Source organism: Mytilus edulis, chromosome 6 (genome assembly GCF_963676685.1).
Source record: "Mytilus edulis chromosome 6, xbMytEdul2.2, whole genome shotgun sequence".
Lineage (NCBI taxonomy): Eukaryota > Metazoa > Mollusca > Bivalvia > Mytilida > Mytilidae > Mytilus > Mytilus edulis.
In genome coordinates, this window is record NC_092349.1 from 13,256,877 (window position 1) to 13,401,055 (window position 144,179).

The following is a 144,179-nucleotide window of genomic DNA, read 5'->3' on the forward strand; positions in this document are numbered from 1 at the left end:
ACTACAGCAACAAAGGACCGATCTAATAAAGGCAACAGTAGTATACCGCTGTTCAAACTCATAAATCTATGGACAAAAAACAAAATCGGGGTAACAAACTAAAACTGAGGGAAACGCATAAATATAAGAGGAGAACAACGACACAACACTACAATGTAACTAACACACACAGAAACAGACCAAGCATCAGACAAAATCCCACGAGAATAACAAATATAACATCAAAACCAAATACATGAATTTGGGATAGACAAGCACCGTGACACGTCTTATCGCAATGTCAATTTACACTCAAATATAAGAGAAAACAAACGACGCAACGTTAAATTGTAACACAAACTGGTGGGTTGAACCTGGTTTTGTGGCATGCCAAACCTCGCACTTTAATGGAAATGTTAAATATAACATAGAAATGACAACATAATATTACAGGACTACAATACAATAAATAGGAAAACGTATTAGACAAAGAAACACATGATTAATGAATAACAAAAAGCATCAGGTTTAAAATTTAATACGCCAAAAACGCGCCATTCCACACAAGACTCACCCATGACGCCCAGATATAAAAGATCGAAAGCGAAAGAGTTTAACAGATTGTCATACATTTATGAAAAAAGAGAAAATTGATTAAAATTAGTTGCCAATACCTTCAAGAGTATTCAATTAGATTATGTCCCAATCAACATTCCAAGATATTTACAAATAAGAGTCGATAACAGCACGAAACAGTCATGGGTTTTTCTTATTGAAATTAAACATTGTGTATTACAAATTTATTGTACATTTTTCCTCCATATTTGGTTAACACCGTTAAATAAAGAGGTACACATATGATTTCTTATTTGGTACAATAGAACCTATGTAGAGTTACTGCGGTTTTTTTTGTTTGTTTTTTATTTGCCATAGAAATTCAGACAATGGTACAAGAAAATGATAACCTTAAACATCATTTTTATAAAGTTTGAAAACGTTTCTCTGTAATTTTCAGTAGAAAGGACATTTTATCAATTACCAACATACTGGCCAAATTGTTTGAAGTGTGCATATGAAGGCAAACTAATTCAGAACCTCCTCAAAGACATAAACAAAAACATCTTATCATGGTAATAAATTTCACTTTCAGATACGTGGATGACATGTCACTCCATATTCCACATATCAGTTAGTGTACATATTATATATACCAGTTAACGTGAGATTAAGGATACTACTGTAACTAAAAGAGAGCCGTGGTGTAGTGGTTAGTGCATCGATCTACTAACACGAAGGTTCCTGGTTCGATTCCCGTCTGGGATGAAAATTTCAGGAACTGAATTTTCGGCTCTCCCTTGACACCATTTACGAGTATGGTCTCGAGGAAACGATGATAGTCCGTCGGAAGGGGACGATAAATGGCTGACCCGTGTTAAGAGAGAGCCATATCTCTTGCACGTTAAAGACACCCTTGTAGATTTCGAAAAAGAGCAGGCTAATGCCGCTACAAGGCAGCACTCGCACCCGCAAAGTGGAAAGGAATTAATATAAGTTGCAAAACTTGTTTCCCAATCCACTATAATTAAATATGTTTAAACTAAAAGGTCTGCTTCATATGTCCCTCTTGCCCTCGATATTGACAAATATAACTGACTTTAATACATATCTGTATTTACACGTGACGCTCTTTAAAGTCCACACTGTATGGAACAGAACGACTTAAATCGAAACAACATAAGTTTTACGGTCACCACTACAAACTGGTTGACCAATACGATATGCATGTTTCTTAACGCAAAAGCGTCATGTTTCTGCTGTCTTAAAGCTAAAGATACAAAAAAGTAGTTTCATCTGTAATGTAAATGATTGTTTCCATAAAGCGCGGAGGTTTAGCTAGCCACACAACCAGGTTCAACCCACCATTTTTTCTTAAAATGTCCTGTACCAAGTCAGGAATATGGCAGTTGTTATCTAATAGTTCGTTTCTATGAATGTTGCTTTGTTGTTTGTTTTTTGTTGCACTTGTGTGTTCTATTATTTCGTTGTTTTCCTCTTATAGTAGATGTGTCTCCCTAGTTTTTAGCTTGTAACCCGTATTTGTTTTCTCTCAATCGATTTATGACTTTTGAACAGCGGTATACTACTGTTGTCTTTCTTAATCTATTCCCGATTGTTGAATATTGACTAAATGTGGATTCGCATTGCAGGTGATGCATGCAAAGCAGGAGACGAATATTGGATTGATTCACGTCGTCTTGCGCTTTATGGAATACGGTTTTTTGTGTTTTTTACCGTGATCAATTTATGAGATTATAATATCGGTAAACTGCCATTGTCTGAATAAAAACATTGTCTATATTAAACACACATGTTATTACGGTTTCTTTTCGACTTTATGATAACAAGTTGAAAAGCGATTGTAATAGGGTTTAAGGGTAATCCAGGTAACATCGTTTTCCCAATATAAATCATCCGACAACGGTAGAAAACGTTTACATATAGAGAGGCAGCATGACGTTCGGTGGACTCTAAAATTATGGCAACGGGTAACAATGTATATCTATGCCTTAGTAAGGAAAACTCTAGAAGTGTTTTAAATGTAACTTGTATGAATATTTAATTTTAGACAGTATCCGTGTCCGACTATGAAAACATATCAAAAGTTTGCATAACAATTAAAAAGAAATTAGTATCCGTTGGATATTTTTATTTTAAAATGTATGTATTGCGTTTTTTAATTTTAAGAACAATGTAACATGCTGATTTCTAATGAAAAATATTTTCAACTATACATGGCTTGATCCATTAACTGTAACATATACAAACATTAAGACGTTGATTTATAAATACATCGCAAACAGAGTAGGTGAATTCATATATTATTATTTCGAATAGAAATACCAATAAGACATCCATACAAAAATATAGATAAGTTAGAATAGTTAAATCCAAAGACCATCATGTTATGCCCACACTAGCATGTATCTATATCATACTTTGTGGCCAATGTTGATCTTTCACCTATTGTCCTGTCCTGCAAGCACATTTCGACACTGCTTTCAAAGCAATTCGCCACTTTTCATTTTTGTAAACATTAGTGGTCACCTTGTTTTTGGAGTTTTGCGCCAATTATTTGGTTTAAACCCGCCATATACTGTGCTGAAAAGTGTATGACGTTTGGTTATTTGGATCAAATAGTGTCCTTTGTTGTTTGTATTTTGTCTCTACTGACAACGGTTCTTTTAGGAATAGGTTAAAACTAATTATATGACCAGGAAATATTGTAACTTGTAAAAGTATTTCTCCTGTGATAATGATGGGTATGCTAACATTTTTTTACCAATATAGTAACATAGTGCTATCATATCAACGAAACTACTGTAAGACAGCTTCAAAGATATTTTTCACATTTTTTGCTGTTTTATACCATAATTTTGATATGACAATGCATTATCGTATACATGTATGTTGCGTTGGACTTTTACTTTGACTATCGTTGTCTACCAATTCCAGAATACAAAATTCTTGTAACCGTATTCCACTGTTACATTTGTTCACTAAAATCAATACTTTTTTGTATTTAAAACAATTGTTATAAGTTTGCAATACAATGTATTTTGAAGTTTATGTCGTAGTTCATGTAGATAAACTGTATACTGCAATATTGTAAAATAGCAGTATACAATCTGCAGATTTTAAGTCTAGTTCTTATCTTAAAATCTGCAAATCTTTATTCAAATACACAGTCTTACACAATTATAGCCAATTCGGCTATTAATGTGTAAGACTGTGTATTTGAATAAAGAATAATAAGTGATTTATTGAATTACAAAGATCGTTTTAACACATATCAATCATTTGTTTTTGTTTGAACCAATTTTTAAATTACTCATTTAAGGGGAGCTTACTAAAATAGGAAAAATTATATTAAGGAATGTTAAAGAAATTTAGATTGTGTACTTATAGCGAAAAACACAATTTCGGTGACACCCTTTTTTCATCATATTTTCTTGAAGCATAGTATAAAACCTATCTTTTGCTATTTTATTTCAAAAGTCTATCTCATAAATTTCTTTTAATCACAAAGAAGTGTTTTTTCATGAATTATCTATACAAATTTGTGTAAACTTAAACGACTTGTAGCTTGAAAAATGGCATTCTGACCCAAAGTTTTTCAAATTATTTTTGTAAAAAGCATGGTGAAATCTAAATGTTGGCAAAGTATAATAATAAGTAATTAAATCTGAGGAAGTATATACCGATGATTTACCTTAACCGATATAAGGATGTGGACAAATTCGGAGCGCTAATTTTTTAATCCAAACTGGCTTCAAACTTGTTACTTTTTACTACTGGAATAACACGTTAATGTAAAATCACAAATTGAACGCTCTGAAATAGTAACTTTAATCAATATAAAGATGCAAAATGAACGCTTCTACACGTTATAGTTGTATAGATTAGTTGAGAAGTCAATAACAAAGTGTGTTATCTTTTGAATAGACCGAAAACGAAGATCAAGAAGGAACTATAAAATTTGCACCACAAATTCTGGTAGAAAAAATTCTTTCAACTTTGACATCTGAGATCATCGAAAAACTAATAAATTCAACTGTTATACTTGCAGAAACTTGATTTTATTATCTGCGTTGTCAGTTTTTCATCGACCTGTGAGTTGGTTTGCTTCGCCTATGTTTTTATATTATTGAATATCCCTACAATAGTTCAACATTTGTATTAAATGTACGCAAAATCTACCTAAAACTTTTCAAAATTACCTGTTCCCTATGCCCAGTTCATAGATTTTCCTTACAGGTCGATATTTCGTTGCGTTGTACAGCCACAAAACAATACCAACACGATAACACATTGGTCAATACATTAAGAACTCACTCAACAGTTTTGAAAGAAAAAAGAAATTAAAGTGAAAAATACATTATCTTTTCTATTTTTAGTTCATAAGTTACTTTAAGCGGTTGTATTCATAATCTGACTTGACCCATTCAAGTATGTATCTTGACCGTAATGAATTATATGTTTGTGCTTGACAACATATTCAATTTTCATTGTGTCCTGTATCTTCCTCGTCGTCTTCAACGTCCTCAATTTCAACAATGCCAAGACATTCTCCAAACCATCTAGCAAAGGTTATCACCTGTTCTTGCAAAAGATCAAAACACATAGCTAAGAGTGTTAGTCCAAATAGTAGATAAATTGCACAGATAAACTGTTTTGGTTGACTTTGCCACGAGTCTAAACTATGTCCTGGTACAACATCACCGAATCCTATCGTTGACAAGGTGATGAAACAAAAGTAAGCAGACGTTAGTATGTCCCAACTGGTTTCCCATAAATGAAAAAGCAATGTGCCAATCAGTGTATACGTTATAACAAGTAAACTGCAAACGATTATGGGCACGTGCTGTGGAGGCGGCAGAGTACGAGACGGTATATAAACTATTAAATTCTTTTCTTCGGATATAGTTCCGTTTTCACCTTTGACCTTTTTATGCTGGATAGTTGTGTGGGGAAGTGGTAAAGCATTCCCAATACCAAAATCTCGTTTATTTCTAACAACTGGTATTCTATTATAGAAGATCTGAAATCCTTTCCCAAGAAGGGATCCAATATTTGCAAGACACAACAATGTAAGTGGTATTCCAAAGAATGCATATATCATTGTGACAATTCGTCCCCATGCAGTTTTAGGTGTAATGTGTCCATAACCTTCAACAGAATAAATTGATGATTACTGTTTGCTTTACACAGGAGAAATGAATACAAGACAAATCGGAAAAAGTTTGCCTTAACTTGGGTAAAAAAAGATTGCGTCCGTCCATCTTGGCTTGCACAATCACAGTACAAAATTGGTCTAGTTATTTGCCCAAATCTGCAAATTTGGAGACAAATTTGTAAATAAATACTTTGACTGTTAATTTATATAAAAAAACTTGGTGGTTTATTGTATTATTCAAAATATTTAAACAAATATTATTCATTTTTTCAAATGAGTCAGTCAAGGGGAGATAACTTTTTTAGTAAAATATTTATACTGAACTAATATGGATTTTTTTATTTTTTACTTGTTGTATGAAAACAACTTCGGTGACAACATTTTTTATTTTTATTTTCTTAAAACATAATACCTATCTTCTCACAATTTATTTCAAAATTCTCTCATAGATTTTTTTTATCTATTGTTATTTCATGAACAATCTAACCAAATTAATGCAATTTCCAACGACTCATAGCATGAAAAATAACACGGTGACCCATACTTTTTATTATATTTTTGAAAAAAACATAGTAAAATCTTCAGTTTTGGCAACAAATGAGAAAATTCTGTCTAAAAAAAATCTATACTTTTGATCTACCTTAAGTCGAATATGTCATGGAGTAAAACAAATATACATTACTATTCTTTTTTGAGAATATGTTGCTTCATCACAGTAAGACTGTGCAATAATCTTTAAACCCGATTGATCTCTAGTCGAATTGCTGCGACTCATTCAAAACAAAACACACCGATATTGGTACATATGAACATACATAGATATATAGTTTATGTCAATAAGACCACCACCTACCAGCATACGAAAGTCAGGGAGATCATTCGACAGCATTGAACAATAAACAAATTTTCATCAATATGTCAATTAGTTATAAAGTATTGGAAAAAAAAATAACATAAACAATCAAAAGTAAACAATAGTTCCAAGACCTCTACTCATATCAATTATGGCACATTCATATTTAAATATAAGTCCCATAAAAATATTGTATTATCTTTTTTATAAATTCTCATCTCGCTTGGCGACTTCCCGTACATTTCCGCACATTGATAGAAATTCATTATAACAACTCAACTGAAATATGCATAACGTTTGGCGTGTGAATTAATTGATCACAACGCATGAAAAGCCTCCAAAGTATTCGTTTTTTTGCAAAATAAGGCAATTTCCTTGATTGAAAAATATAATTTACATATACAATACATAGTATGAAATCATCACACCATGATAAGTCAGAACATTTGACATTTCACGTATGAGTAATACCATTCAAACTAGTTAAGATCAAATCCAAATAAATTTATCTATTTCAATCATTATGACATGATCTACCTTAGTCGAGAAGATATAAATATGAAGAGGTGTCAACATAAACTTGTATACTGTGCATTCATTTATTTTCGTAGGTACCAATTTTCGTGGTTTGAGAAAAATATTTGCATATTCGTGGATATTTGATTTCGTGGATTTGGCAAATTCTGCAGGCATTCCTTAAGAAAATTGGTAATTTGTTGATCATTTGGATTCTTGGTTCCCATGTAACCACGAAATCCACGAAAATTAGTAGCTAACGAACATTAATGAACTCACAGTAGTTGTAGTAAATATATAAAAAGACACACTTGCGAGGATTTGAGAGGTTGACAAAGCAGATTGTTAAACCATCAGATGTAAGAATAATGTTTCGAAGTTTGAATTTGTTAACTGAATTTTGTTTATAATTTACCTATTGTTGTAATAACAGTGACTGAATATAACAAGGAACCAGTAAAGGACCAGTGCAGCTCACCCACGGCCTCGTCTGAAATGCCATCCCATCCTAGTTGCGTTGTAGCTATGTAGATTTGCTTTTCAAAAATGCGTAAAGTATTTTCCACCCTTCCCGTCCAATTTGGCTTCTCGAAAATATCAAGAAGATAAGTCGTATTCCAAAGATCATTTAATGTCTCCTTTCTGAGGTTTGTAGTAATAATTCTACTTTGCTTTTCATTTCCTTGCTCCAAGCTTTGAAAAATAATGGCACCAAACATTGAATATCCTATAACCAGGCATGTCAAACCTACGTGAGAAAAAAGGAATATCAGAAATTTCTTCAAGAGTACTTTCCCCTTTCTTTTGATTTGTTCTGACTTTGGAATGTCTTTTTTGTCCTTTTCTTTCTCTGTCACTGGGTTTGTGACATCATTGGTGTCGTCACCTGCACATAAGCTGTTGTATGATGCCGAATGTATTTTATTTATATCATGAGCTGAGATATCACTGATGATACATGTTTCACTGGATTCTGCAATTGACATCCCAAGCTTTTCTGAATCCTTCAGGTCTTGTATCGACACATCTGTGGTAACATATGGGTCGTTTGAAATATCAGTAGAATAATCTGTCGACATTTTGTCTAAGAAGACCTGCAACAAATATAAAAATCTGGTATAACATGTATAAGACAAGCTGGTCTGTAAGATAAGGAATCAAATTAAGAAATAGTTCATTCATGTCATGTTCTATGCTCATTTTAAAATGGGTAGGCCTACACTTTCGATATATAATTTATCGATATTTATACTGAACGTAGCTTTTGAACAGCAATTTACTACTGTTGCCTTTATTAGATGTAGGCAGTTAGGATATACATGATAGATATAATTTCCTAGAAAAATAATGAATATGAAACAGAAAATTTGTGCTCAAGTTTCAAGTATATGTTGTGCTAATAAGAACACGGCTTTGTTTACAAAGCGAAAGAAGGACGTCATATTAGAAAAAAAATTATAAACTGACCAAGCGATATCCAAACACGTTGAAAGATATACAAAAAAGAAATAATTCAAGATCAACTTGTCCAAATTTTTTATGCGTTTGATTATGGAGTAAAAAAACTTCTTATTGCCTCGAATCTTACATTTCAAACAACACATCCGTAATATTCCATAGTCCCCACGAAAAATAATGTCGTATCGTGATCGTTAATACAAACATCTATGTATTTTTTTAATCACTGATGAGTTGAGAATTGTTTTCATGTACATGATCCCCCTAGCTTTTGTGACGTTCCCTTTGCTATTTTTGTTTTGTTTTCTATGATGTTCCTGTTGCTAATTTTGTTTGTTTTATGTGATGTATTTATATACCATGTATACTGTTGTTTGTCTTTTGGCCTTTTTTCGTTTTTGCGATTGCATAGTAAATTTGGTTTTTACTTACGAGTTTATATATTTTTTCGGTTTTTTTTACTGTCTTTTTTTTTATTTTACTACATGCAACGAAAATGAAAAAGATAACAGATATGAGAACACAATCAAATATGTTCCTCACCATTTTCATTCTCCTATCTGAAGTGTGATTAAGTGCGAACGCCTTAGAATCGGGAATTAGACGGAACTATTAAATCAGACGCATACATCAAACTATCTTAGACACCAGCTATTTCTTGGCTAGGGATAAAACTTTATTTGTTGTTTCACTTAATAGACTGCTGCATTTCTACATGAATCATGAACACATTTTTCCCCATGAAAATTGGAACCTAAAAATCATTTAAAAAAATAACCTCCACATCCGAAATCCCCTTTTGCCACATATACACACAATTGTGAAGGTATTGTGCCATACAATGTTTTCAAAGTAATTGAATAGTTATATTGCCGTTCATGCATATCAAATGTTTATTTCGCACGTCTGTTATATTATGTAATTACTTGTCTACGTTTTTCTTTGTTAACAGTAGATTAAGTAATTAATTTACGGATATAAGTTTTCATCGGAAAATAATTACTATTGATCAGCTGAATCAACTGTACGCAGTGTTTCATTGAAACGATCAATACTAAAAGGATTGTAATAGAATACTCTCCTGACACCATCGTAAAATATACATTTGAATAGTGAAATAAAACATGTCCATGAAAAAAAGCATCTCTTCGTTGTAAAAGTTTGAGTTGAAATTAAAAAACAATAGTCAAGATATCCAAATATATGTTTACAAAGTCAGATATATCACATTTTTTGTTTTTGTATGTATTTTTTTATTGCGACAAACTTAGCAGTCGTAATAAATATATATACATCTTATCGTCCTATACAAAGAATTATAATCCTGGTACCTTTGATTACTATTGAGATTGAATCTTTAATATAGTATTACAAAACTACCGAATTCCACATTAACTCCAAGGAAAATTCAAAAGATAATGCTGGTCAGCGATAATAATTCTTGATCGAGTTTTGAGATCAAAACTTACATACATCGTTTTGATGACATCAATATATGGAGATTAAAGGTGGAATATCAAACGCAACTAGATGACAACTGTCACTTTAGAATAGTTTTCCGAGTATTCATTAGTATACATGTATAAGTACTTTTCCGGTATAAACAAGTGTCAACATCTAAATGTACCTCATCGTTTAGTTCTGAGATCCCGTGTCCTATTGCCTTTTAAACACATAAGTCACATGCGTCCGTTAGAAAGGTAAATATTTAGGGTTGGAATCAATACATGCAACGTCATCAGTAGCAGATCCATGATTTTGAACAAAGGGGCTCACTAAGGCAACGTTTAGAAATAAAAATCAATGCTTTAACCATATGTTTTTTTTTTATTTAACCATATGCCGCTTAATAAGGTAGCGTCCGTTCCTACTTCAATCGGCTTTTGTAAAAAAAAACATCATCTAATGGAAGAAGACACCTTCAGATGTTTGTTTATTCATAATCATGCAAGTGTCTCTTCATAACATACAACAAGTGCTAACCTTGAACTGATACCCGCTGAGCCATCATCAATTACAGTTCATGCCTATTCCTTCTATGGCAATTGTCCCAACACAGGATATCGTATTATTTCATTCATAATCAGACATTAAATGTTTTTATTGATCAGATTTCCGTGTTGCCATTCTCCGGCAGTTGTCTAGTGCAAACCATAATCTGTCAATATTGATCAGACAAGCATTTATCCATGATCCAGTTGGTGTTACTTACATACCATTAAACAAAGTTTATTTTGATGAGATTTCCGCTTAGTAGTTTCCATTCTCCGACATGTTTCTATAAAATACTGTCTACTGTCAAAATTGATCAGATATAATAAGAATACTTATCCAATATACATCAGTTATCTTTCTCATGTCGCTTACAGTATTCCGCTTATATTTTTATCGTCGTGTACCTCTAAAAAAATCATGCCGTCAAGTGTCAATCTTGATCAGACGTCCACTTATCTATCTTCCAGCAGGTTTCTTTTCCATACCGTTAGCCGTTCTCTTGATCAGACCACCAATCGTCCATTTTCAAACAACTACCCCTAACAAACTGTCTAAATATCTTTTTCGACACACAATGGTTTTAGGATACTTAATACTAGTTTTGTCACGAAGCATATCTTTATTTTTGGCAGAAATGAGTCGCCCTATTTAATAATTTTCATTACAGAAAAAATATACAAAACTGATCACCAATATGACATGTAATATTATATTTTGGCGGAATTACGTGTACCGTCAATTTTATGGTCGGAGTAATAGGCCAATATTTTGCGCAGTCGATGTCAACACACCTTAAAATTCGGATGAATTATTGCACCCTCAATGGAGTTGGGGTGACATATTGTTATTCTTCAACACATATTGTCCACGCTATTTCTTGGAATTGAATGGACCAATTTTGATGGAATTATACCATCATGGGGAGTAATGAAGTTGTGCACCTGACTTTTGAATGTGCAAGATGTTCGTCGGTTTCATTGAAACAGAACAAATGAAATCATTTTTATTTTTGGTTTTTGATAAATTATTTGATTATGCATGAACTGAAAATCATTAATTGTAATTGTTGGTGTCCACTAAATACAGGTTTTAGATAATTTTGAGAATCCTTTGAACTACTAAAATTTATAAATTGCCTTGGAAACTAAATACGTTTAGCATTAAAACCTATATGAATTTTTAAAGTAGCATTTACATGCATACTAGGCAAGTCAAATTCAGTGGTTCTTTCAGGATAATGTCCCTGTCATGTGCCAATGTTGCAAGCGTTTTGGGAATTTTGAAAAAATGGTCACCATTACATGTACCACGGAAACCGAAGAAATGTTCAAAAATTTTAAAATGCTCCAAACTTAAAGAAACTTGGTGTCAATGTTGCCCAATTAGTAAAGATAAGACTGTTGACTTTGGAATTTCAAAAATGGCCACCGTTGTTATGGAGACGGCAAAATTGTAAAAAATTTTGAAAATGCTCTAATCTTACTGAAACTTACAAAAATGTTAATTGACATGTGTAGATATGCTCTTTGATCTTATGATTTCGAAAAGGCTGCCGTTACCCTTGCAATGGGGAAACGAGGTGCTATCCTTTATTGCTAACAATTAAAAATCTAGTTATTTTTCCTTTTGAACGAATTGTTTAATTCAGGTCTTGGTGGAGATTACATAAAAGAGAATAAAGGAACAAATCTTCTGACAAATGAATATAAACTAATTTTTAACGGAGAAAAAGAGAGCAAAAAAAAAAAGAATAGTGAGAAATGAAGTGCTTATATATATTGAATAGAAATTTAAAGTCAAAAATATAACGAAAGTACCTACAATATTTAAGAACACAAAGATGAAGGAAGCCCCCCAAAAAATAAGCAAAATACCTTCTTACTGGAATTAGAATACCACGACAGTATTTAAAAAGATGATAACTTAAAAAGACGGTATACAAATTTTCCAATGAAATGTTAATTCTTAACATTTGTAGATGACTATTTTCGTATGAGCAATTACACGTCTCAGTGTAGTCTCGTTACATTTAAAGGTTGTAATAAACGCTAAAATTCATGTAGGTTTTAACCAAAAAAGTATTTAAAAAAAATAAAAAAAATTCTACAAATATATCAATAAAATATCAATAAAATATCGCCATGCCTACCTGACTTGCAATTCGTAGTCATTTTTAACCTTCCATTAGTTCCGGCAATTGTGTCTCATGTTGCAGAGTCAACCGATTTATGAATAGATATATATTTGTTTTTAATTATCATTTTCGAACATTATGCAGTTGTAATCATAGTGTCATAAATATTTTATAACCTTAGTGCAGTTCCAATACCTCAGAGAAATCAATGTTCTAAGTTTCAGTATCGAGTTTTCAAATCCTTTGGGGTTTAACATTATTTGTTATCTAATGGTGTTCAATTATTTTGCTGATAATTTCTCAGATTAAATGGTACCATACACCTTGATAAAATTTATTAAGCTCGTTTTATTTTCATAACATTTTGACAAAATCTTTATTCAACACTTTGAAATAAACTTTAAAAATCAAAACTTGAACAACATACTTTATCGGAAAAATTTCACTAGATATTTAGCAGTTCGACAAAAATGAATTTTATCATTAAGAAATTAAAATAGATAGTGATCAAAATGTTCAGTTGATTTTTACAGAGTTATCTCCTTGCAGTGCTGTGTAATCCTTTAACAATATGGTCAGTTGAGTAAAAACAAATTTCATAATAATTTGTTAAAAATGTTGTATTGTCACAACACTAGGGAACGGTCGATGCCTGCAAACATGTTTAACCACACCAATTTTTACCAGTCCCAAGTTAGGTAAGGAGCTATTAAGATGTTAGAAAATTGATCCTTTACATCCACCCATGTACACAATTACTACAACGATGGAATATAGATACAAATATATGTGTCGTGAGAATTTTGACTGAGGACTTTACTCACAACTTTTTTTCCATCACATGACAGCTCCATCAGAATGTTGAAACAAGAAATATAAGCAAAATACCTTCTTACTGGAATTAGAATACCGCGACAGTATTTAAAAAAGAGGATAATTTAAAAAGACGGTATACAAATTTTCCAAAGAAATGTTAATTCTTAACATTTGTAGATGACTATTTTTGTATGAGCAATTACACGTCTCAGTGTAGTCTCGTTACATTTAAATGTTGTAATACACGCTAAAATTCATGTAGGTTTTAACCAAAAAAGTATTTAAAAAAAATAAAAAAATTCTACAAATAGATCAATAAAATATCAATAAAATATCAATAAAATCTCGCCATGCCTACCTGACTTGCAATTCGTGGTCAATTTTAACATTCCATTAGTGCCGACAATTGTGTCTATGTTACAGAGTCAACCGATTTATGAATAGACTTGTTTTTAATCCTCATTTTCGAACATTATGCGGTTGTAATCAAAGTGTCATGAATATTTTATAACCTTAGTGCAGTTCTAATACTTCAGAAAAATGTACTAAGTTTCAGTATCGTATTTTCAAATCCTTTGGGTTTTAACATTATTTGTTATCCAATGGTGTTCAATTATTTTGCTGATAATTTCTCAGATTAAAATGGTACTATACACCTTGATGAAAAAAATTAAGCTCGTTTTATTTTCAAAACATTTTGACAAAATATGTATTTAACCCTTTGACATAAACTTTAAAAATCAAAACTTGAACCACATACTTTATCGGAAAAATTTCAATAGATATTTAGCAGTTCGACAAAAATGAATGTTATCATTAAGAAATTTAAATAGATAGTGATTAAAACGTTCAGCTGATTTTTACAGAGTTATCTCCTTGCAGTGCTGTGTAATCTTTGAACAATGTGATCAGTTGAGTAAAAACAAATTTCATAGTAATTTGTTAAAAATGTTGTAATCTCACCACACTAGGGAACGGTCGACGCCTGCAAACATGTTTAACCACACCAAATTTTGCCAGTCCCAAGTTAAGTAAGGAGCTAGTAAAATGTCAGCAAATTGATCCTTCAAATCCACCCATCTACACAATTACTACAACGATGGAATATAGATACAAGTATATGTGTCGTGAGAAATTTGACTGAGGACTTTACTCACAACCTTTTTTCCATCACATGATAGCTCCATCAAAATGTTGAAACCAGCTCACGACTCAAAGACAACCTATAATATGTAATTAATGTTTCAGATTCGTGCGAGAATCATGTAGTGTAAACATATTTTATTAATTATATTCAGGTACATACATAGGCATTTACATAATAATACAAGTGAAATAATTATTAGGATCCAGAAACAAGCTCTTAGCTTATATTAATCCGTTTCCGAATAAGAACATTTCATATTTTAATACTCAAAGGGTTAAATGTTATAAAAAATAACAATGTTACACTAGATGGAAAGAAGAAAAAAACATATAATAAGGTTTGTGACACACAAGAAAGAAGAAAAAAATATATACATCGGAATAATAAAGTGTATGTTTCTGAACGGACACAATTATAGATATAAGTATTACTTGTTGAACAAGATGTGTGCTATCATACGACAAATCTTTTACTACTGAGTATAAATGTTTGAACTGCCAAAAATATTTCAATGTTTTGTTCGTAGCTGAAGTCCATTGAACCGTGTAGCAAGATTTCTTCCGACAAAAAATGTATTATATTGATATTATAAAAATGCTGTTCACGCATAATGTGAAAACGGGGGCAGTGCAACAAGTAGTGCTCTTATATCCACTATATTTTTAACAAAAAGATGATGATTTAGAGAACTGCATTGCATACGAAGTCTTGAGTGATAAATTTGACCTAATCGCTTACCAATGTAATAATAATTTGGAGGTTTAATCGCCCGAGACACAATTCCTGAATGCCCCCACCGAAGTACTGGTCTTAGAATTCTCAGGGAGGAGATTCCATGAACGTACAGTTGCCGGTAAAAAATAATTTGAATACAGGGCTGTTCTTGTTCGAACAGGGGGGATTAGGGACGAGTTTCTCGTATTATGATAATGTATGGCTGCATGGGACTTTGGAACTAAGGTTGATAAATATTCCGGAGTAATATTATTTTTCATCTTGTAAAAATAAATTAACCTGTGGGCCTCCCTTCGATCTTTAAGCTTTTCCCAACCCGTTTCGAGATATAATCTCTCTAGGGACACCAACCTAGTACCCCCAGTTACGATCCTGGCAGCCTCTGTTTGCACTTTTTCAATCTTATCAATCAAAAGATGTGTGTTGTTGTCCCAGATGACATCAGCATATTCTAATAATGGTCTTATATATGTTAGGTATATTGTCTCGAGTGTCCGTCTGTCAAGGATAAATTTAAATTTTCGAAGAACATTCAGTCGTTTGTATGCCTTTTCGGTTATTACATCAATATGTTTGTGCCAAGTGCCATCGTTTGAAATATGTAATCCAAGGTGTTTATGGGTTTTATGGGTTGATATCTCAGCTACAGTTACGTTGTCCATGTTAAGTTTTGGATGATCAGGTTTGTTAAGTTTCCGTGAAATTGTCATGGTCTCGGTTTTCTGAGGGTTAAAGGTCACTAGCCAATCTGATCCATCTATGGATTTTTTCGAGATCACTATTCAAGTTGTTTGCTGATTCTTGGGGGTCATCTACTATCAAATATAAACTTGTATCATCAGCAAACAACTTAATAGAAGACTGTATATCAGATATGATATCGTTAATAAATATCAAAAATAAAAGAGGACCCAGGATCGACCCATGGGGTACCCCAGCCATTATATTACCCCACTCGGATGATACACTATTAATTACAACCCTTTGCTTTCTATCAGATAGATAATTTTTTACCAATGCCAAAACCGAACCTTTAATGCCAATAGCTTCTAATTTCCGTAACAACCCCTTATGCCAAACTCTGTCAAATGCCTTACTTATATCACAAAAAAATACTCTAATTTCTTTCCCGTCATCTAATGCCTTCCCAAACTCATTTGTAATATTCAGCAATTGATTAATGGCTGAGTCCCCTTGGGTGAATCCTGATTGGTTGGGTGTGATTATCTGGTTAGCTATTAGATAGTTTTGAATATGCTTAAAAACACATCTTTCCATGACTTTTCCGATAACGCTTATCAATGATATCGGTCTATAGTTTCTATAGTCACTTGGGGGGTCCTTCTTAAATACAGGGGTAACATTTGCACATTTCCAGTCGGAAGGAAATTTGCCAACTGATAAAGATAGGTTAAATAACCTGCACAAAGGATATTTCATAATTCCATATGCTTCTTTTAGAAGTCCTGGGCTTATACGATCTGTTCCCGATGCCTTTGATACATCCAAAATCTTCAAGATGTCTACTACCTCGTTCTCAGATATTATCATATCACCGAGTCCGTCTGTTCGTGTGTCAGGTATGTCTGGAAGGTGTGTATTAGAGTCATCAAGATTTGATTGACCACAAAAATAATCATTAAATATTTTTGCCTTTTTTGTATCTTCACAGATCAGATCATCATTTATCTGTAAAGGGGGAATGTTGCGACTGTCGCTGGAGTCACATTTCATCAAAGATTTAATAAGACTCCAATATTGTTTGCCACCATGAGATTCAGATATAATTTTGGTTGACAATTTTGAAAAATAATCAGTTTTAGAGTTCAAATAAAGGCAACAGTAGTATACCGCTGTTCAAAACTCATAAATCCATGGACAAAAAACAAAATCGGGATAACAAACTAAAACCGAGGGAAACGCATTAAATATAAGAGGAGAACAACGACATAACACTAAAATGTAACACATATAGACAAAATCCCACGAGAATAACAAATATAACATATATATATAACATCAAAACCAAATACATGAATTTGGGATAGGCAAGTACCGTGACACGTCTTATTGAAAAATAATCAGTTTTAGAGTTTAAAACTAGTTTAGTACAATTATTCCTAACTAATCGAAATTTTGTCCAGTCCGGAGCAGAATTTGTTTTTTTTTGGCTCTTTTATGGATACGATTTTTTTTACGAATCATCCTTTTGATATCAGCGGTAAGCCATGGTGGTTTATCTTTTCTGACTGTAATAATTCGGTTAGGAATGTTTTTATCTGCCTTGTCAATAAGTTCGTCCGTTATGGCATGTGCTATGACATCAACGTCATTGGAAAAAAATAAAGCATCCCAATCAACAAGTGATAGCTGGTGTCTATATGAGTCATAATCACCTCTATCATACATATATACTTTACGCTTAAAAACTTGATGTAACTTGCATGGCTGGGTAAGGATACCTATTACAGGTAAATGATATCGTATTTGATCAAGTAACGGGGCCCCAACATCAGAAAATAGGAGGTTAACAGGGTCATTTACTAAAATAAGGTCTAGAAGTGATGAACTGTGTTCTGTAATATAAGTTGGATCGGAGATAACTTGATGTAGACTGAATTGTGACTTAATCATGCTAATTCTATCATTAGTGGTGTTCCTTAACTGGTTGGTGTTAAAATCACCTGTAACTATGATATCTAAATTGCATGATAAGGCAAGGTCGATAGACTGTTCTATGTTGTCCCATACCTGTGGGCTACTGTTAGGGGGGACGTAAAAGGTCCCATAAAGATATTTTTTGGTCTTGAATCTTACTTCGAGCCATATACACTCAGTACCACAGACCACTAAGTCTCGCCTTTCAGAGCAATTCAAGTTATCTTTAACATATACTATAACACCTCCCCCTGCCTTCCCCACCCGATCTCTTCGGAATGGTGTTTTATAACCCGGTAATAAAATGGATTCATTGCTAACTTGCGATGAAAGCCAACTTTCGGTAAACGAGAGTAATTCCTGGCAAGAATATTCAGCGGCAATCAACTCAAGCTTCGGAACAATACTCTGAATATTAAGATGCATAAATGAAACAGCATTTTTAAAAACATCATCTTGGCTACTATTACTACTAAAGCTTGACTCTGTAGTCAACGGACCTGGATTTGGCTCAATGCCCGATATCAATAACAAGATACAAACTATACTGAACGAGCAAGCTATGATAAGATCACAATGATCATGTAAACGGTCGTGTGAACACTTGGAAATCCTAGCGTCACATTTATCAACTTGCTGTGAAATAATGCTACGTGTATCGATTTGGTGAAATACAAAATGTAACAGTATAGTAACTGGTAACATACGGATACCGTACTTTGCGAAAAGTGAAATGCAGATTATGTCAAGAAACGATAATCTCTTTCCCTTCTTGACAGTATGCGCAGCACATAAAAACTGGCCAATACTCTATCGATAGCATGATACGTCAACCCCCATTAGGTGACTCCCGAGGTATGCACATAATTGGCGCGAGAGAGCATGACCTGTGCATATGAGCGGATCATCCTGTTCGTCAGGAGAAATTTTTCAGTAGCGCGTGGTCCGATTCGAAGTGTGTCACAAAATTTAAGAAAGAATGTAAAAAAAATAAGAAAAATCAAGGAACAAAAAATATAGGTGAACATAACAAGAACAATATATTTTTGAGAAATTGTTCGAGGGTTCTGAATACAAAATAATGTAGTTAGTATAATCTTGCATGAAAAAAATATAATATACGTGAATATGTACTAAAATTTTTATCAGGTGACTTGTCATTTCGGTGTCTTTTATAACTGACTTTGCATTTTGTTGAAGGCCGTAATGTGACCTATAGTTGTAACTTACTGTGTCATTTTGGTCTCTTGTAGAGAGTTGTCTCATTGGCAATCATACCACATCTACTTTTTAATATTGGCTTCATATTTTCAAAAAGTGTTGGTATAAACTATAAACAAGAAAACTAGCCGACGATTTATAAATATTCAAAGGGTAATTTCCCTAGTTATTCAGTGACTAAATCACAGAGAAACTCGAATTATATAGGCCGAGAAATTTGTCATTACAGCAAAGAAAAGTGCAATACAGACATTTGTTTTATGTAAAAGGATAAATCATGTAAAATCCTTAAGCAAAAAGCACTTGAATTAAAAATAAATGTACCAAAAAGCTGTAAACATTTAAAATACAATACACCAACATATATATTTACAACTTTATATATATGTTTTTTATACATTAAAAATGAACAACTACATAGGTTTACTCACTCTAATTGGTACCTATTTTGTCACACCGGGGCTCTGTATAAATTACTCCAACCACACGTTTTGAATTAATAAACTGTATGGTGACTCGGAGTTGAATATGTCCACATACTTTTTTCTCAAGTGGATATAATAGTTGTTTCAATGGCAATCGTACTACATTTGTGTCTTTTTATAACAATTAATAAAATACAAAAAGTCAACTTTATAAAATAATTTCCTTTTGTAAACACATTTCCTAACGATATAGAAAAGGAAGACATTCACACTCTCAGGTCGAAAACAAACTACCTATGTTATGGCAAAAACGACAAACGACCAAAAGATAGACAACGGTCTACAAACAAATAACATATTAAACTAAAGATTAAGTAGCACGAATCCCTCCAAAAACGGGAAATGATGCATTTGCCCTGGACGGATAAACAGATAATGTTTCATATGTGGCTTCCATCATATCGCTGTATAAGTTTAAGCCTGATGATAACTCTAATTTGGTAGGTCACAATCAAGAAAGAGAGGAACGTGTTATGGCTACGACAATTGGTACATGTCCGTCGATATTCAATAACTAAAGTCTCTCAAGAGTTAGTGTTTATCGCCCGTATCTACTGTGTTTTTTTAGAATTCATGTGAAATAAGGTTAAAATCAAGAGAAACAGTATAAGATACCCTAAATATAATTGAGGCCAAGTTTTGTTAAATTTGGCCTAATAGTTAGATTAAAAACAGGTCATCCCATTGTAGCCGTCCGGAGCACCTGATATCACCCCTAGTTTTTTGGTGGGGTTCGTGTTGTTTATTCTTTAGTTTTCTATGTTGTGTCATGTGTGCTGTTGTTTGTTTGTCTTTTCCTTTTTATCCATGTCGTTGTCAGTTAGTTTTAGATTTATGAGTTTGACTGTCCCTTTTGTATCTTTCGTCCCTCTTTTACAATATTTACTCAAGACCCCTTATCATTATTTAAATGACAGGATCATCAGATTCGTTTGTCAATCGAGATACACTAGTGAAAATTGTTTTTAAATCTATTTGGTCCATAAGATTAGTTGGAGAAGATATTTTTAAAAGATTACCCAAATTTAGGAAACATTAACTATAAAAGGCAAAAGTTCTTAAGGGGTCAATTGACAATTTTGGTACTCTGGATTATTTGTAGAACTTACTTTGCTTAACATTAATGCTGGTATTAGTGTATCTCTATCTTTGGTAATGTTTCAGATAATAACCAACAACTGCAAAATTTACCTCAATATTAGTTAAGGACAGAAGCAGAACAACGGGTTTAATTTAAGGGCACTGATCTTAACCAGATGAACATTTCAAACTATGTCAGATTTGCTCTAAACACTTAAGTCTCAGATATGAGCCAAAACTGCATTTTACCCCTATGTTCTATTCGTAGTCAGGTCGGCCATGTTGGTTAAAAGTGGGACATCAAGACACTATGTTTTACTCTAGATACCCTAAAAATGAGTAATGGCCAAGTTTGGTTTAATTTGTTTAAGTTGTTTCATAGGAGAAGATTTTTGTAAAAGATTACAAAATTTTACGAAACATTGAATTTAAAAGACAAAAACTCCTTAAGAGGTCAATTGACAATTTGGTCAAATTAACTTATTAGAAGATAGTTCGTTGTTGGACATTATTGATGTTTACAGTTTATCTCTATCTATAATAATATTCAAGATGATAAACACAAACTGCAAAATTTCTTTAAAATAACAAATCCATGGGCAGCAGCTAACGAGTTGTCTGATTTGTCTGAAAATTTCAAGGTTGATAAATCTAACACTAATTAACCCAGTCAGATTTACTCTTTATGATTAAGCTTCAGAGATATAAACAGAAAATACTACATTTTACCCCTATTTTCTATTTTAACCATGTCGGCATAATTGGTTAGCAGGTTGGGTTATCGGACACTAGTTTTCTTTCTTCAACTAAATACCCTTATGATTATTACGGCCAAAAGTGCATCAATTTGTCTCAGTATTTTCAGAGGAAAAATTTACGAAAAATTGTTATAAATTGACTTAAACGGACAATAATTCCTACTGGGGTTACTTGACAATTTTGGTCAGATTGACTTATTTGAAAATCATTCTTTGCTAAACATAATCAAGCTGATTACAGTTTATTTCTATCCTTTAATAAAAAAAAAAAAAATAACAAATTCAGGAGCAGCAACCCAACAACAAATTTCAGAGTGGACTGATCTTAATCTGATTAACATTTTTATTGAATTTTAGATTTGCTTTAAATGCTACAGTTTCAGAGATATAAACCAAACACTGAAATTTACACCTATGTTTTGTTGTCAGCCATGTCGGCTTTATTGCTTGTCAGGTGGGGTCATCGGCTCAATTTTTCAAACAAGATGCCCTATAATAATGTTTGTGATGCAGTTTGGATGAATTTTACCCAGTATTGTTAAAGGAGAATATTTTTTTTAACGTTAACAGAGGACCGACGATGACCACGACGAAGGACAACGGACCCCAACTGACGAGAAAAGATCACTTGGCACAATGTACTAGGTGAGCTAAAAATATAAATGTATATGAATCTTAAATTAAACAGTTTTTAATCTTCATTGTTCAACTAGTTCTTTAAACTAGACCATTCGTCTTCTTTATTCTGTGATATTTATAGAAATAATACAGCCTGAAAACATAAAACAAAAATACTTATTGTTTTGCCAATAAATATACATTATCAATTGGGTATGTGTTATATAAGTACGAGATAAATTTGGAGATATAGTTAAAAGTTAAGATACCAAACTTTCCGAACTCCGGGAAAGTCCGTAATCAAATGGCAAAATCAAAAGCTCAAACACTTTAAACAAATGGATAACAAATGGTATATTCCTAACTTGATAATGCATTGACTGTCCCTTTTGGTATCTTTCGCTCTTCCTTTCTCTTTTCATAAATGCAAATAACAATATTATGATAGGTGCCATTTGTAGAGCAGGGTCTCGTTACCCTTCCGAGGTACTTGAGAACACACCCAGTTTGGAATTGTCTATGTTGTTTATTGTAGGCTGTTGTATGTCTTTTCGTCCTTGTTTTTCATTCATTTGTCCTTGGCTTTGTAATTTTGTCAGCCACTTTGTTTGAATATCATTACGTAGATTAAGCCTCTTTTTTAATTTCTCTTTCCAAAACTATAATATGTATGTAAGACTCTAATCGACGTCCGCTCCTCAAATCGACGTTCAAATCTGATATCACAATATATGCTTCCAAATCGACGGCCAATGTGATGCCTATCTAAACATATTACATATCATATCATTTTTTTATTTTAGAGATTACATCAAAATTAGGAGATGTGGAATGACATGAATAATGTAAACAATTCAAATTGGAAAATTAACTATCTTATTTATAAAAAAAAAATAATCCGAAAAACAATTATGACATACATAAACCATCGTAAACCACTGCACTACAGGCCCATAAAGAATATGTGGAGGTTAAACTTGTGTGTTAGCACTTAACCTAGAACAAATTTAAAGATGTAACAGCATAACATAAAACCGTTATGCCAATTTCTTGCGTACATGTTTCACTGTAAAACTAAAATAATTGTTGAAATATATCTTACAGAGTCCGTATTATAAAACAAACAAAAAACCAAATGACTGTACCTCTTTTTTTTCTATCGGACGTGGTTTTGGCAGTACATGACGTCACATTTGACGTCGATTATAGTATCAAAATATTGGACGTTGATTTGAGAAAAGGCCGTCGATTTGGGGAACGGACGTCGATAAGAGGCCGGACGTCGATCTGAGTCTAATATGTATATATTCCTCGTATACTTGTAACACTCTTAAACCACTACTTATGCTTGTAACATTATAAATCCATATACTCTTTATACATATATATGCCGTGTACATGTTATCATTTTGTAAAGGTTATTACTTGTACAAACATTGTATACAAGTAATTAGATGAGTTGGTTTAGGTCACAAATATTTTTAGCTCCGCCATATTTTTTATGTCCCTGTCCGAAGTCAAAAACCTGCAGTTCAGTGGTTGTCATTGGTTCATGTCTGTCATTAAATTTGTATTCCATAGATTGTTTTGTTATTAATTAGGTAAATAGTTTTCTAAATTAAACTGTTTTGTGTTTTTTCATATAGGGGCCTTAAATAGCTGACTACACGGAATAGGTTTTTCTCGCTGTTGGAGGCGATTGTCCATAATTGGTTTCATCCACTTTATGATCTGGAAGGGTGAAGAATCTCACATTTATGTCTCGTTAACACGTTACTGACATGTAAATTTGTGATCAGTTAAAATATAAGTGCGCCAATACACAGTAATCGGTGATTTCATAATTGAGAAAAATGAGAAATGTTTGTCGATACTACAACACTGTAGAACATATAAGTAAACAGTAAACAACGTAATTAATACAGACTTTTTCCGACTAGCTATATATTGTTTTAATGAATTACTTTTTTAATAATGCATTAATAAATAACACATAATGAGATTATACTGATTAATCAATTAACGAAAACAAAATGACTTTTTAAGTTTCATCAGTTTGATGTATCTATAAACGCTTCGTCAGTTTTCATTATAACCCATTTGGAAGAAGTAAGACGAAAGTTTTGAGGTGAAGTGAAGTCTTTCATATTGAATCTCATGAAAAAATTATTAATGTTGTAGAGTTTTTTTTCCCCAAATTCATAAAATTGAGAATGGAAATGGAGAATATGTCAATGAGACAACAACCCTATCTAAGAGCAGATAACTGCTGAAGTTAGTTTGTTAAGTATCTTATTCGTCGTTTAAACAGACAAAAGAAACATCATCAAACACCAACAATAAATGAATAAAATACGAAAATAGTATGAAATGAAAAATACTTGATAAATAATTTTATGAAAATCATTAGTCTTTGAAACACAGTGCTGTTCATAACTGTTCTAGAGAATTTTCAGGATCTGTTAAAAGATAGAACAAGAGCTATAACTTTCAATGACTATTCAAGGTTAGAACTGATTCCAACAGAATTTGCTTTAATAAAAGAGACACAGTAGAACTGTCTAATTTGCAGTACATTACATGTTAGCGCTGACACTGCATCCCAATTCTGACATTTTTACCTCTTATGCTTATTTGTTTTACTCAAACATTGTTGTCAATTTAATGGCTTTGTATGTGACCGTCATACAAGTAAGAGATATACGTAGCTAGAGAACGAGGTTTGATCCACAATTTCTACATAAGAAAACGCCTGTATCAAGTCAGGAATATGGCAATTGTCTTGAGGTTTCGATTTTCGCATTCCGTTTTGAATTTTTCTTGTAGTTAGGTATTTTCGTTATAATATTGTACTTTTTATTAAGATAAAAGAACTTAGCCCTACTGTTTCTGATACCGGTATTATTACACGGGATATTAAAAAAAATCAATAAAATTGAAAACAATAATTCATATAAGGAGAAAATGTAAACACTTGTGTTAGTACAATTATCAGGTTTCCTTTACAAATGCAATTGTGGCAGTAAAGATGACAGTATTTATCATGAAGGAGATTAACAGTATATAATGATTTACGAGCACCAAGTGGTGATTCCACAAAACTTCAAACCAACACTGTTGTCTTAATTATAGAATAACTTAAATGTATCATAAAAATCAAACATACTTTAATCACTTTCATGACTTTTGTGGGTTCGCGAACAATTTCAAACATTCATTTGTGGAATTGATTCCCTGAAGGTTTTTGGGTTATATCTAATTGAATTGAAATATCAAATATTGCTTAATATCAATTTAAAATTATTGATTCTCAAGTGAGAATTAGTTCAAATTCCTTTGCAAAATGTGTTTTTCAAATGCTTAAAGAATTTTTTCCTGTTCTTTTAAATAGTTGTGTAGTAAAGCAAGTTGTCATTGACAAATAATAAGAAGGTTTAGGTGTAAATAAAAGGACACTTATAAGTCAGCTATCTGATTCTTATTCAGAATACAGAATAACATGTGCAAACATCAAATTAACAGTTTGTTCTGTTCGTTGTTCTTCAAGAATTACAAATTGTATAGTTCAAATATAAATTCGCTTACTTTTTCACAGAGGAAATTTAATAGCTCGTGACATGAAAAATCATCAAGTTTTTTCCCTTTCCATATTTGAACGCATTCTGACTCATGGGTTTGCGGCTCAACAGGGGTCCAAAGTGTATCATTCAGCAGCAACTCTCTTCCAGAGGTTATCCATTGCCAATTCCCATTGTTAAGTCTACATCCAATGAACACGTCTCCTATTGTGATAAATCTTTGAGTTATTGATAATGGAGAAAATGTGGAATACAGAATATTTTTATTTTTTTAATTATTATTATTTATTCATTTATTTATCAATTTAATATTGGTTAATTTTTGTTTTGTCCATTCTTAAAAAAATTCGTTTTTACTTATAAATAAATGCACCTACATTTCTGAATATTGCCACTACTGATCTTTTGTTACCTTGAAGATTAAACCATTATATTTCAAAGCTTAGACTGTATAAATAATTGCATAAAAGGGTTTAAAAATGTTGAGCTAAATCTATCAAAGGTGATTTTTGTGAAGTTAAAACCTTAGTCTGTTTTAAAATAAGTCGTCCAGTCAAAATTTTCAGTGCGATAAGGTAAGAATTGTCACAACACTTAGTCTCATGGTATTTAAGCCGTGTTAAGAAAATTGTCTGAATATGAAGAGACTGGTATTTACTTATGTATAAAATAAATATTGAAATGTTTATAATTGACAGAACATCGGATTGCATGCAAACGAAACCGTACTAGATTTACCCGTTAGAAATAAAATATTTAATACATATATATCATGCCTACGGGCACAGTCACTGACCGTATTTCGCGTTATGTCTGCCATTGACAATGCGTTACGGTCAAGTTTTATTCATGACGTCATTAAAAAAACAGGTTCGCGAAATTTTACGTCATTTACTCCAAGTTAAAAAGATTGTTTGTATCTTATCCTAAATATTTCATTCCGAATCATTGTGTAAAAGTTGAAGTATATAAAGAATAGCCATAAATTTTTCCTATCAGAATATAAATAATTCATGTGGTTATTTTTAGACATGGTATTTCCCATCTGCTATGATATTTGTTAACAAATACACCGGCACATGTAATTCCCTAACAAAAACAACGGCAGAGAAAAAAATCTAAATTCAAGTACATAGAAAATTGGTAAAAAAATCATTTCTCTCATCAAATCAAAATACAGCATTTTTAACAAAGATGGAATAAGTATTTTAACTCACCTCTGAACCAGATTTTATTAATGGTCAGATATCTAAAAGATGTATAATATTCTAGTGCACTGGCTTAATCGTTTTGAAGTAAATATACTAGTGGTTTGAATAAAAGCATACCTGTTATTAGTGAATCAATCAGCTGAAATTCTGCTTCATCTGTTATTTCCCCCAGATACCCTCCTTGAGAAGTACAGTACTCCTATAATGTATTTATATGTTTACTGTAACTTCAAAATTATTGCGATAATTCATATATGATCATACAATAATGAGACTTGATTAAAAGTAAAATAACAAAAATACTGAACTCCGAGGAAATTCAAATCGGATAGTCCCTAATCAAATTGCAAATACTGAAAATCTTGATTGACTGGGCACTTAAATGTTCCCACAAATATTTACCTTACTTACCATTGCATCATCCCAATCTAATTTCCTGGTGTTTTCATAAAAATAGCAACTATTTCCTAGCATTATCCATCCAGAGAGGCAATATACAAAACCTATAAGAAAATAAATTCGAAACATTAGATATAATTTAATTTTGGATATAACGCGTCTTCTAATCTGCTGACGTCGTTTTGTTTATCAGCCTACCTATTTAGAATTAAATTATAAGAAATAACTGTAATATTTTTTCTGTCTATTCAAAATAACATAAAAAATGTGATGCACACTTTAAAATAACCCGCTACGTGCTTTTTACAGTGTGCACCACATTTTTGATGTTATTTCTTCATAGACAGAAAAAAATATTACAGTCATTCCTTAAATACTTGTTGAAAATGTCTACCTTATAACCTGCCCAGTTTAAACGTGTGTTGTACTATTTTTACCAGTTTGCTTTGTGATATTCATATAAGAGTTTGCAATTATTTATTTTTTATTTATTTTATTGTTGTTGCTAAAATGGAAAATTATTGCTGTTATATGCTGTTATCAATAAACATAATATGCGGCAATTGTTTGATAGACAACCAATGAACATGTAAAGAAATATGGATTCCTACACTGCAACAAGTGTATTACGATATTTCTCCACTCGAGACAGTTACATTTTATTATTTAAAGCGTGAGGCTTGCCGAGCTCTTTAAATAACTAAAATTAACTGTCGAGAATGGAGAAATATCGTAATACAGGAGTTATAGTGTCGGAATCTGTTTCTCTAATTATTTTTATCCTTCTTTTTCAAAGATTTTCAGAAACTTGTGTTCTTTATATGCGACGTCATCAGGCATGGTCTCCTTTTTTCATGACGTCACAATAGGAAAAATAAGAAGAAAACAAAACATTTAGACGTCATAATCAAATTTCGACTAATCATTTGCCGAGAACACATTTTTCACTTGTGAGGAGAAATATGTTTCTCACACCGGTCAGGAAATGTGAAAATAGCACAAAAATTAGAGAACATTTCTTTTTCTTCATTTCTAGATACCGATACATGGTCTTCAATGTGGATGCATAACTCAAACAAGTATTACCACAATTAACAAACTTTCAATGCATGTAATAGTATTTCTTTTTTATCTGCAAACGTAGTACATGTATTAAAAATGTTTAAAGGTTGAAGTCATTTTGGGATAACTGTGGTTAAATATCTTGAACAAACGGTACATTCAACAAGTATATAAACATGGTAGAACAGATTCAAATACAAAAATTGGATTTCTCATATGTGTTCATCTTTAAACGCGTTACTGTGTAGTTGAAATGCAAATTACACGAATAGCAATCCCCGTAAACGTCATATGTATGTTGAAAAAGAGATTTTTCTTCAATAATGGACAATTCCTAATTTTAGAATCTTAGTTGAATTTGTCAGTAAAACAAAAAAATGGAACTTCATTTTCCTTTTTGGCAAGTGACACTGAAACTGCCCATATTGACTGTACTATAGAATATTAAAAAGCAAACAGGTACATTCCAAACTTCTAGTCCACTAGGATTAAAAATTGTAAATAAATCATTGATAGGAAAAATCCATAACATTCTGGAACAGATAACCTACAGTAAGAACTAAGGCACTTGCGAAGTTCCTTACCCTACACAGGCACATTATCAAGACAAATTGTGTAAATTGTTAATTTCATTTTATTCTTCAGAAAATTGACTTGTCATTGTTATTTAAACTTTTTGAAACCCATTAAGTGATAAAAACTAACACCATAGAGATGTGTATACAGATGATTTCCAGGGTGGATATTACTTTATCTTACCTCCTATACATTTCTACGAATATGATTGGTTAAAAGCGTTCAAGTGCAAACCGTGTATATATGATATTAGGTTAGTAGGGAGGCGGGGCTTATTGCATACACGGTTAGTAGAGGAGTTACGTCCCTTTATATTCCATAAAAGGTTAAAAGGGAGGCGGGGCTTAGTTCATACACGGTTAGTAATGGTGTTACGTCCCTTTATAAAATCAAAACGGTATTGAGAAAAATCTTAAAGGTTTCAACAAACGAAGAAATTGATGATTACGATGGAAATAAATTCATAAAATACATTTGAACCTAACAAGTGTTTTTTGTAGGATCAATGGAAGTAGTTTCTTAATGCAAAGTATCGAAGACTTGCTTATTTTGATAGGTCACTAGTCTAAGATAGTCGGTAAGATAAATTCGTTACATAGTGTGCTAGTGACGTAATACGGTATATATGGGGTCAGTTAATTCCATATGGGAATTCGAGCTTCGCTCTCACCGCATATGGAATTTACTGACCCCATATATACCGTATTAGGTCACTAGCACACTATGTAACTAATAATGACATGTTCTAGGAAGTTACCAATATTCTTTTTTAGACAACAGAGAAAAATTATAAAAGAACAAGACTGCTTAGATGCAACAAAATATCATCCCGATCTATGTAATTCTGGTATTAAATGTTATGTAAAAATGTGTTATCAAAGTATGATAGTCACAATATGGTAACATTCCCAGCAATCACATAACAAATTGTCAAATACAAACAAAGGTCAAGCATAAGGGAAAATATTCAATGTTCAATATGAATTCAAAGTTCACAAATATGAGACGGGGACATAAAGAGGGAATGCTACAATGATGATAGTGTGCATAGTTTTTTTCAGCCGTTAGAATCAGACCTATCTTATTTCTTCAAAAATTTTAAATCAGAATATTTCATCTCAATCGTTATAAAGAGTTACTAAGTCGTTTAAATGAATAGGCTAAGTCATTTTAACGTGTAAACTAAGTCATTATAATGATCCGGAAATAAAACTACAGCCTGACACTAAATGGCTTCCGTAATTATTTTACCAGAATATTGCAATATTAATCGATTTGAATTTATATTTTTAAGTACAAACATTCATTATTAAAATCCCTTGGAAATACTGACGTTGAATTGTACAAAGTAGAACTGTTGTGGTAGAAATTCCCATTTGTAACTTGGCTTGCTAACTTAACTTCAGTTGAATATAGATAAAAGACAAAATTAGCATGCTGTCATTAGCACACAACGCTAGTGAATTTTTCTAGAAATAAATGTTACCTCTGGGTTTACTGTACTTTTAAATATACATATTATTAATAATAAATGTGAATTAAAAGCTGCTATACAAAATATCTATAATTTATTTTGTTTCTCGTGTTAAATTGTATGCACAAATGAATAAGTACCGTTAACATATAGAATCAAATACTAGAAACAAAGTTGCTCTCAATTATTAATGAAGTAAAACATGTTATATATTTCGTGTATGTTGTACACTTGGATTAAGCAATGTCATATAATCATATAAGCTTTATCCAACAAAATATTGAAAATTGTATATAAATATATAGTTACATATAATAGAATGAAGTCTGGGTATCGTCCAGAATCGATGAATAGTATAGAAAAGTAAAAAAAAACCGCACAAAACTCATTTTTAATAGTTTTATAAAACTATCACAAGTGCCAACTTTTCTAATAAAAATAAACGCAAACAATAAACACTGTAAAATATACACGTTCTGTAGTTGAACTCTTTAAGCAAGGTCACTCGGATATTGACCTAAATTAATTTGAGAATGCAGATCAGTTGCTGTTATTAGTCGCCAATAAATTGTCAAGTGGGGTGCATTGATATGATACATTAGAATGGAATGAATGAATACTTTTTTTGCAAGAAGCATATACATGCTATGGCAAACGAAAATATATGCGATATATGACAAACAAAAGACAGCAGGGAAAAGTAGTATACCGACAATATATGTGATCTAATATTCCAAGCTGCATTGAAATAATTGCATAGTTTTACTATCAGAGATTTACAATGAGCTTGTAATAAACTATCTAATTAACACCGATTTGGCCAAGAATAGTAAAACATAGGTAAAAATGCTCTTCACACAGATCTATACGCTGGACATGAAACAAAAAAAAATATGCTCATCCTCTTTAACATTCATATTGCGACATATACACATTCTATTTTCTCTTTGAGTATTTAGATTTCAATACCAAACACTCGTTTATATCCTTTATAAATGCAAAGTTTGTTAAATTCTTCTAAAACTGTATTCCAGCTTTGTAAAAATTGATCTTTAATACGTGTTTTACAGAATCAAATGATAATTCATTAGAATCTTGTGAAATCCATACATCATTAAATCCCAGGTTGCATAACAAATGTTTAACACTAGACGCCCAATTAATTTTCAATTATTTGCACAAAAGTTTAGAAACTTCATATACAAATGATGTTTATTAGTTAATATATGAATCCAATATATGGATCGTTTTCAAAAAATGTCGAATTTTCAGTACACCCATGCTTAAAGTTTTATTTCTAATGGAAATTTCAGTTGTAACGGTTCAAATGAAAGCTTGTCGGATTTATGATTCAGAACATTGATAATAAACACGATTTACATCTATTTTGATAAGATTAAAATGTATTTAAGTCCGATTTTGGGGTATTTTTGTGTGTACAGTGTCAGAAAAATACATTTCAAATGATTTTTTTCCGATTTTCTGATCGCCTTGATATCTGCAAAAGGGACTTTTTAAGAACGTTAATAATTACTCTAACGAAACATCGTAGCTTCTTATTCAATATATGTAACATATAATCTACAAACTAAATTCAATCAGCGTACAAGAGGTTCATGTCCATCCTGTTACCGCTACTTAAATCAGCCGTGATATTGTTCTCCCTATGGATATCGAATCAGTTAATGTTGATTTCAAAAGTGCAAAGTTACCTTTACATTTAAAACACCACGTTTCTTGTACGACAGTGTAGAGAAAAGACATTTTAAGACATTTATTGAAAATAAATAGAGGGTACTTTTTTTCATGTCTATGCTGTTATCAACAATTTTGATTAATTACACCAAGAGTTAACTTTACTTGTAAAAAGTGCAATAATGTTGGAAAACAGAAAACCCTAATCACTTCACCAAAGGGACTAGTTATTTCACAACAGCATTCAAAAATGAAGAAATTTGTCTATCCTGTTACTATGGTTGCTATTGTTACAATAACAGGATAGACGATTGTAGACAGAAACGTCGTTAAATTTTTAATCTTAACATATTGTTGCAAAACGAATAAAATATTTCGTTGTTTGAACTCATCTTAAAGTTATAACGTCTTATCACATATTTGTTACGAATACGTCGGGTTTTGCATATGTAATAACCTCAAAATTGCCCGGGACAAAAATCAGGTTATTATACAATTATGGCCCGTTGAAGAGGTGAATATCCAAAATTGTCAACACGAGAAGGTTATTTCATTGAGGGCGCAGCCCGAAGTGAAATAACTTTTAAGGGTTGACAATTTTGGATATTCATCGACTCTAAGGGGCCACAATTGCTTTATTATACCGAACTAACATTGGAAAGGCCTTTCGAACACTTCTTTAGACTTTACACAACAGTCAACACAAACACACAAGCTGAAAATACCTTTACGGCTTTGTGTTCTAGAATTTCTCGAATGTACAACAAAGGTAGAATCTTTTTGTAAAATATTGATGGCCCTGAAAAGGACCGTTTATAAGAGACACGGCTGCTGGCACTCTTTTCATGACCACTGCCTTATTTCCATTTCTCTCGGTGGGCTTCCAGTGTAACGTGCACGCTGCCATTTTGTTTATTTACGTCTGTGACGTCATTTTCATGGGAGGTAACTCAAGTACAAATCAACAAACTGAAAAGGTTATTCACCGGTGAATAATAGGGTTATTCACCGCTGGTGCAAATTTTTAGGGTTATTCGTCCTTCCTTGCAATTGAATGAAAAACAACTGAATTATTCCATGTCACGTGATAACGTTTCACCCAATAGAATTATTTAAAATATATGTAAGGTATAATAATGGTTATTGTGCCCTGGTTCCAAATGACGCCACGTCATTGAATCCTTAATGACACTTTTGTGATAAAATGTTTAAGATTTTATCTGTTATGTTCCATTCAATTGTTATAATGAAATTTCTTTTCTCTTTTCTGCAGAATTTTAATATGTGATAAACAGATTATAACATATTTTTTTTTCATATTAGCCTTGCTCTCATCCCTCGACCCATATCGGCCCTCGGTGACGTCATTTTCATGGGAGGTAACTCAAGTACAAATCAACAAACTGAAAAGGTTATTCACCGGTGAATAATAGGGTTATTCACCGCTGGTGCAAATTTTTAGGGTTATTCGTCCTTCCTTGCAATTGAATGAAAAACAACTGAATTATTCCATGTCACGTGATAACGTTTCACCCAATAGAATTATTTAAAATATATGTAAGGTATAATAATGGTTATTGTGCCCTGGTTCCAAATGACGCCACGTCATTGAATCCTTAATGACACTTTTGTGATAAAATGTTTAAGATTTTATCTGTTATGTTCCATTCAATTGTTATAATGAAATTTCTTTTCTCTTTTCTGCAGAATTTTAATATGTGATAAACAGATTATAACATATTTTTTTTTCATATTAGCCTTGCTCTCATCCCTCGACCCATATCGGCCCTCGGTTTAAGCCTCGAGGCCGAAATTGGAGTCTCGGGATGATACCAGGGCCAATATGAAAAAGGGCATGTTATAATCTATACTTATTCTTCCCAATTAAACATTCGCAGGTGCATTACTGATATCGGTAACAGGATAGACAAAAAGGTAACAGGATAGACTTTTACATAGTGATATATCATAAACGTACGTTCCTGTTACCAATGAAATAAAGAAAAAAGTAAACTAACTTATGAGGGATTTACTTGATGTTGGGTTTATATGAAAGAGAGACACATGCCGAACAATGTAAATTGCTATCTTAGACTTGCATTACTGGTGGCAATTTTTACAACCTTTGAAAACCAATTTTTAGAGGCATTTTTCAGTACAACCTGGAAAATTGGCAATTAATCTATTATGTTACAGAATGAGTATATATATAATTTTATTCTCTTGAAAACCATCTAATTGGCTACGTAAAAACAAGCTTAAAATTTTATCTTAACCTTTTCTTAATAACCATAAAATTTTTTGGAAAATGGTAACAGGAGAGACAAAATATTGTACCACGTACCACACAATGTTTCAAGATATTCTTGTATGACATTATTAAGATTGCATCTTTTAATATGTTGTTCTTTAAGTACTGGTTGTTTGAATAAGTAACTTTTAAAATAAAATTCAATTTTAAAATTCAACATTTTTTGAAAATGACCCTTATCAGAATTTCTCTTTTTTCAAAATATGCAATGGCAAGAGTCCAAGAGCCCAAGTTTACCATATAAAATATTTGTAGGGACTTTCTTGCCAAGTTTCAAAACAAATCCACAAAATCTATTATATATAAGCTATATATCTCCAGCACGACGAAAACCCCATATTTCAAACCCATTCCTTAAAAACGGATCCAACCATACTATCGAATATGTTATCCTAAATGTATGATATATGAGGGAAAAAAAGCTAAAACAAAACAGTGATAATAGATTGTAATAAAGTTTGTATTACTCCTTCTGGACACTTGCCTCCACAAATACTTTAGGGGCCAAGAAACGGGTAACCACACAATTAATTTAAAAATAAACATGAATACACCTACATGTATACTACAATAACCTAGAACGTTTCAAAATACTTGATTGTGTATTTCATTTACAATACTTTACAATATAAAGATAATGTTGAACACGGGAAAGCTAAAAATCGTTCTCTCGGTCACCCAGACTACCGCAACCATTACCGATGAAGCAACTCTTATCGATAACATGTTAAAGGTGAATGATGTGTCAGCTGTTTCACGCATAAAGCAAGCGCTGTTAAATGAAAACTTTGTCACATGTTTTCAAAACAGCTTCTTATATAGTAGTCAATTATGTATTTTAGAATGTTTGTAATGAAACAATAAAGTTTTGAAATTGTAAAAAATAATTACATATTAAGACCTTGTAATTCCCTTCTTTAATGTGCTTTCTCATTATTTCATAATTCTACAAGATCTCCAATCACAGGCGTGTAAAGGACCAAGAATAGGGCCCTTATTTTAAATGTCATTTTTGGAATTTATTTAAAGTTGGAATCAAGGGGCATTGGTTATACATAACTCTTATAATAAGTCAAACGATGATTTAAAATAACTTTGAAAGTGGGAAAATAAATAAAAATAATGAAGTAATTAAAAAAAATTATTAAATTTAATTTAAAATAATATGGGACATTCCCCAAGCGTATGTGACTCTAATATGAACCGCTTGGTTGGCATCACTATCACTGTTCTCGAGTAATGCCGCTTTATAAATGGAAAATTTGCTAAAATTGTCGTTTTCGCACCCTCACCTTATTTGCCTCAATCACATGTTATGTAACTTACATGCAGACCATGTCACCACTTCAACAATGGGCAAACCCAATACCGCATAGCAAGGCATAACAATCCCCGATGTATATACTAGTATATAAAAAAGAGGACTGCTTCAAATCAGTACCACTGAACCAAATACTACACAAGATACATTTGCGGCTAATTGATATTTTCCAGATGAGTGTACAGTTTATAGAATCATAAATTGAAGCTCAGGTACTCCAGGAATATTTTTGCATAGGAGTATTTTAACCTTATTTTACACCATGCTTTATTTGTCTGTTGTATTCGTCGTTTGCAATTTCAGCAATACAATGATACCTTTATTTGGAAATTTTTATTTCAAATCTTTTTTATTGGTACTATCAGAACGTTTTCTTGTGTATTTATACACATAGTGTCCTTGCTATAAAACAGAACCAACATTAAAAGATCAAATGTTCAGTGTTACCAGGGGAGGTCATATTTTGACACTATATTTACCACTGACAGTGTTATGATGCAATGAGAAATCTGAACGCCCGGGTGAAACTGATATGTAGGAACATTGCAAAACCTGTTCGCCTTTACAAATGCGAATTCAGGTTAATGAAGTTACAGAAATAAAACTAATAAATATTATCCCTTTTCTGAAGTATTAGTGATAACAATATTTTTTCACTTGTTTGGCATAATGTCGGCACATATCCTTTAAACAGTTTTACTGTTTGTCTGTTTATACTTATAATATTAATCTACGGAATATATAAGATAAAGTGATAAGATTAAATATATTTGTTAAGAGGGAACGGAAAAGATGGGAAAAAAACATTGTTTTAAATACAGTTTATTTGCGTTTCAACTGTAATCATACAGGATTATCTTTCTTGATTTGCAAGTTTTAAATTTAGAATTTTGAATTTAGAATTTAGAATTTAGAATTTAGAATTTAGAATTTAGAATTTAGAATTTAGAATTTTTAATTATTAATAATCCTTCTCGTTTTCGTACAATAGACATAATAGACATTTTTCAAATTATCGACTTTTCGAACATGAACTGCTTTTTCACTACGACAAAATTACGGGCAAACAGTTATTGTTTACCGAAATCACACCGATTGCAAGCATTTTTTTCTTTTGTCAGTTGCTCTTGATGACCCGATTAGTAGAATAGGGGGACCAAATACTAGAATGTCTCACCATAGAATAGGTGGACCAAATACTAGAATGTCTCACCATAGAGTAGGAGGACCAAATACTAGAATGTCTCACCATAAAATTAGAGGACCAAATAATAGAATGTCTCACCATAAAATTGGTGGACCAAATACTAGAATGTCTCACCATCAAATTAGAGGAACAAATAATAGAATAAAATAGGTGGACCAAATACTAGAATGTCTCACCATATAATAGGTGGACCAAATACTAGAATGTCTCACCATATAATAGGTGGACCAAATACTAGAATGTCTCACCATATAATAGGAGGACCAAATACTAGAATGTCACACCATAGAATAGGAGGTCCAAATACTAGAATGTCTCACCATAGAATAGGAGGACCAAATACTAGTATGTCTCACCATAGAATAGGTGGACCAAATACTAGAATGTTTCACCATAAAATAGGTGGAACAAATACTAAAATATCTCACCATAGAATAGGAGGACCAAATACTAGAATGTCTCACCATAGAATAGGAGGACCAAATACTAGCATGTCTCACCATAGAATAGGTGGACCAAATACTATAATGTCTCACCATAGAATAGGAGGACCAAATACTAGAATGTCTCACCATAGAATAGGAGGACCAAATACTAGAATGTCTCACCATAGAATAGGAGGACCAAATACTATAATGTCTCACCATAGAATAGGTGAACCAAATACTAGAATGTCTCACCATAGAATAGGTGGACCAAATACTAGAATGTCTCACCATAGAATAGGAGGACGAAATACTATAATGTTTCACCATAAAATAGGTGGAACAAATACTAAAATATCTCACCATAGAATAGGTGGACCAAATAATAGAATGTCACACCATAGAATAGGAGGACCAAATACTAGAATGTCTCACCATAGAATAGGTGGACCAAATACTAGAATGTCTCACCATAGAATAGGTGGACCAAATTCTAGAATGTCTCACCATAGAGTAGGTGGACCAAATACTAGAATGTCTCACCATAGAATAGGAGGACCAAATACTAGAATGTCTCACCATAGAATAGGAGGTCCAAATACTAGAATGTCACACCATAGAATAGGTGGACCAAATACTAGAATGTCTAACCATAGAATAGGAGGACCAAATACTAAAATGTCTCACCATAGAATAGGTGGACCAAATACTAGAATGTCTCACCATAAAATAGGTGGACCAAATACTAGAATGTCTCACCATAGAATAGGTGGACCAAATACTATAATGTCTCACCATAGAATAGGTGGACCAAATACTAGAATGTCTCACCATAGAATAGGAGGTCTAAATACTAGAATGTCTCACCATAGAATAGGAGGACCAAATACTAGAATGTCACACCATAGAGTAGGAGGACCAAATACTAGAATGTCTCACCATAGAATAGGTGGACCAAATACTATAATGTCTCACCATAGAAGAGGTGGACCAAATACTAGAATGTCACACCATAGAATAGGAGGACCAAATACTAGAATGTCTCACCATAGAATAGGTGGACCAAATACTAGAATGTCACACCATAGAATAGGTGGACCAAATACTATAATGTCTCACCATAGAATAGGAGGACCAAATACTAGAATGTCACACCATAGAATAGGTGGACCAAATACTAGAATGTCTCACCATAGATTAGGAGGACCAAATACTAGAATGTCTCACCATAGAATAGGAGGACCAAATACTAGAATGTCTCACCATAGAGTAGGAGGACCAAATACTAGAATGTCTCACCATAGAATAGGAGGACCAAATACTAGTATGTCTCACCATAGAATAGGAGGACCAAATACTAGTATGTCTCACCATAGAATAGGAGGACCAAATACTAGAATGTCTCACCATAGAATAGGAGGTCTAAATACTAGAATGTCTTCCCATAGAATAGGAGGACCAAATACTAGTATGTCTCACCATAGAATAGGAGGACCAAATACTAGAATGTCTCACCATATAATAGGTGGACCAAATACTAGAATGTCTCACCATAGAATAGGAGGACCAAATACTATAATGTCTCACTATAGAGTAGGAGGACCAAATACTATAATGTCTCACCATAGAATAGGTGGACCAAATACTAGAATCTCTCACCATAGAATAGGAGGACCAAATACTAGAATGTCTCACCATAGAATAGGTGGACCAAATACTAGAATGTCTCACCATAGAATAGGTGGACCAATTACTAGAATGTCTCACCATAGAATAGGAGGACCAAATACTAGAATGTCTCACTATAGAATAGGTGGACCAAATACTAGAATGTCTCACCATAAAATAGGTGGACCAAATACTAGACTGCCTCACCATATAATAGGTGGACCAAATACTAGAATGTCTCACCATAGAATAGGAGGACCAAATACTAGAATGTCACACCATAGAATAGGTGGACCAAATACTAGAATGTCTCACCATAAAATAGGTGGACCAAATACTAGACTGCCTCACCATATAATAGGTGGACCAAATACTAGAATGTCTCACCATAGAATAGGAGGACCAAATACTAGAATGTCACACCATAGAATAGGTGGACCAAATACTATAATGTCTCACCATAGAATAGGAGGACCAAATACTAGAATGTCACACCATAGAATAGGTGGACCAAATACTAGAATGTCTCACCATAAAATAGGTGGACCAAATACTAGACTGCCTCACCATATAATAGGTGGACCAAATACTAGACTGCCTCACCATATAATAGGTGGACCAAATACTAGAATGTCTCACCATAGAATAGGAGGACCAAATACTAGAATGTCTCACCATAGAATAGGTTGACCAAATACTAGACTGCCTCACCATATAATATGTGGACCAAATACTAGAATGTCTCACCATAGAATAGGAGGACCAAATACTAGAATGTCACACCATAGAATAGGTGGACCAAATACTAGAATGTCTCACCATAAAATAGGTGGACCAAATACTAGACTGCCTCACCATATAATAGGTGGACCAAATACTAGACTGCCTCACCATATAATAGGTGGACCAAATACTAGACTGCCTCACCATATAATAGGTGGACCAAATACTATTATGTCTCACCATAGAATAGGTGGACCAAATACTAGAATGTCTCACCATAGAATAGGAGGACCAAATACTAAAATGTCTCACCATAGAATAGGAGGACCAAATAATAGAATAAAATAGGAGGACCAAATACTATAATGTCTCACCATAGAATAGGAGGACCAAATACTAGAATGTCTCACCATAGAATAGGAGGTCCAAATACTATAATGTCACACCATAGAGTAGGAGGACCAAATACTATAATGTCTCACCATAGAATAGGTGGACCAAATACTAGAATGTCTCACCATAGAATAGGAGGACCAAATGCTATAATGTCACACCATAGAATAGGTGGACCAAATACTAGAATGTCTCACCATAGAGTTGGAGGATCAAATACTATAATGTCTCACCATAGAATAGGTGGACCAAATACTAGAATGTCTCACCATAGAATAGGAGGACCAAATACTATAATGTCACACCATAGAATAGGAGGACCAAATACTAGAATGTCTCACTATCGAGTAGGAGGACCAAATAATAGAATGTCTCACCATAGAATAGGAGGACCAAATACTAGAATGTCACACCATAGAATAGGAGGACCAAATACTAGAATGTCTCACCATAGAATAGGAGGACCAAATACTAGAATGTCTCACCATAGAATAGATGGACCAAATACTAGAATGTCTCCCTATATAATAGGTGAACCAAATACTAGAATGTCTCACCATAGAATAGGAGGACCAAATACTATAATGTCTCACCATAGAATAGGTGGACCAAATACTAGAATGTCTCACCATAGAATAGGAGGACCAAATACTAGAATGTCTCACCATAGAATAGGAGGACCAAATACTAGAATGTCTCACCATCGAGTAGGAGGACCAAATACTAGAATGTCTCACCATAGAATAGGAGGACCAAATACTATAATGTCTCACCATAGAGTAGGAGGACCAAATACTATAATGTCTCACCATAGAATAGGTGGACCAAATACTAGAATGTCTCACCATAGAATAGGAGGACCAAATACTAGAATGTCTCACCATAGAATAGGTGGACCAAATACTAGAATGTCTCACCATAGAATAGGTGGACCAAATACTAGAATGTCTCACCATAGAATAGGAGGACCAAATACTAAAATGTCTCACCATAGAATAGGTGGACCAAATACTAGAATGTCTCACCATAAAATAGGTGGACCAAATACTAGACTGCCTCACCATATAATAGGTGGACCAAATACTAGAATGTCTCACCATAGAATAGGAGGACCAAATACTAGAATGTCACACCATAGAATAGGTGGACCAAATACTAGAATGTCTCACCATAAAATAGGTGGACCAAATACTTGACTGCCTCACCAGATAATAGGTGGACCAAATACTAGAATGTCTCACCATAGAATAGGAGGACCAAATACTATAATGTCACACCATAGAATAGGTGGACCAAATACTAGAATGTCTCCCCATAGAGTAGGAGGACCAAATACTATAATGTCTCACCATAGAATAGGTGGACCAAATACTAGAATGTCTCACCATAGAATAGGAGGACGAAATACTATAATGTCACACCATAGAATAGGAGGACTAAATACTAGAATGTCTCACCATCGAGTAGGAGGACCAAATAATAGAATGTCTCACCATAGAATAGGAGAACCAAATACTAGAATGTCACACCATAGAATAGGTGGACCAAATACTATAATGTTTCACCATAGAATAGGAGGACCAAATACTAGAATGTCACACCATAGAATATGTGGACCAAATACTGGAATGTCTCACCATAAAATAGGTGGACCAAATACTAGACTGCCTCACCATATAATAGGTGGACCAAATATTAGACTGCCTCACCATATAATAAGTGGACCAAATACTAGAATGTCTCACCATAGAATAGGAGGACCAAATACTAGAATGTCTCACCATAGAATAGGAGGACCAAATAATAGAATAAAATAGGTGGACCAAATACTAGAATGTCTCACTATAGAATAGGTGGACCAAATACTATAATGTCTCACCATAGAATAGGAGGACCAAATACTAGAATGTCTCACCATAGAATAGGAGGTCCAAATACTACAATGTCTCACCATAGAGTAGGAGGACCAAATATTATAAAGTCTCACCATAGAATAGGTGGACCAAATACTAGAATGTCTCACCATAGAATAGGAGGACCAAATACTATAATGTCATACCTTAGAATAGGTGGACCAAATACTAGAATGTCTCACCATAGAGTAGGAGGACCAAATACTATAATGTCTCACCATAGAATAGGTGGACCAAATACTAGAATGTCTCACCATAGAATAGGAGGACGAAATACTATAATGTCACACCATAGAATAGGAGGACCAAATACTAGAATGTCTCACCATCGAGTAGGAGGACCAAATAATAGAATGTCTCAAAATATAATAGGAGAACCAAATACTAGAATGTCACACCATAGAATAGGAGGACCAAATACTAGAATGTCTCACCATAGAATAGGAGGACCAAATACTAGAATGTCTCACCATAGAATAATTGGACCAAATACTAGAATGTCTCCCCATATAATAGGTGGACCAAATACTAGAATGTCTCACCATAGAGTAGGAGGACCAAATACTAGAAAGTCACACCATAGAATAGGTGGACCAAATACTAGAATGTCTCACTATAGAGTAGGAGGACCAAATACTATAATGTCTCACCATAGAATAGGTGGACCAAATACTACAATGTCTCACCATAGAATAGGAGGACCAAATACTATAATGTCACACCATAGACTAGGAGGACCAAATACTAGAATGTCTCACCATCGAGTAGGAGGACCAAATAATAGAATGTCCCACCATAGAATAGGAGGACCAAATACTAGAATGTCACACCATAGAATAGGAGGACCAAATACTAGAATGTCACACCATAGAATAGGTGGACCAAATACTATAATGTCTCATCATAGAATAGGAGGACCAAATACTAGAATGTCACACCATAGAATAGGTGGACCAAATACTAGAATGTCTCACCATAAAATAGGTGGACCAAATACTAGACTGCCTAACCATATAATAGGTGGACCAAATACTAGACTGCCTCACCATATAATAGGTGGACCAAATACTAGAATGTCTCACCATAGAATAGGAGGACCAAATACTAGAATGTCTCACCATAAAATAGGAGGACCAAATAATAGAATAAAATAGGTGGACCAAATACTAGAATGTCTCACCATAGAATAGGTGGACCAAATACTATAATGTCTCACCATAGAATAGGAGGACCAAATACTAGAATGTCTCACCATAGAATAGGAGGTCCAAATACTAGAATGTCACACCATAGAGTAGGAGGACCAAATACTATAATGTCTCACCATAGAATAGGTGGACCAAATACTAGAATGTCTCACCATATAATAGGTGGACCAAATACTAGAATGTCTCACCATAGAGTAGGAGGACCAAATACTAGAATGTCACACAATAGAATAGGTGGACCAAATACTAGAATGTCGCACCATAGAGTAGGAGGACCAAATACTACAATGTCTCACCATAGAATAGGTGGACCAAATACTAGAATGTCTCACCATAGACTAGGAGGAACAAATACTATAATGTCACACCATAGAATAGGAGGACCAAATACTAGAATGTCTCAGGACCAAATAATAGGATGTCTCACCATAGAATAGGAGGACCAAATACTATAATGTCACACCATAGAATAGGAGGACCAAATACTAGAATGTCTCAGGACCAAATAATAGGATGTCTCACCATCGAGTAGGAGAACCAAATAATAGAATGTCTCACCATAGAATAGGAGGACCAAATACTAGAATGTCTCACCATAGAATAGGTGGACCAAATACTAGAATGTCTCACCATAGAATAGGAGGACCAAATACTAGAATGTCTCACCATAGAATAGGTGGACCAAATACTAGAATGTCTCACCATAAAATAGGTGGACCAAATACTAGACTGCCTCACCATATAATAGGTGGACCAAATACTAGAATGTCTCACCATAGAATAGGAGGACCAAATACTAGAATGTCACACCATAGAATAGGTGGACCAAATACTAGAATGTCTCACCATAAAATAGGTGGACCAAATACTAGACTGCCTCACCATATCATAGGTGGACCAAATACTAGAATGTCTCACATAGAATAGGAGGACCAAATACTAGAATGTCACACCATAGAATAGGTGGACTAAATATTATATTGTCTCACCATAGAATAGGAGGACCAAATACTAGAATGTCACACCATAGAATAGGTGGACCAAATACTAGAATGTCTCACCATAAAATAGGTGGACCAAATACTAGACTGCCTCACCATATAATAGGTGGACCAAATACTAGACTGCCTCACCATATAATAGGTGGACCAAATACTAGAATGTCTCACCATAGAATAGGAGGACCAAATACTAGAATGTCTCACCATAGAACAGGAGGACCAAATAATAGAATAAAATAGGTGGACCAAATACTAGAATGTCTCACCATAGAATAGGTGGACCAAATACTATAATGTCTCACCATAGAATAGGAGGACCAAATACTAGAATGTCTCACCATAGAATAGGAGGTCCAAATACTAAAATTTCACACCATAGAGTAGGAGGACCAAATACTATAATGTCTCACCATAGAATAGGTGGACCAAATACTAGAATGTCTCACCATAGAATAGGAGGACCAAATACTATAATGTCACACCATAGAATATGTGGACCAAATACTAGAATGTCTCACCATAGAATAGGAGGACCAAATACTAGAATGTCTCACCATAGAGTAGGTGGACCAAATACTATAATGTCTCACCATAGAATAGGTGGACCAAATACTATAATGTCTCACCATAGAATAGGTGGACCAAATACTAGAATGTCTCACCATAGAATAGGAGGAGGAAATACTATAATGTCACACCATAGAATAGGAGGACCAAATACTAGAATGTCTCACCATAGAATAGGTGGACCAAATACTAGAATGTCTTACCATAGAATAGGAGGACCACATACTATAATGTCTCACCATAGAATAGGTGGACCAAATACTAGAATGTCACACCATAGAGTAGGAGGACCAAATACTATAATGTCTCACCATAGAATAGGTGGACCAAATACTAGAATGTCTCACCATAGAATAGGAGGACGAAATACTATAATGTCACACCATAGAATAGGAGGACCAAATACTAGAATGTCTCACCATCGAGTAGGAGGACCAAATAATAGAATGTCTCACCATAGAATAGGAGGACCAAATACTAGAATGTCTCACCGTAGAATAGATGGACCAAATACTAGAATGTCTCACCATATAATAGGTGGACCAAATACTAGAATGTCTCACCATAGAGTAGGAGGACCAAATACTAGAATGTCACACCATAGAATAGGTGGACCAAATACTAGAATGTCTCACCATAGAGTAGGAGGACCAAATACTAGAATGTCACACCATAGAATAGGAGGACCAAATACTAGAATGTCTCACCATAGAGTAGGAGGACCAAATACTATAATGTCTCACCATAGAATAGGTGGACCAAATACTAGAATGTCTCACCATAGAATAGGAGGACCAAATACTATAATGTCACACCATAGAATAGGTGGACCAAATACTAGAATGTCACACCATAGAATAGGTGGACCAAATACTAGAATGTCTCACCATAGAATAGGTGGACCAAATACTAGAATGTCTTACCATAGAGTATGTGGACCAAATACTAGAATGTCTCACCATAGAGTAGGTGGACCAAATACTAGAATGTCTCACCATAGAATAGGTGGACCAAATACTAGAATGTCTCACCATAGAATAGGTGGACCAAATACTAGAATGTCTCACCATAGAGTAGGTGGACCAAATACTAGAATGTCTCACCATAAAGTAGGAGGACCAAATACTAGAATGTAACACCATAGAATAGGTGGACCAAATACTATAATGTCTCACCATAGAATAGGAGGACCAAATACTAGAATGTCTCACCATAGAATAGGTGGACCAAATACTAGAATGTCTCACCATAGAGTAGGTGGACCAAATACTAGAATGTCTCACCATAGAGTAGGTGGACCAAATACTAGAATGTCTCACCATAGAATAGGTGGACCAAATACTAGAATGTCTCACCATAGAATAGGAGGACCAAATACTAGAATGTCTCACCATAGAATAGGAGGACCAAATACTAGAATGTCACACCATAGAATAGGTGGACCAAATACTAGAATGTCTCACCATAAAATAGGTGGACCAAATACTAGACTGCCTCACCATATAATAGGTGGACCAAATACTAGACTGCCTCACCATATAATAGGTGGACCAAATACTAGAATGTCTCACCATAGAATAGGAGGACCAAATACTAGAATGTCTCACCATAGAATAGGAGGACCAAATAATAGAATAAAATAGGTGGACCAAATACTAGAATGTCTCACCATAGAATAGGTGGACCAAATACTATAATGTCTCACCATAGAATAGGAGATCCAAATACTAGAATGTCTCACCATAGAATAGGAGGTCCAAATACTAAAATGTCACACCATAGAGTAGGAGGACCAAATACTATAATGTCTCACCATAGAATAGGTGGACCAAATACTAGAATGTCTCACCATAGAATAGGAGGACCAAATACTAGAATGTCTCACCATAGAATAGGTGGACCAAATACTAGAATGTCTCACCATATAATAGGTGGACCAAATACTAGAATGTCTCACCATAGAGTAGGAGGACCAAATACTAGAATGTCACACAATAGAATAGGTGGACCAAATACTAGAATGTCGCACCATAGAGTAGGAGGACCAAATACTATAATGTCTCACCATAGAATAGGTGGACCAAATACTAGAATGTCTCACCATAGAATAGGAGGAACAAATACTATAATGTCACACCATAGAATAGGAGGACCAAATACTAGAATGTTTCAGGACCAAATAATAGGATGTCTCACCATAGAATAGGAGGACCAAATACTATAATGTCACACCATAGAATAGGAGGACCAAGTACTAGAATGTCTCAGGACCAAATAATAGGATGTCTCACCATCGAGTAGGAGGACCAAATAATAGAATGTCTCACCATAGTATAGGAGGACCAAATACTAGAATGTCTCACCATAGAATAGGTGGACCAAATACTAGAATGTCTCACCATAGAATAGGAGGACCAAATACTAGAATGTCTCACCATAGAATAGGTGGACCAAATACTAGAATGTCTCACCATAAAATAGGTGGACCAAATACTAGACTGCCTCACCATATAATAGGTGGACCAAATACTAGAATGTCTCACCATAGAATAGGAGGACCAAATACTAGAATGTCACACCATAGAATAGGTGGACCAAATACTAGAATGTCTCACCACAAAATAGGTGGACCAAATACTAGACTGCCTCATCATATCATAGGTGGACCAAATACTAGAATGTGTCACATAGAATAGGAGGACCAAATACTAGAATGTCACACCATAGAATAGGTGGACTAAATACTACAATGTCTCACCATAGAATAGGAGGACCAAATACTAGAATGTCACACCATAGAATAGGTGGACCAAATACTAGAATGTCTCACCATAAAATAGGTGGACCAAATACTAGACTGCCTCACCATATAATAGGTGGACCAAATACTAGACTGCCTCATCATATAATAGGTGGACCAAATACTAGAATATCTCACCATAGAATAGGAGGACCAAATACTAGAATGTCTCACCATAGAATAGGAGGACCAAATAATAGAATAAAATAGGTGGACCAAATACTAGAATGTCTCACCATAGAATAGGTGGACCAAATACTATAATGTCTCACCATAGAATAGGAGACCCAAATACTAGAATGTCTCACCATAGAATAAGAGGTCCAAATACTAAAATGTCACACCATAGAGTAGGAGGACCAAATACTATAATGTCTCACCATAGAATAGGTGGACCAAATACTAGAATGTCTCACCATAGAATAGGAGGACCAAATACTATAATGTCACACCATAGAATATGTGGACCAAATACTAGAATGTCTCACCATAGAATAGGAGGACCAAATACTAGAATGTCTCACCATAGAGTAGGTGGACCAAATACTATAATGTCTCACCATAGAATAGGTGGACCAAATACTATAATGTCTCACCATAGAATAGGTGGACCAAATACTAGAATGTCTCACCATAGAATAGGAGGACCAAATACTATAATGTCACACCATAGAATAGGAGGACCAAATACTAGAATGTCTCACCATAGAATAGGAGGACCAAATACTAGAATGTCTCACCATAGAATAGGAGGACCACATACTATAATGTCTCACCATAGAATAGGTGGACCAAATACTAGAATGTCACACCATAGAGTAGGAGGACCAAATACTATAATGTCTCACCATAGAATAGGTGGACCAAATACTAGAATGTCTCACCATAGAATAGGAGGACGAAATGCTATAATGTCACACCATAGAATAGGAGGACCAAATACTACAATGTCTCACCATCGAGTAGGAGGACCAAATAATAGAATGTCTCACCATAGAATAGGAGGACCAAATACTAGAATGTCTTACCGTAGAATAGATGGACCAAATACTAGAATGTCTCACCATATAATAGGTGGACCAAATACTAGAATGTCTCACCATAGAGTAGGAGGACCAAATACTAGAATGTCACACCATAGAATAGGTGGACCAAATACTAGAATGTCTCACCATAGAGTAGGAGGACCAAATACTAGAATGTCACACCATAGAATAGGTGGACCAAATACTAGAATGTCTCACCATAGAGTAGGAGGACCAAATACTAGAATGTCTCACCATAGAATAATTGGACCAAATACTAGAATGTCTCACCATAGAGTAGGAGGACCAAATACTATAATGTCTCACCATAGAATAATTGGACCAAATACTAGAATGTCTCACCATAGAATAGGAGGACCAAATACTATAATGTCACACCATAGAATAGGTTGACCAAATACTAGAATGTCACACCATAGAATAGGTGGACCAAATACTAGAATGTCTCACCATAGAATAGGTGGACCAAATACTAGAATGTCTTACCATAGAGTATGTGGACTAAATACTAGAATGTCTCACCATAGAGTAGGTGGACCAAATACTAGAATGTCTCACCATAGAGTAGGTGGACCAAATACTAGAATGTCTCACCATAGAATAGGTGGACCAAATACTAGAATGTCTCACCATAGAATAGGAGGACCAAATACTAGAATGTCTCACCATCGAGTAGGAGGACCAAATACTATAATGTCTCACCATAGAAGAGGAGGACCAAATACTAGAATGTCACACCATAGAATAGGTGGACCAAATACTAGAATGTATCACCATAAAATAGGTGGACCAAATACTAGACTGCCTCACCATATAATAGGTGGACCAAATACTAGACTGCCTCACCATATAATAGGTGGACCAAATACTAGAATGTCTCACCATAGAATAGGAGGACCAAATACTAGAATGTCTCACCATAGAATAGGAGGACCAAATAATAGAATAAAATAGGTGGACCAAATACTAGAATGTCTCACCATAGAATAGGTGGACCAAATACTATAATGTCTCACCATAGAATAGGAGATCCAAATACTAGAATGTCTCACCATAGAATAGGAGGTCCAAATACTAAAATGTCACACCATAGAGTAGGAGGACCAAATACTATAATGTCTCACCATAGAATAGGTGGACCAAATACTAGAATGTCTCACCATAGAATAGGAGGACCAAATACTAGAATGTCTCACCATAGAATAGGTGGACCAAATACTAGAATGTCTCACCATATAATAGGTGGACCAAATACTAGAATGTCTCACCATAGAGTAGGAGGACCAAATACTAGAATGTCACACAATAGAATAGGTGGACCAAATACAAGAATGTCGCACCATAGAGTAGGAGGACCAAATACTATAATGTCTCACCATAGAATAGGTGGACCAAATACTAGAATGTCTCACCATAGAATAGGAGGAACAAATACTATAATGTCACACCATAGAATAGGAGGACCAAATACTAGAATGTCTCAGGACCAAATAATAGGATGTCTCAACATAGAATAGGAGGACCAAATACTATAATGCCACACCATAGAATAGGAGGACCAAGTACTAGAATGTCTCAGGACCAAATAATAGGATGTCTCACCATCGAGTAGGAGGAACAAATAATAGAATGTCTCACCATAGTATAGGAGGACCAAATACTAGAATGTCTCACCATAGAATAGGTGGACCAAATACTAGAATGTCTCACCATAGAATAGGAGGACCAAATACTAGAATGTCTCACCATAGAATAGGTGGACCAAATACTAGAATGTCTCACCATAAAATAGGTGGACCAAATACTAGACTGCCTCACCATATAATAGGTGGACCAAATACTAGAATGTCTCACCATAAAATAGGAGGACCAAATACTAGAATGTCACACCATAGAATAGGTGGACCAAATACTAGAATGTCTCACCATAAAATTGGTGGACCAAATACTAGACTGCCTCACCATATCATAGGTGGACCAAATACTAGAATGTGTCACATAGAATAGGAGGAACAAATACTAGAATGTCACACCATAGAATAGGTGGACTAAATACTATAATGTCTCACCATAGAATAGGAGGACCAAATACTAGAATGTCACACCATAGAATAGGTGGACCAAATACTAGAATGTCTCACCATAAAATAGGTGGACCAAATACTAGACTGCCTCACCATATAATAGGTGGACCAAATACTAGACTGCCTCACCATATAATAGGTGGACCAAATACTAGAATATCTCACCATAGAATAGGAGGACCAAATACTAGAATGTCTCAACATAGAATAGGAGGACCAAATAATAGAATAAAATAGGTGGACCAAATACTAGAATGTCTCACCATAGAATAGGTGGACCAAATACTATAATGTCTCACCATAGAATAGGAGAACCAAATACTAGAATGTCTCACCATAGAATAGGAGGTCCAAATACTAAAATGTCACACCATAGAGTAGGAGGACCAAATACTATAATGTCTCACCATAGAATAGGTGGACCAAATACTAGAATGTCTCACCATAGAATAGGAGGACCAAATACTATAATGTCACACCATAGAATATGTGGACCAAATACTAGAATGTCTCACCATAGAATAGGAGGACCAAATACTAGAATGTCTCACCATAGAGTAGCTGGACCAAATACTATAATGTCTCACCATAGAATAGGTGGACCAAATACTATAATGTCTCACCATAGAATAGGTGGACCAAATACTAGAATGTCTCACCATAGAATAGGAGGACCAAATACTATAATGTCACACCATAGAATAGGAGGACCAAATGCTAGAATGTCTCACCATAGAATAGGAGGACCAAATACTAGAATGTCTCACCATAGAATAGGAGGACCACATACTATAATGTCTCACCATAGAATAGGTGGACCAAATACTAGAATGTCACACCATAGAGTAGGAGGACCAAATACTATAATGTCTCACCATAGAATAGGTGGACCAAATACTAGAATGTCTCACCATAGTATAGGAGGACGAAATGCTATAATGTCACACCATAGAATAGGAGGACCAAATACTACAATGTCTCACCATCGAGTAGGAGGACCAAATAATAGAATGTCTCACCATAGAATAGGAGGACCAAATACTAGAATGTCTCACCGTAGAATAGATGGACCAAATACTAGAATGTCTCACCATATAATAGGTGGACCAAATACTAGAATGTCTCACCATAGAGTAGGAGGACCAAATACTAGAATGTCACACCATAGAATAGGTGGACCAAATACTAGAATGTCTCACAATAGAGTAGGAGGACCAAATACTAGAATGTCACACCATAGAATAGGTGGACCAAATACTAGAATGTCTCACCATAGAGTAGGAGGACCAAATACTATAATGTCTCACCATAGAATAGGTGGACCAAATACTAGAATGTCTCACCATAGAATAGGAGGACCAAATACTATAATGTCACACCATAGAATAGGTGGACCAAATACTAGAATGTCACACCATAGAATAGGTGGACCAAATACTAGAATGTCTCACCATAGAATAGGTGGACCAAATACTAGAATGTCTTACCATAGAGTATGTGGACCAAATACTAGAATGTCTCACCATATAATAGGAGGACCAAATACTATAATGTCTCACCATAGAGTAGGTGGACCAAATACTAGAATGTCTTACCATAGAGTATGTGGACCAAATATTAAAATATCACACCATAGAGTAGGTGGACCAAATACTAGAATGTCTCACCATAGAGTAGGTGGACCAAATACTAGAATGTCTCACCATAGAATAGGTGGACCAAATACTAGAATGTCTCACCATAGAATAGGTGGACCAAATACTAGAATGTCTCACCATAGAGTAGGTGGACCACATACTAGAATGTCTCACCATAAAGTAGGAGGACCAAATACTAGAATGTAACACCATAGAATAGGTGGACCAAATACTATAATGTCTCACCATAGAATAGGAGGACCAAATACTAGAATGTCTCACCATAGAATAGGTGGACCAAATACTAGAAAGTCTCACCATAGAGTAGGTGGACCAAATACTAGAATGTCTCACCATAGAGTAGGTGGACCAAATACTAGAATGTCTCACCATAGAATAGGTGGACCAAATACTAGAATGTCTCACCATAGAATAGGAGGACCAAATACTAGAATGTCTCACCATCGAGTAGGAGGACCAAATACTATAATGTCTCACCATAGAATAGGAGGACCAAATACTAGAATGTCACACCATAGAATAGGTGGACCAAATACTAGAATGTCTCACCATAAAATAGGTGGACCAAATACTAGACTGCCTCACCATATAATAGGTGGTCCAAATACTAGACTGCCTCACCATATAATAGGTGGACCAAATACTAGAATGTCTCACCATAGAATAGGAGGACCAAATAATAGAATAAAATAGGTGGACCAAATACTAGAATGTCTCACCATAGAATAGGTGGACCAAATACTATAATGTCTCACCATAGAATAGGTGGACCAAATACTAGAATGTCTCACCATAGAATAGGAGGTCCAAATACTAAAATGTCACACCATAGAGTAGGAGGACCAAATACTATAATGTCTCACCATAGAATAGGAGGTCCAAATACTAAAATATCTCACCATAGAATAGGAGGACCAAATACTAGAATGTCTCACCATAGAGTAGGTGGACCAAATACTATAATGTCTCACCATAGAATAGGTAGACCAAATACTATAATGTCTCACCATAGAATAGGTGGACCAAATACTAGAATGTTTCACCATAGAATAGGAGGACGAAATACTATAATGTCACACCATAGAATAGGAGGACCAAATACTAGAATGTCTCACCATAGAATAGGTGGACCAAATACTAGAATGTCTCACCATAGAATAGGAGGACCAAATACTATAATGTCTCACCATAGAATAGGTGGACCAAATACTAGAATGTCACACCATAGAGTAGGAGGACCAAATACTATAATGTCTCACCATAGAATAGGTGGACCAAATACTGGAATGTCTCACCATAGAATAGGAGGACGAAATACTATAATGTCACACCATAGAATAGGAGGACCAAATACTAGAATGTCTCACCATCGAGTAGGAGGACCAAATAATAGAATGTCTCACCATATAATAGGAGGACCAAATACTAGAATGTCTCACCGTAGAATAGATGGACCAAATACTAGAATGTCTAACCATATAATAGGTGGACCAAATACTAGAATGTCTCACCATAGAGTAGGAGGACCAAATACTAGAATGTCACACCATAGAATAGGTGGACCAAATACTAGAATGTCTCACCATAGAGTAGGAGGACCAAATACTAGAATGTCACACCATAGAATAGGTGGACCAAATACTAGAATGTCTCACCATAGAGTAGGAGGACCAAATACTATAATGTCTCACCATAGAATAGGTGGACCAAATACTAGAATGTCTCACCATAGAATAGGAGGACCAAATACTATAATGTCACACCATAGAATAGGTGGACAAAATACTAAAATGTCACACCATAGAATAGGTGGACCAAATACTAGAATGTCTCACCATAGAATAGGTGGACCAAATACTAGAATGTCTCACCATAGAGTAGGTGGACCAAATACTAGAATGTCTCACCATAGAGTAGGTGGACCCAATACTAGAATGTCTCACCATAGAATAGGTGGACCAAATACTAGAATGTCTCACCATAGAATAGGTGGACCAAACACACGAATGTCTCACCATATAATAGGTGGACCAAATACTAGAATGTCTCACCATAGAATAGGAGGTCCAAATACTAAAATGTCACACCATAGAGTAGGAGGACCAAATACTATAATTTCTCACCATAGAATAGGAGGTCCAAATACTAAAATATCTCACCATAGAATAGGAGGACCAAATACTAGAATGTCTCACCATAGAGTAGGTGGACCAAATACTATAATGTCTCACCATAGAATAGGTAGACCAAATACTATAATGTCTCACCATAGAATAGGTGGACCAAATACTAGAATGTTTCACCATAGAATAGGAGGACGAAATACTATAATGTCACACCATAGAATAGGAGGACCAAATACTAGAATGTCTCACCATAGAATAGGTGGACCAAATACTAGAATGTCTCACCATAGAATAGGAGGACCAAATACTATAATGTCTCACCATAGAATAGGTGGACCAAATACTAGAATGTCACACCATAGAGTAGGAGGACCAAATACTATAATGTCTCACCATAGAATAGGTGGACCAAATACTGGAATGTCTCACCATAGAATAGGAGGACGAAATACTATAATGTCACACCATAGAATAGGAGGACCAAATACTAGAATGTCTCACCATCGAGTAGGAGGACCAAATAATAGAATGTCTCACCATATAAAAGGAGGACCAAATACTAGAATGTCTCACCGTAGAATAGATGGACCAAATACTAGAATGTCTCACCATATAATAGGTGGACCAAATACTAGAATGTCTCACCATAGAGTAGGAGGACCAAATACTAGAATGTCACACCATAGAATAGGTGGACCAAATACTAGAATGTCTCACCATAGAGTAGGAGGACCAAATACTAGAATGTCACACCATAGAATAGGTGGACCAAATACTAGAATGTCTCACCATAGAGTAGGAGGACCAAATACTATAATGTCTCACCATAGAATAGGTGGACCAAATACTAGAATGTCTCACCATAGAATAGGAGGACCAAATACTATAATGTCACACCATAGAATAGGTGGACAAAATACTAAAATGTCACACCATAGAATAGGTGGACCAAATACTAGAATGTCTCACCATAGAATAGGTGGACCAAATACTAGAATGTCTCACCATAGAGTAGGTGGACCAAATACTAGAATGTCTCACCATAGAGTAGGTGGACCCAATACTAGAATGTCTCACCATAGAATAGGTGGACCAAATACTAGAATGTCTCACCATAGAATAGGTGGACCAAACACACGAATGTCTCACCATAGAGTAGGTGGACCAAATACTAGAATGTCTCACCATAGAGTAGGAGGACCAAATACTAGAATGTCACACCATAGAATAGGTGGACCAAATACTATAATGTCTCACCATAGAGTAGGTGGACCAAATACTAGAATGTCTCACCATAGAGTAGGTGGACCAAATACTAGAATGTCTCACCATAGAATAGGTGGACCAAATACTAGAATGTCTCACCATAGAATAGGAGGACCAAATACTATAATGTCTCACCATAGAATAGGTGGACCAAATACTGGAATGTCTCACCATAGAATAGGTGGACCAAATATTATAATGTCTCACCATAAAATAGGAGGACCAAATACTAGAATGTCTCACCATAGAGTAGGAGGACCAAATACTAGAATGTCACACCATAGAATAGGTGGACCAAATACTATAATGTCTCACCATAGAATAGGAGGACCAAATACTAGAATGTCTCACCATAGAGTAGGAGTACCAAATACTAGAATGTCTCACCATAGAATAGGTGGACCAAATACTAGAATGTCTCACCATCGAGTAGGAGGACTAAATAATAGAATGTCTCACCACAGAATAGGAGGACCAAATACTAGAATGTCACACCATAGAATAGGAGGACCAAATACTAGAATGTCTCACCATAGAATAGGAGGACCAAATACTAGAATGTCACACCATAGAATAGGTGGACCAAATACTAGAATGTCTCACCATAGAATAGGTGGAACAAATACTAGAATGTCTCACCATAGAATAGGAGGTCCAAATACTAGAATGTCTCACCATAGAATAGGAGGACCAAATACTAGAATGTCTCACCATAGAGTAGGAGGACCAAATACTAGAATGTCTCACCATAGAGTAGGAGGACCAAATGCTAGAATGTCTCACCATAGAATAGGTGGACCAAATACTAGAATGTCTCACCATAGAATAGGAGGACCAAATACTATAATGTCACACCATAGAATAGGTGGACCAAATACTAGAATGTCTCACCATAGAATAGGAGGACCAAATACTATAATTTCTCACCATAGAATAAGAGGACCAAATACTATAATGTCTCACCATAGAATAGGAGGTCCAAATACTAAAATATCTCACCATAGAATAGGAGGACCAAATACTAGAATGTCTCACCATAGAGTAGGTGGACCAAATACTATAATGTCTCACCATAGAATAGGTAGACCAAATACTATAATGTCTCACCATAGAATAGGTGGACCAAATACTAGAATGTCTCACCATAGAATAGGAGGACGAAATACTATAATGTCACACCATAGAATAGGAGGACCAAATACTAGAATGTCTCACCATAGAATAGGTGGACCAAATACTAGAATGTCTCACCATAGAATAGGAGGACCAAATACTATAATGTCTCACCAAAGAATAGGTGGACCAAATACTAGAATGTCACACCATAGAGTAGGAGGACCAAATACTATAATGTCTCACCATAGAATAGGTGGACCAAATACTAGAATGTCTCACCATAGAATAGGAGGACGAAATACTATAATGTCACACCATAGAATAGGAGGACCAAATACTAGAATGTCTCACCATCGAGTAGGAGGACCAAATAATAGAATGTCTCACCATATAATAGGAGGACCAAATACTAGAATGTCTCACCGTAGAATAGGTGGACCAAATACTAGAATGTCTCACCATATAATAGGTGGACCAAATACTAGAATGTCTCACCATAGAGTAGGAGGACCAAATACTAGAATGTCACACCATAGAATAGGTGGACCAAATACTAGAATGTCTCAACATAGAGTAGGAGGACCAAATACTAGAATGTCACACCATAGAATAGGTGGACCAAATACTAGCATGTCTCACCATAGAGTAGGAGGACCAAATACTATAATGTCTCACCATAGAATAGGTGGACCAAATACTAGAATGTCTCACCATAGAATAGGAGGACCAAATACTATAATGTCACACCATAGAGTAGGTGGACCCAATACTAGAATGTCTCACCATAGAATAGGTGGACCAAATACTAGAATGTCTCACCATAGAATAGGTGGACCAAACACACGAATGTCTCACCAAAGAGTAGGTGGACCAAATACTAGAATGTCTCACCATAGAGTAGGAGGACCAAATACTAGAATGTCACACCATAGAATAGGTGGACCAAATAATATAATGTCTCACCATAGAATAGGAGGACCAAATACTAGAATGTCTCACCATAGAATAGGTGGACCAAATACTAGAATGTCTCACCATAGAGTAGGTGGACCAAATACTAGAATGTCTCACCATAGAGTAGGTGGACCCAATACTAGAATGTCTCACCATAGAATAGGTGGACCAAATACTAGAATGTCTCACCATAGAGTAGGTGGACCAAATACTAGAATGTCTCACCATAGAGTAGGTGGACCAAATACTAGAATGTCTCACCATAGAATAGGTGGACCAAATACTAGAATGTCTCACCATAGAATAGGAGGACCAAATACTATAATGTCTCACCATAGAATAGGTGGACCAAATACTGGAATGTCTCACCATAGAATAGGTGGACCAAATATTATAATGTCTCACCATAGAATAGGAGGACCAAATACTAGAATTTCTCACCATAGAGTAGGAGGACCAAATACTAGAATGTCACACCATAGAATAGGTGGACCAAATACTAGAATGTCACACCATAGAATAGGAGGACCAAATACTAGAATGTCTCACCATAGAGTAGGAGTACCAAATACTAGAATGTCTCACCATAGAATAAGTGGACCAAATACTAGAATGTCTCACCATCGAGTAGGAGGACTAAATAATAGAATGTCTCACCATAGAATAGGAGGACCAAATACTAGAATGTCACACCATAGAATAGGAGGACCAAATACTAGAATGTCTCACCATAGAATAGGAGGACCAAATACTAGAATGTCACACCATAGAATAGGTGGACCAAATACTAGAATGTCTCACCATAGAATAGGTGGAACAAATACTAGAATGTCTCACCATAGAATAGGAGGTCCAAATACTAGAATGTCTCACCATAGAATAGGAGGACCAAATACTAGAATGTCTCACCATAGAGTAGGAGGACCAAATACTAGAATGTCTCACCATAGAGTAGGAGGACCAAATACTAGAATGTCTCACCATAGAATAGGAGGACCAAATACTAGAATTTCTCACCAGAGAATAGGAGGACCAAATACTAGAATGTCACACCATAGAATAGGTGGACCAAATACTAGAATGTCTCACCATAGAGTAGGAGGACCAAATACTATAATGTCTCACCATAGAATAGGAGGACCAAATACTATAATGTCACACCATAGAATAGGAGGACCAAATACTAGAATGTCACACCATAGAATAGGAGGACCAAATACTAGAATGTCTCACCATAGAGTAGGAGGACCAAATACTAGAATGTCTCACCATAGAGTAGGAGGACCAAATACTAGAATGTCTCACCATAGAATAGGAGGACCAAATACTATAATGTCACACCATAGAATAGGTGGACCAAATACTACAATGTCACACCATAGAATAGGTGGACCAAATACTAGGATGTCTCACCATAGAATAGGTGGACCAAATACTAGAATGTCTCACCATAGAGTATGTGGACCAAATACTAGAATGTCTCACCATAGAGTAGGTGGACCAAATACTAGAATGTCTCACCATAGAATAGGTGGACCAAATACTAGAATGTCTCACCATAGAGTAGGTGGACCAAATACTAGAATGTCTCACCATAGAGTAGGTGGACCAAATACTAGAATGTCTCACCATAGAATAGGAGGACCAAATACTAGAATGTCTCACCATAGAATAGGAGGACCAAATACTATAATGTCTCACCATAGAATAGGTGGACCAAATACTAGAGTGTCTCACCATAGAATAGGTGGACCAAATACTATAATGTCTCACCATAGAATAGGAGGACAAAATACTAGAATGTCTCACCATAGAGTACGAGGACCAAATACTAGAATGTCATACCATAGAATAGGTGGACCAAATACTATAATGTCTCACCATAGAATAGGAGGACCAAATACTAGAATGTCTCACCATAGAGTAGGAGGACCAAATACTAGAATGTCTCACCATAGAATAGGTGGACCAAATACTAGAATGTCTCACCATCGAGTAGGAGGACCAAATAATAGAATGTCTCACCATAGAATAGGAGGACCAAATACTAGAATGTCACACCATAGAATAGGAGGACCAAATACTAGAATGTCTCACCATAGAATAGGAGGACCAAATACTAGAATGTCACACCATAGAATAGGTGGACCAAATACTAGAATGTCTCACCATAGAATAGGTGGAACAAATACTAGAAGGTCTCACCATAGAATAGGAGGTCCAAATACTAGAATGTCTCACCAAAGAATAGGAGGACCAAATACTAGAATGTCTCACCATAGAATAGGAGGACCAAATGCTAGAATGTCTCACCATAGAATAGGTGGACCAAATACTATAATGTCTCACCATAGAATAGGAGGACCAAATACTAGAATGTCTCACCATAGAATAGGAGGACCAAATATTTGAATGTCTCACCATAGAATAGGTGGACCAAATACTAGAATGTCACACCATAGAATAGGAGGACCAAATACTAGAATGTCTCACCATAGAATAGGAGGACCAAATACTAGAATGTCACACCATAGAATAGGAGGACCAAATACTAGAATGTCTCACCATAGAATAGGAGGACCAACTACTAGAATGTCTCACCATATAATAGGTGGACCAAATACTAGAATGTCTCACCATGAAATAGGTGGACCAAATACTAGAATGTCTCACCATGAAATAGGTGGACCAAAAACTAGAATGTCTCACCATATAATAGGTGGACCAAATACTAGAATGTCTCACCATATAATAGGTGGACCAAATACTAGAATGTCTCACCATATAATAGGTGGACCAAATACTAGAATGCCTAACCATAGAATAGGAGGAACAAATACTGGAATGTCTCACCATAGAATAGGTGGACCAAATACTAGAATGTCTCACTGAAAGTTATTGTTTCTTGTTAATTTGTTAAAAAAGATATGATGCAAAACATAAGAAATACGTACTATAAAGTAAAATAACAAAAATACTGAACTCAGGGAAAATGTAATCGGAGAGACCATAATCGAATTGCAAAATATAATGACAGAACACACCAAAAACGAATGAACAAGAACTGTCATATTCCTGACTTGGTACAGTACAGGCATTTTCAAATGTAGAAAATGGTGGATTAAATGAGTTTATTCATGAGAACCTTTTTTCATGATTATCAGTTCGAAAATATTTGTTAGTGGATTCCTCTGGAATTTTTTTCATTATCTTCAAAGGAACATTTTATGGGTATTTTAATTTAATGAGAATTAATTTTGTATGAAATATTTTTTTTTGTATAAGGTTAATTTTGTTCATGTAATCCTCTGAAGTTCAACTTTTAAAGATAAAATGATTTTAACAAGTAATATTGATTCATGTTCTGAAATGTACGAATGTTTTTCCTACATTGTACATGTATATACAATGTTTAGGAAAGTTAGATTTCTATTTTTTTCTCAAAAGCTAGATATCTTTTGAAATCATACATTTTCTCTAAAACAGAGATGTAGATTATTTGTCTGTATCTTCAAAAAGTGTGAACTATTTATTTCAAGTTAATATAATATTCATCGTTTTTGTATCTGAAATGATGAATTAATACACTTGTAAGCAAAATGTCAGTAGCCGTGTATAAACTGGATTTGAACTCATTGTAGTATTTATAAAATTGAGAACAGAATCAATGTTCAAATGAGATGACAATCTGTACCGTGATTTTCCGATAAACCGTCTTTGAAGGCTATATTAATAGATTTTTTTCTATGCGCACAAATGTGTCTTTTAATGAAGAATTTAATCAAATTTTGGCAATGTGCCACGGGCCAAGGCATCACAAATAGCACGGTGACGCATGATTTTAATTAATTTTTGAAAAAGCATAGTAAAATCTTCTTTTTGGCTAATTATAAGAAAATGCTGTCTCAAAGAGTCTATACTTATGACACATGATCTTCATTGATGCGAGCGTGGACGTGAACGTGAACGTTCTTATACAGTTTAGTGAGGTTAACTACGGTTGTTTGATCAATTTTTGTGCATGATGGAAGAGTTATCAAGGATATACAAGTACCTCTAAAAGAGGGGAAATATACCAGAGGAACAGTCAGACAAACAAAATAAACTGACAACGTCATGGCTTATTTCTGAGAACTACGAACAAGTATGGTTACACAAAGTATTTGTCAAGGATACCATACGATTTGTCACGGAACGGCACGATTTCATTAAATTGCAGTACGGATTACTAAGGATCAGCCAGGGTTAAGAAGTCTGTTTAAATGTGCTACAACTGTTTAGAACGGCTACAATACGGAAATCTACGGACTAATACAGATTGTAACGAATAACGACGGATCATATTCATAACAAATTTGGTGTCAAATCCGCGAATGTGTTATCTTACCTTTAATAGATCATTTGAAAAAATGATTCAAAATTTTAAAAAATCTGATATTTGTTTAAATATTTTTGAATCATATAATAAATCACAAAGTTTTCTTTATATAATTAAACAGTTTAACCATTGAATTGTAAATCTGTCTTCAAATTTGCAGATTTGGGCTTATAACTTTATCTATTTTGTACTGTGATTGTGCAATCCAAGATTATGGTTTACCATTAAACCATACTTATTCGTAGGTCCTCAGTATTTTTACGGTTCGTTCCTGACAACTACGTACAAGTATGGTTACACAAAGTATTTGTTAAGTATACCATACGGGTTTTTACGAATTTGTCACGGAAACGGCACGATTTCATTAAATTGCAATATGGAAAGCTAAGGATCAGCGAGGGTTTAGAAGTCTGTGTAAATATGCTAGAACTGTTTGGAACATTTATCATCAACAATCAAACTAATGAAGCATTGTCTATTATATTTTAAGAGTGTTAAACACTTGAATTTTAGCAAACTATAACAAAAGATAAAGCATTGTTTCCCTACCTGTAACATTTGTGAAAGTAGTCTTTCCATTTTCTCCATTCAACTGACAGTTAATACTCCGATAGAAAACACATACTTCAGACAAATAATTGTAAGAAAAAGCATTGCAATCAGCAATTTCAGCGCAACATATTGCACCCTGCGTAGCTGATAGACATCTTCTGTGTAAAAGGGGAGTTTTGTGAACTGCTATTGTTCCTCCATGAACACAGTTAGTATACTTTTTTGCGTGTTCTGCCAAAACAAGAGAGACAAAGTGTATAATTGCGATACAATATACGATATACAACATTTTAGTCTTAGGTCTAGGTGCATTTGAATTAAAAATCGTTATCAGGAAAATGCTGCAATACCAATTTTAAATAATGGAATTCAATATTTAAACAACAAACACCATTGGTTAGTTTCCTTTAAATCTGTTTTAATATGCATATTACATATTTATGAGACGTAATCAATATTCGTACCTAATGATTTCATTCTTCAACGCCATTAATATGTAACCACTATTTTCCAATTGGACACTTTTTAAAATTATAAGTAGAACAGCGTTTCAACGAAAATAAAACCAGACAGAACATTTTAATAGGTAAACCAAACGCTATGAATTTGACTCTTCTTCTGGTACCGTTCTCCCTTTTTTAAAAGAAAAAAGACAATTACCTTTGCGATTTGTTTAGTTTTTATACAGATTGTCATGGCAAAGGTACACATTACACAATTTCAAGAGGTGCAACTACTTTCAGACACTGCTCTCTTATCCTGCAAGAATACTGCAAAGATGGTGAAAAATATGTATTCATTTGAGAAATAAAACTTTACCGGACAATAGAAGTTTCCAGATTTGCTATCATAACAACCCTAGTACAAATTGAGAGTCGTCTTTGAACTTTTATTAATAATTTATATTTGTCCTTAATGTCAATGTAAGTTTTATGAATCATTGTCAACAATATTTAAAGGATTTTTAACGCCAATTTGGTATTATTTCATCTGGATATGTTTTCCATTTACAGCAAACAATTGCAAGTAAAATGTAGAACGGAGGGTTTATAGTTTTAACACTTATATTATATGAAATTATTAAGAAGCTTTCCATAAATGAAATTCGTATTTTATTTAATATTTCTCTGTTATATTAATATATAACAGCATATGATTATTAGGTTGGCATTTTTGGGATAGTCTTACAAAAAACATAACAGAGTTATCTTAACTTACAAAATTGACATCATAAAAATTTATTAATAATGAACATCAATATGATTTTACACAGGTGATTGCACAGTGTTGTCTCTTCAATATAAACAAAAATACTTATGCATGTCAATATAATCATGTTACAAATATAAAACCGGTCAGTTAAAAAGGAAAATAACAAAAACAACGAATCTATGGAAATTTCCAAAACGGAAAGGTCGAAATCAATGACAACACCTAAAGCTCAAACACATAAAACGTATTGATGGCGACTTTCATATTCCTGTACAGGTATTTCGTATGTAGAAAAGGGTGGAATAAAACCTGATTTTATAGCTAGCTAAACTTCTTACTTTTATGACAGTTGCCTTTAACTTCATTATATTGAAAACTATGTATGAACAAAATAAACAGACATAATAGGTAAACAATGTCAATAGAAAATAAACAGCAGTCAATATTGTGTCACAATCCTTATTACTATACAAACAACAAATGTGAAACACAGAAGAACAGAACTGCATTTAGTCAAAGCACATTAGCGAAAATGGAAGGCAAGAAGGTAAAAATTTACCAGATGACAATAACACAACGACGGGATGTATAAGTAAAAAAGTAAAATCACAAAAATACCAAAGGTAGAGGAATCTTCCAAGTCCTTAAAGTCATAAGAAACCTCAAATTAAAAAAAAATATGCATATGTTTTTTATAACTAAATGGATAGTTGTCATTATACAACTTATATACATATATTTTTTTTCTGAGGAAAATTCTTAAATTTTTTCACATTTAGAAGAAGTTTACTTATTTGTAATTGCTTGCTTTCAGGAAGCAATTCGCCGACATATTTTCCGTATGCATAGTGACCGGAGCGTAACCCTCCTCGTTAAACTCCGGTGACCACAATACGCATGGATCTGTCATTGAAATAAACAAATATCTGATTATACATGGTAAACACGTGCTTAATAACAATGCTTTTTGTGATTTGTTTACTATGAGGTGACAATCGGTAAAACTCGGCTTCCAAACACGGCATTTAAGGAGTAGCAGAGAGAGAAAAATTTGACGATTATATGATATATTTGCGAAAATAATGATAAACTCGTGCACAGAGGACTACGTTTATGATGTATACATGCATTGGTTCAAGAATTGGACAACCATTATTTTTCACCACTCACTCGTTTCATATGACTATACTCAAAATCTCAAACACACCAAACGAATGGATAACAACTGCCACGTTCCTGACTTGGTACTTTATTCCTGACTTGTTACAGGAATTGCATCATGTAGAAAGTGGTAAATAAAAGTTGGTTTTATAAAAAAAAGCTACGGTAGCTCGCCAAAGTCAGGTGTGTAGTCACGCATTTTCTCCTCTGTGGATTTTTCCAATATGTTAGCTACTGTGCAATAACATTTATTTTGTATGATAGCTGAAGATTAAAATAGCCTCCAAAGAGGGTTTATAGGAAGATTAAGATTATGAAAAGTATAAAACGTGGGCTACTTTCTGTATGACAGTCTGTTTTTTCATATCATTACAATACATTGGTCCGGCAATTATTGTTATGTTTTTCCCTACTTTTTTTTCGAACGAATTTTTTTATTTAATTTTACGAACCTTTTTTTAGGGGCAGTCGTAACATTTCTATATCCCCTTTTTTGCAATCTTTTATGGTAATTAAATGCACAGTGTTGCTATTAAGGATGTTCGCTACTCTGTTAAAAAATAAAAAGTTTTTTAAAAGACTATTCTAAATTGATAGTATATATTAAATAAAGTAACTAAATAAGTAGGAAGAAATGAAGGGTCTGTTTGCTCGTTTTCCAGATATAAGCCATTGAAAATTTGGCGTGAAATAATTCTCTCTAGATTTTTCATATATTTAACATTAATATTGGCACCTTATCCATTTCAAACACAATGAAAAAATAACAAGAATTTTATAAAATTTTGAAATATGGCCTTTGAAACTTTATGTTATAAAATTATAAAGAGAAAAGTAGGGGTCAGTTGGCAAAATTTGTTATGGTACTTCTTGGATAAAACCATTGGATTCCGAAAATCTGGCATAAAATCAAAAAATAATTACTTAAAAAATATTTATAAATATCTTGTAATTCCATTCTTTAACGTGCTTTCTCATTATTTCATAATTTTGTCAATCATAGGCGTGTAAAGGACGAAGAATGGAGCCCTAAGTAGTAGTTAGTGGGCAAATTGTTTTAATGACAATACATTGTTAAAACCAGAGGATTCCGAAAATCTGGCAAAAAAATTAAAAAGTGGAGGAGCAGACATCCTTAATACACAAAAAGGAATTATAATTTAATTCGCCATGTTTACGTTTGAAAAGCTATGGGAGATATTGATTACAAACATGGATGACACAAACAGTTGGCTTAATGTATGACAAAGGCAGGGAAAGATGATGATTAAACATATCGCGGTTCAATTTTAATTCTTTTTTTTTTAACTGTAGAGTGCTACCTAAACACATTTCCCTTGTGTGACAGTCGCAAAATTACGGGAGTTATGAGTACAGATCAATTAGCAAAAATGAAAAATAAGAGCCACGTCAAATGAATATCACCAAAAAATAGACTACATAGATGAAGCAATAATCGTAAGACAAATAAAATAATGTTATATAATACGTAATTAAAATGTCTGTTTTTGTCAGAAATACAGCATTTATTTCATTCAACAAACAATACAAATTTGTTTTACTTTTTTTATGATGAAGACCGATTGTTTACAAAAAAATGATTCGTCAGTGTTGGTACTGGTGTAATGTTGACGTTTTTTTCTGGTTGAAGTAATAAAAGAATTTCATATTTACTGTTTGTCTTTCTTTACTTCCATTTATTTCAAGTTGTATCGCCTCCTTATGGGTTTGACAGTTGACGGATAAACGCATCCAAATTGTTCTGGTCATTTACAGTACCTCAAAATGCACCTCAGTGGTGTAAGAATTAGAAAAAGTAGTATGATTGCCGATAAGACAAATATATTTTTGTAACTTACTGAAGTGTTATAATTTTGGATCACAGCAGGGCATAAAACAATTAGCAAAACCCATACCATATAGTAAGCTATAATTTTAAGTAGTGTAATAGCACACCCAAAGGATTAACTGCAAAAAAATAGTTTAAAAAGACAACTTTAAGATTGGCACCAAGCACAACAAAAATTGTTCCCCACAAAATAAGCATTTAGTCATTGAGCATTGTTGAGATATAAGTTCATCACATAATTACAAAATATGCAAAATAACAACCGACAACAATTACGACATGCACATACAAGCGATGGTCGTCCCATTCATATAGAAATTGATTTAAAGCACACCAAAATATTAACATGGAAAAATCAGCACAAACCACAAACAAAATAATTACCAAAACCAGAAAACTGTCATTGAGGTCTAAGTTCATCACACATATATTTTTAAGACATGTCTTTGATGAAAATCTAATGCTGTGCGTAAAACCAGAAAATTAATAACGAAAGAACAAATAACTGTTATTGATACTGCTTTCTGAAATGGCGCAATTTGTTCCCGCCATTTCATATTTTTTAAGAATATTTATAAATATCTTTTTGGCGAGTATGGTGTACTACTAGTTACATAGTGTGTTAGTGCTATTACGTCACTAGCACACTATTTTACGAATTGATCTTACCGACTATCTTAACATGTGAAATTTAGACTAGTAATCTATCAAAATGAGCAAATCTTCGATACTCTGACCATTAAGACACTAGCTTCTTCCATTGATCCTACAAAAACAGATGTCAATAATAACAACCTGTTAGGTTTAAATGCGTTTTATGAATCTATTTTCATCTTATTCATCAATTTTTTCGTCTGTTGAAACTTTTAAGATTTTTTTCTCAGTGCAGTTTTGTTTTTATAAATAAACTCATCATAGATACCAGGACTAAATTTAGAATATACGCCAGACGCGCGTTTCGTTCACAAAAGTCTCATCAATGACGTTCGAATCCAAAAAGTTAAAAAGGCCAAAAAAAATACGAAGTTGAAGAGCATTGAGGACAAACATTCCTAAAAATTTTGCCAAATACAGCTAAGGTAATCTATGCCTGAGGTAGAAAAGCCAGAGTTTTTCAAAAAATCCATAAAGGGAGGTAACATCACTACTTACCGTGTATGAAACAAGCCCCGCCTCCTTTTTGCCGAATTTGAAATATGAAGGGACGTAACAACACTACTAACCGTGTATGAAATAAGCCCCGCCTTCCTCCTAACCTAATATCGACTATACACGGTCTCCATGAGGAGCCCGATCGATAACCATCATATTCCTAGAAATGTATAGGAGGTAAGTTAAATGTGTATATAATTCCCTCATGCTGCATAAGTTTGTATATAATGTTATATTTTGAAATGTATATTGTCTCTGTAAAAATTGTTTAAGAGAATATAGTATTCATTCATTCAATCAAATTCAAAAAATACATATACATTTTTGTTGTCAATAAGAAACGCAAGCATACTGATCACTTGTTACTCTGTATTACACGTTTACGTTCTTATTCACTTCTAACAAAATATGCTGTATGGTATTCAAAATTAATACTATATGTTATTCAGGTCTCTGACAGGGTATATACTGTGACATTTCCGGCTTAGAGTTTATATCCCCTGAGCCGAATGCGAAGTGGATATAAGCCCTAAGCCGGAAATGTCACAGTTTATACACTGTCTAAAACTGGAATTACACATATATTACGGATTGCCTCTGACTTAAAAGAGGTACGCAAGATACCAAAGGGACAGTCAAACTAATAAATCTAAAATAAACTGACAACGTTATGGCTAAAAATGAAAAAGACAAACAGACAAACAATAGTACACATGACACAACATAGAAAAGTAAAGAATAAACAACAGGAACCCCACCAAAAACTAGGGGTGATATCAGTTGCTCCGAAAGGGTACGCAGATCCAGCTCCACATGTGGCACCCGTTGGGTTGCTTATGTGATAAAACATCTGTGTTATTTTCCAATGCAAGTATTTGCTGAACATTCACAATGCAGTATATATATTCACTACATGTCTATTGTTTCTTTAATATTTTGAGAAATCCATTTATCTTCACATTTTTTATCTTGACAACTTTTTTTCGTTAAAAAATAGTTTCGATAAAGTCTTTAGATATTATATTTTGTGGTTGTAAGTGTGTGTGGCTTGTTTTTTTTTACCACACATATATTGAAAACCCTACCTGAAATGTTTTGCATACGTGAAGGATTTTCTAATTTGCTGTGTACATATTTTTATCGTGTATGTAATAATCTATGTTATTATACTTTACGTTAAAATGCCATATTTTGGTTTGCTTTAGACGAGGGTGTCAATTTACTCTATCACATGGCTGGGCGGGTGACAAATTTTCTTAATGTTACCCTCTCGTCTAGACCAATCAGAAATCGATAATGCAAAAAACAATGAATTGAATTTACATCAAGGAATTAAATACAATGATAAAGTTCTACGTTTTGGCTCAGATTTTATTATCGACTGTTAAAATAAATAAAATAAAACATCTTCTTTGACTTTTTTTCTTCTTCTAATACCCGTAACGTTGTTATGAACGTGACGTCATATCATATACTTTTAAAATAAAAGTAATCTGTAAAAGCCAATAATGATAAGACATTCAGTATAATAAATTAAATAACACATAGCTGAGAGGGTGATAGAGCAGATTGGTACCCCTCGAAAAGGCATTGTCAACCTTGGCTTCGCCGTGGTTGACAATGTTTTCTCGGGGTACCAATCTGCTCTATCACCCTCTCAGCTATGTGTTATTTATATAATAACACTTTTAACATTAAATTTAAGTATTAAAAGTGTAAATTGCGTGATTTTGTATTAAAAATGTATTATTGACTGAAGCACGTCATTATTTTACCTCTGTGAGCCTCTGCATTCATTAGTGTTCTGTATAGCTTTTAACTACTTAGCATAGTAACCGGTGTTATGATGATTTTTTTGAGGTTCCAATTGGGAATACACACGTTGTTGTTACAAACCTCGACGCATTTGTAATCCGTAATATATTTTTATATCGTATGATACCATTTTTTACGTTGAAAAAACATTGTGAATCATATATTATAGACGATTTTCAATTTCACATTGGGAATGGGGGTATACAGGGTCAAGAAATGAACAGTTTTGATAGAACTTAATTCAGAAATAGATCGAGATTAAGAATTATACAGAGGTAATTTAGAGTTTTTAAGAATCCACATATGGCTAATATCACTACCCGCGTACACGTTTTTACAGTATTTTGCAAATCCCTCTTTCACTGCGGACATAATGATGACAATTATTGGATAATTCTTCAGTGGAACATGCAGATAAGCCGGCAAAGTAAACAAATGTACCTTTGTTTGTGAAGCTTGTGGTTGCAATACAAACCCAGTAAGTCCTGCGATATGCTGTTCAGTGAACTGTTTATTGCAGTTTATCAATGACATCCAAAACATTTTTTTTTCCATTATACAAATGAAGATTCAAGTAAACGAATTTCATGAGCTCACAATGACCAAGACAATTTGCGTCGATACAATACAAATCAAGCTATGGATGTGTCATGTTAGTCAATAATAATGTTATAAGTTAACATTTTAACACAGTAGGTAACACAACCTTCTATTACATATAATGACAGAAAACATAAACATACTCCAATTTTCAGTAACAAATTACCTTCATTTGAATATGTAAAAGAGCTGTTACAAAGCCAATGATACACCAACAAGCATTATATATGTCAAAAACATTTAAACATGTTATATGTTAGGCAGCAAATGTTGTGGTATAACAAACATTTAAGATTAAACGGAAACTATTTAGTTTATCTGTATTGGTTAAATGATTGTATCAATTTTATCAATGATGTCATTGACCAAAAAATTCCAAAAATACTAAATACATTAAAATAAGACAAATCGTGGAAACTTCTGTAAAATAAAAATTTTAACTTGTCCTTGACTGTTTACAAAAACTAAATCGAAAATACGTTATCCACGGGTGCCACATGTAGAGCAGATCTGCGTACCCTGCTGGAGCACCTTGTATCCCTTAGTTGTTCGTGGAATTCGTATTGCTTAGTTTTTAGTCTTCTATATTGTGTTTCGTGCACTATTATTTGACTTCTTGTCTTTTTCCTTTTGCATAGCCATGGCGTTGTCCGTTTGTTTACTTTTGCTATGTTTTGCTATGTATAACGACGTTGGTTTATTCGTTCAATTTGACATATATTCTGTCGTACCGGGCTTTTTAGAACAAACTACTACTATACGATATGATTATTTAAACTGTATTGTAACTTAGCGTTGAATAAATCTACATAATTTTTCTTAACAGTCTCAATCGAGGGTATATAGTAGTTGTTTATTTGAGTCTTTAGGCATGTGCGTCTTTTATTAATAATTTGTAGAATATAGAAAGTCAACTGTATTATTTGATTTACCTTTGCCAACACATTTTCCACTGATATGGAAGAAAAAAGGAAAAAAAAACAAAAGCAAATTCATACTCTTAAGGTGGTTCCCAACACTTTCGTTAAAATTATTTTGGCTCGTTTAATTTTCATAAAATGTTGACAAAGTATTTACTTTGACCCTTTAACCGAAATATGTAAATTTCAAAAATTTTGAACCAACCATTTCATCAGAAAAAATACACCGGTTATATAGCAGTTTGACAAACACCAATTTTGATCATTTAGAAGCTCAATATTTCCTTTCCCAACGTAATTAAAACATTTATCTGATTTTGCAGAGTTATCTACCCTGTAGTGTTAGGAACCACCTTAAGTCAAATACAAACTGACAAAAAAAGACAAACGACCAAAAGAAAGACAATTACATTACATAAAAAAATAAACACTTAGCAGGTGAACTCATACCAACATAAACAAAGGGAATGATTGCTTGTGCTCTGGAAGGGTAAATAGATCTGTTTTTCATGTAGTATTCTGACCGTGGGTTCTGACAGTGTTACCCGAAAACTGATTATGACAGTGCTACCCTAGAACTAATTTTTAGAGTGCTACTCTAGAACTGTGTATGACAGTGCTTTTCTAGAACTGTGTATGACAGTACTACCCTAGAATTGTGTATGCCAGTGCTACCCTAGAATTGTGTATGACAGTGCTACTCTTGAACTGATTCTGACAGTGCTACCGAGAACCGATTCTGACTGTGCTTCCCTAGAACTTAATGTGACAGTGCTTCCCGCGAACTGAATGTATGACAGTGCTACTCTAGAACTATGTATGACAGTGCTAACCTAGAATTTTGTATGACAGTGCAACTCTTGAACCGATTCTGACAAAGCTTCCCTAGAACTGAATCTGAAAGTGCTTTCCTAGAACTGATTCTGACAGTGTTACTCTAAAACTGAGACTGACAGTGTTATCATATAACTGATTCTGACCTTGCTACTCTACAAATGAGACTGACATTGCTTCGCTAGAACCTAATGTGAGAGTGATACCCTAGAACTGATTTTGACAGTGTTACACTCGAACTGAAACTGACAGTGCTTCTATATAACTGGTTCTGACAGTGCTACTCTAGAACTGAGACTGACAGTGCTTCTCGGGAACTGAATGTGACAGTGCTATCCTAGAACTGATTCTGACAGTGCTACAATTGAAATGATTCTGACAGTGCTACCCTAGAACTGAGTGTGACAGTGGTACCCTAGAACTGATTCTGACAGTGCTACTCTTGCACTAATTCTTACAGTGTGTCCCTAGAGCTGATTCTTAAAGTTCTACTCTTCAACTGTGTCTGACAGTACAACTTAGAACTGAGTCTGACAGTACAACCTTAGAACTGACACTGACAGTGATAATGTAGAACTGAGACTGAAATTTTTACTCTAGCACAGTGTATGACAGTGCTACCCTTGAACTAATTCTGACAGTATTACACTAGAACTGATCCTAACAGTGATATCCTAAAACTTAGTCTGACAGTTCTACTCTAGAATTGAGACTAACAATACTTCCATACAACTGTGTCTGACAGAGCTATCCTAGAAATTATTTTGACCGTACTACCATAGAACTTTGTCTACCAGTGGTACCCTAGTAATGATTCTGACAGTGCTACCATTGAACTGTCTGAGAGTGCTTCCCTAGAACTGATTTTGACAGTGCTACTGTATGACTGAGTCTGACAGTGGTACCCTAGAACTGAGTCTGAGAGTGCTACCCTAGAAATTATGCTGAGAGTGTTACCCTAGAACTGATTTTGACAGTGCTTCCTTTTATCAGATTCTGACAGTGCTTCCCTAATACAGAGTCTGACAGTGCTACTGTAGAACTGAGTCCGATAGTGCTACCCTAGAAGTGGGTCTGAGATTGTTACCCTCAAACTGATTCTGACAGTGCTACACTTGAACATATTCTAAAAGTTCTTCCCAAGAACTTCTTCTGACAGTGCTACTCTAGAACAGATTCTGACAGTTCTACCATAGAACTGAGTCTGACAGTGTTTCCCTAGAACTGATTCTGACAGTGCTACTCTAGAACGGAGTCTAACAGTGCTACTCTAGAACGGAGTTTGACTGAGCTTCCTTAGAACTGAGTCTGACAGTGCTATCCTAGAACTGATTCTGACATTGCTACCCTAGAACTAAGACTGACAGCGCTATATAGACGTAAGACTGACAGTGATACATAAGAACTGAATCTTACACTGATACGCTAGAACTGAGACTGACATTGCTACTCAAGCACTGTGTATGACAGTGCTACCCTAGACTATTTCTGACAGTATTACCCTAGAACTGATTCTTACAGTGCTATCCTAGAACAAAGACTGACAGCGCTATCCTAGAACTACGATTGACAGTGCTACCCTAGAACTTAGACTAACAATGCTTTCCTAGAACTGGGTCCGTCAAAGCTACCTTAGAAATGATTTTGTACGCACTACCCTCGAACTTGGTCAAACTGTGGTACCCTAGTAGTGTTTCTGACAGTGCTGCTACCCTAGAACTGAGCCTGACAGTTCTACCCTACATCAGATTCTGACAGTGCTATTATAGAACTATATCTGACTGAGTCTGACATCGCTACCCTAGAACTGATGAGTCTTAGAGTTTTACCCTAGAAATTATGCGGAGAGTGTTACCCTATAACTGATTTTGACAGTGCTTCCCTTTAACAGATTCTTACAGTGTTTCCCTAAAACTGATTCTGATAGTGCTACCCTAGAACTGAGTCTAATAGTGTTACCCTAGAACTAATTCTGACAGTGCTACACTTGAACAGCTTCTAACAGTTTTTCTCGAGAACTGATTCTGACATTGCTACTCTATGACTGAGTCTGACAGTACTACCCTAGAAAAGATTCTGACATAGCTACCATAGAACTGAGTCTGACAGTGCTTCCCTAGAACTGATTTCAACAGTGCTACGTTAGAACTGAGTCTGACAGTGCTACTGTAAAACTGTGTCTGATAGTGGTACCTTAGATCTTAGTCTGACAGTGCTACTTAGAAATTATTCTGATAGTGTTACCCTATAACTGATTTTGACAGTGCTACCCTAGAAATTATTCTGAAAGTGTTACCCTAGAACTGATTTTGACAGTGCTACCCTAGAAATGAGACTGAGTGTGCTTCCTTTGAACTGATTCTGACAGTGCTTCTTTAGAACTGAGACTGACAGTGCTTCTCTAGAACTGAGACTGACAGTGCTTTCCTAGAACTGATTATGACAGTGCTACTCTAGAACTGATTTTGACAGTGCTTCCCTTTAACAGATTCTTACAGTGTTTCCCTAGAACTGATTCTGATAGTGCTACCCTAGAACTAAGTCTAAGAGTGTTAGCCTAGAACTGATTCTGACAGTGCTACACTTGAACAAATTTTGACAGTTCTTCCCGAGAACTGATTCTGACAGTGCTACTCGAGGACAGAGTCTGACAGTGCTTCCCTAGAACTCATTATGACAGTGCTACTCTAGAACTGAGTCTGATATTGCTACTCTAGAACTGAGTTTGACAATGCTTCTTTAGAACTGAGTCTGACAATGCAACTCTAGAACTGAGTCTGACAATGCTACCCTATACCTGAGTCTGACAGTGCCAACATAGAAATGATTATGACAGTGCTACTGTCGAACTAAGTCTGACAGTTTTTCTCTAGAACTGATTCTGACAGTGCTACCTAAAAACTGATTCCGACAGTGCTATTCTAGAACTGAGTCTGACAGTGCTACCCTAGAACTGAGTCTGACAGTGCTACTCTAGAACTGATTCTGACAGTGTTGGGCCTAGAACGGAGACTGACAGTGTTACCCTAAAACTGAGTCTTACAGTGCTACTCTAGGACTGAGTCTGACAGTGCTACCCTAGAACTGAGTCTGACAGTGCTATCATAGAAAGGTGTCTCACAGTGCTACACTAGAATTGATTTTGACAGTGCTACCCTAGCATTATACCATATTGTGGAGTAATGAAGTTGTGTACATGAATTTTGAATATGCAAGACGACCACCGGTTCGATGGAAACAGAACAAATGAAAAACAATTTTTGGTTTTTTTTTTATATATTATTTGGTTATGCCTGAACTAAGAATCACCATGTCTATCTATAGTTGCTGTCCACTATATACAGGTTTAAGATGACTTTGAGAATCTTTGGAACTACAATATTGCCTAGGAAACTTAATATGTTTAGTATTAAACCCATTTACATGCTTACTAGGCAAGTCAAATCAACGTTCGTTCAGGATAATGTTCATGTCATGTGCCATTGTTGCAAGCGTTTTGGGAATTTAAAAAAAAAATGGTCACCATGACATGTACCACGGAAACAGCAGAAATGTTCAACATTTTATAAATGCTCCAAACTTAGAGAAATGTATTGTCAACGTTGACTTGTTAGTAAAGATAAGACTCTTGACTTTGGAATTTCAAAAAATGTTAAAAAAAAATAAAAAATACTCTTATCTTACTGAAACTTACAAAAATGTAATTGACATATGTAGATATGCTCTTTGATTCTTAATTTTCGAAATGGCTGCCGTAATCCCTTGAAGTGGGGAAACGAGAATGCCATCCTTTATTGCTTAACTATATTGAATAGAAATTTGAAAGTTAAACATATAACAAAAGTACTTACAATAGTAAACAACACAACGATGAAGGATACACACTCCACCCCCCCCCCCCCCCCCCACCCCCGTTAAAACAAAACCCACCACCACAGTATTTGAAAATATAATAATTTGAAAAGACGGTATACATATTTTCCAATGAAATGTTCATCCTTAAGATTTGTAGATTACTATTTTGTATGAGCAATAAAAACGTCTCAGCGTTAGTCTCATTTCATATAAAGGTTGTAATGAACGCTAAAATTCATGTAGGTTTTAACCCAAAAAAGTATATTTAAAAAACTAAATTTCTACAAATATATCAATAAAATATCAATAAAATATCAATAAGATATCAATAAAATATCAATAAGATATCAATATGATATCAATAAGATATCAATAGAATATCAATAAGATATCAATAAAATATCAATAAGATAACAATGAGATCTCGCCATGCCTACCTGACTTACAATTCGTAGTCAATTTTAACCTTCCATTAGTGCTGACAATTGTGTCTATGTTGCAGAGTCAACCGATTTGTGTATATACAACAAATGTATATATATCTGTTTTTAATTATCATCTTCGAACATTATGCAGTTGTAATCATAGTGTCATGTATAATATATAACCTTAGTGCAGTTTCATTACCTCAGAGAAATAAATGTACTAAGTCTCAGTATCGAGTTTTCAAATCATTTGGGTTTTAACATTATTTGTGATCTAATAGTGTTCAATTATTTTACTGGTAATGTCTCAGATTAAAACAGTACGAAACAACCTGACTAAAATTAATCATGCTCGTTTTATTTTCATAACACTTTACAAAATATTCATTTGACCATTTGACATAAACATAAAATTTCAAAACTTGAACCACACACTTTATCGGAAACAAATCACTAGATATATAGCAGTTCGACAAAAATTAATTTTATCATTTAGAAGTTTAAATAGATATCGATTAAAACGTTCCGCTGATTTTTACAGAGTTATCTCCTTGCAGAGCTGTGTAATCATTGAACAATGTGGTCAGTTGAGTAAAAAAAAATTCATAATACATGTAATAATTTGTTAAACATGTTGTAGTGTCACCACACTAGGGAACGGTTGACGCCTACAAACATCTTATCGGGGACTTTTATAGCTGACTATGCGGTATGGGCTTTGCTCACTGTTGAAGGCCGTACGGTGACCTATAGTTGTTAATGTTTGTGCCATTTTGGTCTTTTTGTGGATAGTTGTCTCATTGGCAATCATAACACCTCTTCTTTTTTATATTAACCACACCAATTTTTTCCGGTCCCAAGTAAAGTAAGGATCTAGTAATTCAATGGTTGTTATTCATAGCAGTATATCAAATTTTTGTTTGCACATTATTCCGTATTAAAGAGGGCAAAAAGTAACCAGAGGAACAATCAACTCAACCCCCCCCCCCCCCCCCCCAAATGACAACGCTAAGGCTTACAAACAAAATACAAACAATATAGCCTCTGGTCTTTGTTAGTCTTGTATGATTGATAACTAAGTTTTTTTATTTATATTTTGGTGTTTAGAATGACGCCAACATCACTGAACTAGTATGTATTTTTGTTTTTGAGCCAATTGAAGCACGCTTCCGGGTGCAGAAATATTTCGGTGCAATAAAGACCCATTGGTGACTACATACGGCTGTTGTCTGCTCTTTGGTCGGGTTCTCGTCTCTTTGGCACATTCCCCATTTAAATACTCAATTTGGTTTCAAATATTTGTACAGAAGACACAACAAAGACAGATTAATCAACACGAACCCTACCTAATATTTGGGATGAGCATCTCCTGCTTCAGATGAGACACGCGTCGTCTTGCACGTGCCATTATTTACCTGGTAAATAGTATAACTTTGCAGGTCACGTTCATGAAATAGTTCAAGGAACATATATGATATCATCTGTGAAACGGTTATTCCATAACGGTCAACCAACTCGTAATGGCATCCGTAAAATGTTAGAAGGGATGATTTCAACTTCACCATTTGAAACTCTTGGTTAAAAGCTTATTTGTGAGCTACAACCCTCTATCGGAAAAATCGTGATAGGAAATGCAAGTCCGGTATATCGTATCAATTGGGAGATATGTAATAATATTCTGTAAGCGCTGCTGGAATGTTGCTAATTATGCCGTTACAATTATTTAGTTCGGAGTATTAAATATATCACTTTGTGGCACGGACTTTGCTTTGCTCGATGTTGGAACCCGTACAATGACCTTAATTATCGACCTCAACGTCTTTGTTCTGTCTCATTGACAGTAGTATCATCATATTAAAACAATTAGTCTATAGCACATATTTGTATATTGCTCTTTTTATTTAAATGTCAACAAAGATGATGAAAAAATAGGTAGATGAATAGTTACACCTACAAAACAACACCAATAACAAAAAAAAAAGGAAACATTAAAAATAACTATCTATAAATATTCCGGATATAGGTTACATATATCCTTCATCAGTTTGATTATGATGTAAAATGAATCATATAAATCTATTCTAAACAATAACAATCTTAGAATTAGATAAAAAAGTTAAAACCTAACTAAAAGACGCATGTACAATTCTAAAATTCAAACATGACGTAGATTATATAGTTATTTAAAATAGAGACTGAAAAGATTTGCTTCAGACAAAAATAAAAATGTGGAAATAAACTGGTGAATATTCTAAAATTTCAATGGTGACGACAGTTTAGATCTTACAACATCGATTGCGTTCAACTATATCTAACAAAACAATACGTATATATGTATACGACTTCATTAAACAAATCGGATGTATAATGAAATTAATTTGATAATGTCTTTCAAGGGTTAAACAATTTTCTCGATTGTAAACACTCTCTGTTGTTTCGAGGATTCATGCATGCTGCTAGTGGGATAGTGTTTGTATCGATATTAAAGTAGCACAATACAAAGATTTCATATCTCCAATTCCCCAGTTTTAAAATGCTGTAATTGTTTTTGTAATGCTTGTGAATTTATAAAAGTGGTATCTATGGAAAGCTAACAAATAACTGCATTGATAGTACAACAATTATGTAATTAATTATAATGATAACTGTGTCAACAAGATTTTACAAGAAATTTCGACTTTCAATCAAAATTAGCTCCTTCATTGATTCCTCTAGAGGGTTGATTTTATCATATGATGTTCCTTGGGTCATTATCAACAAAAGGGTGTCTGAGATTTTGGATAGAATGTAAAGATCAAAATTTACACCTAATTATGCCTTATCTACTTTTATGTGGTGAGGATGTTTACACTTATTACAAATTTATGACAGAATAAAATACCATATCAAGAATTTGAGACACCCTGTTGTAGCTCCTGCTTTATTGATTAAGATTACGTTAACAATTCTTATGTAGCTATATAGATGAACAAGCTAAATTCATTCAAGTGAACTGATCGAGATTTTGCCATTAATTGCATACTAATTGATTACATTATGATAACATAGCAAAACTATTGCATTCATTCAAAAAATAATCGTTTATCTACATACATATACACCTCTTTTAATAATTTATATGCAGTTTTAAGAAAGTAAAAGCATTCTAAAGGTTGGAGATTGGTAGAAATAAAATATTTGTATTGTGCTACCTTAAGCAATTTCAAACCAAAGACTTCAAAGTTTGTATTTCTTAGGTATGGCATTTGGAGGTCAACTCGACAGTTAATAACAAGGAGTCTACTAGACTAAAATATACACGAAACGAAACTGCATATTTTTAAGTCCCTGTTCGGTATTTTGTTTTATTTACACTTTTAACAGTTTTGATACATTTTCTACATTTATATTAATCACATATGAGAATCTGAGTCAAATCGGTAAACATGAATTTGAAAGCCAGTGCATCTTTAATTTGACTTTAATGAAGGTTTCAAAGAATAAAAAATGTGAAACAAGATGTGAAAATGCTAAGTCAACTGGCTGATGACTCGTTTTCTCAATTCTAAAAATGAAATAGCACTATCATCGGACCTCAAAGATATTCGGAACACTTCTTCTTTAAAACTCAGTAAATCTAAAACGGGAGTTTTATAGTAGAGTTAACTCAAACATTGTAAAGAAAGTATTGCAGAATATACCATGTGGCAAAGAACAAAAAATCTCTTCTTTGGTTTAATATCGACAAGCATGATACATTAAATATTGTAACAATAATGAACAGTATTAAAAAGATTGATGTTTGAATAATTTCATTTTGGATGTAATGCGTCTTCTAATTGGCTGACGCTATTTTGTTATGAGCCCATATACATAATTTAGTCATGTGACCGTGACGTCATCAACGTTTTTTCGTGGTTTTCGAAGGTTTTAAAAGAAATTCAGAATTAAATTAAAAACCAATTGTTCAGAGAACAATTGAAGGTCTTTCCACCAGTAAATATCTATTTTGATATTAAAATATTAAAAATCAGTCTAAAATGTCAGTTCCTATGGCTTTATGATGTATAGATATGAATTTTAACCAAAGGTCATAATCTAAAACGCCAAATTTACCTATGACCTTGACTTCAATTTCAAGGTCACAAACTGAGGATCTCAAATCAAAAGACCCTAGGTCTCTAATATGTATGGTTAATAAGTAATATCACTTTACGCATAATTTTAGATGTGGTAGGGGCTAAAACTCCCATTTATTGTCTACGCACCCTTTCAACCAAAATTATTATGTTACGACATGTCGCAACTAACAATTTAGTAAAAATAATTTGTCGATATCTGATAAGGTTAATGAAAATGAGTGAAAATAAGCCAAAATCAAAATTTAGAATATGACCTTGACCTTTGACCTTGACCTAGTTTTCATTTTTTTGGACCAAGGATCTCAAATCGAAAGACCCTAGGTCTCTATCACTTATGGTTTTCCAGTTTAAAATACATTTCAAAATTTCAAATACAAAAGGGGAAATAACTCTCATATGGAATCTCTATACGGCTTCGGTCAAAATAAAACAGCACATCCTGAAGATGTAATGAGCAATTTGCAAAAATAAATTTGTCGGTTTCTTATACGGTTGTGAAGATTACGCGATAACAAGAAAAACAGTGTTCGGGGAGATAACTCTTATATCGGAAAGATTTTGGTTACACGGTGCCAGTTACAAAAGCGTATAAACTGTTCGATATCATATACCATATGTCTAAGCGACATCTTGCGAAACAAAAAAAATTGCGGAGGAACAAAAAGTTGGCGGAAGAAAAAAAATAATAATCAGAAGAAAACCAATAGGTCTTTCCACGGAAAAGTGGAAAGACCTAATTATAAGAAATGACTGTAATATTTTTTCTGTCTATTCGAAATAACATAATTTTTTTTGTTAAATAACTCGCTACACGCGTTATTCAGTGTGAATCCAATTTTTTATGTTATTTCGTCATAGACAGAAAAAAAAATTACAGTCATTCCTTAATTGGAAAAAAAGAAATTTAACATAATACGTCGTATAACAAATGTTAAGTCATTTATTATACCCAGTCGTTCTATTATAGCTTTGCATTGATTGTTTCCTCTACATCAACATGAAAGATTAAAAAAAACGTATACGTAACACTTATCACAGATCACAAAAGTGGTTGTCTGAAAATGATAGAAATTGACAATTTCTTAAATGCATTACAAATTCATAGTTTAAAAGATTAGCTACAAATGAATTGGTTATTACGAAAGTCATTCCAACATATTATTTTAACACGTTTGATAGAAACAGTGTTATATTTTAAAGCATGCTCAAAAACAGAAACACTTCAAAATCTTAAGTAACAAATCTTACTGATTTGAATATATAAATAGCTGTTTCAAAGCAAACAATACCCCGACAAACATAAAACCAGACACAAACTTTAAAAACATTAGACAGCAACTGTATAATAAAAATATTAGATTCTTAAGAAAATGTTCAGTTTATCTTTAATGGATAAATTATGGTAGTATTCATATCAATGATATCATTGATCATAAAGGGTATATATCACTAAGAAAAAAATACAAAAAAAACTTCAGGAGGGTCGAGGGTACACAAATTGCAGCAAAAATTCAAATTGAAATACCATATTTACCTGAGTATCGGTGCCATATATTTTTTTATCATTTGAAAAAATAAGCTGAATAATTTAAGAGATTTCTGTAATTTAGTTCTTATTTTATTTCAATGTTGACTCTATTTCTCTTATTCGTTCAACAGAAAAAAAAGTACTTTGACAAAAATGCATAAAAATCGTTCAAAAAATTTGTAAAATAAATTTAAACTTGTACTTGGCTGTTAACAAACAAACTGTCGAAAATACGTTATCTAAGGAGTAAAGTAACAAATATACTGAACTCCGAGGAAAATTCAAAACGGAAAGTCGCTAACCAATGGCAAAATCAAAAGCTCAAATACATCAAAAGAATGGATACCAACTATCATATTCCTCAATTGATACAGGCAAGTATTTATATAGAACAAGGTGGATTGAACCTGGATTTATAGCTAGCCAAACCTCTCACTTGGATTACAGTCGCATCACATGTCATTATATTGACAACGATACGTGAACAAAACAAACAGTTATGATTGGTAAAAATGTCAAAAAAAACCAGTCAACATTGTGTTATCTTCTTAATCACAACAAAAGAAACAAATATTTAAAAAAAAAAAGAATCACAAAAGGCATATATCAAATTTAACAAATACAACCATATAAATATCAATAATCATGATAATGATGAGAGAGCTATACGATTCTTTATGTAGAAAACAATCTTCAAATTCCAATCAATAAGTAACATGCTACACTATCCCTTTTCTTATTTAATAAATGACAAATATAAAATATTAAGATGAAAATTGATCCTTTACATCCATCCATGTACACAATTACTACAACGATGGGCATAGATACAAGTATATATGTCGTGAAAAATTTGACTGAGGACTATACTCACAATTTGTTTCCATCAAATAACAGCTCCAGCAGAATGTTGAAACTAACTCACGACTCCAAGACAACTTACAATATGTAATTAATGTTTCAGATTCTTGCGAGAATCATGTGACTTGTCATTTCGGGGTCTTTTATAATTGACTTTGTAATTTATTGAAGGTCGTAATGTGACCTATAGTTGTAGATTTCTGTGTCATTTTTGGTCTCTTGTTGAGGGTTGTCTCATTGGCAATCATACCACATCTTTTTTTAATATTGGCTATATATTTGCAAAAAATGTTGGTATAAACTATAAACAATAAAACTAGCCAATGCAACGACTTATAAATATTCACAGGATAATTTCCCTAGTTGTTCAGTGATTAAATCATGGAGAAACTTGAAATATGTAGGTCGAGTAATTTGTCATTACAGCACAGAAAAGTGCAATACAGACATTTTTAGATGTAAAAAGCATAAATCATGTCAAATCCTTAAGCAAAAAGCACTTGACTTAAAAATAAATGTACCAAAAATCAGTAAAACATTTAAAATACTGTAGCGGGCAGGGGCTTGAAATGCTTCGACCCAAGAGTTTTTACTCAAATTATATGAGTAGTTTGTAAATAACAAAGTCAGTACGACAAGATATGAGCTGGTCAGTATAATATAGGCATTTGCTAAAAGTCACGTAAATAAGTTTCTATCTTTTATTCATTTCAAGAATCATATATTTTCATTTATATTCCAGATATGACAACAATTTTAACTAGTAATATACTTAAACTATAGACTTAGATGATATGACAAGAATCTATTCAGTATAATACATGTAGAAAGTTATCTCTACACTCAAGAGATATTCATTAACTTATCTCTAAACTCAAGAGATATTTATTAACTTATCTCTACACTCAAGAGATAATATGTTGGTGTGTCAGAAAAATACATAAAAAGGCTGAGTTCTGCTATCTTACTAAGAAAATAAATTACCTAAGAGAAAATCCTAACTTCAAGTGAATTTAATCAGAATACCTCTTTCTGACATTTTTGTATATAGTTGTAACTGATACCTCACCAGTTACATAAAACATGTTTATTATTATTAGTTATATATTCAGAGCCTTTTCTGAATAACTAACAATGAAATACAGCTTATACCATACATAAACTGTATTGTTTATTATAATTTCCAGACCTTTAGGAAATTATCCCTTACTTGTCAAATGTTTTCCTATTTAATCCTATTTATTACAAAATGACAAATGTTAACAGTAAACAAGAACTTCAATGAACAATTTCAATAATCCTAACTTTAAAAGATAAACTAGAAATAAAGTTTTAAAAGAGTCCGCTAAAAATGAAATATTCCTTTTAAACTTTGAAAACGCTAACTTTACTATTTTCCTTTACAATTTAACCTTTTAAAAATAATAAGTTTCTAAGAAAAATTAACCATTTTGACTAAAATAAATAACGAGCAAATAAAAATACCAACTGTAAGAACCAAAAGTTTTAGCAGAACTGACGACCAAGCGTCGAAATTACGTCACTGTTGGATTGTTGGATTGTTGGATGGTTGGATGGTTGGATGGTTGGATGGTTGGATTGTTGGATCGCGCGCTTGCCGTCCAACCAAATATTTGAATTCTTAAATAAATTACAAAAATCACAATAATATACAATTTAAGTAACCTTTATATAATAAACAAAGTTTGCATGGTACTAAACAAATTGCTATAGTAACTAAAAATACAACAATATATACAGCGCCACCGGAAGTCGCAATACGTAAACAACATTGCGAAAAGTTATGTGTGTCACCGGCGGACCAAAATGTTAAATATCAAGGAAAGTGAGCATTAACATCTACAAAACATTGAAGACGTTGACTACAAATACTAAAAGGAATTACAAGAAGTATGTGAAAACAGTTGCCAACACGTAAAAATAGTGTTTTTATTGAACAATCGTCCCAAGTGACACATGGATTCTACTGCGCATGTCAATACATTTCATTCATAAAATTCAAGCACCTGTAGGTGCGTGGAATTTACTACGATTTACTACAGTTTCTACAAGTGGATCTTCACAAAAATAAAAGACATACAGTTGGATTATTCATTGGATTATTACTATGAACTGGTAAATTATATAATATGAACTTCAACTGGTTTATCAAATATACAAATGACATTCAATTCAATATTTCTACAAGAATCATAATACTATAATTGTTCTAACTTTACTTATTAAATGTTAATTAAAACTTATTTGCTTCAGTTATCATATGTTCCAGACTACAAGCATTACAAGTAGTATAATACAAGTTATTTCACACAGTTACTGTTTCCTACATCATAACTTACATAAAAATTACAGAATATTAGACAGTATGCTTTATTAATACCAATTTAAAACATACATCAAAAATATCTTACATGTCTATCACACGTCATAATAAAATACATGAAAATACATGTACCCTAGTCGTCGTACTCTACATTTTACCCCCTTTCCATTATTTGCGTCCCCGCAAATACTTTAAACTTTTGCAAAAGTTTCCATTTAAAATTTTTCTATGTCTTAAATACATATTCTTCTTAAAAAGAAATTATTTCTAAAACTGGATGAAATTAGCTTTCTTATTAATACAATCTATGATTATAACACAAATACATCATAACATATTACCAGATTATGTAAAAATCATACATAAATATATATATCTTTTATATATTATATTTTACAGATACACCTGAAGTTTCACCATTATGACCATCAGCACGAGGGCAGTAGATACCAAACAGACATATATATGTACCGAATGTGGAAAATTACTGAACGTTATGAACAAACTGGAACATGGCTAAGAACCAGAGGTTTCTGAAGGAAAATTTTAGTTACCATGCAAATAGTACCAAAATATTTAAATATAAGTTCAAAAATACACCCAAAATTTAACTTTTAACACTTAAAAGCTTTGACTGTATCTAATATAAATAATTTCTTAACTTTTCAACTTTCCAAATAAATTTTCAGTCTAAATTAATTTTTTCAATAACTTTTAATCTTATGATAACCTTAAATTACTTTTGATATTATCAATTCAAATAAACAATACCATAACATTGCCATAACATTTCTATTAAAAATTAAAATTACATGTACATCTTTATTCAATCTTAAATTAAATTTCTCTTCATGTAGCTACCAGGGACTTCTTCTGCTTCTTTTGTGCAACTGGAGCTTTGTTGCTACATGTACCAAATGTATTGTAGGGGGTGGTTCTGGTCTCAGATCTTTTTCTTTAGTAGTCAAATGTCTACCTATTTCTTCTTCGGATACCCCCTTTCCAGACTCTAAATTTGAGGCATGAAATTGCAGTCTTCTCATTGCAATTTGGTTATTTACATCAAGTGTGTCTTCACATTTTAATAGCATCTTTGGTTCATGTTCAACAATTTCTGCTGAACCAATTACTGTATCTTGATCATACATGTATGGGTTCATTATCATGATTATACTACATGTACTAGCACGACTAGTATTACAAGTAACATCTTGGCTTATGTTACCTTGGCTACTATTACTATTGACTAAACATGGTGCCATTACTAATTGAAATCTTTCTGAAAATTTCTCAGTGGGTTGTAAAATGCAATCTTGAACTGTTTCAGGAGAATCATCATCAAGTCGGTCAATGAAAACATCAACAAAATTTTCAGACCTTGGGGGAGTTTCATAGTAAGCTTCCCCATAAATTTTTCGTATAAATTCATTTCTTTGGCCAATTTGTGTACAATGGACAGCATGACCACCGAGCAGTATAATTCCTTCTGTTAACTTTATGTCAGCAGGACCCCACTGAGATTTCATCAAAACATCTAGTCCTAACAAAGCTTCGTCTTCTATATTTGCAACTATCATTTCTGTATCAAAACATAAATTTCCTAATTTAATTTCAAAAATAGCTTTCCTTAGCTCCTTTAGGGGTTTGCCATCAGCACAAGCTAAAGTATTAGACTTTTCCAAGATTGGTCTATTAACATGAGGAATTTTATTAAAGGCATACACGGATAATACTGTCCGGACTGCCCCTGTATCTACAGTAAAATTAACCTCAGACCCTTGGATATGTCCTTCGACATAGACTCCATCACTTCGGAGTACTTGTCTTGCAATAACATTACTTGCAACTGATTGTTCACTTCCTAAAATTGGGTTAGAACAAACTAAATTTGTATCTTCTAAAGTGACAGAAGATATATTACTATTACTACTAGTTTCCTCTTTACTATTACTATTACTACTAGTTTCCTCTTTACTTTTACTATTACTATTGCATGTATTGCTAATATTTTCCTCTTTACTATTACTAATATTTTCCTTTTTACTATTGCTAATATTTTCCTCTTTACTATTACTAAAAGTTATACTGCTTGTTGGTTCACCTAAACCAATATTATCCAATTTATGACCGTTTTCATTAAACTTAAGGGCTAACTTCTGGTCAGCTGAGTTAACCCGTTCTAGTTTAATGTGTATACGTCTGATCTAAATTTACCTTGTGACCTGCTACTATTATTGTCTTGGGGAGTGTAAGGATTATTTGTTTGTCTTGGAGGAGTGGTCTTGTTATTCCTATAATCTGTTACTCTATTGGGATTATTATAACATTTTCTGGCATAATGACCAGGTTGACCACAATAGTAACATTTTGGGATGTTTTCTGGGTTATTGTTTCTGTCCGAATTGTTCTTCCTATAATTCCCATTAGGAACATAGGGTGAGGCATTGACATTGAAGGGCTGTCTTTCTTCAGGACGACTATGTCCGGTTACTGAGGTGTGTATCACATCATTTCTTTTCTCGTCTTGGTACATTTGATTAACCATCTTCTGTAATTCAGCTTTGGTTACTGAAATTACATCTTTTTCTGAACTTGTGGAATCTTGCCTGTTGAAATTGGTGTTCTGTTTCTTTCCTACAGTTTGATCTGATTTTTGAGAATTTTGTTTCTTCAGTTGCCTAACTTTGGAATTTTTTACTGAATTGCTCTTGTGTGTTTCAGATGTAGTCTCCTTATAGATAATGACCTCTTGGACTGCTTCCTCTATGGTTTTGGGGTCTTTATGAAGCTCAAGATAAATTCTCGCTTCAGTATCCGACAGTCCCATCAAAAATCTTTGGAGCAAGTCTTCCTGCCTAATTTTTGCATGTCTGTTGGAATACGCCTTATCATATAGGCGTTTTAATTCTGCAGCAAAGTCTGCAGTGTCTTCATTAGGTTTTTGGGTACGTCTATTAAATTGTACCTGATATGCTCTTTTATTCTCAAAAACCCCAAATCTATTCTTAAGTTCTGTGGCTAATTTTGAATAATTCTTTAATGTTTTACTATTAAGCTGATCAAACACAAAATCACCAGCTTCCCCTTGAAGTCTGGTTAACAATTCCCCCAATTTAGTTCTGTTATCCCAATTTTGAAGATTTGCAACTGCCTCAAATCTATTTATCCAGACCTCCCATTTTTCTTTTCCTGTGAAAGAAGGGAGTTTGGCATTGGAAAACCCAAATTTAGATTTTGATCGTTTACTTTGGGTTATTACATCTGTATCAATACTATTTGTATCCATATCAGAGCATGCATCACTAAATATTTCATCATCAGATTCATCACACTCAGATGCTGATGTGAAATCTAAATTACTATAAGATGTAAAACTTGGTTTACTTTTTCTAACTTTAGATATAGAATTGCTATTATTAGCAATTGTTGTACTTTTAGCATGTTTTTGCTGCTGACTTGAAGCATTATTATGCCTATATTGTTTGGTAATGCCAGTAAAAGCATTTTGAATGGCTGATACTACTTGACCAGTCATATCTTGTATGGCTACTTTTATACTGTCATATACCCCAGAATCACCTTGATTTTGAGGTTCAGACTTGTTTTCTATATCATTTTGCTTTTGATATCTGGAGGACCTTCTTGGAGAGCCAGTTTTTCTAGGACTTGGCCTCTTACTCAATTTCGATCTGGGTCTTAAGACTATTGTTTCTTCTTCTTCAGTCTCAATACAAGACAAGTCATTAGAAACTTCATTAACTTGGTCACTTTCAGAATGACATGTTTCATCATCAGTGGTATAGAGAGTATTAACTTCACTGTCTTCTGTGTCATATTGGCTACTATGTCCCCTATTAATATATGTGTCGGTCTTTCTTGAACGAACAGACCTTGGTTTACCCATTGCACTGTTAATCTATTTATACACTTCAAAAGGTTCGTATCACAGGATCCAATAAAGTTTAATGAATCCCACCGAGGATGCCAAAATTATGTAGCGGGCAGGGGCTTGAAATGCTTCGACCCAAGAGTTTTTACTCAAATTATATGAGTAGTTTGTAAATAACAAAGTCAGTACGACAAGATATGAGCTGGTCAGTATAATATAGGCATTTGCTAAAAGTCACGTAAATAAGTTTCTATCTTTTATTCATTTCAAGAATCATATATTTTCATTTATATTCCAGATATGACAACAATTTTAACTAGTAATATACTTAAACTATAGACTTAGATGATATGACAAGAATCTATTCAGTATAATACATGTAGAAAGTTATCTCTACACTCAAGAGATATTCATTAACTTATCTCTAAACTCAAGAGATATTTATTAACTTATCTCTACACTCAAGAGATAATATGTTGGTGTGTCAGAAAAATACATAAAAAGGCTGAGTTCTGCTATCTTACTAAGAAAATAAATTACCTAAGAGAAAATCCTAACTTCAAGTGAATTTAATCAGAATACCTCTTTCTGACATTTTTGTATATAGTTGTAACTGATACCTCACCAGTTACATAAAACATGTTTATTATTATTAGTTATATATTCAGAGCCTTTTCTGAATAACTAACAATGAAATACAGCTTATACCATACATAAACTGTATTGTTTATTATAATTTCCAGACCTTTAGGAAATTATCCCTTACTTGTCAAATGTTTTCCTATTTAATCCTATTTATTACAAAATGACAAATGTTAACAGTAAACAAGAACTTCAATGAACAATTTCAATAATCCTAACTTTAAAAGATAAACTAGAAATAAAGTTTTAAAAGAGTCCGCTAAAAATGAAATATTCCTTTTAAACTTTGAAAACGCTAACTTTACTATTTTCCTTTACAATTTAACCTTTTAAAAATAATAAGTTTCTAAGAAAAATTAACCATTTTGACTAAAATAAATAACGAGCAAATAAAAATACCAACTGTAAGAACCAAAAGTTTTAGCAGAACTGACGACCAAGCGTCGAAATAGACCACTTTCGAGTTCATCCGTCACCGGAAAAAACTCGTCAATTATACGCGCCTTTATCACCGTCATTTTTGCGTTTAGGGGCGTCGTCACTTCCTTCCAATGTTGAGCCAGTGGTTGGAAAACTATAATTCTATATTGTACGAATTATTCGGCAAATTGAATTCTCAAAATTGACAATCAACAGTGCTGTCATTAGGGAATTGTCAGTAAGTACCTACAGAGCAACCGTTATTTCTAGGTTATCCTGCACAAAGACGATCACTAAGACGCTTGATGAACGTAAATAGTGCAGGGATACAGGCGAGCCCCTCTATCTGGTAAGTGACGTCATAAAGGCGTGCATAATTGACGAGTTTTTGCCGGTGACGGATGAACTCGAAAGTGGTCTATTACGTCACTGTTGGATTGTTGGATTGTTGGATTGTTGGATGGTTGGATGGTTGGATGGTTGGATGGTTGGATTGTTGGATCGCGCGCTTGCCGTCCAACCAAATATTTGAATTCTTAAATAAATTACAAAAATCACAATAATATACAATTTAAGTAACCTTTATATAATAAACAAAGTTTGCATGGTACTAAACAAATTGCTATAGTAACTAAAAATACAACAATATATACAGCGCCACCGGAAGTCGCAATACGTAAACAACATTGCGAAAAGTTATGTGTGTCACCGGCGGACCAAAATGTTAAATATCAAGGAAAGTGAGCATTAACATCTACAAAACATTGAAGACGTTGACTACAAATACTAAAAGGAATTACAAGAAGTATGTGAAAACAGTTGCCAACACGTAAAAATAGTGTTTTTATTGAACAATCGTCCCAAGTGACACATGGATTCTACTGCGCATGTCAATACATTTCATTCATAAAATTCAAGCACCTGTAGGTGCGTGGAATTTACTACGATTTACTACAGTTTCTACAAGTGGATCTTCACAAAAATAAAAGACATACAGTTGGATTATTCATTGGATTATTACTATGAACTGGTAAATTATATAATATGAACTTCAACTGGTTTATCAAATATACAAATCACATTCAATTCAATATTTCTACAAGAATCATAATACTATAATTGTTCTAACTTTACTTATTAAATGTTAATTAAAACTTATTTGCTTCAGTTATCATATGTTCCAGACTACAAGCATTACAAGTAGTATAATACAAGTTATTTCACACAGTTACTGTTTCCTACATCATAACTTACATAAAAATTACAGAATATTAGACAGTATGCTTTATTAATACCAATTTAAAACATACATCAAAAATATCTTACATGTCTATCACACGTCATAATAAAATACATGAAAATACATGTACCCTAGTCGTCGTACTCTACAATACAATACATCAACATATATATTTACAAAATATAGACCAAAATAACCAGGCCCAGTGCAGAAGCCTTATAGTCGTTTGTTCTTTTATATCCCGTCATTCATTATATGTTTTTTATACATTAAACATGAACAACGAAATTGGTTTACTCGTTCCAATTGGTCCACATTTTTTCGCACTGGGGCTCTTAATAACTAAATCTCACTGCACGATTCATATTGTTTAACTGTATGATGACTTAGAGCTGAATATATTCACAAACTTTTGTCTCAAAGGGATGTAATAGTTGTTTCATTGACTATAATACTACATTTGTATCTTTTTATAACAATTAATAAAATATAGAAATTCAACTTTATAATATAATTTCCTTTTTTCAACATATTTCCTTACGATATCAAAGAAAGAAAAATAAAAAAAAAGATATTCTCACGCTCAAGTCGAAAAAAAACTACCTATGTCATGGCAAAGAAGACAAACGACCAAATGATAGACAATGGTCTACAAAACATAACATAGAAAACTACAGATTAAGCAACACGAACCCCATAAAAATTGAAATGATTGCATCTTCCCCGGACGCGTAAACAGATCATCTTCCATGTGTGGCATCTATCGAATCGCTGTATACTGTGGAATCATTTATTTTCGTGGGTATGAAATTTCGAGGATGAAGGAAAACTTGCATTTTCGTGGTTTTGCTAATTTCTGTGTACAAAGCCTATAGAATATGTGTTATTAGTTTAGCATTTGAATTCGTGGTTCACTGGTACCAACAAAAACCAAGAAAATTGGTATCCAACGAATAATAATGAATTCACAGTAAGTACAAACCTGATGACAACTCTAATTTGGTAGGTCACAAGTATTATGGCTACGACAATTGGAACATGGACGTCTATATTCCATAACTAGAGGCTCTCATGATCGAGAGCCTGTGTCACTCATCTGTGTCTACTGTGATTTATTTTACTTCATGTAAAATAAGGTTTAGTTCATTAGAAAAGGTATAAACTATCCTAATAATGACTGAGGCCAAGTTTTGTTTAAGTTGCCCAATAGTTAAATTAGCAGCAGGTCATCCCATTGTTGTCTTAAAATAGTTACTCAAGACCCCTTATCATTATTTTTCAATCAAGATACCCTAGTGAAATATGTGTAAAATCTATTTGCTCCATAAGTTTAAGTGGAGAAGATTTTTTTTAAAGATTACCCAAATTTAGAATAATTGACTTTTAAAGGCAAAAACTATTAATGTGTCAATTAAGAATTTTGTATATCGTACTTTGCTAAACATTATTATTGTTAACAGTTTATCTATGATAATGTTTCAGATAATAGCCGACAAGAATGTGTCCCCAGTACACGAATGCCCCACTCGCACTATCATTTTCTATGTTCAGTGGACCGTGACATTGGGGTAAAAACTCTTATTTGGCATTAAAATTAGAAAGATCATATCACAGGGAACATGTGTACTAAGTTTGAAGTCGATTTGACTTCAACTTCACCAAAAACTACCTTGACCAAAAACTTTAACCTGAAGCGGGACAGGCAGACGAACGAACGGACGCACAGACCAGAAAATATAATACCCATCTACTATCGTAGGTGGGGCATAAAAACTGCAAAATTTCCCTAAATATAATTAGGTACAGAAGCACAAGAACGGGTTGTCTGATTCGTCTGAAAATTTCAGGGCATTGATCTAAACCTAGTGGAAATTTTAAACTATGTGAGAATTGCTTTAAATGTTTTAGTTTCAGATATGAGCATATTACCCCTATGTTCTATTTTTAGCCATGTCGGCAATGTTAGTTGCACGTGGGACATCGATACATTATGTTTTACTTTAGATACCCTTAAGATGATTATTGCCAAGTTTGGTTAAATTTGTCTAAGTGGTTTCATAGAAAAGATTTTTGTAAAAGATTACAAAAATTTACGAAACATTGATTTTAAAAGGCAAAAACTCTTTAAGAGGTCAATTGCCAATTTGGTCAAATTGACTTATTTGAAGATAGTTCGTTGTTGAACATTATTGCTGGTTACAGTTTATCTCTATCTATAATAATATTCAAGATAATAAGCACAAACTGCAAAATTTCTTTAAAATAACAAATCCAGGGACAGCAGCCACCGAGATGTCTAATTCGTCTGAAAATTTTCAAGGTTGATAGATCTAACACTAAAGAACCCAGTCAGACTTACTCTTAATGATTAAGCTTCAGAGATATAAACAAAAAATACTACATTTTACCCCTATGTTCTCTTTTAGCCATGTTGGCATAATTGGTTGGCAGGTTGGGTTATCGGACACTAGTTTGATTTCTTCAACTTAACACCCTAATAATTATTATGGCCAAAAGTGCATAAATTTGTCTCTGTATTTTCAGAGGAAAATTTTACGAAAAATTATAAATTAACTTAAACGGACAAAAATTACTACTGGGGTTAATTGACAATTTTGCTCAGATTGACTTATTTGTAGACCATTCTTTGCTGTACATTATCAAGCAGTTTACAGTTTATTTCTATCGTTTAATAAAAAAAAAATTACCAAATTCTGGAGCAGCAACCCAACAACGAGTTGTCTGATTTGTCTGAAAATGTCAGAGTGGACTGATCTTAACCTGATTAACATTTTTATTCAATTTTAGATTTGCTCTAAATGCTACAGTTTCAGAGACATAAATCCAACACTGAAATTTACACCTGTTATATTGTTAGCCATGTCGGCTTTGTTGCTTGGCAGGCGGGGCCATCGGCCCAATTTTTCAAACAAGACACCCTATTATAATGTTTGTGGTGAAGTTTGGATAAATTTTGCCCAGTACTTTCAAAGGAGAAGATTTTTGTAACGTAAACAGAGGACCGATGACGACCACCACGAAGGACAACGGACGCCAACTAATGAAAAAAGCTCAATTGTTACAATGGACCAGGTGAGCTAAAAATATAATATAGATATATATGAAACTTAAATTCAACAGTTCTTAATCTTCTTTGTTCAACTAGTCCTTTAAACTAGACCATTCGTCTTCTTTATTCTCTGATATTTATAGAAATAATACAGCCTGAAAATATAAACCAAACATACTTATTGTTTTACCAATAAACATACATTATCAATTGGGTATGTGTTATATATGTACGATTAAATATTGTTGACATTGTTAACAGGTTAGATACCAAACTTTCCGAACTCCGGGAAAATTCAAAACGGAAAGTCCGTAATCAAATGGCAAAATCAAAAGTTCAAACACTTTAAACGAATGGATAACAAATTGCATATTCCTGACTTGCTAATGCATTGACTGTCCCTTTTGGTATCTTTCGCCCCTCCTTTCTCATTTCATAAATGCAAATAACAATAATATGATAGGTGTCATATGTAGAGCAGGGTCTCGTGACCCTTCCGAGGTACTTGAGATCACACCTAGTTTGTCAGCCACTTTGTTTGAATATCATTTGGTAGATTATGCCTCTTTTTTTAATTTCTCTTTCCAAAAATATAATATGTATGTAAGACTCAGATCAACGTCCGGTCTCTAATCGACGTCCGTTCCTCAAATCGACGTCCAAATCTGACATCACAATACAATATCCTTCTAAATCAGCGGCCAAGGGTATGCCTATCTGATCGACGTCCATATTTTGGCTTCTCTAATCGACGTCCAATTTTTAGCTTCTCTTATCAACTTCCGTTTTGCTCACAGATTACAAAAATAACCAGCACCGACAACAGCTGAAACCTTTAAAACATATTACATGTATGTGTGACAAATAGGATATATTAAAAAAAAAAAAAAAAAAAAAAAAACGTATTTTTTTAAGACTTATTACATACTAGACTAAATATAGTAACCAGTTGTGATATCAATTTTTTTTATTTTAGAGATTACATGAAAATAAGGAGATGTGGAATGACATGAATAATGTAAATAATTCAAATTAGAAAACTGTCTTATTTATAAAAAAAAATCCGAAAAACAATTATGACATACGTAAGCCATCGAAAACCATTGCACTACAGGCCCATAAAGAATATGTCGAGGTCAAACGTCTGTGTGAGCACTTAACCTAGAACAAAGATGTAACAGCATAACATAAAGACGTAAAGCCAATTTCTTGCGTATATGTTTCACACCAGGTGTAAAACTAAAATAATTGTTGAAATATAACTTACAGAGTTCGAATTATAAAACAAAACAAAAATAAACAATTGACTGTACCTCTTTTTGTTGTCTATTGTTTAAGATTGAATAATGCCCTCTAGATGTAATTCCGTTTTCTTTTTCGTTTTGCTTTTTCCTTAAGATACCTTTACATGCATGTCATTTGTTAACTGAGATCACCCCCAGTTTTTGGTGGGGTTCGTGTTGCTTAGTCTTTAGTTTTCTATGTAGTGTCTTCTGTGGTGCTGTGTGTCTGTTTGTCTTTTTATTGTTAGCCATGGCGTTGTCAGTTTATTTTCAATCTATGAGTTTTACTGTCCTTCTGGTATCTTTCGTCCCTTTTTTTTTAACATGAATAGTGATGACACACTATATACTATGTAGATCGATTCGATTAACTTTTTTAACACCGATTAAAGACGACTACAATCAATCGGACGTGGTTTTGGCAGTACATGACGTCACATTGGACGTCGATTATAGTATCAAAATATAGGACGTTGATTAGAGTATCAAAATATTGGACGTCGATTTGAGAATGTGACGTCAGATTTGGACGTCGATTTGAGAAACGGCCGTTGATTTGAGAAACGGCCGTCGATTTGAGGAACGGACGTAGATTAGAGGCCGGACGGCGATCTGCGTCTAGCATGTATATATTCCTCGTATACTTGTAACACTCTAGGTTTAGTGAAGTCTGTCATATTGTCAGATAAAGGATACTACAGATACAGTTAAGTCGGCCTCATATCTTGACTTACATCTAGAAATTGACAATGAGGGTCGGTTGGAAACAGAACTTTACGACAAAAGAGATGATTTCAGCTTTCCAAATGTGAACTTTCCATTTCGAAGTAGCAACATTCCAGCAGCACCTGCATACGGGGTATATATCTCCCAATTGATACGATATTCCCGAGCTTGTATTTCCTATCATGATTTTTTTGATAGAGGGTTGCTGCTCACAAGGAAGCTATTAAACCAAGAGTTCCAAATGGTGAACTTGAAATCATCCCTTCGTAAATTTTACGGACGCCATCACGAGTCGGTTGACCGTTATGGAATAACCGTTTCTCAAATGATATCGGATATGTTCCTTACGTCGTTACTACTATCCCCTTCCCTTTCATGAATGTGACCTACCGAATTAGACTATTTACCGGATTTGTTATCACATAAGAAACACGACGGGTGCCACATTATTTTCGTTTTATGAGTTTGACTGTCCCTCTGGTATCTTTCGTCTCTTGTCATACAAAAATTTACTAAATGTTGTCTCTTGTCATACAAAAATTTACTAAATGTTGTAGAGAATTTATTTTTTTTCAAATTCAAAGAGACAACAACCCTACCAAAGAGCAGATAACAGCTGAAGTCAGTTTGTTAAGTATCGTATTCGTCGTTTTAAACAGATAAAAAGAAATATCATCAAACAACAACAATAAATGAAAAAAATACGAAAATAGAATGAAATAAAAAATACTTGATTAATAAATTTTTGAAAATCATTCGGCTTTAGAAACACAGAGCTGTTCATAACTGTTTTAGAGAACTTTCATGATCTGTTAAAGGGTAGAACAAGAACTATAACTATCAATGACTATTCAAGGTTAGAACTAATTCCAACATAATTTGTTTAAGAATAGAAAAAAACACAGTAGAACTGTTTAATTTCCAGTACATATTAGCGCTGATTTTATATAGGAAGATGTGGTGTGAGTGCCAATGAGACAACTCTCCATCCATAACAAGTTATAAAAGTAAACCATTATAGTTCAATGTACGGCCTTCAACACGAAGCCTTGGCCCACACCGAACAACAAACTGTAAAGGGCCCCAAAATTAATAGTGTAAAACTATTCAAACGGGAAAACCAACGGTCTAATCTATATAAAACTGCATCCCAATTCTGACATTTATACCTCTTATGCTTATTTGTTTTGCTCAAACATTGTTGTCAATTTAATGGCTTTGTATGTGAATGCATACAAGTGAGAGATGTAGGTAGCTAGAGAACTAGGTTTGATCCACAATTTCTTCATAATTCTTCATAAGAAAACGCCTGTATCAAGTCAGGAATATGACAATTGTCTTGAGGTTTCGATTTTGGTATTCCGTTTTGAATTTTCCTTGTAGTTAGGTATTTTCGTTATTATCTATTTTTTTTTAAGATAAAGGAACTTATCCCTACTGTTTCTGATACCGGTATTATTACACGGGATATTAAAAAATCAATAAAATTGAAAACAATAATTCATATAAGGAGAAATTATAAACACTTGTGTTACTATAATTATCAGGTTTCCTTTACACATATAATTGTGGCAGTAAAAATGAAAGTATTTATCATGCAACACGAATGGGAGATCAACAGTATATAATGATTTACGAGCACCAAGTGGTGATCCCACAAAACTTCAAACCATCACTGTTGTCTTAATTATAGAATAACTCACATGTATCATAAAAATCAAACATACTTTAATCACTTTCATGACTTTTGTGGGTTTGCGAAATATTTCAAACAATCATTTGTGGAATTGATTCCCTGAAGGTAATGGAGTTATATCTAATCGAATTGAAATTACAAATATTGCTGAATATCAATTCTAAAATTATTGATTCTCAAGTGAGAGTTAGTTCAAATTCCTTTGCAAAATGTGTTTTTCAAATGTGTAAAGCATTTTTTTCTGTACTTTTAAAGAATTGTGTATTAAAGCAAGTGGCCTTTGATAAATAATAAGAAGGTTAAGATGTAAATAAAAGGAAACTTATAAGTCAGCTAACTGATTCTTATTCAGAATATATGTGCAAATATCAAATCAACACTTTGTTCTGTTCGTTGTTCTTCAAGATTACAAATTGTATAGTTCAAATATAAATTCGCTTACTTTTTCACAAAGGAAATGTTTTAGTTTGTTACATCTAGTATCGTCAAATTGTCTCCCTTTCCATATTTGAAGGCAATTGCTTCCCCCAAGCGGCTCACCAGGGGTCCAAAGTGTATCATTCAGCAGCAACTTTCTTCCAGAGGTAATCCACTGCCAATTCTCATTGTAAAGTCTGCATCCAATATACACGTCTCCTATTTTGATAAATCTTTGAGTTAATGATGGTGGAGAAAATGTAAAAAAGAAATACAACATTTTCTTTAATAATTTCTATATTTTCGTTTGTTCTTGAAAATTTGCAATGATTAATGCACGTAATAATTTCTGGATTTACAGTAAAAAAATTAGTTCATTCGATCGTTGCAGTCTTTTATTGATGTACACTTTTCACTTACACTATTCAACATTACACATTATAACTGTTGACATAGAGATATGTCTAGTGTTTTGTAATTTTGATAGTATAATGCAAATGATTAAATACAATTCATTCAAATTCAATGAACCATGAATGAACGTACAGTGCCAAATAACCTTAGTGTGAATGGAAAATGCCAATCTTTCAAAAGCTGCATACCAAATACCAAATACCACTGACTTATCAGAAGTCGTTCCCTTAATCCAAACCTGAGCACAAACTATTTAAAAGTTTCAAAGTCAAAAAACCGTGATCAAGGGGTGGGCCATATAAAAAATGAAATTGAGACTTGAAATTGCCAATACATCTGCATACGAAATAGCATTGGCCTAACATTAGTGATAGATTTTAAACTGATCTTATCGCAATTTTGTCAATGTTGACGCCGCCACCGTCGACTCCGGAAACACCACGCCTAAGTCTCACTTTTTTTCAAATTCTTCGACGCGAGACAAAGACCAAACATAACTCAGTGTGATGTGAGTATTATCTTTTTACACTATAAGCGACTTGTTTGCATTCACCTTACCATGATATTCATGTTACCTTTGATAACTATTCATTCACATTTGACTGAAAAATGGCTATTTTGTATAAACATTTTGGCAATAATAAAGAGGAACTCTTATCCAAATAAACATTTCAGTCAATTAATCTTTATTTGAAGAATGACTGTAATATTTTTTTCTGTCTATGAAGAAATAACCTCAAAAATTTGGTGCACACCGAATAACCCGCGTAGCCGCATTTTGGAGGTTATTTCTAATAGACAGAAAAATATTACAGCCATTCCTTATAAGTTAATTCTAAATTCCATTTTTAAGGATCAAATCGTGAAAAAAACATTGATATACAATATACAATACAATATGCTTTATTTCAAAAACACTCCGTCACATTGACATGTGAAACAAGAGGTAAATTACAAAATACAATCACATACAATTAAAGAAATAAATAAAACAACTTAGAAATGAAATATATAGAAAATTACTTTACTTTATATTATAGTATTATAATATTTTAGTTAACTTTGAAATGAATAAAGACACATCACAGTCACATGACAAAATTATGGCTATGAGCAGATAGACAAAACACTTTCAGCCACAATCATAAGACGTTTTACATCCAAAATTCAATTTTTATACTATACTATTTATCTTATGTTTTGGTTATTTCTTATACCTATTAGTAGTGGGTACGATACAATTCGGCACACTTTTAGGCAACAATAAAAATGAACTCTTATCCAAATAGATATTTCAGTCCTTTCGACATTAGTATACTATACTATACTGTTTCTTATGTTTTGGCTATCCCTTATACCTTTTAGTAGTGGATACGATACAATTCGACAAACAGCATGCGAAAGAAACAAATGTAGCATTTTCTTTGTGTCATCTGACAAACAACTGTCTTCGAAAGACCAACAATATTTGAAAAAATGATTTTACTTTTAGATTTTCCAATGCAATGCAGGAGATGAAATAAAGGTTGGCTTTTCATACTTTCTTTTCTTTAAGTTTAGATATTTTACACGATAATCTCCATCTAGATTTGTAGTATGTTTTTGTAAGATTCAAGCGTCTGTAAATATGGCTTGCCAATCTATTTTGGATAAATGCTTTATTGAAAATGAAAATAGCAGTTTATAAATTTGGTGCGTCCGATGCGCTCTTCTGGATAACTTCCATCATGCGGGAACACTCGAAATAAAGATCGAAAAGTCAAACATGTATAAGTACTTGAAGATAATGTTGAGCTACATATTATATATGACTAAAAGAATTAGCACAAGAAAAAAAACCAATCCATCAAGGATCAATTTTTATTAAATATAATTTGAATAATAGCATACCGTTTATTACTGAATCAACCATCTGAAACTCTGCTTCGTCTGTTATTTCCGCTAGATAACCTCCTTGAGAGACACAGTATTCCTATAATATATTTATATGATAACTGTGAATTCACAAATCATTGCGAGGTCTTTTTTAAATAAATGCGAATGATGCGACTGAGTTAGTATAGCAATGCTATGATACACACATCATAATGCAGATTTTCCTGGGAAAATAAAAAAACTAAATGTCGAAGAAAGACAGACAGCACCATGGCCAAAAGAACAGACAAATAAATTCAACAATATACCACGAAGAAAACAAGAATAGAATGACTCGAATGTTCTTGACGGGTAAGACAATTCCTAGTCTACTGATGGCTAAAAGATATAACATAATGTCGGTGAAAAGTTAAAAGTTTTGATTTGATTTTGTTTTAAATTTCTTACAAATTATTCCTAAATTCCTCGCTTTTTCATAATTTAGAAAAAATAATAAATTATGGTTCTAACTCTCTAAAGCAAAAAACACTCTTCATAGATACCAAAAGACTCATCAGAACGCTCGAACAAAAAAGGCTAAAATGGCAAAAAAGTATGAAGTTGAAATTAATTAGAACCAAATATTCCGAGAGGTTTTGCTAAATACAGCTAAAGTAATGTATTCATAGGGTAGACAATTCTAATATTTTAGTTGAAGTTGACCTTAGAAGACTTTTAGAAGCTATTTAGGTCCATTTTGATAAAAAAAAAAAAAAAAAAAACTCTTCACGACTGGCGTGTTTAGGTCGTATATATTCTTGGTTTTCGGATCTTTGAGTTTTAGCGTTCCTCATCATATAGATATCCAGATGCGCGTTTTGTCTACAAAAGACTCACCAGTGACGCCGGAATCAAAAAAGTTAAAAGTCATATAAAGTATGAGGTTGAAGAGCATTGTAGACCAAAATGATTAGCAATAACAGCTAACGTAATCTATTCTTGAAGTAGAAAATCTTTAGCAGTTCGAAAAATTCAAAGTTTGGTAAACAGTTAGTTCATATTTAAAGCTATATCAATGATAATTCATTTAAGTGCTGGCCATGAAGCTGGTGATGCAATCGAGGTGGAAACATCCACCAATAGTGGCACTGATTCCGAAATATCATTAAAAACTTGTAATTATGACTTAACCTACAATGTGTATCATTTGACCGTATTGTTTCGGAACAAATAAATATGTATGCAAAAGTCTTAAGTATAATGTAATTTTACCTTAATTAAAAAATACCAGTCAATTGGTTTAGAGCAATGGCAACAGTTTATAGTATTTTTATATCACGTGTTACACAGATTTACGTATTGTCGGAAGTTAAGGTTCCAGACATACTGATGAGCATAGATTATCAAAAGCAGCACATAATCCTTAAGAAAGCCACGATGTCTGAAATAACTTCGGGTCTCTTTTTTATTGAGTGTATCGTGCTGTCTAATGACCTATATGACTGAGAATGCACTTAAATGGTCCAACAAATATTAACTTTGCTTACCGTTGCATTATCCCAAGGTAATGTCCTGGTATTTTCATAAAAATAGCAACTATGTCCGAACCTTATCCATCCAGAGGGACAAGCTTGAATAACTAATAAAATAAATTCAAAATTTAGATATACTGTATTTAGTATTTCATAACATATATGTAGAAACCACCTTCAGTTGCTGTATTTTGTTATTTGTTTTCAAAGATCTGTATTTCCAAACGTAGTAGTTTTGGTAAACTGTGGTGAAGCATCTTTAACGGTTCATTCCCGTATATAAGCATAGCAGAAGGCAGACAGATTAAAAAATAAGATTTGAGATCTGTTCATCTTCACACGCTTTTTTTGTGAGGTGAAAAGCAAGTTATTCCAATAGCAGTCACCGTTAATGACATATAAGTATTGAAAAAGGAACATTGCATAAAGTTTATGAAAAATTTCAAAAACGTTTCTTAAATAATGGACAATTCACCATTTAAAAAGCTGAGGAATTTGTAAATTCTTTTTTTATAGCTCAACCCAATACGTTGTTATTGACTATCAATATTATAAAGTCATGGATTTCTTTACCACAAGTTACTTAAAACCGTTACTAAATTCTTCTATAGATATAAAGATTTGGTTGTACCTGTAAAATTTCAAACGGGATAGCACATTCTCATGTTTACGAAGATGTTTACCGATTTGTAAATGATCTGCGTTAACTTATCGATCCTTTAAATAAACGTATTTTAAAATGTTACCAATACAACACTGTAATTAGATCTTTTGAATATTGCTTTTATTGGTATTTATATTGATTTTGTTATCAGTAAATTAAAAGCAAACATAATATTATTGTTATAAAAATATGCATATTCTTGGCTCTACAATCTGTCGATACCTGTATCTTGGCATTGCACAAGGTCATGTCCTTTCTTTGACTGTCTATGACGTCTTTATACTAAATCAATTTGATGTTGGATGTGTAATGATTGATAATTTAGTCTTATATTCATGATTTATTTTGTTAGTTGTTATTGGCTTTGAACTAGCTGTCAGTAACTGCGAGTACTATCAGGTCTCTACTCAACTTAGTGTCTTTTTGTTGTTGGGATGTACAAGTACACGTCCACGTCTACTCTGTGTTTATGTTAGATATATTTCTATTTGTATCCATCTGATAAGTTAAGCCCTTTTCAACTGATTTCTATAGTGTTTTCTTACGTTGTACTGTTATACCACTGTCCAAGGTTAGGGGGCGCTTGCTTACATGTTTATCCCCGCCACATTCTGTATGTGCCTGTTTTAAATCAGGAGCCTGTACTTCAGTGTCGTTTGTTTTTTGTACATATTTGTTTTTCGTTTATTATTTTGTACATAAATTAGGCCGTTAGTTTTCTCGTTTGAATTGTTTTACATTTGTCATTCCGGGTTTATAGCTGACTATGCGGTATGGGCTTTGCTCATTGTTGAAGGCCGTACGGTGACCTATATTTTTTTTTATTTATGTGTCATTTTGTCTCTTGTGAAGAGTTGTCTCACTGGCAATCATACCACATCTTCTTTTTTATATCTACATTGAAATGAATAATGTGACTTATTTTCCCTTTTGAAGAACTGACAATGAAATTATCTATACTGACAGTCCTATATAATCTGAAACGGCAAATATGTTCCTGTTAAGCTCCTGGTCCACTCAGATCGAAAGTTGTAAATGAATCATTTACAGGTAATATCAATAGAGATTATAAATATACCATTAACAATAAGAACGAAGACACTGGCGATGTTCCTAACTTGGGACAAGCACATTAGCACGTCAACTTGTGTAGACTGTAAATTTCATTTTTTTCTTTAATATTCCAACCTTCCGACTTCACTAAGTGAAATTAATTAACAACTTAAAGATAAATATGTGATTGCGTCTGTAAACAAAATGTTTATGTCACGCAAATCGTTTTTCAAATCAATTTAATTAAAAAGTGACGGAATTTTCATTACCGCTCGTTTTCTGAAGTTAAGAGTATAAAATCTATGAACTGAAAGAGAAATTATCGTATTACTTCATCTATGCACGTTACCAAACAAATAATGACTTACAAAGTGAAGTAAATCTATTTAAATGTATTGTTATTCCGGTCAATTGTTATAAGGAAAAGTAAAAAATAAAGTAAGTAAGAACATAAGGGGGTTAATACTGCTCTTTTAAATTCATCGGAAATGAAATTTGAATCAAACACTGTATGGGACAGATATGTGCTAATAAAAAAAGTTTTTATTACAAACAAAGGCATCCTTACCTTAGTCACTACCCTAGTGAAACTTCTACTTAAGTGGATCGGATCTGGTTTAGAGGTATTCATTGTTGTCTTAACATGCGCAAGGTCGCCAAAAGATGTAAAAAGGGATTGTTAGTTCATCTCTAGAAAGATGACTTTAAAATTGAATTTACAGTTGCTTTTCAGGGTAGAAATGATTATGACATTATTCGGTTATTTTTTGGGAAGTTTCTTGAAGTTACCAATAAACTTTTTCAAAAAGATAAAAGAGAATGTAAATTCACAGTCGCAGCCATTATAAAAAGAACAAGAATGCTACGGCGCAGCCACATAACACACGCTCTTTATAAATGAGGTATCAAATTGTGTGTTGCAATGTGTCATTAAAGTACGATAGTCCAACTTTGTTGAAAGTCCCAAAACCTCCAAAACAAATTGTCAAATCGAAATGACGTTCAAATACATTCAACTGCGCAGACAATCCTACCAAGTATGAGGGCTTTTTGTTAAAGGGTCTCAGAGTAGTTGTGGTCACAAGGTGACACTATTACAATAAAGAAGTAATAGGTCCACACTTCCCTGAAAATGGTCGGATCAAAGTGACAATATAATATGAATAACTACACATGGTGTCAAGAAATCCTACAAAATATGAGAGTTTTCTGTAATTAAGATCTTAGAGAGGTTGTTTTACCGAGGTTTTATATACCAGAACATACAGAAAGAGTTTTACCGTTTCGAAGAATATTCGTAATTACTGAAAGCAAGCTCAAAGTATTGAACACGCTTGAATGAAATCAAGCCGTTTAAAATTAGTAACTGTTGCTCGTATATACAGTCATTTTGATTTGACTTTTTTACAGGTATTATGGGAGTTTGGCCATTTATTAAGGATTGTGGTGACAATAACGTCTCCGAGACCATTTTGTAGATAGCTCTTATACTTGGTAGTATTGTGTATTATTATGCGTAGGTGACCATATCATACAGCTATTATGATCTGACCATGTTTACAGGGTAATTGGACCATATGTTTTAGCATAGTGACAATAACACCTTGCGAGCGTATCTCTCTGAGATCATTTGACAGAAAACTCTCATGATAAGTACTATTGATCGCAATCATGTGAAATTGACTATTCATATCATAACGCTTTGTAGATCTAAGCATTTTAAGAGAGTTATGGGACATTGGCTAACTTTTTTATGTAATAAGACAAGAACGCATTGTGAACTTAACACCTCTGAGACTGTTTAACAAAATGCTCTTACACTTGGTACTACTGTTTGTCATTATGTTAAGTTAGGCATACAGTGCCGCCTATAAAAGAAAAAAATACTGGAAACAATCGCTTTGTTTAAGCATGACAATATGTATATTCTTTCTCAAAATTAATGCATAATTACCAGGCTTCTCACAAAAGAAATCAATGTTACTCAATTTTATTACGGCACAATATATACACAAGACAAACAACTATATATTTCACAGCACAGGACGACAAACACTCGACTATACCACTGACAGTCACATATAACATGTAAAGTTAATGTTAAAGAGCAAATATAGCGTCTAGCCATTAGAAATGATAAATATATTCATCCAAACAGATCGAATAAACACATGAGCTAGCCGCAGTATACACAAGCACATCTTATAAATAAGTACATAAAATACAATAAAATTCATAACTAACACAGTTGTATGCGGCGGTGGGAGGGTAAATAATTTCAACGAAAAATTTCAAATGTACCGCGAATCCCGAAACAAAGAAATATATAAGAGCGTCCTGTATCCAGGTAACAAATTAACAAATCAAAATAAGGAATACTCGGAACAATTTCTTCCGAGTAAATGTAAACAGTGATTCAAATGGTAATTATCCATTTTTATAAAATCAAAAATAACACTATTATTTGCAATCATTTATTTTGAATGCCGCTGGAGTAAAGATATTTAAACCTGTGTTTTTGTTTATGGAGAGGGCTGTTATTGCATTAATTTAAAACTACATTAATTTTGAATGTAACACGTCTTCTGATTGACTGAAAGTATTTTGTTTAAATAGCTCATAGACACAAATTTGTCATGTGACCGTTACATCGTCAGCGATTTTTATGATTTACTCCGTAAACATTGGAATTTAGAATAAAATTATAAGGAATAACTGTTATATTTTTTCTGTTTATTCGAATTAACCTCAACAATGTGGTGCATATTTTTAAATAATTTGCTATGCGGGTTATACAGTGAGCACCACATTTTTATGTTATCTATTTATAGACAGAAAACATATTCCTTAATAAATCATGAACTGTCATTTGGTATGAACACTTTTTGTACACCTTAATGGGCTGTTTTTCATAAAATATGATGAATATTGGAGAAAAAATAGTAAACATTTGTTCGCATTGTTTATAAATGCCGATATTTCTTTTTTTTTTCAAAAACTAATGCATTTTTATTTGCAATAATTCATTTCTAACATCTCTGGATAAGTTATTTTCTAAATAATGTCAATAATTTAACAACAAGAATACTTAAGCCTTTATTTGTGTTAAATGAGAGTGTCATTAATTCTTCATTTACTAAAACGGAAATCATGCACCGTCATTGGTTTTTCTTTGAAAATCATGATTCAATATGGTTGTTTTTCATAAGATAATAATGAATATCAGAGAATAGACCCCAAAATTGTGTTTGCATTGTTTAATATTGACAATATTTCTTTGAGGTTTTTATCAAAGATAATGTACTGTTATTTGCAATCAATTGTTCAAAATGCCTCAGGATGAATTATTGTCAATAATCTTGCATTGTGTAAAATGCCGATATTTCTTTTATTAACACAAACGCTCCATCATTTGCATTCGTATTTCATACCTCTTGACGAGTTTTTAAAAAATGTAAATATTATAAGGATAGAAATACTTAAACTTGTGTTTGTGTTGAATAAGAGTGAAATTGTTTCTTCATTTTAATGGAAATCATTTGATATGGTTATTTGTGTACATCGGAACGGGTTGTTCTCTTTAAAATATGCATGAATAGAAGAGAAAATACTTTATTCTTTTTTTCAAAGTGTCCATATTTCTGTACTCTTTTATTGAAAATCATGCAACTTAATTGACAATATTTGTTTGTTTAATTTTAGGGCATTTTCGGCAAATTAAGTTGAATTTAGCAATCGCGATAACCACCGCTTTTAGAACTTAACGAGTTTGATAAAAAAAAAATCATATATATTTACGACAATCGGAATTCTTAATAAGATTTAAATTTTAGTGGTATCTGCATGTTTCATTTCAATTCTAATTAACGTAATTTTTTTTAGTTGTAAAAACTTTGCTGAACAATTAGAAATAGCATGTCGGGCTTCTATACATTGTATCTTCCGTGGCGCCATTTTAATTAAATAAAACGAAACTAAGATTCCGTAATTTGTAAGAGTTCAACATATGACGTAGTAGTGCCCAATCTAATAGAAAGATTAATCTGTCCGATCAGTCAAAGATTCTCCTTATAAGTCGGATTAGTGACGTGAGTTTGACGCGAACTTGACTGATGGGTGACTGATCGGTGTCTGCTGACTGGTCGCTAAAATGGTAACGCATACTGATGCAAGTACTGTATCTCCTCTGATATCATTTGACAGAAAACTCTCATACTAGGTACCATTGATTGCAATCATTTGAAGTTGACCGTAGTAGACCGTCAGTTTGATCTGAACATTTTTAAGGGGGTTATGGAACTTTGATAATATTTTGGTGTATTGTGACAAAAACACCTTTAGAACAAAACTCCTCTTAGTCTGTTTGACAGAAAGCTCTTTTATTTAGTAGTGTTGTTTGCATTCATGTGAAGTTGACTATATTAGACCGTCAGTTTGATCCGAGTATTTTTAAGGGAGTTATTGGACTTTGACAATCTTTGTGTTGTGTCGCAGTAACACCTTTTGAACGCCTTTGAGACTGTTTGACAGACAGCTTTAATACTTGGTACGCCTGTTTGCCATACATTATCGCTGTGCTGATATGTCCATTTTACAAGAGTTATTTGACTTTGACCATTTGATAGAGTAGTGTAATACTTCCTTTTGTAAGTCCACGATTATATATCTGTGAAGAGGGGAGAGTTGAGATCCAAAAATACTAGTGTCTGTCACAAGTCAGGAATTTCATCAAGGTTAGCCCTTTGTCTCTAAAATTAAACAAACAAATAATTGGTTGTTTCTGTATAATTATCATTTAAGCGTTGTTTTAGAGCTAAACTTTATATATATATATATAGCCATTTAGTTTAACATTTTTAAATACTTTGGCTTCGAGCATCAATAAAGGTTAAATGATTGTCGACATGTGCATTTATTGCAGTAAAAGTGGTATCTTATAAGTTTAATGGTTGGCTACTAACCACCTACGGGCTCATCCCTATTGAGTTTACTAACCCCCTAGAGATCTGTAGGGTCAGTAGTGAACCGTTTAACGAATTTATCGCATACGGGACTTTTCCTATCAAGTTATGTATAAAATAAACATAGAAATACAATAACAATAATATACAAAAATGTATGTCGTCATTATTAGTAGCAGACATGACATCATAATACCCAAATGAAATTTACTGACCCCTTATGGATCCTTAGGGGGTCTCCACGTGACGACGTTAAACCATAAACAACGTCACTAATCTTACCCAAGGTGCGATAATTAGAGTAATCAGTCTATGTTAGTGTAGTGGATTGGGCAACAAGACAATTATGCATATGTATCTTACTTTTAAGAATAAAATTAATACGATTTGTTCTGCATGACTGCACACACGTTTGGTTCAAAAATATTGGCCAACGGTTTTCATGCGCCTATAAACAGATTAAATAACGGCTTTTCATTGTATACACATATTTTCTTATTCTAACAGTGCTACCCTAGAACTGATCTGATAGTGCTACTTTAGAACTGATTCTGACAAAGTTAACTTACAACTGATTCTGACGGTGTTACCCAAGAACTGATTCTGAGAGAGTTACCTTAGAACTGATCCTGACAGCTTTACTCTAGAACTGATTCATACAGGGTTACATTTGAACTGATTCTGACAGTGCTACCCTAGAATTGATTCTGATAGTTCTACCCTAAAACTGATTCTGATAGTGCTACCTTAGAACTGATTCTTACAGCTTTACCCTCGAACTGATTCTGACAGATCTACCATTGAACTGATTCTGACGGTGCAATCCAAGAACTGCTTTTGACAGATCTACCCATGAACTGATTCTGATAGTGCTACCTGAGAACTGATTCTGATAGTGCTACCTGAGAACTGATTCTGATAATGCTACCTGAGAACTGATTCTGACAGATTTACCTTAAAACTGAGTCTTGCAGTGCTACCAATTAACATGCAAAGAACAGATTCTGACGGTACAATCTTAGAACTGATTCTGATAGTGATACATGAGAACTGATTTTGACAGCTTTATCCTAAAAGTGAGTATGGCAGTGCTACCAAAGAATTGATTCTGACAGTGTTTCCTCAGAACTGGTTGTGGCAGTTCTACCCTAAAACTGATTCTGACAGTTCTAAGTTGAAACTGATTCTGATAGTGCTACCTTAGAACTGATTCTGACAGCTTTACATTAAAACTGAGTCTGGCAGTTCTACTAAAGAACAGATTCTGATGGAACAATCTTAGAACTAATTTTAACAGTTAAACCATAGAACTGATTCTGACGGTGCAATCCAAGAACTGCTTTTGACAGATCTAACCATGAACTGATTCTGATAGTGCTACCTGAGAACTGATTCTGATAGTGCTACCTGAGAACTGATTCTGATAATGCTACCTGCGAACTGATTCTGACAGCTTTACTTTAAAACTGAGTCTTGCAGTGCTACTAATTAACATGCAAAGAACAGATTATGACGGTACAATCTTAGAACTGATTCTGACAGTGCTACATGAGAACTGATTCTGACAGCTTTATCCTAAAACTGAGTATGGCAGTGCTACCAAAGAATTGATTCTGACAGTGCTTCCTTAGAACTGGTTGTGTCAGTTCTACCATAGAACTGATTCTGACAGTTCTAAGTTGAAACTGATTCTGAGAGTGCTACCTTAGAACTGATTCTGACAGCTATACATTAAAACTGAGTCTGGCAGTTCTACTAAAGAACAGATTCTGATGGAACAATCTTAGAACTAATTTTGACAGTTTAACCGTAGAACTGATTCTTACAGCTTTACCATAAAACTGAGTCTTGCAGTGCTACCAAAGAAATGATTCTGACAGTGCTTCCTTAGAACTAGTTGTAGCAGTTCTACCCTAGAACTGATTCTGATAGTGCTACCTGAGAACTGATTCTGACAGCTCTAAGGTGGAACTGATTCTAGAAGTGCAACCAGAGAACTTATTCTGACAGTTTTACCTTAAAACTGAGTCTGGCATTGCTATCAAAGAACTGATTCTGACGGTACAATCTTAGAACTTATTTTGACAATTCTACGATAGAACTGATTCTGATAGTGCTACCTGAGAACTGATTCTGACAGCTCTAAGGTGGAACTGATTCTAGTAGTGCAACCAGAGAACTTATTCTGACAGTTTTACCTTAAAACTGAGTAAAAAAAGCGAATAAGTAACGAATAGGTAACGAATAGGTAACAGGGTATTAACTGAGCGCTGGAACGGGTACATATGCGCTAATAGGGTCATTTCATCTCTAAGAACACATTGTTACCACCAGAGACATGAACACAATTGAAAATCATTTTCTAAAAGGTGCAACGTACAACAAACGTATTATAAGTGAATAGGTAACGAATAGGTAACGAATAGGTAACAGGGTATTAACCGAGCGCTGGAACGGGTACATGCGCTCTAATAGGGTCATTTCGTCTCTAAGAACATATTGTTACCACCAGAGACATAAACACAATTAAAAAAACGATTTATTTCAAGGTGCAACGTATACTTACCCCGCGTATTAAAAGCGAATAAGGAACAAATAAGTAACAGGGTATTATCCGACCGCTGGAACGGGTACATGCACGCTAATAGAGTCATTTTATCTCTGAGAAGACATTGTTACCACCAGAGACATGGACACAATTGAAAATCCTTTTCTAATAGGTGCAACGTACAACAAACGTATTATAAGTGAATAGGTAACGAATAGGTAACGAATAGGTAACAGGGTATTAACCGAGCACTGGAACGGGTACATGCGCTCTAATAGGGTCATTTCGTCTCTAATTACACATTGTCACCACCAGAGACATGAACACAAGTGAAAATCCTTTTCTAAAAGGTGCAACGTACAACAAACGTATTTAAAGCGAATAAGTAACGAATAGGTAACAGGGTATTAACCGAGCGCTGGAACGGGTACATGCGCTCTAATAGGGTCATCTCGTCTTTAAGAACATATTGTTACCACCAGAGACATGAACACAATTAAAAAACGATTTATTTCAAGGTGCAACGTATACTTACCCCGTGCATTAAAAGAGAATAAGGAACGAATAAGTAACAGGGTATTATCCGCGCGCTGGAACGGGTACATGCACGCTAATAGAGTCATTTTATCTCTGAGAAGACATTGTTACTACCAGAGACATGAACACAAGTAAAAATCCTTTTCTAAAAGGTGCAACGTACAACAAACGTATTATAAGTGAATAGGTAACGAATAGGTAACGAATAGGTAACAGGGTATTAACCGAGCGCTGGAACGAGTACATGCGCGCTAATAGTGTCATTTCATCTCTAATTACACATTGTTACCACCAGAGACATGAACACAAGTGAAAATCCTTTTGTTAAAGGTGCAACGTACAACAAACGTATTTAAAGCGAATAAGTAAGGAATAGGTAACGAATAGGTAACAGGGTATAAACCGAGCGCTTGAACGGGTACATATGCGCTAATAGGGTCATTTCATCTCTAAGAACACATTGTTACCACCAGAGACATGAACACAATTGAAAATCCTTTTCTAAAAGGTGCAACGTACAACAAACGTATTATAAGTGAATAGGTAACGAATAGGTAACGAATAGGTAACAGGGTATTAACTGAGCGCTGGAACGGGTACATGCTCGCTAATAGGGTAATTTCATCTCTAAGAACACATTGTTACCACCAGAGACATGGACACAATTGAAAATCCTTTTCTAAAAGGTGCAAAGTACAACAAACGTATTATAAGTGAATAGGTAACGAATAGGTAACGAAAAGGTAACAGGGTATTATCCGAGCGCTGGAACGGGTACATGCACGCTAACAGGGTCATTTCATCTCTAATTACACATTGTTACCACCAGAGACATGAACACAAGTAAAAATCCTTTTCTAAAAGGTGCAACGTACAACAAACGTATTATAAGTGAATTATTATAGGTAACGAATAGGTAACGAATAGGTAACGAATAGGTAACAGGGTATTAACCGAGCGCTGGAACGGGTACACGCGCGCTAATAGTGTCATTTCATCTCTAAAAAGACATTGTTACCACCAGAGACACGAACACAATTAAAAAACGATTTATTTCAAGGTGCAACGTATACTCTGCGCATTAAAAGCGAATAAGGAACGAATAAGTAACCGGGTATTATCCGACCGCTGGAACGGGTAATATGCGCTAATAGGGGTATTTCATCTATTAGAAAAGAGGGACGAAAGATACCAAAGGGACAGTCAAACTCATAAATCCAAAACAAACTGACAACGCCATGGCTAAAAATGAAAAAGACAAACAGAAAAACAATAGTACACACGACACAACATAGAAAACTAAAGAATAAACAACACGAACCCCACCAAAAACTAGGGGTGATCTCAGGTGCTCCGGAAGGGTAAGCAGATCCTGCTCCACATGTGGCACCCGTCGTGTTGCTTATGTGATTACAAATCCGGTAAATTGTCTAATTCGGTAGGTCATATTCATGAAAGGGAAGGGGATTGTAGTTACGACGTAAGGAACATATCCGATATCATTTGTGAAACGGTTATTCCATAACGGTCAACCAACTCGTGATGGCGTCCGTAAAATTTACGAAGGGATGATTTCAACTTCACCATTTGGAACTCTTGGTTTAATAGCTTCCTTGTTAGCAGCAAACCTCTATCAAGAAAATCATGATAGGAAATGCAAGCACGGGAATATCGTATCAATTAGAACACATTATTACCACAAGAGATACGAACACAATTGAAAATCCGTTTCTTAAAGGTGCAACGTACAACAACCGTATTAAAAGCGAATAAGTAACGAATAGGTAACGAATAGGTAACAGGGTATTAACCGAGCGCTGGAACGGGTACATGCACGCTAATAGGGTCATTTCATCTCTAATTACACATTGTTACCACCAGAGACATGAACACAAGTGAAAATCTTTTTCTAAAAGGTGCAACGTAGAACAAACGTATTATAAGTGAATAGGTAACGAATAGGTAACGAATAGGTAACAGGGTATTAACCGAGCGCTGGAACGGGTACATGCGCTCTAATAGGGTCATTTCTTCTCTAAGAATACATTGTTACAACCAGAGACATGAACACAATTAAAAAACGATTTATTTCAAGGTGCAACGTATACTTACCCCGCGCATTGAAAGCGAATAAGGAACGAATAAGTAACAGGGTATTATCCGAGCGCTGGAACAGGTACATACGGGCTAATAGGGATATTTCATCTATAAGAAGACATTATTACCATCAGAGATATGAACACAATTGAAAATCCTTTTCTAAAAGGTGCAACGTACAACAAACGTACTATAAGTGAATAGGTAACGAATAAGTAACGAATATTTAACAGGGTATTATCCGAGCGATGGAACGGGTACATATGCGCTTATAGAGTTATATCACCTCTAAGAACCCAAATCTATCACCAGAGACAACAAAACAATTGTTTTAAAAGGTGCAACGTATGATACACGTATTATAAGCGAATTAAAAGCGAGTGATGGAACGAATTAAACAAGGTAATAGCATGCTACGAAACGATGTACACCCTGCTAACATGTTTAACCCCACCACATTATGTTAGTATGTGCCTGTCCCTTGACAAGAGCCTGAAATTAAGTAGTTATCGTTTGTTTTTGTGTTACATATTTGTTTTCCGTTTATTTTTTTGTATATGAAATACGGCCGTTAGTTTTGTTGTTTGAATTGTTTGAAATTGTCATATCTGGGCCTTTTATAGGTGACTACAAGGTTTGGGCTATGCTCATTGTTGAAGGCCGTACATTGACCTATTATAGTTGATAGTTTCTGTGTCATTTTGGTCTATTGTGGGTTGTTGTCTCATTGACAATCATACCACATCTTTTTTTTTATGCAAGCGCTGACACGGTGATTTCTTCCCTTCGAACCAAGATCCTTCTTCAAACATACGGACATAAAGCAGTTAAAAGGTAGAACGTATAAAAATCAAATAAGGAACAAATGAGTATCGAACATAAAGTAAAAGGATCGGTTGAGCACAAACACATATAAATAGGTCATAAAAAGATCATTTTACCTCAACAAATTTAGAACTATTTTCAGATATAAAAGTATAAACAACAAGAAGTAATTGTAACAGGATGCTGTTACGAAGTCTCCCAAACAAAGCTCCCATAACTCGCAATTCATATGGTCCCATGTTTATTTGATTTGATTTTTTGTCCCATACAAGAATATATATGGCTTACTGGTTGGGATCTCCACCATTTACAAGTATTCAAACAGGAGGGGGTGGTGGTGACCTCCAGGGACTTTACCTACATTTCATTTTATTTGTTTTATTGTCCCCTACAAGAATATATATGGTTTAGGGGTGGGGATGTTGGCGGTTTACAAGTTTTCAAACAAGAGGGGGTGTTATGACCCCCTCAGGACTTCCCTTTTATCTCATTTTATTTGTTTTATTGTCCCCTACAAGAACATATATGGTTTAGGGGTGGGGATCTGGACGGAACTTCCATTTAATTTCATTTGATTAGTTTTATTGTCCCTTACAAGAATATATATAGTTTAGGGGTGGGGATGTTGACCGTTTACAAGTTTTCAAACAAGAGGGGGTGGGCTGACCCCCTAGGGACTTTCCTTTTATTTCATTTCATTTGTTTTATTGTCCCCTACAAGAATATATATGGTTTAGGGGTGGGGATCTGGACCATTTACAAGATAATAGTACATTCTCAAATTGAACGGGGTGGGGTTGACCCCCAGGAACTTCCATTTAATTTCATTTGATTAGTTTTATTGTCCCTTACAAGAATATATATAGTTTAGGGGTGGGGATGTTGACCGTTTATAAGTTTTCAAACAAGAGGGGGTGGGGTGACCCCCTAGGGACTTTCCTTTTATTTCATTTCATTTGTTTTATTGTCCCCTACAAGAAAATATATGGTTTAGGGGTGGGGATCAGGACCATTTACAAGATAATAGTACATTCTCAAATTGAACGGGGTGGGGTGACCCCCAGGAACTTCCATTTAATTTCATTTGATTAGTTTTATTGTCCCCTACAAGAATATATATGGTTTAGGGGTGGGGATCTGGACCATTTACAAGATAATAGCACATTCTAAAATTGAGCAGGGTGGGGATGACCCCCGGGGACTTCCATTTCATTTAATTTGATTTGTTTTATCGTCCTATTCAAGAATATATATGGTTTAGGGGTGGGGATGTGGACCGTTTACAAGATAATAGTACATTCTCAAATTGAACGGGGTGGAGGTGACCCCCAGGAACTTTTATTTAATTTCATTTGATTAGTTTTATTGTCCCATACAAGAATATATATGGTTTAGGGGTGGGAATCTGGAGCGTTTACAAGATAAAAGCATACATTGTATTCTCGAATTGAAGGGGGGTAGGGATGACCCCCTCCCGGGACTCCCCCATATGTCATGTGATTTGTTTTATTGTCCTTTAATCATTTCTGAAGACTGCATGTATCTATCACTTACAGTTTTCAAGTTATATTCATTTGAAAATTTTAGAAAATAAAATCCCATAGGTTTCTATAGAAAACCCCTCCCTTCTTCCTGCCCCCCCCCCCCCAAAAAAAAAAATACCCCTTAATAGACCCCAATGCACAAATGAACGATTGATGGCTCACCTAGACATATTAGTCTAACATTTTATGAAACCCTAAGTAAATCTGACAAGTAGTTTTGGAGAATTGCGGACAAGTTCATTTTTAAAGTGGCGGAAGAAGAAGAGGAAGAAGAGAAAGAAGAGGAAGAAGAAGAATAATAAAAATAATAAGAACTGAGCAAAAAGGGGGAAGGATATTAAAAATCGAATAAGTAACAAATAGGTAACGATAGGGAATAGGGAATAAGTAACGAATAGGTAACGAATAGGGAATAGGGAATAGGTAACGAATAGGTAACGAATAGGGAATAGGGAATAAGTAACGAATAGGTAACGAATAGGGAATAGGGAATAGGTAACGAATAGGTAACGAATAGGGAATAGGGAATAGGTAACGAATAGGAAACGAATAGGGAATAGGTAACGAAGAGGTAACGAAAAGGGAATAGGGAATAGGTAACGAATAGGTAACGAATAGGGAATAGGGAATAGGTAACGAATAGGGAATAGGGAATAGGTAACGAATAGGGAATAGGGAATAGGTAACCAACTTGACGTCCATTTTGTTTTCCAAATAATTAATATTACCAATAATTGATAAGTTCCAGTTCGACGGGTTCAAACAGAAAGATTTGAAAGCAGAGAAAATTGTGTATCTTATAATCGGCATGACTTTATCAGATGACAGTACTAATACTAAAATAAGGCTTGCGCACAGTTATATACTTTAATTCAGTCAAGGACCCGCGATATCACGGGTGTGTTCTAGTAGTATATAAATTTACCTTAGTGATATAGCAAGTTGACAGAGTATTATAGTCAAATGCTGTTATAGTATATAAATTTAACTTAGTGATATAGCAAGTTGACAGAGTATTATAGTCAAATGCCGTTATCTATAATACTAAAATTACGAGGTCCAATTTGTCAGCCGTCATCACGTAAAAACGGCGAATCAAAGAATTCAACTTTACATATAACTAATATAGTACAAAGATGTAGATTAAAAATTACACCACTCCAGGCTCTTTTGTTTTCCACGTAATTAATATTGCCAATAATTAAGAAGTTCCGGGTTGAGTCCGATACCGAGACCAATAGTATGTTCACCTGTTATCTATTACCTTATCTGTACGTTCCACATCTGACGCACCAACAAACGGTGTATTCAGTATTAATATGCCATATACACGGGTCATAATCACAGGGTTGACACTACTAAATTGTCAAATTGTTACCTATTGTAGTATTTTAATCCGTAAGACTTTCTAAGATAACAATACGAATACTAAAAATCTGGACTAAAAATAAGGCGTATAGGTACAGTTTTCAATTTGTTAGTGGGCATGACGTAAAACAGCGAATCAAAGAATTCAACTTTATTTATAACTAATATAGGACAATGTTGTTGATTAAAAAATACTCCATTCCAGGACCTTTTGTTTTCCAAATAATTAATATTACCAATAATTGATAAGTTCCAGTTCGACGGGTTCAAACAGAAAGATTGGAAAGCAGAGAAAACTGTGTATCTTATAATCGGCATGACTTTATCAGATGACAAAACTAATACTAAAATAAGGCTTGCGCATAGTTATATATTTTAATTCAGTCAAAGACCCGCGATATCACGGGTGTGTTCTAGTAGTATATAAATTTACCTTAGTGATATAGCAAGTTGACAGAGTATTATAGTCAAATGCCGTTATATTATATAAATTCAGTTTAAAGGCCTCATTCATCAGATCGACACGAAGCACTAAAACGATTAACTTAATGGACAACAGACACAAAGATCCGACATAAGAGAACTCACAGTTACTGAAAGTTAGTTTTAAACCAAATGTCAACTCATAAATAAATCATGACGTAGCAAGCTACATTGTGAATACAAAAATCAACACTTTTTTTAGCAAAAATCTCCATTATGAAATAAAAAATTCCTATTTATAAAAAAATTAAAGAAAATTAATGCAAAAAAAATAAACATTTATACATAAACATTAACACTGTTTGTCGTTGATAATAAGGATGTGCTTCGCATGACAATAATTTTACTTTGATACGTATACATGGTAAGGTTTTTTCTTTCATCTTTAATCTTTAAGACACATGTATTATTAGGTTTAATATGTCGATATTCTTATTATAAGCTGAAAAAAATAAGTAATTACAAATTATTTTTAATAGGAACCCAGGTTTAAACTTGCATTTTGTGCAATTGTTAATATTCGTTCTGATTACCGTAGTTTTAATTTAAGAAATAATTGATGAAAGCTATACTTTATTGTAGTTACATATGGATAGGCATTATATTCGTGATTATGTTTGCCCGAGCGATATTCAGGGCTAAAATAACACGAATACAATGCCTACTCATGTTAAAACTACAATAAAGTATAGCTTGCATCAATTATTTCGATTCTGATAAGAAACAAATACAGTAATTTATATGCCCGATATGTATAAAAGAGGGAGGAAAGATACCAAAGGGACAGTCAAACTCATAAATCTAAAATAAACTGACAACGCCATGGCTAAAAATGAAAAAGACAAACAGAAAAACAAAAGTACACATGACACAACATAGAAAACTAAAGAATAAACAACACGAACCCCACCAAAAACTAGAGGTGATCTCAGGTGCTCCGGAAGGGTAAGCAGATCCTGCTCCACATGTGGCACCCGTCGTGTTGCTTATGTGATTACAAATCCGGTAAATAGTCTAATTCGGTAGGTCACATTCATGAAAGGGAAGGGGATTGTAGTTACGACGTAAGGAACATATCCGATATCATTTGTGAAACGGTTATTCCATAACGGTCAACCAACTCGTGATGGCGTCCGTAAAATTTACGAAGGGATGATTTCAACTTCACCATTTGGAACTCTTGGTTTAATAGCTTCCTTGTGAGAAGTAACCCTCTATCAAGAAAATCATGATAGGAAATGCAAGCACGGGAATATCGTATCAATTGGGAGATATATACCCCGTATGCAGGTGCTGCTGGAATGTTGCTACTTAGAAATGGAAAGTTCACAATTGGAAAGCTGAAATCATCTCTTTTGTCGTAAAGTTTTGTTTTCAACCGACCATCATTGTCAATTTCTAGATGTAAGTCAAGATATGAAGCCGACTTAACTGTATCTGTAGTATCCTTTATCTCCAATTCGATGGGATAGATGCGTTCCACATAGTCACCAAATTTTGAATTGTTTAGTATAAATGTAGAGTGTTTGTATAGGATCTTCAATTAATCTCCCTTTTTTGTTTATACACAAGCAAACGACTTATAATGACATTTTTGAGAGGGAGGAATTTTGAACAGCCAGCTTGAGCGATTGTCGTATCTAGGTCAAATATGTCAATTTCGAATAGCAACACAGTACAGTCATAATAAATGAATTAGTAACACTATATGCGTCATTTCAGAGTTTGGAAGTGTTTAAAAATTAATGAAATATATTGAATGCATTCCAATTTAATAAAATTCATTATTCGGCAGTATTCAATATACGTATGTGCAAACACATTTTATTGGATTTAGAGCATGGGTTTATTCACAAAGCGAAAGAAGCACGTCATATTAGAATTGTGCTTCTTTATATACTAAGTGTCTTTGAATACAAGAAAATCTGTGAAATTACGTCAATGAGACAGCATCTCAACGACTACCTTAGCTGTATTTGGCAAAACTTTTAGTAATTTTGGTTCTCAATGCTCTTCAACTTCGTACTCTATTTGGCCTTTTTAACTTTTTTTGGATTCGACCGTCATTGATGAGTCTTTTGTAGACGAAACGCGCGTCTGGCGTATATACTAAATTTAGTCCTGGTATCTATGATGAGTTTATTTACATCTTAACATATTTCGTAGACAACTGTTTCTTGTTGAACGCCATTAGTTGACCTCTATATGCTTTTTGTACCAATATGTTTCAGTCTCATTGACATATAAGCCATACCTAAATTGCTCACATTTATTTCATTTTGCATTGTACCTTTTGTGTATACATGTAACGGACAGTTAAAACCTATTTAAGATATGCGTTGAAACATGATAAAGAAATCAAATTTTGAACTGTACGTGTTTCATTTTAGCCAAATAAGATCAGCTATTAATCGTGTTATACCAATGTTGTATGTTTTGTTAAAGTATGGCATTGAAAATTTTTCTGAACCATGATATCTCACTAAATACGCATGAAGCGTTTGCCACTAGACATTAGACAACCCTTTATCAATCAATTTTAAATTATTATATACACTTTATAGTAGAATAAACAATAAAAATGTAAAGTCAAATATATATTATGTAGTATTTACTAATATTTCAACCAGTAATATCAATTCCTTTAACAATAGAGATTTGGATATTAAAATTCTTTCAAAGCTTTTACTAAACCTCGGAATTATAGGGATATATTTTTGAAGTATTGCATCGCTAGGCATAGTAAAATCTACGTTTTAAGATCCTAGCTTAAAATACAATACAGTTATCTGCTTAACGTTAACAATAGATTGAAGCAAGACTCATCTGTTTCTTTATTTACGGATAGCAAATTCAAGAATCTTATCATTGTTGTCCTATGTCATCTCCTAATGTATTGACATTTGTAGTTATATTTAATATAGTAATACTTATATAACAGAAGATGTGATATGATTGCCAATGAGACAACTCTTCACAAGAGACTAAATGATACAGAAATTAACAACTATAGGTCACTGTACGGCCTTCAAAAATGACCATATCGTATAGTATAAAAGGTCCCGAAATGACAAATTTTATATAAAACAATGCAATGGTGAAAACTAACGGCCTTAATTTAACGAAAAACAAATATTATATTGTTTTGGGGAAAATTTTTGACACTTATCAAACCTGCTTATTATTGTGAAAGAAATAAATTCCGTTTTTATAAAACAAACTTTCCAACACATTAGAATTGTATGCCAATAAAGATAGATCATTAAATTATTCAGACATGGTATTCATAATGTTAAAGTGTTATTGTTATAGTTAGTCTTTGGAAAATCTTTGACACTTATCACAACTGCTTATTATGCATAAAGTAATCAATTTGCCCTTAACTTTAATAGATTTGTTGTATTTATCTTGGTGTGTTTAATTGCTTTTTTCCCCTTCTCTTTCATATTTTGAAAGCATTACAAGTATAATGACAACAGTTACATAACTTATAATTAGAAAAAAAGATCATTTCGTACAAATCATTTAATTTGATTACATAAGGTGTTTTAAATTGCATATCAAAATATAAACCTATGCACTTTTAAATCAGATTGTAAATGAATAAAATAAAAATTTAAATAAAATTGAGGAGATGTGGTACGATATCGAATGCGACAATTGTCCATCAGAGCCCAAGACATGGATTTAAGCAACTGTAAGGCCTTCATAAATGACAAAAACCTTCAATCGGGAATATCAAGTAAAACAGAGAGTTTATATATACAAGAAGACAGTGACTCAGTTACAAAAGATTCACATCAAAATATTTACTTTTCGTGCAACGTTCATGACAAATATCATTTCACGTTCAACGTGAAATGAAAATGTCTTATTTCAGTTTTTTTCGTGCAAATACACCCTCCCCCTTTACCATCCTCTATGCAGGATACACTTACTAACCACGATTAAAATATTGTTTAAAACAAAACCTTTAAAAAAAGGTGCGACCGTGAAAAGGAGCAAAGATAAATGGGAGCATATGCATGTGATTTTTGGCGAACGGACCCGGATTCGGAAATTATAGAAAATCAAACCTACCCATTTATTTTTTTTATTCTAAACACGCTGTCAAGAGCCTTGTCCACATACACTGCAAATATTAAAAATGCCTCTGCATACGCCTGGCAAGGATAAAATTTTCTTCTTTCAGCTAGTTTCCTCCGAAAAAGAAATCAAAAACTTTTTGCAACCAAACAGAGTGAGAAAGGATATAGCAGAAGTCTTCCTAAACTATTTCAATTCTAAGAAAATTAATAACTATTTCTTGCCAAGTTTTCTTATTCTCATATAAACTATTCAAATTATCGTAAATTTTAAAACCGTTTAGTCATTTAACAAAACGTTTAGTTGCTTTTTTAACACGTTTTCTAATAACAAACCTTTACGGCATGATAGACGATTCCCACTTGACACTTTTTATGTACACAACATTCCAATAGCGCCTGTATATGGAGTATATATATCTCCTAGTTGATAAGATATTCCAGGATTTGTATTGCCTATCACAATTTTCTTGACAGAGGGTTGCTGTCACAGGGAAGCTAAATAAATTTAGGGTTCCGATTGGTGATGTTTGAATCATCTATTCTTCAATTTTACGGACGCCTTTACGAGTTGGTTGCTCGTTATGGAAAATCATTTTCACAGATGACGACGAAAATGCTTGTTTGTGGTAACTACAATCCCACTTTCACCCATCATATAAAAAGAAGATGTAGTATGTAGCCAATGAAATATTTCTCCGCAAGAGACCAAATGACAGCGTATTTTAACGTACATTAGCAGCACAAGAGACCAACTTATAAATAAATTAACAATTTGTTATAGGTCACGACTTTCAACAATGTGTACGACGTATCAGTTTTTCTTTTTCATTTTAAGTTTATTTCGATCTACGTCATCTATGAGTTTGAATGTTCCTTCGTTATCTTTCGTCTCATGTTCATTTGATTTTTTATTTGATTTAATTTGTTTCGTGTATAACTCGAATAGTTCTGCGCCCTCTAGCGGCCTGTAGCATATCGAGGTTAATGTAGCAATCGGAGATTAGACGGAGATCAGCGGAATATAGCGACTGACATTATTCGGGTTATTTCGTGAAGTAACTTTCTCAGACTAGTTTCGCAGGAAGAGAACACTATTCGGATAATTATACCTAAGTACCACAATAAATGTTTGTCACTGCATCATATGAGAACGGACCGTTAAAGAGAATTAAACCACACATCCATTTTATTTTATAACATTTTGTATACCGAATGAATGTGTTATATTTCAAAATTTGTCCAAGATGCTGAAGCTCTAAATTCGAAGTTGGAGATACATTATATGTTTCCTAAATTGCACCTCACTAATATTGTGAGAAGCAAACTATGACCAACTGCTTGCATATATTGTGCTAAGGGCATATAATACAGTTACAGTGGAGGTAATGACGTTGATAACGTAAAAAGTTATTTTATAAGGAAAACATGCATTTTTTTGTCTGATTTTTAACATTCAGACTGATTTAATTTTATTGACTCCTCTTTTTTAAAATGATATTAGGTTTGTACGGCAGCCTATTAGGACCATGCTAGTTTACTTTTTACAATTTGATATAACAAATTATTAATAACCATTTTAAACTCTTACGTATACTAATTGTGTGTAATACGGGGGTATTGGTCCTGCATGTTTTAAAACACAATTATTTCCATGTTTTGTTTTTAAATGATTTCTTAAAGTCCATTGACCCCTACTCCAAAATAAAAGAATAAAAAATAAAAAAAGGAACAAGAAAGTTCCTATATATGTTGGATATACAATACTAAGTGATTAATTGGAATCAATATATTTGCGTTAAAACTTGCGTTATTTCGCAAAGGTTTGCATTATAACGCAAATGTTTTCCGTATTTCGCCAATATTTGCGTTACAACGCAAAAGGTTTACGTTATAGCGCAAATATCTTGATTTCTATTATTAATTAAGTATATATATAATTGAGGCATAAAAAATTGTAAAATAACAACTTTAGAAAATTATGTATCAAGTATATTGCAGCAAAATAGGCTGGAAAGGGTTAAGAGAAAAACAGTATCAGCGAATACATTGGTTGACAGAAAATTAGACTTTGAAATTATATATCAATATACTAAATAAATAAATGATTGGGAATACGTTAAAGTAATACAAAGTCAAGAGAATTTCAGAACGCAATTTGGTTCCGAACAATATCTATCACGCTTTGTGCATGCAGACTCCACGCGGCCTTCACGTGATTTTACTATTTTTAGAATAATTGCATAGTAACCAAATGCACTTGATTCAACCTTTACTAATTATGCAACATTTTTGACCTGGTCGTGATTAATGTCCTATAATAAGAACCCATGCAGCTTTCACCTGATTCTCTATTTATAGAAAAATGTCAGAGTAACCTGTCCATATGAACTTGATTGATTCTTATCATGTTATTTATATGGAGCGCCTAAATAAATATCTTATTAACAGAATTTGTAGTGTCAGAAGTTATATTAATTTATTTATGGCATCTTAAACTGTAAATGCATACTATACTCTTTAATACCCCAATATAAAAAAATAAAGGCTAATAGGGTGGTAAAGTATAAAGAAATTTAAACAAAATAATAAAACAAAAATAAAGAATACAGACCAATGACATGATAATGGGAAGAATACAGAAATTCGCGACTTCCATCGAAACACTCTTTAGGCAACAGTTGCTATTAGCTCATTGGTGAAGGTCGAAAATGCTTCATTTTACATATTTTTTAAAGCAACTTCTAAATATAATGCATTTGGTTTCGCTCATTGTTGAAGCCCGTAAATGCTTCACTTTTTCATATTTTTTCAACAAATTCTAACTAAATATAATGCATTTGATTTTCTCATTGTTGAAGGCCGTAAATGGTTCACTTTTCAAATTTTGCTGTGTCCATATCAACGGCAGCCATTTTGACCTTTTTCAAAAGAGATGTCAAAAACATTTCACTTAAGTCTAATATTCTGTCAGAACATGCTACTTTTACGTTGTTCCCCCAAAGGTTTCACTTTTTTTGCTGCATGCAAACTCCAAGCAGCCTTCACTTGATTTTCAGAATTTAGAGATTGAAAAATCCCGATGTATCCGAGTATTTAAGAACAATCCCGAAACAACAGAATGAACTTTCGTCAGGCTTTATTATATATCAATATACTAAATAAATAAATGATTGGGAATACGTTAAAGTAATAAAAAGTCAAGAGAATTTCAGAACGCAATTTGGTTCCGAACAATATCTATCACGCTTTGTGCATGCAGACTCCACGCGGCCTTCACGTGATTTTACTATTTTTAGAATAATTGCATAGTAACCAAATGCACTTGATTCAACCTTTACTAATTATGCAACATTTTCGAATAATTCACTAGAAAATATTTCAATAGGTTCTAAAATTTATATTGTAAATATACACACTGCAGTTATTAATAGATAAATAAAATAATAACTTGTACCCTTTAATACATCCAATCACAGCGTTCTTAAGTTGACTTCCTTCGCCCTGTCTTGGGTACACAAAAGGCCAACCTAATGCTGGGAAAATGTAATACTTCCGTTTTCCCTATACATCAAGCATCATGAAATTGAATATTATGTCCAAAACTATATGAATGAAAAATTATAATAGATCCAAATTTTATTCAGATTGAACTATAAAGAAACCGAAGTGTTTTTTTTCGATTTATTTACATAAACTTATTAAATCAGCTGCAGCATTACTATTATATGTAGACCTTCATTGCATAAAACAATGGACATAACATTGTATATTGATATAAACGATCAAACTTGTAAATAAATAAATAAATAAAAGATTTAAGGAAAAATAACGAGTCTGATGAGAAATATCTAAATTGATACTTCTTTTTTATTCCAATTTTGAGTATATATAACATTATAACGTAAGCATTAAATTTGCATCAATGTAGTTACTGCCCTGTAATAAAAGTGAGGTATGTGTATCTGACACAATATAGCTCAAGTTAAATGAAACCCTTTTTCAGACATTTCAAGTATATTTTAAATAATATTAATAATCTTATTATATGAACTTTTCGGAAGTGCTTCACGACTTTTTTTGGGAAAAAATGAATTTTATGAAGAAACTGTTGCCATCTAATACGTTTGAATAGACCTGCGGAGTTTATTTTCAATGCATTGTAGGTCAGGTTATGAATTTGAAACTACCACAGAACAAACCATTTATTTTTGTGATTATCAAGCCCCCCCCCCCCCCCCCCCAGAATATTAAACAGTTGCCTCCTTAGAAGGACACTATATGGACAACTAGCTGGATAAATAATAAAACACGCGGACAATAACAGTAAGGGTACGACCTTTTGTTATTCTAAGGATGGGAATGGGGCAGCACGATTTTTTGCGGATTTTTTTTAATAATTTTAAAGTCTTAACTTGTCGCTAAGCATGCCTATTGATTCCAGCTCTTACCAGGCCACCATATTTATATTCAAAGACCTCCTGCCACCTCCCCCTTTTAACCCCAAAAATTAATTGATTTTCTACTTATTACACACGAGTTTAAATTGATTGATTGTTAGTTGTTTGCTTTTAACGTCAAGCGACTAATATTTCATATATAATAGTTTAGACAGGACGCGAAATTTAAAGTCATGTACGAAAAAAGTATACAATATCATAACAAGTAAGGAGATGTGGTATGACTGGCAATTTGGCAACTATCAACTGGAGATCAATGAAGTAGTGTTAAACGGACTGCAATAAATTTTGATACTCTGCAATATTCGTTCTCAAAATGGATTGTTTTGAATCTTTGCAAATTGGCTAAAATTCTATGTTTTTTGCCTGAAATCTAATGAATTTCTTTTTGTTTAGAGAAATTGCATCAAACTTTTAAATACTACAGCTTAATTCAATTTTTCTTAGAAAAAAAAAGACAATTCTCAGCTACCTTCAAATTCTTCCTGCAATAACAAAAGAAAATAAATAATATACATACTAATATTTTAGCATTTCCCTGTTCTAAGTCATATTGTACTTTTAAATTTATACAATAAACTAAATTTTTAGCCTTCTGAAATCTTACATTCAAAACTCAAGGCTAAATTTTTAGCTTTCAAAGATTCTCAATTAAATGTAATCGGCTCGAGTTTTAACTATAAATTTGATCAGTTTGAACAAAAACAGTTGATACATGAAAAAATGCTAAAGTTTTAGTAAAAAAAAATAACATGTTGATCGCAATGCAATATAGTAAATTGTAAATTATAAGCCTGGTACCTTTGATAATCGATTTTGGAGATGAAATTTAGCGACTTTAGCGATCATTATTTTGATTTGATCACGAAAATCACGAGTAAGAGTTTACATTTAAGTTTTGAAACAAGCACTAGAATTGAATGTCCTACAACATTCATAAACTGTCACCAACATGTAGAATAGTTTATCATTATTATACTAATCGACTTTTGGTGGGATTTTATTTCTCAATCTGTAGGTATTATGTGGTTTTAGTAGGATTGATATTCTTTTCGACATTTTGAGATTACCTCAGGCATCAGCAACCTCTTCAATACTATAAAACTATAGTTTGTACCAGGTAGTATATATATTGTACATATGCCTCATTCAATGTAAAGCGCTAGAAATTAATAGAAATGTACTCTTTTGTAATTTAAGTGATATAGTTCCATCTTTTGCTAATATGTGTGAACAAGATAAGTTTAGTTTCATTCTGAAAAGTAATGATACAGACATTAGTACTGTAAGTGTAGCTGGAATAAGCGATATGTATGATTTGAACATTCATTTAAAGCAAAAATAATGTTGTTAAGAACTTTTATAGTATTAATGCTAATTGTTAATGGCTTGAATTAATAATTTTGTATGAATAACACCTCCACGCAATGTAAATATAAAATATGTATCTCTTATCATTGAGAAAATATGTTTGGTTTGGTTTTTTTGTTTTTGTCTGTTTGTTTGTTCATTTTTGTATTTGTATTTGTATTTTGTAAATGTCGGCTGGTATCATTTCTGTATAGGAATTTACACCAATAAAATTATTTGATTTGATTTTATGCCTATGGTTTGTCTATAGTATGTGTTGACACTTTAAAGTAAATGTCTTCTATTCTAAGGACTCTATATGAGGTCAAAAGACATGGAACATGGTATTTGAAAAAAACGAGAGAAAGTTTAAATGAAAACCAGACATGAACTCTGGTTACAATTCATATTTTGTTTACATATTTTCATACAAAATAAAACTAGCAAAACTAGTTATATATAGAGATTAAATAACGTTCAAGTTACCAAGTTTCTCCTCCTCTTCTGGTTTGCTTATTTCCATTGAATACAATTATCATTTATATTAAGAAAACACGAACAGTTGATGTATTGTAATATTACAATAGAGTAAAAACAACTTTGCGCCATTTTGTAATCATAAACAGTCTGCGTCCTTCAAATGCCTTAATTATATTTGATGAATTTATGAAATGTCAAACGTTTACGTGATTTTAACATTTAAAGCGCCTTTATGATTAACATTTTGTCTTCAAAACGCTTGAATAATTGTATCACTTTTAGATTATTTGGTTTTTTAATTATTAATGTTACAGCTTCAATAAAAAAAAATATCATTATACATTTCTAATTTTATTTAACTGTTCCGAACTTAAAAGATTCTATAGACACACATTTGTGATATATCAGCTAAGCATGTTCAGATTTGAATGACAATATTTGAGTTAAGAACCTTTCACTTGAGCTTCTCATCAGTATTTACATGAAGATCAATAATAGGAGATTAATGAAAACCAAAACAAATAGATAGATGTACACTTAAGTCATGTAAGTATACGTTATCAGTTTGTGTTAATGCCTTGTACTTAATTCAAATTTCAGAAACGTACAGGCATTTTTGTTGCTAAATCCACGAAATGATATATCAGACTATACATTGTTTCCCTACATACTTCAATTCATACAACAATACACTTAGGTTTAATTGTAATCTTTATATTATTGGTGATTAAATTAATCAGGTATTAATAACCAAATATTCAGCTGAAACTTCTACTTAACGAACCTTCAGTTGGTAAGTGACATTCCACATAATAGTTAAATTTGAATATTGTCTATATCGCAAATTCATTTTATTTTGATATTTTAAAACATAACTTAACATGCATTGATATCCAGGTATTTATTTTTATATATTTTATAAATGAGGTACCAAGGATAAGTCTTCCGAATTGTGATAATTTCATTATGACATAATTAATTGTGATGTAATTGGTTGCTTTATTGTGATGTCCCCACAGCTGGCCTTCGACTATTTTATCTTTTTTGTGTGTTATTTTGGCACTTCAACTGTTTGTTTTGTTTTTTTACATCCTTAGCTTTCTAATATAAGGTTCTGAGCGTAAATGATGAAGATAAACCCAGAATAGCTTCATTTTTATCACTTTTGCAGCGATTTTTGTTATAAACGGTTATCTTGGTCTGACCCCAGTCACGAACTGTTTTAAAAATGCTGTAATATGTAATATGTTAAACAACACGGGCGGAAAATGTAAGGTAAACTTTGTTTGCTATAGTGGACAAAATGATGACGACAGTGCAACGTGTGATTTTGGAGGAAATTACCGATGCTCACGTTTTTATATATAATATGCATGTTTACCACTCTAGTTTGAAGTTCAGAACCTTCCACTTAAGCATGTTTACCTTCTCATCCACTGGAGGTATGACTGAGAATGTCAACCGTTAAAGATAAGTGCAAAACAAAACAAATAAAATGATATAAACCATAATAAAAGTTAGTAGCCCAAGCAAACGCTTGCATTCAGTTATACAACTCTACACATAAGTCGACATTTCAAAATTTGGGCATTGACAATTATGAACTCATTTGTGCGCTCTCGCCGAAGAAGCATCCAGAAAAGCACTCTGGGGACACTTTGTTAATATGAAATGTAATGGAATTTCTACATGCTATCAATTTTTATGTATGCATAAAACAAGCCCTTTATTTTTCGGCGAAAGCTTATAACTTTGTGTTATAACTTAATGTCTATAAAGTGAGCTGAAGTTTAATACTGGTATTATATGGCTGATTCACTCGTTGAAATTGATCTTTTTCTATGGAGAACACTTGTTCTGCTGACAGAAATGATAGGGTCCTGATATTTTGTGTACTTTAATATCCTATACTCTCATTCAAGGTTTATCCCTTAACTTGGTCTCAACTTTTGAATAATCTCTTTCAACTGTGTCTCTGAATGTTATTTCTGACTATACAGCTTATATGTATGTTCAACTTGGCGTTTATTTTTGTTGTAGTTCAGTTGTTTTGCTGTTCTATTGTTTTCCTCTTGTAGTTGATTGTTTGGTTTTGGTTTGTAATCCGGATTTGTTTTTATTGTTTAATTAGATTTATGACTATGGCGGTATATTACTGTTGCTTTCAGTACGATTAAAGAGTTTTTTCATGATGAAGGCTATACTGTAATATTCATTTTCTTTGGCTGGATAGTAGATCATTTGGCAATCATTAAACCTTACCCAAATATAAAAGTTATTTCATGTCTAGAGTTTATTACTATGGAAGGAGGAAAATAAGAAATAAAACTGTTATGTTGAGAAACTTTAAAATACCCCAACAAGGAAAGTCTCAGTCCACGTTAATACAAAAATTGAAAATGAGGTAAAAAAATTATAAGCAACAAAGCAACAAATTCAACAAGCTAAATGAAACACAATAATACATCAAGACAATAACAAACAATAAAAAGCATAAACCTGGTGGAACTCAAACCATTTTTTTAAATTATGTCCTGTACCAAGTTAAGAATATGTCAGTTGTTTATCAGTTTGTCCGTTTCTATAAACTTTTGTTTTGGACAGGCTATTTGCGATGTTTTTTTACTTAGATTTTTCTTGGAGTTTAGTATTTTTGTTGTTCCTTTATTTTCTTTTAGCAACTGATTCGTATAATCAACAGACCTTGAGTTCTTAAGGATTCTTTTAAAATATGGCCATTTCAACATGTTCAAATCCTTTTTTTCTGTTTTATTATTTTAAGTATGTTTCTTCTATCAATAAATCAACAACTACTAGAAACTTATATATGATTAAAATAATTTATTAGCATAATAAATACATAACAATAAAATAATGTGATCATGTGATACATGTAAACTATGGAATAACAGAATACCATTAGCCAGGTCTGCCACCTGTTTACTGTTGTTGTCCTACTGGTAAATTACGAAAAGGGCTATTTGTAATAGGACCATGGTAAGGTGTTGCATAGGTGCATTCTGAAAGCTGATTAAGTCTTTCATGTCTATACTCAGTGCATCTCAAACAAATACAAACTGGTAAAATGTGCACTAAATAATGAGCATGACAGGTTTTAAGTTCATGCAATAACCTCATAAAATCTTCTGCACTTATATGTCCCTGTGAATTAACTCCATGTAAATTAAGTAAATAAAACTCATTAATGACAGAACGATACATTGGTTTGATATAAAGCGAATGAATTGCAACAGCATTTTTTGCACTGATTTTTCGTGGCAGAAGCAGTTTAACAAAGTCTGTTTCCAGTTGGAACTTTTCAATCAGTGGAACAAGAAGAGCTGTTTTGCCCTCTCTGCATCTTTTTACTTCACTATTGTCAATTACTAAGCATTTAAATAAAAAGCCTAATGTAAAATTGCGATTATACTCCGATAAAATAATTTCTATTTCTATTACATCATTTTCATTTTGCATTTGCATATAATTATTAACAACATCTAATCTTTTTAGTGCTAAATAAACTTTGGTCTGGGGCGCAATGGTAACCACACTGGGTTCACCATCATGACCAAAGTTTAAATGAAGAATTAGCTTATTCATGATAGAATTGCAATATCCCTTTTCCTTTTTTTCCCTAACTATTTAATTATAGTTCCCTATTAAGAATAATATTCTTGCCCGCCCCAAAAAGGAAAAAGGATAGAAGCAGATATGTTTTCAAGATGCTTCTACACCATAGCAAACCTTCAGACAATCATGTGGATAGTGTTTTTAAAACACTCTTTGAATGTCCAAACATTTGGTCTTTAATGTGACCCTTGAAGGTTAATCAAGAATCAACAAAATATAGTTTAATATATCCAATTATTTTTAACAATGACAAAATATAAACAGTTTATAACTAATTCTTATAATTCATCATTGCAGTGGGTCAAACAGCATAAAACTGCTATAGGCCACGGTGGACTGAATATAATATATATTAACTAGAGGCTCTAAAGAGCCTGTGTCGCTCACCTTGGTATATGTGAATTAAACACAGGAAGCAGACAGTTCATGAAAACATTGTGTTAAGGTGATTGTGAAGTGTTTGAACATCTTACTTTACTGAACATTTTTTGCTGCTTACAATTATCTCTGTCTATAATGAACTTGTCCGTGTAGTTTCAGTGGAAAATGTTAGTAAAAATTTACAAATTTTATGAAAAATTTAAAAAATTGATTATAAAGGACAATTACTTCTTAGGGGGTCAATTGACCATTTTTGTCATTTTGACTTATTTTTGAGTCTTAAATTGCTGTACATTATTGCTGTTTACAGTTTATCTCTATCTATAATAATATTCAAGATAATAACCCAAAAGAGCAAAATTTCCTTAAAATTACCAATTTAGGGGCAGCAACCTAACATTGCATTGTCAGATTCATCTAAAAATTTCAGGGCAGATAGATCTTGACCAGATTAACAATGTTACTACCTGTCAGATTTGCTCTAAATGCTTTGATTTTTGAGTTATAAGCCAAAAACTGCATTTTACCCCTATGTTCTATTTTCAACCGTAGCGACCATATTGGTTGGTTAGCTCGGTCACAAAACACAATTTTTAAACTAGATAGCCTAATAATAATTCTGGCTATGTTTGGTAAAATTTGGCTTAGTAGTTTCAGAGAAGAAGATTTTTGAAAAAGTTTACTTAGATTTACAAAAAAATGGTTAAAAATGGACTATAAAGGGCAATAACTCCTGAAGGGGTCAAATGACCATATGGTTCTCTTGACTAATTTGTAAATCTTACTTTGCTGAACATTTTTGCTATTTACAGTTTATCTCTATCCATAATAATATTCAAGATAATAACCAAAAACAGTAAAATTTCCTTAAAATTACCAATTTAGGGGCAGCAACCCAACAATGGGTTGTCTGATTCATCTGAAAATTTCAGGGCAGATAGATCTTGACCAGATAAACAATTTTACCCATTGTCAGATTTGCTCTAAATGTTTAGTTTTTGAGTAATAACCAAAAACTGCATTTAACCTCCATATTCTATTTTTAGCCGTGGCAGCCATCTTGGTTGGTTGTCCGGGTCAAAAAACACATTTTTCAAACTAGATACATCAATGATGATTGTGGCTAAGTATGGATTAATTTGGACCGGTAGTATTAGAGAAGAAGATTTTTGTAAAAGATCATGGAGATTTACAAAAAATGGTTAAAAATTGACTATAAAGGGCAATAACTCCTAAAGGGTTCAACTGACCTTTTTGATCATGTTGACTTATTTGTAAATCTTACTTTGATGAACATTATTGCTGTTTTCAGTTTATCTCCATCTATAATAATTTTCAAGATAATAACCAAAAACAGTAAAATTTCCTTAAAATTACCAATTTAGGGGCAGCAACCCAACAATGGGTTGTCTGATTCATCTGAAAATTTCAGCGCAGATAGATCTTGACCTGATAAACAATTTTACTCCTTGTCAGATTTGCTCTAAATGCTTTGGTTTTTTGAGTTTTAAGCCAAAAACTGCATTTTACCCCTGTGTTCTATTTTTTGCCATGCCGGCCATCTTGGTTGGTTGGTCAGGTCAAAAAACACAAATATTAAACTAGATACATCAATGATGATTGTGGCCAAGTTTGGTTTAATTTGGCCCAGTAGTTTTAGAGGAGAAGATTTTTGTAAAAGTTAACAACGACGGACGACAGACGACGGACGCCAAGTGATGAGAAAAGCTCACTTGGCCTTTTAGGCCAGGTGAGCTTAAAACATGTTATGAAAACATATTTTGCCAACATGAATCGTGAAGCAATACAAATAATTCTAAAACTTTCTAATCAGTGTGCTCTAAAATTACATTCTGAGTTTATTTTTGTTTTAGTCAGTAAAATTTAAATGTATTTGCAGCTTTATTTTAATTCATTTTAAAATTTTGTAAAGTTTAAACCATTTTTAAGCAATGTATTGTACATGTTATACTATGTTTGAGGTATTTTTGTACAGTTCATAACAAGCCTTTTTGCAATTATATACAAGTTATAACATGTACAATATTTCTGTACATGATATAACATGTACAAAATTGCAACTTGAATACAACATATATAAATATTTACATGATTTATGTACATATATATACAAAAAAATATCCTTATTACTTTTGATTCATTTTTTATCATTGTTTCAGATGTTAAAATATATATTTCTTAATCAATTTTGTTTTTAAATTTAACACTGTAGCATTTATTTCTCATCCTAGCTGTACTCTAACATTATAATGACTTGGACACGTAAAAACTTACTCTTTCATTCAATCCAATAAAGAGACAATTTTGAGCATAATCTCTTCATCCTGGCTGAACGCTTACAGTATGAAGATCATTAAACACAAGTATTTGTCTTTTATTCAATTCAATAATTAAACAACTTGTATATCCAAGCAGAATGATGAAGTAAAAGGATTATATCTATATACATTATGGTTCATATTATATATATACAACATTTTATGAAAAACATAATTTTAATAATTTTAATAATTAAACATTCTTTTAGAAAAGTTTATCTTAAAATTTTAAGACATGAAACGCAATACGATTTGTGAAATGAAAATGAACATTTTGTTTCATATTTAAAAATTTAAATTAAAAATTTAGATTTAAAAAACAAGCTTTTGATGTATTCACAGTTTCATGAAAATATATGTTTACAATTCAAATACACAATAATATAGATTTAATATTAATGTTACTGATGTTGATAAATGTTCACGTATAATAAAATGTTCTTTGATAATCAGCTGATGTCGTTGTTCAATGGTGTATTTTGATTATTCACAGATATACCATCTACTGGAAACATATAGAAATAATTGTCCGAACGGTATAAAAATAATGTCCAACTGTAAATCTTCTGGTTCTAAATGTTGAAACACTGTATTAGTTTCTGGCATGCTTTAAGTTTAAATGTTAATGTAGGTGTCAGCGTTGAAAAGGTCGTCCACCATATATTATAACAAAAAGTAGGTGGTTGATCGTCTTGTTGATGTTCTGTTGTAGTATGATGATTGTAGAGTTAGTTGTTCTTTGATGACCTAAACTCTCAACAGAAGAATGACTCTGTGAGAGTTGGTCTTGGAATCTTTCCATTTTGTGGGGGAACTAGCTGGGAACCTCTGGATGGGAACTAGCTGGGAACAATGCCGACGATGGTATTTGGCATTGCCGCTGGCAAGGCAAGCCGCCGGCCGTTGTTGGCAATGTAGAGGCAGAGATCGACTGACACCTATAAGTTTCAAAATTCAAACTTTTTTAATAAAATAAATAAAACTAAAAATAATACAAAACAGTTACAAACAACAATAAAGTAAAACAAATATTTTCAATTATTTCCCTAACAGAAAACAATAAATATTTTGATAAAACTCTATTTATGATCGCTATTAATTATCTTTATTTTAGTTAAAATTATTTCAAAATAATTTATTTTAAATCTTAATACTTTTAAAATCATGACTTACCTATAAGTTTCAAAATTCAAACTTTGACGTCTCAAAGCAGAATTCCTACTTATATAGCAATCATTTAATTGATGTAATGCCAACGTGGCTTTCTTTGTCACGATTTGATTAGAAATTATCTACTATGATTACTGTCCGAAGTAAGGTAAAATTGTTGCATAAGTTAATGTTTCATATATAATAGAGAGGTCAACTTGACTTTATTGATAATAAATAATCTTTAAATGACCAGAGAACTGTTTGCATTATCTAACGGTATACATATTGATTAAGATAATCAATACCTTTCTTATTTAAATAAAATTTCAATAATAATTTTAACGTCAGCTATGTCCAATATTTATGTCAAATATCTGTCACAATACGTATATCAACTATCTTCATTACTGAATTAAAAAAGAGTCCAAAGATTTTTTGTCAGCTTTTTCCCGTTTTATCCATTTCATACAGTAAGTATGGAGTGAGTCGTGGATGATATTACGACACTCATTCCAATTAATAATTGACGGGGGACGATATTTAGGTCCTTTACTGAGAAATGATTTTAACTCTCGGTCTTGAACGATGTTAAGATCTCCTGTTATAACATGAGAAATGGGTCCATAAATATATTCGGAACTACTGCAATTACATGAAGTAGGTGTATTTTCACTGATATTCACATCTTTACACAATTGACTATAATTAAACACAAATTTCCGGGTAGATTTCTTGTAAATATAACAAATAAGAGGTAGCTCAGTATTGTCAAAATATCCAGGAATTTGTTCTTTAACAGAATGGTCGTTAAATATTCCGGCGAAGTATCTTGAGGGAACGACATAATATCTTGAGGAAACGACAGGATACCTTAAGGGAAGGACATATCATCCTGAGGGAACGCGATAACTATCTTGTAGGAACGACATAGCATCTTGAGGGAACGAGATAACTATCTTGAGGAAACAACATAACATCTTGAGGGAACGACATAGTATCTTGAGGGAACAACATTTTTTTTTCTTTCATGGCCGCATTCTGCCACCGTATAGAATCAGCACCTGCTTATGATGACATGAGAACAAAAAGTGTAGTTTAGTTTAAACATATTTATTTATAGTGGGTTGGGAAACAAGTTTTACAACTTACCGGGTATATTAATCCCTTTCCACTTTGCGGGTGCGAGTGCTGCCTTAAACAAAAAGTGCGGAAGATATAAAGGGTAACACAAAACCGGTCCTCCTAAAAAGCGCACGAGACCGCCCGGGAAGAGAAAAAGAGCACGGAGAAAATAAATAGCGCCCGGGGAAGAAAATATAGGGCCCGGGAGAAGAAAATAAGATATTTTATGACAATAAATATTTTCCTGAATAAAAAAAATAAAAATCATTGCTTGTTTTTGTCTAAAGTGTGAAGATAGATACATTTTAGATTTCAAAATTGTATATAAGTAAGTAAGACGTAAATATAAACAAGAGGAAAACGAAAAATCATGAATGATATTGTCCTCGATCAAAACGTATATTTCGTTATTAAAAAAAATCAGTGCCCGAGTTCTAATATTTGCAACTGCATTGTGACAAGTCTTCAAAGTTTTGTATTTTATCATACACACTTGAATAGCCATTGGACGGTCGTGGGAGGGTTTCAACATGCCTGTCACTAAGAAACACCTAGATTTCAAAATTGTATATAAGTAAGTAAGACATAAATATAAACAAGAGGAAAACGAAAAATCATGAATGATATTGTCCTCGATCAAAACGTATATTTCGTTATTAAAGAAAATCAGTTCCCGAGTTCTAATATTCGCAACTGCATGGTGACAACTCTTCAAAGTGTTGTATTTTACACAAGCATGATTGGCCGTTAGAGAAAATGGACAAGAGGTTCTTATTACATACAGACAAACAAAACCTGGAGAGATTTAATATTTTATGTGAAAATGACAATGAGAATGATGGTCGTAGTATGGACGTAGTCAGGTCGTAAGAAGAGCGCGATGAGGACGGTATGGGCGTGTTAGAATTGTAAGATGGTCTTGAACAGCGTGATGCAAACGTGGTATAGTCGTAGTGGAAGCGCAATAGAGCACTTTCGAGTTCATCCGTCACCGGAAAAAACTCCTTTATACGCGCCTTTATGACGTTATTTACCAGATAGAGGGGGGTCGCCTGTATCCCTGCACTATTTACGTTCACCAAGCGTCTTCGTGATCGTCATTGTGCAGGATAAACTAGGAATAAGGGTTGTTCTGTAAGTACTTATAATGACAATTTCCTAATGACAGCAGTGCTGATTTTCAATTTTGAGAATTTAATTTGCCGAATAATTTGTACAATATAGAATTATAGTTTTCCAACCACTTGCTCAACATTGGATGGATGTGACGACGTACGCACAAATGACGTTTACTTAAATAGTTATCAAAAGTACCAGGATTATAATTTAGTACGCCAGACGCGCGTTTCGTCTACACAAGACTCGTCAGTGACGCTCATATCAAAATATTCACAAAGACAAACAAGTACAAAGTTGAAGAGCATTGAGGACCAAAAATTCCAGAAAGTGGTGCCAAATACGGCTAAGGTAATCTATGCCTTGGATAAGAAAATTCTTAGTTTTTCGAAAAATTCAAAGTTTTGTTAACAGGAAATTTATAAATATGACCACTTTATTGATATTCATGTCAACACCGGAGTGTTGACTACTGGGCTGGTGATACCCTCGGGGACGAAACGTCCACCAGCAGTAGCATCGACCCAGTGGTGTAAATAGTTATCAAAAGTACCAGGATTAGAATTTAGAACGCCAGACGCGCGTTTCGTCTACATAAGACTCATCAGTGACGCTCATATCAAAATATTGATAAAGCCAAACAAGTACAAACTTGAAGAACATTGAGTAACCAAAATTCAAAAAAGTAGTGCCAAATACGGCTAAGGTAATCTATGCCTGGGATAAGAAAATCCAGTGGTGTAAATAGTACCAGGATTATAAAACCAGAGTTTTTGAAGGAAATGATGAGAACGTGATGGTCCGGTAGTGAAGTCGTATTAACGTCGCTGTGAGATCGTAGCGCAGTCATTTCTGACATCTGAAAATGGTTGACGGTACACTTTTTGAAGGAGGGTGAGGGATTTGAAAAAAAATGATGTTTTGTACACTTTAGAAAGTGATTGAGATTAAACCGGTAGTTATTTATCTCCAAAAGGGGGCAAAAAGTAATGGGGGTGGGAGGTCAGAAAAAATAGAACCTGACTGAGGGGGTCAGAAAGTTTTTACTGAAATTTCGGAGATCAATGTAGCATCTTTTAACAAGATCATATTTCATTTACTTTTAACACCATAAAAATATGAATTAAAATGATAGTTATCCATATAATTTCAGTTATGCCCTTTTCACACCATAAAAATCCATTTTCTAACGTGACAGATAAATGCATATATATATATATTTGAAATGAATTATTGCCCTAAAAGTTTTTTTTATTATTGCTGTAACAGGTAAAATCGGGACTGATATCCATTTAACTTTTCTATAATAATAATATCAATCTTTTTTATTGTATAATATTCATTGAAATAATTTGATGTCTGACAATAAAGAAATTTTAAAAACTTGGTATCCTACAACTAATAAGCTTGAGAAAAGCATTTGTGCATTAAAAAATTTCACCGCTTCACCCCTAATAAATATTGCTTGGCCCTTATGGCAAATGAAGACATACTGAGGAAGGGCGAGATCAACACTTTTCTAAAACTTTCAAGTTGGGGGTTGGGGAGGGAGGTTCTTCTTCTTCCGAATACGGGAGTAGACTCCTAAGTTAAACATTTTCCATAGAAATGGAAAAGGAAAGTCATTGAGGTTTTTTTCTGAAAATTCAAAATATTTCGAAGGCGCACCTGGAGATAATAATGACCGGTACCTGATTTGTAAGGAAATAACACTCTCACATTGCTGAATAAGCTTTTGACATTTCTCACAAATTAAAATAGGATCATATGAACCTATTTTCTTTCTTTTAGTTTTGTTCACCTTATTTGTTATGATAATTAAATGTGTCAGTTTCAATATACGGCGGCCCTGCATGTAGTACGCCGATTTCAAAATGATCTAATGAATATGTCTACATTGCATGCAAGGGTAAATACATCAATCATTTTTAATATCAAATACATTATAGCTTGACGAAAACAATTAAAATACATTGTTTCGATGTAATATGAACATTTTAAATCAATCAAGAATGTCGTTTACACATCCGCTGAACTTTTAAACAAATTACACTTATTATAAACGTTCTACAATTTTGAAGTGAACTACAGAACATTTGTCTTTAAATACGTGGTGAAAAAAAGGAGGGAGATCAAGTCCGTTTCATAGATTGGCTCTATAGGCCTTTAATTTTTATCGTTTTAACTATAACCCATAATGTTCGACCTATATACCTCTTTACGAACATCTTGCAAAAACTACCGTAAACTTAGTAACATTTTAAAGTATTATCAGAGGTCGATCAATTAATTTTGAAATATGAGAAAGTTCTAACATGAACACTTTTAAAAGACAAGATGTAAAATTATCATGAAACAGACACGACAGTTCAAACTATGATAGCAATTGATTGATTGGTGTGTAACGTTCAGTGGCAATTCTTATCATATTAAGATGAAAACTGTTAAAAACTAGATGTGCCTGAACCACACAAATGGTCCTGTCCGAAAAAAGGCCAAAGTCAGTAATTTCGACAAAAATCAACAGAGCAGAAGAAAATATCATAGATTCACATACAAAAATACAGCTCAATATCTGAAGGAAAAAAATCCGTATAACTGTTATTATCACGAAATTATTCAAGTCCAAAGGCCGTTATTTCGGCACAAATCAGCGGAGCAGAATGAAATGTTAATTCCATCTGTAACTCATTATAGTATATTCAAATACCAAAATTCAGCTCGAAATATCTGAAGGCGTCTAGAAAATTTTGATGATTGTGAAGTTGCCGATGCACAAGGCCATCATGGTAGTCAATATTGATTAAAATATTACTTTACATCTAAACTTTAAAGGCTCCTACACGTATATAAAAAATACATGTTTATGAATACAAATGTTGCCTTCGTACGGCAACGCACCCAATGCCTCGCGAGAAATATAAGCTGGTAAAAAAAAATGAAATTGACTTATAGACCCTGAAGTCCCCATCCTCCTAAAACATAAAATGGTTGTCCCTAACAAATTGGACAGAGTGCAACATCATGACTAACTTTGATCATCGGTGTTGAATTTTTATCGTGCTATTTTACAATATAACCCACGCAAGCAAAGGATTAATGTTTGGATGGGGTTTTCAGAAAAGAGAATATAATGGGCAATACATAAATATTTGAGGAAAATGGACCAGGCAAATAAAGAACAGAGAATAATGGTGTTCTGAAATATTAAGAATATAGAATAATGAGGAAGATTTATACAGAATAGAGAAACATGGTAAAAATAATAAAGAAATACAGAAATAAAGAATCTCTTTGAATGAAGTAGCAAATTCTAATTTTCCGCACTGAATATTTGGTTTGATCTGAACGGGATCGACCCTACGACCTTAATAAGAGGAAAGCATCACGATTTCACGAGCTCACCAGAGCAGAGTTTAAGCAAAAGGGAAAAAAAAGAAATGAAAACTCAAATCAAAGAATTTGGCACCGATCATTTAAATTTGAAAAATTTAAAGGTTGGTGACTATCGTTAAAAACCGGTTCTGTCCCATCTATATAATACTACTAAAATAACGAGGTCAAATTTGTCAGCTGTCGTTGGGTAAAAACGTATATATAGCTAATATAAGACAATGGTGTTGATTAAAATTTTAATACACCACTCCAGACCCTTAATTTTGTTTTCCACATAATTAATATTGCCAATAATTAACAAGTTCCGGGTGAAATCCGATACCGATACCAATAGTATATTCACCTGTTACCTATAACCTTATCTGTACGTTCCGCATCTGACAAGCGCACCTCCAAACGATGTATTTAGGATTTTGCTATATACACGGGTCATATTCACAGAGTTGACACTACTTAATTCAATCCGTGTCAATTTTCCCCCTATTGTAGTATTTTAATCAGTGAGACTTTCTAAGATGACCATACGAATACTAAACATCTGGACTAAACTATAATGCGTATAGGTACAGTGTGCAATTTGTTAGCGGGCTTGACGTAAAACAGCGAATCAAAGCATTCAACTTTATTTTAATATAACATATATAGGACAATGCTGTTGATTATAAAATACTCCATTCCAGGACCTTTTGTTTTTCCAAATAATTTATATTACCAATAATTGATAAGTTCAAGGTCGACGGGTTCAAACAGAAAGATTTTGAAAGCAGATAAAACTGTGCATCTTCGAAAGTTTTATGGATGTTATCACAAGTTGGCTGACCTTTATGGAATAAATGCAACCAAGGATTTGTAATACAAATCCTTGATGCGACACACATATGTTTCAATGTTCGTAAATTATATAGTTTGTTTCCTATATGAAATCAGGAACATATATATTTATGATAAGAGTTATTTGGTTAATTTATTGACCAGTATTGATAGTTTTTCAGTCAGACGCTACCAAAATCCATAAATCTCGCAAAGTCTTCTCGTGGAGGCCGAGATTTTATCTCATTTCTAAGAGATTTATTTCCCGTTAGCTATACTGTTCCCAGATGCAATGACTTATGACACTTATACTTAATATTTTTCACGATGATTATCCTAAAATGTGAAATTTCCTATAAAAAATGGACCGATCAGTCAGCATAACTTCGAAATGGATTGTTTCGTTTTCCTTTAAAAGTCAAGGGAAGTGAATCTTATACGCTGATATTTTTTCCCCAAGTCAGTTTTGCTGTAAACGGCGTTTGATTTCGATATATAAATATATAAATATTTATGCCAAAACCAACAAAATTTGTTAATAATGGACATTTTTTAAAAGCATGTATTGTGGCATAACTCTTAAATGGGTTGACTTATTATTAAACTTTCCGAAGGGATACTTCGAAGTATCAATCAGCGGGTGGCCAGTTAAAAGCATATCGTTAAAAGGGATACACTTTAACCGGGTGTTCACTTTGACCTGATCTAACTTCTTTACTTTTTGAGATATATATGTCAAAAATGTATGTTACCCTTATATCCTATTTTAGCAAGCACAGTCATGTTCTAACACAATGATATGTCTATGCCGCTTGCAAAGTCAATTTGCTAAGGGAACCCCCAAAGCAGATTCAAATTAGAAACAAATACAGGAGTTGCACAGTGTGATAAAGGAAGCAATCTTTTGATTTCTATGCATAATGGAGTTGTTATTTATTCATGTATAACATATGAGACTGACATTTGTTTCTTTCTTAATGGATAAATGAATGGTTGTTTAGTAACCAGTTGAAAGT

At 33.5% G+C, this 144,179-nt stretch overlaps 2 protein-coding genes and 1 long non-coding RNA gene across 3 annotated transcripts; 1 reads left to right on the forward strand and 2 right to left on the reverse strand.

Moving 5' to 3' along the window:
• Positions 1–4,493: 4,493 nt before the first annotated feature.
• On the reverse strand, positions 4,494–12,748 carry LOC139527173 (TWiK family of potassium channels protein 7-like). Its single transcript, XM_071322483.1, has 3 exons — positions 12,685–12,748; positions 7,498–8,176; positions 4,494–5,706 (listed from the first exon to the last, which is right to left on the reverse strand). The coding sequence occupies exons 2-3, from the start codon at positions 8,159–8,161 to the stop codon at positions 5,036–5,038; spliced, it is 1,335 nt and encodes a 444-aa protein (XP_071178584.1). The 5' UTR covers positions 8,162–8,176; positions 12,685–12,748; the 3' UTR covers positions 4,494–5,035.
• Positions 12,749–18,881: 6,133 nt separating this feature from the next.
• On the reverse strand, positions 18,882–63,225 carry LOC139527174 (perlucin-like protein). Its single transcript, XM_071322484.1, has 5 exons — positions 62,897–63,225; positions 27,388–27,479; positions 27,094–27,175; positions 25,773–25,969; positions 18,882–22,341 (listed from the first exon to the last, which is right to left on the reverse strand). The coding sequence occupies exons 1-5, from the start codon at positions 63,186–63,188 to the stop codon at positions 22,324–22,326; spliced, it is 681 nt and encodes a 226-aa protein (XP_071178585.1). The 5' UTR covers positions 63,189–63,225; the 3' UTR covers positions 18,882–22,323.
• A 22,005-nt stretch (positions 63,226–85,230) lies between these two features.
• LOC139527166 (uncharacterized) lies at positions 85,231–86,231 on the forward strand. The gene is made up of 2 exons (XR_011665286.1): positions 85,231–85,368; positions 85,976–86,231. It is a non-coding gene; the product is annotated as an uncharacterized lncRNA (long non-coding RNA).
• Positions 86,232–144,179: the final 57,948 nt, after the last annotated feature.

What these genes read in the sequence shown, in the direction of transcription:
- LOC139527173 (XM_071322483.1), bottom strand. Translation starts at nt 8,161, where the DNA reads ATGTCGACAGATTATTCTACTGATATTTCAAACGACCCATATGTTACC. An exon ending in CACTGTTATTACAACAATAG is followed by an intron (nt 5,707 to 7,497) that starts GTAAATTATAAA and finishes ATTCTGTTGAAG; the next exon opens with GTTATGGACACATTACACCT.
- LOC139527174 (XM_071322484.1), bottom strand. Translation starts at nt 63,188, where the DNA reads ATGTTGTATATCGTATATTGTATCGCAATTATACACTTTGTCTCTCTT. An exon ending in TACTTTCACAAATGTTACAG is followed by an intron (nt 27,480 to 62,896) that starts GTAGGGAAACAA and finishes ATTTTCTTATAG; the next exon opens with GTTTTGTATATTGCCTCTCT. An exon ending in TAGATTGGGATGATGCAATG is followed by an intron (nt 27,176 to 27,387) that starts GTAAGTAAGGTA and finishes AATACATTATAG; the next exon opens with GAGTACTGTACTTCTCAAGG.